At 36.6% G+C, this 144,179-nt stretch overlaps 7 protein-coding genes and 1 long non-coding RNA gene across 25 annotated transcripts in view; 6 read left to right on the forward strand and 2 right to left on the reverse strand.

Moving 5' to 3' along the window:
• The first annotated feature begins 7,461 nt into the window (after nt 1-7,461).
• On the forward strand, nt 7,462-52,520 carry LOC127842896 (uncharacterized). Its single transcript, XM_052372704.1, has 2 exons — nt 7,462-8,943; nt 50,779-52,520. Exons 1-2 carry the CDS (start codon nt 7,636-7,638, stop codon nt 51,496-51,498), a joined length of 2,028 nt encoding a protein of 675 aa, XP_052228664.1. The 5' UTR covers nt 7,462-7,635; the 3' UTR covers nt 51,499-52,520.
• Nucleotides 52,521-54,818: 2,298 nt separating this feature from the next.
• LOC127842916 (uncharacterized) lies at nt 54,819-84,283 on the reverse strand. 2 transcript variants are annotated; one of them, XR_008031972.1, is made up of 3 exons: nt 84,077-84,283; nt 55,352-55,525; nt 54,819-55,178 (listed from the first exon to the last, which is right to left on the reverse strand). It is a non-coding gene; the product is annotated as an uncharacterized LOC127842916 (long non-coding RNA). The 2 variants fall into 2 exon arrangements; XR_008031973.1 differs by lacking the exon at nt 84,077-84,283 and adding an exon at nt 55,700-55,989.
• Nucleotides 65,127-69,527, reverse strand: LOC127842892 (uncharacterized). Of its 12 annotated transcripts, none has more exons than XM_052372675.1 (3): nt 68,364-69,527; nt 66,204-68,243; nt 65,127-66,027 (listed from the first exon to the last, which is right to left on the reverse strand). In XM_052372675.1, the coding sequence occupies exons 1-3, from the start codon at nt 69,006-69,008 to the stop codon at nt 65,632-65,634; spliced, it is 3,081 nt and encodes a 1,026-aa protein (XP_052228635.1). In that variant the 5' UTR covers nt 69,009-69,527; the 3' UTR covers nt 65,127-65,631. The 12 variants fall into 12 exon arrangements, with proteins under 12 accessions (XP_052228635.1, XP_052228638.1, XP_052228634.1 ...); XM_052372678.1 differs by having other exon boundaries at nt 66,204-68,003; nt 68,304-69,527; XM_052372674.1 differs by having other exon boundaries at nt 68,304-69,527.
• An 11,046-nt stretch (nt 84,284-95,329) lies between the features above and the next one.
• LOC127842907 (uncharacterized) lies at nt 95,330-96,827 on the forward strand. Its single transcript, XM_052372720.1, has 2 exons — nt 95,330-95,775; nt 96,105-96,827. The coding sequence occupies exons 1-2, from the start codon at nt 95,618-95,620 to the stop codon at nt 96,547-96,549; spliced, it is 603 nt and encodes a 200-aa protein (XP_052228680.1). The 5' UTR covers nt 95,330-95,617; the 3' UTR covers nt 96,550-96,827.
• Nucleotides 96,828-98,445: 1,618 nt separating this feature from the next.
• On the forward strand, nt 98,446-99,943 carry LOC127842909 (uncharacterized). The gene is made up of 2 exons (XM_052372722.1): nt 98,446-98,891; nt 99,221-99,943. Exons 1-2 carry the CDS (start codon nt 98,734-98,736, stop codon nt 99,663-99,665), a joined length of 603 nt encoding a protein of 200 aa, XP_052228682.1. The 5' UTR covers nt 98,446-98,733; the 3' UTR covers nt 99,666-99,943.
• Nucleotides 99,944-101,561: 1,618 nt separating this feature from the next.
• Nucleotides 101,562-103,059, forward strand: LOC127842908 (uncharacterized). Its single transcript, XM_052372721.1, has 2 exons — nt 101,562-102,007; nt 102,337-103,059. The coding sequence occupies exons 1-2, from the start codon at nt 101,850-101,852 to the stop codon at nt 102,779-102,781; spliced, it is 603 nt and encodes a 200-aa protein (XP_052228681.1). The 5' UTR covers nt 101,562-101,849; the 3' UTR covers nt 102,782-103,059.
• Nucleotides 103,060-104,677: 1,618 nt separating this feature from the next.
• LOC127842910 (uncharacterized) lies at nt 104,678-106,175 on the forward strand. The gene is made up of 2 exons (XM_052372723.1): nt 104,678-105,123; nt 105,453-106,175. The coding sequence occupies exons 1-2, from the start codon at nt 104,966-104,968 to the stop codon at nt 105,895-105,897; spliced, it is 603 nt and encodes a 200-aa protein (XP_052228683.1). The 5' UTR covers nt 104,678-104,965; the 3' UTR covers nt 105,898-106,175.
• An 11,079-nt stretch (nt 106,176-117,254) lies between these two features.
• LOC127842904 (spermidine synthase-like) overlaps nt 117,255-144,179 on the forward strand; it is a 42,532-nt gene continuing 15,607 nt past the window's right edge. For all 6 annotated transcript variants that reach the window (XR_008031962.1, XR_008031965.1, XR_008031963.1 and 3 more), the window contains exons 1-6: nt 117,255-117,414; nt 126,158-126,278; nt 127,563-127,655; nt 128,604-128,757; nt 129,687-129,770; nt 140,498-140,643. Coding sequence is in view for 1 of the 6 variants with exons in the window: in XM_052372716.1 (XP_052228676.1) it covers nt 117,284-117,414; nt 126,158-126,278; nt 127,563-127,655; nt 128,604-128,757; nt 129,687-129,770; nt 140,498-140,643 (729 nt within the window). In the remaining 5 variants the exon portion in view is untranslated. The remainder of the gene's footprint in view (nt 117,415-126,157; nt 126,279-127,562; nt 127,656-128,603; nt 128,758-129,686; nt 129,771-140,497; nt 140,644-144,179) is intronic.

Here is a 144,179-nt window from a genome sequence, read left to right on the forward strand (position 1 = left end):
TGAAATGACCAGTGGTTACTAACTAGTTATGGCCAACCTTCATGTCAAGTTTCAAGACTCTAGGTCCAAGCATACCAAAGTTATAACAACTTTAACATTTTTTATATTGAAGGTCACAGTGACCTTGACCTTCAAATGAATGACCTTGAAATGACCAGTGGTCATCTGTTAATCCTGGCCAACCTTCATGTCAAGTTTGAAGACTCTAGGTCCAAGCATACCAAAGTTATACCATGAAATAAGAACTTTAACATTTTCGAGCACGCCGCCACCCCGCCCGCCCCCCCGCCCGCCCCCCCGCCCGCCCGACAACATCAATCTTTAAGCCGAGATTTTTTCGAAAAAAATCCGGCTAAAAAGATATACGGCGTAAATAGTTTAATGAATGAGATCAAGGATAGCGAATGTCTTTTTCTGTGCAGTTCGATCTTAGCTGCATCACACGCAGTACGGGATGTTACGGGGAGTTTTCGCGGCTTATTTTACATTATAACATATTGCTGGTCATAAACCTATAGATACAAAACAGAAAACCAAAAGAAGAATGGATGTGAAATTTAAACATACGAGTCAACCGGCCACACGAGAACAAACCTGTTTTAGTGGTCTGTCGGGCATTGCTATTTGATTTGATTATTAACAGTATCGAGAATCATCGTGCTCATGCTTAAAGTGATATTATGGGCATTTTGCACTGTTGAATTGAGCTGAAAAGAATTAACAGGTCAAAATAGTTAGTTAAATGTGGTTACTGATCAATTATCTGCAACTCACCTTGCTACCAGTTGTTTATAAAAATATATTTTATATTCGATATTCTTACGTGACCCACCCAGTCCTGTAAGCCGAAATGATCCGTAAAACAATATTGTGTCTTTGTGTCGTATGAACAAATCTGCACTAAAACTAAATTTAGGTTCAACTCGTAAACGCATGATCAGTTGTCAAACGAAAGTACGGTTAATATTCAAATGCATTATTTTTCTCTTTCTGGTATATTGTTTTAGTATGTTGATGCTGCATTAATTACTATAAGTGTATATGAAGTAGAAACATCAAAAATAATCAACGGTTGCGATAGACACCTATAAACTGTTACATGCTCATAATATCACTTTAGTACATTAGGCAATATGGTGGAATAATTATTGTTAAATTTATTAAAAATAATATTTATCATTGTATTGTTGAAAACACATTAAGAATCTATTATTGACATACCATAATTATATTGCTGAATATCTTCTTTTAACATATTTCTGGTCTAAAGAAAATTCCAGGTAACCTAGTTCACGGATAGCGTCTTTATTATATAACGATTATTTTACTGACCGCGAACTCCGGTGATGACCTGTATATAAACTCTGAATGTCCGCGACTTGACCCGAAACCTCGCGGGTTGAAATGCAATTCTTTAAAGTGAGGCCTCGCTTCCACTGCTCTTTATACTTTTACATGTTAACATGTTGACAGGAATATGGAAGTAAGTACTAAATATGAGAACATAGCCTTTTAAGTATAAACGCTTTTGCGCTGGTAATACTCTGAAAATAAAAGGTGTACGCACAAACTGTATTGATGTCGAGAATTGAGTGTAAAACTGTTCTATCTATTAAGCCTTTTCATTAGAGATAAAATTGTTTCATACAGTAAAACAGTGGTACAAAGACGCGGATATGTTTCCAATGTTCTGGTGGTATACTCAAATCAGCCAATGGAATAAATGAAGTGTATTCATTCGTACCTAGCCGCGGGAAATTTTATTTGAATTTTATTGGACACTTACAAAGGTCAAGTCAGGGTGAAAAGCTGGCTTATGCAGCTTACGCCGAAAAACATGATGTGACAGATAGCATGAGCGTAAATGAAAGAATTGAAGTTAGATAGACAGTTGCAGAGATTGAGGGAAAGCAACAGTAAAGTTCTTACAAGCACCAGATATGATTCATATTCAGAGAATATGAGAAAGAAGGATACAGTGAAAGATCACGATGTAAGAAGAGATAACGTTGAAAATGGAACATACAGAAGGTGTAGATATACTAAGGAAGAAGCACAATCCGGTTAACCCTACATATAACAATGAGATGCATATAAAAACTCACGAGAATAGACCAACAAGTGATAGTAAAAGACAATATGACTTTCAAAGACAAAGTGAATTACTTATCAACAGGCATTGATTGTGTACCACAATACATATCGTTATTATTATTTATGAGCGATATGATTTACTAACATCCATTTTTTTTTCAGCTTGACACCGAGTTCATCGAAAGCCAGGCACCTTACTTCCTTCAACAAGAGGGCCAAGATGGCCCTAGTTCGCTCACCTGAGAGGAGTCGGTTCATTCAATCTCTACCAAATGTCAAACTTGACCTAGATATTGTCCAGACAAACATCCTGGTCAAGTTTCATCATTATTTCATCTGCGAGTCAAGATCAATATACCTATGAAGTTTCATGATCCTAGGGCGTAAGCATTCTTGAGTTATCATCCAGAAACCATTTTTCTAAGTTGAGTCACCGTGACCTTGACAGCCATTGTGTAAATACGTTATTTGGCTCTGTGACTTTTGACCTAGTGACCTGATAATCAATACCAGAGCACATCTAACGTTGAAATTTTGGGCATTGCTATATAAGAACACTGATTATTTATGTTAACTTTATTTTACAAAATATATTACAAAATTTTCATTGATTTTGAGAGTTAAAGGCTTGACCTTGAAGGATAACCTTGACCTTTCACTACTCAAAATGTGCAGCTCCATGAGATACACATGCATGTCAAATAAGAAGTTGCTATCTTCAATATTGCAAAGTTATGACCAAGGTTAAAGTTTTGACAGGTATTGGATTTAAGCAGGTGTAACAAATTAAGCAACAAACTTTGGATTAAACAAAAGGTATTTTTCGGATTTAAGCAGGTGTAACAAATTAAGCAACAAACTTTGGATTAAACAAAAGGTATTTTTCAGCATTGTTGTGATTTACCATATAAGCTCTGAGTATAAAAGATAACAACATTATATGGGAAAGGTGATTTAGAGTTTTATATATTCCAGTACTATTATACATTTCAATTTTTTTCAGCTTTTGTAATACTATAATTACATTTTTCATTTATTCACCAGAAAATGGGATAGAATCCCGCAGGGAAGAAATTAACTACACCCCTGGACGATTAAGTAAGTTACAGTCACATGAACATGTCTTCACTTCTTTCATGTTATAACAGACTTGGAGAAGCAAAGGTCACACTCAGCTCTTGTGGTTTAAAATTGACATTTTGTGTTGTGTTCTGAGAAAACTGGGCAAAATGCTTGTGCGTAGTGTTATCCCAGATTAGCCTGTGAAGTCCACACAGGCTAATCAGGGACGACACTTTCCACCTTTACTAGATTTTCGCTTAGAAGAGACATCATTTAAACCAAAAATTCCATAAAAGCAGAAATTGTCCTCCCTGATTAGCCTGTGCGGACTGCACATTTATTGAAAGCATCAAGTCTGTTAAGTCTATATAGTTACTTTCATAGGGTGACAGCATTAAGTTTTAGTAAGACGGCCAGTGACTATCAAATAAAAAACTAAATACTAATTAGAAAATCAAGACTAGGTAATTTAAACACTCCAGAAAGCAGTGTTTAGTCTTGAAAATAATGACATCATCATACCAAGGCACGTTTATTGTTCACAATGTTTAATAGAATCCTCAAATATATCTCAATGTCCACAATTTATTGTTCCCCTTGAATAAAAAAATGGCCTTGTTAACACGTAAATTATTTTCAATATTAGTCTATAAATGCAAACAATTTTAAACTTTGATACAATATTTAAAAGCTAATACTGGTTATTAAATGCTTTGTGATAACATGTTGCAGATATAAAAAAATCATCTATTGAAACAGTTCTCAGGATGAACCAGAGTGGAGCTGGGGCTGACATGTTAGCACCTGGTAAGAAAACAGGATTTTTTTTGCCAATTTTTTACATGAATTACTTTGGTATTTAAATCTGTACAATTATTACACTTCAAAGTTGTTGTTGACAAAAACAGGGATATGATCAAATGAAAAAAAAAAAGAACAAGGGACAAAATTGTCACAAAACCAGGTTTTCATTGTGAAAAAAAATCTGATAAAGGGAGAAAACTCAAACTGAACTTTTGAAATGAACAAACAAAATTAACCCCCTTTGTAAGTTTGTTTTTTTTTTTAATCTATTTTTAGTTGTGGCGACCTTGACATTGGAGATATTGACGTGATTCTTTCGTGCGACACACGGTCCCATGATGGTGAACAAATGTGCCAATTGATTTTAAAATCTTACAATGAATGACATAGTTATGGCCAGGACAAGCTCATTTATGGCCATTTTTGACCTTTGAACTCAAAGTGTGACCTTGACCTTGGAGATATCGACGTAATTATTTTGCGCGACACACCGTCCAATGATGGTGAACAAATGTGCCAAATGATTTTAAAATCTGACAATGAACGACATAGTTATGGCCCGGACAAGCTTGTTCCGCCCGCCCGCCAGCCTGCCAGCCAGCCAGCCAGCCAGCCAGCCCGCCCGCATTCGCCAATCTAATAACCAGTTTTTTCCTTCAGAAAACCTGGTTAACAATCTAATAACCAGTTTTTTCCTTCGGAAAACCTGGTTAAAAATGCATCTGTTCAATTAAGCTGGAGCTGACCTACCAAATTATGTCCCTACCTTTGAACCATTGAATGAGATTGTTTAAAAATCGAGTTTGTTAGATGTAAAAAAAACGACGGTGAACCGTTAATTTAATAAAAGCACTATTTTTTAGTGCAATTTTACCATCTTTAATATAGTAATATTGCAGATTTATTACCCCTTTGAAGGATTCATGAACACAGTCAGCAGATATATAGAGAATAACAGGTTACTGACTGATCTTTTTGAAATATATCAGGCAAGACTTAGAATAATAACGGCCAAGCTTGCTGAACCATTATTTTATTCGTGCTGAGCCTGATATATTACAAAAAGATCAGGCAGTTACTGGTTTGTCTGTTTATCATACCTCTCTCTAATTTTAAAAGAAATAATGAAATAAAATAAAAAGGACGCTGCATTTTTTGCGGGAATGAATGTGATCTTTTACAAATGATTTACAGGGGTTTTCGCTGCCATGTTTCTACCACGTTTTTAAGCCTCGCATGATTAACAAAATATTCTATTTATCCTATTACTTCGCCCCTTTTCCATTAATTATTATCAAATATAACATTTTTTAATGATTTTGTTCTTCTGTAAATTGTTTGAAAAACCCGAGTGTGATCTTAAAATAGCGATAGTATAGAGCTTAAGTTTATATGATTTTTGTTATATTATCAATATTCATCTGGTAAAATATAGTACATCTTGGTATCGTATTGTTTATTTGTTAAATCTGATGTAATTTTACTAAAAATGATGATTGTATAGATCATACCGAGTAAAATGACTAACATCCAAACATTGACCGATTTAAAAACTTCCTTGTCATCAGCATTTACTTATTCATTTTTAATATTCACTGTTTGTGTTGCTTTCTGTGGTTTAAATGTCATACATCTTGTTAGCAAATTGTTTGTTTTAATGAATCAGGGGGCCGTTTCATCAAAGATCGTACGACAATCTTAATTTACGACCTAATTTTGGAGACTGAAAATATAAAAGCTGTTCAGCAATATGCATTCAAAATATAAACCATATGTGAGAAAACAATGAATTGAATAGATATACGGAAAAATAATAGTATTATTATTTGGTGTTTAGTTAAAATGCGTCTTTGAAATATGTGTCGTATTCCAATTTTGTCGTACGATCGTTGATGAAACGGACCCCAGATTCATTGCTACAATAAAATATTGCTTATTTATTAAGTCTTAGTAAAATGACACATCAACTGATATAAGAACTTCCTATCGAACATGATATAAAAAATACCGTAAATTTGCGGCCATAAGTCGACCTAAAAACACTCCCAAAATTGACTTTAAAAGTCAACTCTACTTATGGATGAGATACTAAATAAAAATTTTAAAAAAAAACATAATTCTGTGCGGTTTTTTTAAAAGTAATTAATCTCTGAAGCGGAGGAATGATGACTGTTTACGGTAAGGCCGACTCGTCTTTTACTTAAATGTCCGCCGATAACAAAATACTGCATGTTTACATTGGTTTTTAATTCATTAATCTTCGTTATAAGTCCAAATTAAAACATGTAAAAATAACTTCGAAAATATTAAACATTTGTGACGTACGGTAAAGTGGCGAAAGGACTAGGTTCACGAAAGTGCCTATTTGGCCTTGTATTTTCGAAAAAATCAAATGCAATGAAATGCTTTATTTGACATTGTTTTTATGTTGTCTAACATTCGTTTATACAATATATACAGAAACTTTTTGTGTTCGTCGTCTTTTCACCAATATGAACATGATTGATTTTTGGCAGTATGCCAAAAAAATCTGTTTTTTAGCAAAAATGCTACATGTTAAGGCTAAAAAAAATGTGTTCCGCCAAATGCGACATCAAGATATTTCGTTCATATAACCTATAATGTTACTTCTTTAAGTGGGTTAAGTTTGAAGGTGTCGCAATTGGCGGAAAATATTTAAAACATTTGGACATTGTCACTGCTTATCGTGTTTTTAAATCCGCCGCTTCAGACGTAAACATGAATTATTACCGATTTAAATTTATACTTCCCGTTAGTATCAATGTTGTTCTTTTCCAAACAAAATTGAGTCTAATCGACACATGTTTATTGTTTATTATTTATGTTTATTGTGATTTTTGTTTCTGAGAATAACTATCCGAAATAATCTTTTTCACGGGAAACAACTCTACTAGTCCGTGACTAACAGAGTACTGTACTGACTACAGTTGACAGCGTTGTTAGCAACCGTTTAATTTTGCGTGATTTCTTGAATTTACCGCGATGAGACAATGAGGTAAACACTTTTTTCATACATTTTATTATAGTCGAATTATTAAAGCTCCTAAATATTTCAATCCATTAATCTATTTGTAAATAACACTGTTTTTTTCTTGCGATGCGTATCGATACTATCGTTGCAGACGACAGGTATACTAGACATGATAATTTCTGTGTTACGCTTAAATATATGCTGATTTCTTTGATTTTAAGTGATGAAAACGTATTAAATTAGTTTGAGAAATGTAAAATAACATGCTTAAAAGAAAGAATACCATGTTTAAAGGAAAATTAAACGATACAAGTACGGTTTTCGTTTTCCTTTTTCTTTCAGCCATTACGATGTAGCGTTGTATTTCATCTGATATGTAATAGAGACCATGGCGTAGTGGTATAGTTAGTGGTGCACCACGCTGGATCAAATCTCGCCTCCAGCAGGTATATTTTTCCAATTTTATTTTTATTTGACATTTACTTGCATTTTTAAGTTATATAAAAAAACACACAATCATTAATTGTTAAGTGTAAACTTTCTTAGTTTATTTAAGTACTCATGCAGTTTGAAAAAAAATATCATAAAACAATAATTACAGTTCCTTTTATTATAAATACTGATAGGGTCGAACTAACTAATAGGGGTGTATTGTTTCTATTTGAAATATGTTTTAATGCAGGATGCATCAGTCCAAGTGCATAGTTTGCAAATGCAAACTTAAAGTTCGCCAGAGACGGCCTGTCAACAAGCATCTAAGAAAGTATCTTAGAAAAACTTTCTTGATTGAAAGCAGCGAGTCTGACTTCATTTGTGGCAAATGTTCGCGACCTGCGTACCGACAAGCTCCGTTTCCGGTGTTACATCAGGCCAGTCTCCAAAATGGTGGACAAGAAAGTACGTGCTGTGCGGGAAGTCCGCCGTCTGTACGACTTCGAGTTCAAGCAGCCTCGAAAAGCCACGCGTACTGCTTCATTTGTAAGAAGCCTGGGCCAAAACTTATCGTTGTGCCACAACAACTAAGAACAGAAGTGTTTGTTAAGCACAATATTTTAATAACTGCTCATAGTAGATGCTGCCCGTGCCATTTAGACTTTTCATTGTCTCAATTCCATCCAGATACATTTGTTAACTTTAAATCAATGGACGACGCCTTTGTAAACAAAACAACAATTACAGAGCTTTTAGATACGGTGCGTGAGTTTGCCATTAAATCATCAGTTAAACGAATGTCCTTTGAAAATATTGAATATTACTCTGATATTGATCTTCAAAACATGACTGGCCTTAACAAGGAACAATTTTTGGACTTCCACAGCATGCTGAAAGAGCATATTAGAGAAACTCCAGCTAGATCGAAATCAACAACGACCGGTATTTTTTTGTTCAAAATGAAAACCGGAATCTCTAATAGTTTACTCGCAACTCTCTTTGGCATTTCAAAATCAAGTGTACGAAGGGCAATTGCAGCTGTAAGGACGATGTTAATGCAAAACTTTGTTCAACACTATTTAGGTTTTCAGCACATCAGTCGTGAAAATGTCATTGACACTCATACAAGGACTTTAGCTCAATCTCTTCTGGCCGAAAAAAATGATCAAGTAATATTAGTTATTGACGGTACGTACATTTATATACAGAAAAGTGCCAATTTTCAATTTCAACGGCGTTCATACAGTGTGCACAAAGGCCGTCCTTTAGTAAAACCAATGGTTATAGTAACAACTACAGGATATTTTGTAAGCATTCTAGGGCCATATTTTTCGGACTCAAAAAATAACGACGCATCAATTTTAAATCATATTCTTTGCAACAACATAGAAGAAATTAAAGAATGGATAAAGCCGAACTTTGTGGTTGATCATGGGTTTCGCGACTCAATAACGCTGCTTTCTAACATGGGAATTCATGCGGAAATGCCAGCTTTTATCAATAAGGGAGTTAAGCAAATGCCAACGGAGGATGCCAACACTAGTCGCTTGGTTACAAAGGTAATCTATTTGAGAATGTTTTCCATGTAAACTCCGAATTTTCTAACATGGTCTCACATTTGGTACATGAATAACGAAATCGGGTCGTCTATTTTGAATAGTTACTTCGTGCTTAATGTACAATTTACAGTCGTCGCGTAGTGTTGGAAATGTCTTTCTCAGATACTGACCTAACTCGCTAACGTACGTTTGATCAAAATCTTTCAAACATGCAACTTTGTCCAGCGCTTTTCTTAAGTATGAATGCCTACATCGACCACGCGTTAGAAATTTGCTATTCATTGTACTCAAAGACTTTTGTATGTAAGCACTATGCTTTGTCTATATAGTAAAAACGCACCAGCCCGTCGGGTATTTAAGGCGACCCGGACAGCTATGGTTATCATTCGTGATTTGCAACTCCAAGAGAGAATATTGACGCTAAATCATGCCGAAATACGCACACCGACTGCCGAAGTTCGAGGACACAAATGCTCCTAGTGGCAGTGGCGAAACGACATCGACTGGCAAGGGTAAGCGGCATGCTACTACAAGGCCATACACTCGACCAGAGCAATCGGCGTCGATGGATTTTAAGTCGTTCGGCTATCATTTGAACAGACTTGGAAGTCAGATGACAGCATTTGTAAACGGCAGCGACTATGCGATGTCGAAGGAAGGCCGCGAAGTATGCACAAAAATGATATCGTGTTTGCAAAAGGCTTCCTCTTATCAGAGAGAAGCGAGTGGACATTTGGTCGATGACCAAGAGCGCTATTTCAATGCAGAGTGGTCCAAACGCGAGAAAGCGCTGAAAGAGCAACACGATAGCGAAAGCGAAAGAATAATATCGCAGCTTCAATTCGAGAAGGAACAGGCTTTGATTTCGCAAAGAGGAGAACTTCAACTCGAGAAGGAAGAAGCTATTCGAGCCCTGAAAACGTGCACAATATGCTACGATGGCGAAAAAAACTGTACCTTGACAAAATGTGGGCATACTTTTTGTCAAAACTGCTGCATGCAGATGTTCGGGGAAAGATGTTTCATGTGCCGGATTGATGTTACAGGCTGGATAAAAATCCATTGGACAGATTGACTTTGTGTATATGCTTGTTTGTTAATTATCATCGTAAAATAAAATGTTAAAATGCATTTCATGTGTTGGTCGTTATTTGTGATTGGTAGATATAGTGTGATCGTAGAGTAAAATGACGTTTTGATTACCAACAATTTTTCTAATCATTAAAAAAAAATACCCTATTCAACTGTTTCTACAAACGAAAAAGCAAACAAGTTTTCTTTACAAAGACTGTATTTTCGAACATAACTAAGTTGAATATCATAGTAAAAATTTGATCCCAATATCTGCAGTGGTTGTTGAGATATTGGCATTTAAATTTGCTCGCAAATACTCATCTCTTTGTGGACTTTTCTTCAAAAATGACGCTCGGTTTATTTGCACTCAGTAACTTCACTGAACTGCTGCGTAAGTATTTGATTTCAGTACATTTCGCAAAAATATTCATAAAATATCAGATCGAGTTCTTGTGTCACTATTTTGAAGTTTTACTTCGTGCTTATGGTTCAAATGGAAATGTCGTAAAGGTACGTTTAATAAAATTCTTTCAGACATGAACTAAGTTGGGTGTTTTTTTTAAATATGAATGTCTGCCACGCGTGCAAAATTTGCCCTGCATCATTTTCCTGCACGTTTGCATGTCAGGACCTGACTATATATAGATATTGAGCCACTCCGTAAGTATATAAAGCGACCCGGGCAAATATGGTAATCAATTGTAATTCAAATCACAATGGCCAACTTCGTGGTACCCCAAACGGAAGACTGGAATAAAGAAATTGCTCAGTTTGAAGCGGGTATGTTTGTTTACAATGCTTGTTTACTTATTCGTTTTGTTTGCCAAATATTGAACTTTGTAAATAAAATGATGCCTTTATTTCACATTTTCTTTGTCCATGTTTCAAATGCAAATGCGCGCATGGCAAGCCACTCATTGAACTCAATTAAAAATAGCGGTGTAAAAAATAGGGTTGTAAAAAGCACAAGGGTCGAAAATGAACCCTTGGCAAGCCAGGTTTTCCTTTAACACGCCGACATGGGTAGGCTTGTTTTTAAATGTTTGAAGTTTTTGATACAACGACATGTTTGCGAACAAACGTTCTGAGACTCAGTTACGCATTCATCCGCTATTTATACAAAAAATTGTAATGTAAATTTTATATCAATCCATGTAGCCATCAAATGCCTCATTCTCAGAAAAATAAGACGCCCGAAAAATTAGCGCTTGGGTCTTTTTTTATGTATGGTGATATTGTCTATTTCCAGAGATAGCCCGGGCCGTTGCGGAGGCGATAAGCCGGTTTAAACGTTGTATTGTTTGCTTGGCGGAAGAGAAAAACTGTACTTTGGTCCCATGTGGACACACGTTTTGCTCATCATGTGTATCCAGGTTGAGCAAATGTGCAGTGTGTAGGAGTGGAATGACTGGGTGGAATAAATTTCATTTTACAAATTAAAAGATGAATTTGTATTTTATGCTTGTTCGTTTGTTTGCATGTTTTTGCATGTATGTTGAATTGTATTTCATGTGTTGGTCGTAAGTTGAGCAGGGTAGCGACTTGACTTTAAACCATGTATAACTGGAACGTTAGTTCTGTTAGCAATCAAAAAAACATTTTTAGGAACATAGGAATAACATTTTCTCGAGAACGTCTCATGATTTCAAGACGAAATTTACAACACAATATTCAACTAAATAGTAGCAACAATATTTATTTTGCATGTTTTGTTCTAACACGACCTTTTGTATCAGAAATTTAAGGTAACAAACTTCGCTAACAAAAAAACTTTTTTGCATTAAGAGCATTTATTTTCACTTTGGTATAATCTTGTAGGAAATTCAAATCCACGCATTTTGCTATATTACACTTTAATTTATGTCTAAACACAACAATAATACAGTCCGATAACGGATTTGTGTTAAACACATTTCGGACTTGAACATTAGATTTTATTTTAACGTCGAACAATCGCTCTGTACTGTAAAATGAACACTGATTTCGTACAAAGTTTAGGTCGCGTTTTCTATACAACTAGTTGACCGATCTTCATGACATTTTCGCCAAAATATCAAACCTGATAATAGCATCAAGTTTTGTGGGGATCATTTTTCGCTAACAATAACGCATATAGTAAAAATGCTTAGTTTTTCGCATGAAAATCACTTCGCTGAGAATGAAAAAAATTCCCATTAAAAACAAGTACATAACAATTGCTATCATTCGATAGGGAATTCTGTTCTGCACGGTTTGATATATGATACTCAACAATAGGTCTGATAACAAGGAAAATGCTTCAAGACAACACATTAGCACTCATAGAAATTTTGAACTTTTAAGTATCTAGTCTAACTGAATGACGTTATAAATAGCAAATAGCTCACAAAACTGTGTTTGTTTGGAAGAGGTTTAACTTAACTTTCTCGATAACGCGTGAATACATTTCGATGAAATTTTCAGTACAAAAACCAACAAATAGAGAGGAACAATGTGTGTTTATGCATTTTTGTATTACATCAACGAGTATATGTCAAAACTTCTGTTTAATGACCAAACTTGGGTTGTCATGAATAAAAGATTTTCATTTTGCAATATGGTACTGAGATATTTGTATCATGCGATGGGGAATTCATTTCTGCGCATTTTGGTGTAACATACTTGATGTTTATGTTAAACGCTGCAGTTAAACGGGCAGAAAACCATATCCCAACAAACACACATTATTGAAAATCGTAAATTTGACCCTTCATCCTTAGTGCATATTCACAACGTCATTTAAAAAATCTCATCATACAAAGTTAAAGGGATAGTAACATATCGACGACAGAAAATGGTATTTCTCGCGACTGATTTAAGTCGAATATCTTTAGAACCCGTTGACCGAATTCAATGAAATTTTCAACAGATTAACAGAAATTTCTATGCGAACACACTGATACTACTTGGTTATACAAAATCGAATGCGCGAGTAATTATATTTTGGTCCAAACACAGATTTTCTTGATATTTCAAATTTACAAGAACAATTGTACACATAACCATACTATTTATGTATCATTGTGTAGGCGCTAGTGTGCTGAACATTTTGATATATGTGGTTTGATATTAATTTTCTATATCTTCGTTGTACTAGCACTAAACACAAAACACAGTTAAACAAATCACAGCGCGATAGTTGCTCTTTAATAAAGCCAGCGCAAAATACTATCGAGTTGCATGTCGTCAAAAACTACGTCATATAAACAATTTAATTTTCAAAATTCTTAGAACCCTGAATTGCTCAGGCTATGTAGAAATAAACGGGTATACGGGGATTTGTTAATGCCGGAGTTAAATGTACACTACTTCTAGTGAATATTTTTGATGGATTACTCACATATTTTATATGATCTAGGATTATTTCACAATGCTACTGTAGGTTAGTAACTTTGACTAGATATTTTTCTATTTCACATTTTGTCGTTTTAACATTGAATATCAAAAACACAATATGAAAATCTGCTTTGAGTACGCCTCATAACAAGATTTGAGACTAGAAGACCATGGATTTGCTGTAAATCGAAGGAAATACTGGATGGATTTGATGGACTCGTGCTTATCAATTTTTATGCCCATTCAAGCTGTGACTATTTCGGCTTGTATGGTCATGAAAAAATATCACCACAAAGTCAATATTTGTAGGATTTTTGAAAGGTAAGTTTGCTTTTACGATTTTTCATTAAATACTTATTCAATTGTTAACTCAAATCATGAACTGTAAACATTTTTAATATGATTTTCTGTCATTCTTAGTTTGGCTCTCGAAGAGAGAGGATGTGTTTTTTCGACGTCGCGTCAGTATAAATTGAATTGCGCGCCCAAAAAAAGTTCAGTTGACCGATAGACTTTGACAAAGACAGACGCGTTTTTTAAGTTCTCTGAAAAAAAGTTTTGACTTTTAAATTTTTTTACTATGAAAGAATTTTAGTTGACTGATAGACTTTGACGAAGACAGACCTGTTTTTGTGAGCTCTGAAAAAAAATTGACTTTGAAATATTTTTTACTATGAAAAAGATTTGAGTATTACTGACTTGTACTTTGAGAGTTAAATTGACTTCGCGTTATAGAATATGACTTGGTACTCGGGTTATTGAATGACTGGTGGACTTTAGTGTTAGGTTATTGTTATGAGATGACGACTTGACTTTGACTTGAGTTGTGTGCAATTAAATTTGTGTTGTGGTGTGAATCGATTGACTGTCAGCTGAAGTTCAGATGTCGTGCTGTGTGGATGGGTTTCTACAAAACGTGAGTACAAACTTTTGTGTTTGACTGTTGACGTGTCTCACTGTGTATGATGATTTATGATGATTTTAAGCGGCTGGCGTATTATTGCTGAGTTGTTGTACTGATAGAGAAGTGAAATGAGTTGGGTATAAATTACTCAGTACTGATATAGTGTCGATATGTTGTGATGAGAGATGATGGTGTTACAAAATATTTACTGAGCTACTTTGGGAAACGAACAGATGATGTAAAAACATTGGAAACATATTTCATGAAAATGCATGTGCTTATATGTACTAAATATGATATTGCTTTACTTGTATTTGCATGCTGTTAACATTTCTATTTTATTCCAGTGGGCTGTGGTGAGTATTGCAGATTTAACTTGTATGTGTGGTTTTTAGTTAACGATGCTTAATGAAAACTGTTATTGTACACTTAGTATGGAATGATGTGAATGATGATATGATGGGTAGAATTAATCAGTGCTTGTGTCTAGAAATGCTGAATGTTTATTGAAAAGGCTAAATGCTAGCCAGTACTAAGAGTTGAGCTACCGTGGGAATGTGAAACGAACTGATGGTGTAATATGATGGTGTATTGACATACTTTTCTTATATGTACTAAATATGATATTGCTTTACTTGTATTTGCATGCTGTTAACATTTCTATTTTGTTCCAGTGTGCTGTGGTGAGTACTGTAGATATTACTTGATTTTTAGTGTCTATGAATGCTGATGTATGATAGCTATAGCATGAGCTCAATGCTAACCAGTATTATGAGTTGATGTATTGTGGTGATGCTAATCGAACTGATGATGTAACATGATGGTGAACACTTACTGAATGCATAAAATTTATTGAATTGCGTTTGTTGATATGCACTATAATATGATAAATGTATTGCTTAACATGTATATTTCATGATGTTTAATTTCAGTGGGCTGTGGTGAGTACTGTAGATTGTATTGCCTATGTATAGAATTCAATAAAAGATTATGACTAAAAACTGCTTTTGATTCTTTTTGAACAGTTTTAGGGACTATAAGTCTATAACAAAAATATGTCGGTTGGCGTTCATACAGCAATGTTTTGAGTAGTACAGAAATGTTTCTACGTTTGTGGTCGCCAGTTGTCTGTGATGTGTAAAGTGAAAAATACACGGAGCTTTGAATACAACAAACATTTACTGTTTTAACACAGATTGTGTGCTATGCATTTTTCGATGTAGATCTTTTTCAGATTTGACATGAAATGTAGACCTGACATTTGAACAGAGCTGGGAAACGAAAAGGTAAGTTTGTTAAATTTCACAATGAACACTTGTGTTTTGACAAAAGAAGAGATAAAGTGAGTTTTGTCATCATCATGGTTTCTTTCAGAGTATAACTCGTGAACAGATGAAAACCTATTTTTTGCTAGATTTTCATGTACTCTTTTTTTGGATGATAAGTATGTCAGTAACTCAAAATCATACGGCTAGTACAGTATGGAACATGAATGCTTTGTTCAGATTTTCAGATGTGTGCTGGCAGTTTAAGTCTGGCAGCTGAAGTGAACAGTCATGATTTCTGGAGTTGAGCACAGGGCAGTGATAAAGTGAAAGGTAAGTACTTTGAACTGAATGTTTGTTCTATGCATGCTTTGCCTTAAAACATTTCAGGAGTGCTTATGCAGTGATGGATTGAAAGCTGACATGAACAGAAAAAAGATGCTGTTGACAGTGCTGGGTTTGAAAGCTGGCATGAACAGAAAAGCAAACATATGGTGAGTACAAAATAGTTTGTATATAGTATGTTTGTGCATGCTTGTATGTTTCAGGTGTATATGCAGTCAGCGACGAAGATGATTCAAGAAGAGAAACATTGTTGTGATGTAAATAGAACGTTCAAACAGGGTAAGTGTAACAATTGTGGTAGTTTAATTTGTACCATGCGTGTTTTGCTATGTTTCAGATTGCACATGCATAGATGGTTTCCTACTGGGTGCCAATAGAAGGGACACGAGTAAAAACGATTGCAACTGCTGAACCACAATTCAACAAAAGTTGGGTAAGTTTTAAGTCATTGATTTGAGGTGTACAATGTGTTCTTTACTTTGTTGCAGAATCGAGTCACTGGTTTACACATGGAAGAAGATTTCCACCTCTGTGACACAACTCTACAAAAGCAAGGTAAGTCGACCAAGTTGTTTTTTTATTTGTACTGCTATAATGTGATGTTCAAAAACGTTTTATATGCATGTGTGTTTCAAAATATTTTGTTTCAGTGGATGGCCAGATGTCGAGCAGTACAGATGTGTTTCTTGGAGGGAGCTCCCAAACCGTGAGTACAAGCATTTGATATTTATATTCGGTTGTTAACAAATGGAAGTCTATGTGAACGATGATAGCAAGGGTAGAATTTATCAGAGCTTGTGTCTAGAATCATAATGCTGATGTGTGATGGTTTACTGAAAGGGGTAAATGCTAGCCAGTACTTACACTTGAGCAACCGTGGGATGTCGAACTAACTGATGATGTACTATGATGGTGAACACTTACTTTGTGTATCGAAATGCTTTTGTTGATATTTACTAAATATTGATTGACATTTGTTTGCATGCTGTTTACATTGCAATTTTATTTCAGTGGTGTGCTGTGGTATGTATTATAGAATAAGTTTGTCTCAATAAACAATGATGAGTGAAAACTGATTTCGATTTGTTTTGTACAGTTTCAGGGATTGTAAAGTATTTAACAACTCTGTCGGTTGGTATTCATGAGTGTGAGCTTAATACAGCAATGTTTGAGTAATACAAAAAATGTATGTACTCTTTTGTGGTCGCCAGTTGTCTGTGATATGTATAGTAAAAAAAACACAACACAAAGCTATGAAGCATACAATTGTTTCAAGATTTTATCAATAATTGTGTACTATGCATGTTTTGATTTAGTTCGTTTCAGATATGACATGACCTGAATATTTGACAGTCGAACAGAGCTGAGCATTGCAGAAAGGTAAGTGTTTTGTTTGATATTTACCATGCATACTTTGCTTTGCTCTGTTTCAGATTCACATGCAGAAAAGGTCTCATAGTAGCCTCAACTGTGAATAAGGATATCAACTGCTGTGACTAAACTGTTGAAGAAGGGTAAGTGGAACAATGTGTTTGTTTTATAAGTACCATGTATGCTTTATTTTGCTCTGTTTCAGAGTAGACATACAAACAGTGTCTTGCTTTGCATGCTATTTTTCAGGTCTCTCATGCAGTGAGGGAAAAGAAAAAGATTTCAATAAAGAATCACTGCTGCAACTCAGCTCTTTAAACAAGGTAAGTGTTTACTATACTGTATGCAAAATGTTTCTCTGTTTTACTCTGTTTCAGGTTTCAATTGCAGAGATGTTGCAGAGATGTTTTGACAGCTTGTGACAGAAAAGAAATTCAGCAGCTGTGTCTCGACTCTAGCCATGAGGTTAGTCAAAACAAATATACTGGTTTGAATGTTATGTTGTTATGTCCTTCTATGTTTCAGACTTACATTGCTCTGACTGTTCCACAGTGGGTCAAAACAGAGACGAGTACAGGTTTCAAGAAGAAAATTGGCTGTTAAAACTCTGCACAAAATATGAGGTAAGTAAACTACTTTTTTGGTTTGTGTTGTGCTTTGTTATGCTTAACTATTTTAAGATTGGAATGGTGGGTCGTTACAGAGCAGACTTTTGGACAACTGAGAAGAAGAAAAACAGAAAATGATTCAAGATCAGCTAGGTCTTGATTATCATGCAATTCTTAATGTATTTTTCATTTCAGTAGCCTGTTGGTAAGTGCACTAACTTTCTATAATTTCATATTGAACTGTTTTGATGACTTGTATACTACTATGCAATGCTTAATGTATTTTTCATTTCAGTAGCCTGTGGTAAGTACACTAACTTTCTATAATTTCATATTGAACTGTTTTGATGACTTGTATCCTGCTATGCAATGCTTAATATATATTTTTTTATTTCAGTGTGGCTGTGGTAAGTACAATTGCCTTCTTTAATTTTCATATTGAACTGTTTTGATGACTTGTATACTGCTATGCAATGCTTAATGTTTTTTACATTTCAGTGTGGCTGTGGTAAGTACACTAACTTTCTTTAATTTTTATATTGAACTGTTTTGATGACCTGTATTCTGCATTGTAAAATGTGTTTCTTTTTCATTTCAGTTGCCTGTTGGTAAGTACAATTTGCTTTCTTTAATTGCATATTGAAATATATTTTATAACTTTTGTTCTGCTATGCTCTTTTTCATTTTAGTTGGGCAGATGTTATAAGTACACTTCATGCATGTAAAAACTGAATATGATTGTTGTGCTATACAAAATGTGCTTTTTTCAATTTCAGTTCAGCAATGGTAAGTATATTGTGTTTCTTTATGTATAATTTTGTATACATATTGTTTTTTTCATCATAGCATGTTTTTTATATTTATGCTTTGTGTAAGTAAAATGTTCATAAATCATTCTTATCTTTAAACTAAAAATGTATTTTGATATGCAAAATGTCTGTATGATTTCAGTTGCCAGAGGTGAGTACCATAACAGTTGAAAAGTTAGTTTTGTTTAGTTAAAGTTTTGGTTCACAGTTTTGTTTGTTATTTGGCAAAATTTACATGTATGCATTGAGTCTTGATTTCAGCTCGATTGTGGACTGAAGAAGATTGCCAGCAGAGGGATTGGATACAAAATACAAAGTAAGTACTGAGTTTCTTACTAAAAGTTTTGAGTTGTATTCATTGTGTGTAAATATGCTATGATTGCTATGAACATGGCTTTTGTATTTCAGCGAAGACAACATAGGTAAGTAAAATTGTTATTTGTTTCAAGTTTACTGTTATAGTTCAATATTGTGTTTATAAATTGTAAGTTGTACAAACACATTCAAAAGTTTCTGATTATGCTTTCAATTTCATTTTAGCTTTACTGCTGGACGAGTGTTCTCAACTACTAGACGAGTCAGGTTTACTACCAGGCGAGCAGTGACAACAAGGCGCCTTTGTGGAAACAACACAACAAAAAGTGAGTATTAGTTGAAATTGTTTTACTGTATGTTACACTTAAATGCAAAATTGCGCACATAAACTGTAAGTTGTACAAACACAGTGAAAGTTTCTTATCATGCTTTCTATTTCATTTCAGCTCTACTGCAAGACGAGCAGTGACAGCAAGGCGCCTGAACATGCAACACAATACAAAAAAGTAAGTATCAGTCAAACAGTTGGTAGAGTTGTGTGTTTTTTTTTAGAACTTTGTGTTTACTTTTTCATTTGATACATGGTATATTACACATGCATGCTTTTTATCATTTCAGGCTGTTTACTTTCATCGTTTACTGTTTAACACAATTTGCTTTTCTATTTTCAGTGCCAATTTGCAAACCTTGATGTGGACACCGAGTAGTCAATACATACGTGTGGCGTATAGCTGCGACAAAACCGTGCAGGGGACAAAAATTCCACTCAGCCGCTCGTATTGACGAGTGAAATCTTGAAAGGACGAGTGAATTTCCCTAAAGCTCTCGTCCTACAGGACGAGTGAAAAAAAAAACTGATGTTAAAATATGTATTTTCTGACCAGTAAGACTCTTTTTCATTAAATAAAATCATTTCTTAAAGCATATCTATACCGAAAGTAGAACGCGAATGAACCGGAAATCGTAATTGTAAATTTCATACAGCAGGTGCGCGTTGTTATGTGAGACTGTGTCCCGGAGTAAATATTGGCTTTTTGGTGTAAACTTTGCGCGTCCATGTTGACAGGGAACCATCTGACTTCATTCACTGTAAGTAGGCTATTGATTTTTTTAAAGAATTATTTTACTGCGAAGTACCGTTTTCAACCAGTCTGAATTTCATCTGAAAAATGTCTGACATACGAGCGTTCTTTAAAGGGGGCAGGAGCGATGTTCAACCATCCGAAATGGAAAGCACGCAAGCATTAGAAAAAGGAAAAAACAAATTTGTCTTCATTTATTTATTTTGTGTTCCTCATAAATAAAGTAAGTTAACATTTCTTCTGTGATCAGCTGGCATGAATAACTAAGTAAGCAGCATTTTAGCAGTGATATAGGAAACATTGTTAGTCATATCAGTCCTTTGCAATCTTTCTTTCACACATATTTGAAGGACAAGTGCATGTGTTTGCAGGACGAGTGAAAATTTTAATGCACTTGTCCTGCAGGACGAGTGCAATTTATATATATTTTTGTCCCCTGCCGTGGGTCCATCGCACCGATAACTTGAACATTGGCCCGTGTATGGACATCAGTGCAACTTTGTGAATCCATGTAACTTTGTGAATCCATGTAACATTGCGAATGTGTGTCGATCGAAAAATGTGTACATTCTGCACTGAAACGAACTCGGTGTTGCAAGTGGCAAGTGTTGACAGTGTGTATGTTTATGTTTTTACATGAAAAATAAAGGAGATTGTTCTCCTACCTTTTTTTTCCTTGTTTTATTGTGCTGGCCAGCAATATTGATGTATTGATGTATGTGTTTGTGTTTAAACTATGCAATACCAAAATCAAACAAAAAATAAACATTAACAGTCATTAACTGTGTTTGGGCGGCCGAGGGGTTTAAGACTCCACAAGTGTGAAGCGCACTGATAGCACTTGGGGGTAAACACCTCGGTATTTCGGTGCTAAAATGTTTTCACGGTGCTTATTTTGACGCACTGTTAGAACTACCAACCAGTAAATGATTGCTTGATTTATAAAACAAATATTCAGTCTCTACTTTGGCACAAGAGACTCTAAGTATCAAATACCAACAATTTAGACGCAGACAATCACATGGTGGTACACCAGTCCGAATATACTCATTGCTCTAGCCAGGATTGCAAATTACTTGTGTTGACTAGCAAGGCTCCCTAGTAACGGAGCAGTGTTACTGGCGTTTTTTGGGTCGATAGTGCTTAGGTGAGGTTTTGCTCGAATCGGGAGCGGGTCACTCGCTTTGGCGAGTTAGTTTTCGCTCGTAGTTTCCAATCTGGCTAGATCAATGTAAGGTTGTCGTTGACTGCTATTTGGCAAGCAGAAAGACAACAGCGGTTAATTAACTGAGTATGGGCGACCGAGGTATGTAGGTGTCAATAGACCGACTCCACAAGTTGCGAAGCGAACCGATAGCACTTGAGGGGAAACGCCTCGGTTTTCGGTTCTAACATGTGTTATCCATGCAGTCGTTATACTCTGGCAAGGCTCCTCAATCTATCGCGAGGGACACTCATTATTGCCCGCAAGCTTTAGAACCTGACGTGGGTCGATGCGTATGCGAGTCCGAGGACGCGATTGCATTTGATAAGGCTACCAACCAGTTAATGATTGCATGATCTATAAAACCAATTTTAAGTCTACTTGGGCACAAGAGATTCCAAGTACCAAAATACCAACAATTAACAAGCAGACGCTTTTCAAAACTATGACCGCTGAGATTGATAGTCAGATGGAGTCCTGCCCATTTAGCTGTGTAGCGGTCTAGGGCGGGGTTGCAAGTCAATACGAAATGAGGCGCTATAAAGCAACTCGTCCCCGTTATGACCGTCAATACTTTCGACACTATCTGGGAATCCTTTCAACACCACATTGTTGCGCTGTTGGAAGGGTGGTAGGCACGCATGGTGACATGCCTGTGCTTTGCTATGCGACACCATGGTATTTTCGTACGGTGACACGAAATATCTTAATCTGGCTCTCTCAGAAACGCAGGCACGCGTTGACCGAACCTGACCGATGACCGAGCAATAACATTTCTATTAAGTGCTTCAATGCACAAAGTCTGCTAGGGCTGGGGTGGGAAGGCGACTTCTCTTGTACTCAGACAAGAGGAACGGTCACAAGTCCGTGAAAACGCCGAGTGACACCACTAGCTTTCAATCGTACAAAGCAAAAAAACTTTCAAACTTTAGTTTGAGGTGAAATGATAAAAAAACTATATAAACAACTAACCGTTATAAGATATTTGCCATATGGACACAAACTATGCTACTCAATGTTGCGTTGAACATTAATTGCGCCTTACGAACTACTCGTGTTGAAACTAACATTGAGTGACTCGTAAACTTAAAGCAGTTACTCGCTTTTGACTGCATACACATTTTGTACAACGGCTCGTTATTGGTATAACTTGTCTTTCAATGAGGAACGTCTATTGAGGTTGTAGAATATACGAATAAAAACACACAACATAAATGACGTTAGGATATTATTTTGACTTTCGATATGAGGTGATATGATGAAAAAAAGTATATACATCGGTCTGAGAGACTTTCATGACATTCTCAGAATTGCTAGCACAATTGATAAAAACCCTAAACGCAGTTTTATGACTTTCAATGTATGGTCATTAACTTTGAAATACTGCAAAGCAATCCCAATTAAAAACCTTACGCTACACTACAGTCTACAACCGTATTTGAAACTCAACAACTCGAATGTTCTCATTTTGAAACGACAGTAAGTTACACAACTGCTTGAATATTTTGAAAAGCAGTATCGCTTCAACGCTATGATTTGGTTGTGAGATGTAATATATAGTATAGTAGCATCAATGTTACAGACCTGTAAGCACATTCATACACCTGCTTGAATATTTTGGAAAGCAGTGTCGCTTCAACGCTGCTAAAACGTTTTAGCTTGTCGCTAGCTAGCTTGTATGTTTAATTTGATTGTGAAATGTAGTCGAGATTGGTGTGTAGCAATGTATAGTAAAGGTGTTGATGTTTCAAATCAGTAGGCACAAACACATGCTTTCAACGGGCACATGCGACTAAATTCGTATCACGACAAAACGGGTTAAACATACGCTATAATATATCTCTATGTTAGCACCACAGATGAGGTTGTCGATAGCTTGCGTTGTTGATTTGGGCGTGAGATGTAGTCATGATTGGTATGTATTGTATAGTAGAAGACAATTCTCAGCAGCAGGTGGTCTGCAAACACTACAATGCAATTTTGCAGTTTGATACGAACGTGTTTTGTTCACGTGTAGTTGGTATGAAAATCTGTCGTGTCTGATCAATCTAACATATTTGGTAAAATAACACAGTTGGAAGGCCGTAGCATATCTAAGGTTGTGCTATGTTACAGCTCCACTAATAGTTATTCGTCTTGCAAGATACTGGAACAGATGTCCACGTGTTATTGTATATTATCTGATTTAGGATATTTTTGAGAAATTATGCAACAGAACATTTCTGCAAAATGTGAAAAATATCTATTTGAATGGGATTTCTGAGGTTTAGCCATTGCCGAAAGGCCAATGTTTCTTCATGTATGTGTGACAAAAGCTACTGCTATATTTGCTATTATGCTAGTCCGTATTGCATATCGCAAGGTGGTAAAGCGGCTCTTTTCATTTCGCTGTGAAAAGAACGGTCACAAGCCCGTACAAACGCTGAGTGACACCTCTTGATCATGTAGCTTGTATGAAACGTGTTTACAAAACCAAAGTAGTTCAAAGCAGAACGCTTTTCCTTCTTTGAGGGAGAAGAAATCTGGGTGCAAGTCCCGGCTTTGGTTATAACACAAATACTCGCTGCTCAGTTGCAATATTCATACCCTTACACAGTCAATATAATCTCGGGACCAAATGCCACTAGGCTCGATTTTGAGTTGCTACACTCATGATAAAAATGAACCAACACATTGACATTGAGTACGTGATTAAAATGTACCAGCAATTTTTCGCTAATCGGTATGTAGTAAAACTATTTGACAAATCTACGTTATAACTAGCACAGTTAAAATTTAACGTTTAAGCATTCGCTGATAATAGGCATGCAATAGCAATCCAACGCTGAAATGATTCACACTCCTACGCAATTAATTTTATCGCGGGACCAAATACCCATAGGCTCGATTTCGAGTTGCTGCTCGTGTGTTTGTTAACAAAATACCTTGCTACATTGTTTCTCATATGAAACGATGTTTGAAAGCTCTCGAGTGTTTGTTGACAAAATACATTGCTACATTGCATTTCACATGAAACGATATTTGAAAGCTGCTCGTGTTTTGCTGGTTCTGAGTTTTGCATGATGATGATTATGATTATGATGATGAAATATGATGATGATGTTTATGATTATGAATATGATGATGATATATGATTTTTCTCATAGCGCGGATGAAACTGATTTTCGTAGCATATGATTGCGGTTGTTGACTAGATACCTAGTTTCACTGTATTTTACAAGATACGATATTTGAAAGCGTGATATGTTTTTTGAGCATATATGATTATATATTTGTTGAATTCGGTATTTGATGTTTGATAACGTTACTCCTGAGATAGATTACTTGACATTTTAGATTTGCTAGAAATGGTTTGAAGAAATTGTATACAGTTTTGTGAAAAAAGGGTATATAGAGTACCGTAACATTTCTCTCCCATAACACACAATCATGTCGATCAACACAATACCCACTGACAAGGAAATTGCCAACATATCAGCTTGTATTAGCGAAGGATGGGAATTGTTGCCGGTGTATCTAAACATAAATGAACAGATGGATGTCGATGGGTCAAGAGTTTACAAAATCTTTCACATTCTCCGATCCTGGAAACGACAGAAAAATGAAACCATGAAATTGTTACTGAAATCATTAGTTGAAGCTGAAAACACTATTGTTGTTGATTGGGAGTTGGTGAGAAAAATTCTTGGCTATGGCAAAGAAGTTCTATTGTTGTAAGTAAAAAGTTGAACAATAAATTGAAAACAACTCACATGCTGTCTTTGTTTTTTGTTCAAATGTTGCTTTGTATTCAAACATAATATGTCTAATCTCAATGCATGGATAGACCTCAAATGTGGTCAAACATGTTATTATCGTTTTGAACTTCGAAGCAAAAACATGTCACGTAAAAGCAATGATAACTCGGCTGATATGAAAGAATTCCTAGCGAATATTGTCTGTCCTAGCGATGACTCAACGACAAGGGCGTCACGTGTACCGATCCAGAGCACAATGATTTGCAAAAAAATAAAGATGGATGGCAAAGAGTACACCGTCGAAGAAATTTGTCGGGTGCTGCGCAAAAATATCGGAGTAATATTGGACACAAGGGCACGAAATCGGAACCAAAACATGTTATATAAAAGGATTAGCTCATTGAAAAGCTGGAAGGGACGAACTCACAAAACTATATCTAACACGGATATAGCCATGGCTGGATTCTTCTTTGACAGATCTAGCGACTGTCTTAGGTGTTTTCACTGTTTGGTGAAACTTCCATCGCGCGGTACGCGAACAGATATTTGGGAGGAGCACTCGGAAATATTTCCATTTTGTGTGCATGTGCGACAATGCAAGGGTGACACGTTTATTGAAAGCGTCATAACAGAGTCAAACGAACATGAGTTATGCAATGCTATACAATATTTGGAAGAAGAAAACAATTCATCAAATGAACATTGTGCAACAACTTTGATGAAACATGATAACGGCGCATCTTTTGGCATTGATACTGACATCAAGAGTCCCAGTGATCTCAAAATTATGGTTGAAGAGAATATGCAAATGTCTAACAACATTCTATGCAAAGTGTGCTTGGATGAGCAATGTTCCATCATCATCATTCCGTGCTCGCACTTCGCCGTCTGTGGTCAATGCATAACTTCACTTGAGAAGTGTCCACTTTGTAGATCAAACATCAAAGGGACAATCAGGGCACAGCTAGCCTAATACTATAGACTAAAATGGATTATAGTTGTAACACTATTTTTCAGTAATAAATTGAAAACAACTTACATGCGCGCTCATACTGTTAGAATACAAAACGTCGAATGTTACAACAAAACTAAGGCAAAATTATCTTACTCAAGTGCTAGATACATTTTACAAATTTCAACAGAGTTTACGCGCTAGTGAAAATTCAAACCATATACGTTTACTAAGTATCTTGCTTATTCGCAATTCTTCAACTTGACAAAACAAAATTGTCTGTGTGAAAAACGAGTCAATACCGAACAGCTGTTATATGCTATGATAAACATGAAAATAAATGTGTAATCTGGCATAAGCGAATCGGTGTTTTTCGTTTATTGTTACATAACGGCTATAAATAATCATAAACAAATGCTATCATAACGTATGAATTGCATATTTTCAAAAACGACTCTATAATACCCCGTCGAAATTTTACAGCCAAAATCGCGTGTCATGAAAAAATACAGTACAGCGAGTTCATCAAGTGCAGATTCAATACGTCATTTGAAAAATCTCATCTTTCAACTTAAAGGGATAGTAACATATCGACGATAGAAAATTGTATTTCTCGCGACTGATTTAAGTCGAATATCTTTAGAACCCGTTGTACGAATTCAATAAAATTTTCATCAGATTAACAGAAATTTCTATGCGCACACACTGATACTATGGGTTTATACAAAATCGAATGCGCGAGTTAAGATATTTTGGTCCAAACGCAAATTGTCATGATATTTCAAATTTACAAGAACAATTGTACACATAACCAAAATATTTGTATATCAATTTGTAGGCGCTATTTTGCCGAACATTTTGATATATGTGGTTGGAAATGTATTTTCTATTTCTTCGTGATACCAGTACTATACTCGCAAAACATAGTCGAAATAAGCTAATCGGGTTTGTCCCTTTAACAATGGAAAGCATCGAGCATGTCGTCAAACCTACGTCATATAAACAATTTAGTTTTCGAAATTCTAAGAATCTGGAATTGTTCAGGTCATAATGCCCGGACAGCTATGCATATAGTTATCATTCGTGAGTTGACATTCCAAGAGAAAACATTGACTTAAAATCATGGCGCATTACAAACATCGACTGCCAAAGTTTGAAGAAACGGATGCTCCAAGTGGCAGTGGCGTAACCTCGACTGGCAAGAGTAAGGGTAAGCAACGTGCAACCAAGCCGTACCATCGACTAGAACAATCGGCGTCTTTAGAGTTCAAAACGTTCGGCCAACGGTTGAACGGGCTTGAAAGTGACATAGCGGCGTTTGTGAACAGCAGCGAATTCGTTATGACCAATGAAGGTCGCGAAAGCTGTACAAAATTGATGTCCAGCGTACAACTGGCTACAATGCATCAGCAACAAGCAACTGGACATTTAGTGGGTAATCAAGTGCGCTACTTTGAGGATGAGTGGACGAAACGCGAGGCCGCGTTGCAAATCAAACGAGACTTGGATCTAGAAATTATCGTTTCGCAGCTAGCATTCGAGAAGGGGCGTGATTTGGATAAGCTTAGAGGAGAGCTGATTTTGGAGAAAGAAGAGGCCATTCGAGCATTTAAGATGTGCACCATCTGTTTCGATGCAGACAAAAACTGTACATTAACGAAATGTGCACATACGTTTTGCGAAACGTGCTGCATGGAGATGTGGGGGGAAGGCTGTGCCATGTGCCGTGCCGAAGTTACAGGTTGGGTGCGAATGCTTTTTACCGACTGACCGTGTTTATATGAATTTACGTACTACTTTATTTCATCACTTTTTTTTTTTTTTTTTTTTTTTTCATCACTTTTTTCACGTTGTTTAGCTGAGGCCATGACTTTTTTTTTTATTGGTTTACAAAAATTATTTTGAAAATGGTCCATCGGGCGGTCGAAAAAAAAAAAAAAAAAAAAAACATCATTGGAAAAAAAAGTTAATGCTAATAACATCAGAACAAAGACAACATATCTTTTATAACCTTAACACAGAGACAAAAAATCAAATTATGCAATGAAACACATCTATATCTTCAAATGAAATGAGTCCTAACAGCACCTTATGTAACATCAGGCAATTTTAAACACTCCATTACATGACATGCGTTCTTCTCCCATTAAAACGAAAAACTGCGCTTCATTTCCATAATTGGATGCGCACCATTACGCAATGCGATGCCCGTTGCATAAATCTTATATAAGATAAACTACTCATACACAAATTACCCGGTATGTGTTTGCTCTTACTCGACTTATGAGATCGTACATGAAAAAAAATCGAGGTAGATCGATCCATGCGTCGTTGCGGTAATGTTTGTCAACGTTGTTGTTGTCATGAAAACTCGTTGATTTACAACGCAAAACGTCTTATTTGAACTGACGCGAATTAATTTAATCATATTTGTCAACTTCGCTTTTGCTTTATTTTGATAATTTAATCCAAAGTTTAATGTTAGCAAGAGTTTTTTTTACTGGAATTGTAAACAAGGAGTCAGTTAAAGTCTTCCGAAAATGTGCAGTCTGTGTGAATTGACAGTTTGACGTCATCAAAGGAAAGCCGCTTTCTGTCGGAAGCAATAAAGCGACAAATTTCGCGCCGAAAAAATTGGCTTCCTTTGTCTAGCAATCAACATGCCGAACCAATCGTGTGTTTGTTTCTCAATTGCAATCCTCCAATTTAATAAAAGCACGTGCATAGCTCCGCCTTCGAATCTTTTGCAGAGAACGGAGGCGGAGTTTAACGGTTAATTGAGCTAGTGTTTTACACAAGTTGAGTTCCGATTTGCCGAAATTACTCGGCCCTAAGCATTGAAACGACAAATACATTTATCAATGATTTTCCGAGATATACCGATTTGTTCCGATTTCCAAACTTTCTGTACAGTTCCTATAAACTATGGCGGACGTGTTTACAAAATTCCTAAACACATATATCGTAAATAATGGCAGTGTTTTATTGGATTATTTATACTTATTATCAAATACTATCGGGTTTGTTTAATATAATTAACATGTTAAACAATATAGTTGCGTCACAGACACGGAAATAAATTTTGATGGGGTCGACATTTGACTGACGCTGATTTTCTTATTGTCTGTAATTTTTACCCGAAATAAATTTTGAGAAGTGCCCATAAAAGGACTGGTACATAATGTGTCACATTGAAAAATATCCCGATCTCTGCAATATATGTGAACCAATCGTTGATTGTACTTACTTGATTTTATTCGCAACCGTACTCAAACCGGATCGTTTTTTTCTCATTTCGCTCATTTTGAAGTGCGGTCGGGAATAAAATATTTAAAACAAGAGCACCGCCTTGCGGGTGCAGACCGCTCATCTATTTTCTTTTTAAAGGTGAAGGGACTCTCATTTTCAATCACAAAGGAGGGAGGAGTGGAGTGAAGAGGGGTGTATAGTGTGGGGTTGTGGACATTTATTACATTATCTTCCAAAAAAGCGAAAAAAAAAAAATCGGGGGGGGGGGGGGGGGGGGGGGTTGGGTGCGATGGTTGGACGGTATTTCAAACATAACAGTTTTAAAAAAAAAATGGGAGGGGGGGGGGGGGGTATAGTGTGAGGGTGTGGTGGTAATTTGTGAGATGATCTTAAAAAAAAAAAAAATTGGGGGGGGGTGGGGGGGGTGGGGGGGGTATAGTGTGAGGGTGTGGTGGTCATTTGTGAGATGATCTTAAAAAAAAAAAAAAAAAAAAAAAAAATAGGGGGGGGGAGGGGGGAGGGGGGGGAGGGGGGGGGGAGGGCACGGGGGTGGAGTCTATTGTGGTTTGTCAGGTAAGAGTAGTTTCATCAAAGTATCAATCAAATCTAATCATAAATAAAGAAGTTATGGCAATTTAAGCAAAATTTAATAATTTAACCTTGAGAGTCAAGGTCATTCAAAGGTCAAAGTAAAATTCAAGTTGCCAGGTACAGTAACCTCATGATAGCATGTAAGTATTTGAAGTTTGAAAGCAATAGCCTTGATACTTAAGAAGTAAAGTGGATCGAAACACAAAATTTAACCATATATTAAAAGTTACTAAGTCAAAAAAGGGCCATAATTCCGTAACAATGACAACCAGAGTTATGCAACTTGTCCTTTTACTGTACCCTTATGATAGTTTGTGAGTGTTCCAAGTATGAAAGCAATATCTATGATACTTTAGGGGTAAAGTGGACCAAAACATAAATCTTAACCAAATTTTCAATTTTCTAAGTATAAAGGGCCCATAATTCCGTCCAAATGCCAGTCAGAGTTACATAACTTTGCCTGCACGGTCCCCTTATGATAGTTCATAAATCTTGCAAGTATGAAAGCAATAGCTTTGATACTGTAGGAATAAAGTGGACCTAAACACAAAACTTAATCAAATTTTCAATTTTCTAAGTATAAAAAGGGCACATAATTCTGTCAAAATGCCAGTCAGAGTTACATTACTTTGCCTGCACAGTCCCCTTATGATAGTTAGTAAGTGTTGCAAGTATGAAAGCAATAGCTTTGATGCTTAAGGAATAAAATGGACCTAAACACAAAACTTAACCAAAATTGTCAATTTTCTAAGTATAAAAAGGGCACATAATTCTGTCAAAATGCATGCCAGAGTTATCTAACTTTGCCTGCCCAGTCCCCTCATGATAGTAAGTAAGTGTACCAAGTTTGAATGCAATAGCATTGATACTTACTGAGAAAAGTGGAACTAAACGCAAAACTTAACCAAAATTTTCAATTTTTTAAGTATAAAAAGGGCACATAATTCTGTCAAAATGCACACCAGAGTTATCTAACTTTGCCTGCCCAGTCCCCTCATGATAGTAAGTAAGTGTACCAAGTTTGAATGCAATAGCATTGATACTTTCTGAGAAAAGTGGACCTAAACGCAAAACTTAACCGGACGCCGACGCCAACGCCAACGCCAACGCCGACGCCGACGCCGACGCCGACGCCAAGGTGATGACAATAGCTCATAATTTTTTTTCAAAAAATAGATGAGCTAAAAAAGACGATTTTCCGATTTTATTTTTTTTCCCATTTTCCAAAAATTAGGGTCGGCGGTTTTGTAAACCAAGAAATATAAAAGTCGTGGCCTGATGTTATTTGTGTTTTTACCAATACGAATTAAGCTTTAGTAACTTTAACGTCCTTATTTCTACCATACTTTATAGATGGTTGTTATAGTATGCAACTTGCTTTATGTTTTATATTTGCGATTATATATGTTATACTGTATGATATTGATTGGCTAAAAATATTTTATTTTGTTCTATGCATGTTTGTTTACTTGTTTGCATGTGTTTGCAATAAAATGTTATAATGTATTTCATGTGTTGGTCGTTGTTTGATTGTAGAGTAAAATAACGTTGAGCTCACAAACAACTTCATATCGAATAACGATGGATCAAGTACTTGATCAGACAGTTTTCGACATCATGCTCACTTGTAACAAATGCAATGACAACAGAAGTTTGATTTCAGAAATCATCATTAGCTGACTTTCGAGTCTTATCACATAACTGAACATATCGTGATCTTACAATTTCAATATAGCGAACTGTGTTTTTGATGTTAACTCTCGAACGATAAAATTGCACGCAAAGTCTTAAATCATATGATTTATTTTCATAGAACCTAAATTGTGAAACAACTGAAAAGTATCTTGTAGGACAACATTGAGTCTTAATGGCAAGCAACACCAGCCAATGCCAAATCATGATGTTACAACCACGAAAAATCACAAATGTGATTCTCTTGAAACTAAATATGAATCTAGGACATCTAGTAGTATGAACATTTTTCGCAATATCCTCCGAAGTAAAGAAACAATAAGATAACTCAAACGTCTTCTATAAAAGCCAGTCTTTTTATTAAAACTCAATCATTCACTCTTGAGTTAGCAAAGCGAAATGACGTCAAAACAACTTGCTGATGTTGGTTTTTGTTTGGATGATGAAAGTCATCCGTTATATCTCACTCCAAGTGACCTTGACCAAACTTGTCAAAATGTGCACTCTCTTCTCCAAATGACAGACGAAGAAGCTGGCAATCAGTTTAAATCGCGAGAAGACGAAGAAGCTGCGGATTTTTTGGCGCAGCTTGTACATAACAATTCCAACGACTCGTCAGGTTTGACTAGTAAAAAGGATTCGAATAAACGCAAAGCTATTGCCAATAATAACGGCCAAACTGCCAAAAAACCTAAAGGTTCGCGAAATACAAAACAGGACCCGATTTCAACTGGAAACAAGCAGACTGACTTTGTAGAACAGTATCTGAAGAAACAACAGAGACTAAAATCGCTGCACGCTGATGCTCGTACTAGGATCGCGTTTATTGAAAAATCGTTACAATATGTACAATCCAAAGAAAGCGATGAGCCAACGGTTTGCTCTTTTCTGTCAAAGGCATCTTCAAACATTGCGCTTGCTATAGAAAGCATCTCAAGTGAACTACAAAACAGTGGCGATGTTGACTCGTGCCGAATATGCAAAAATGAAGACAATCCACCAACAGTTATAAGCAAGACGTGCGGACACGGGTTTTGCTGTATGAAGTGCATAGTGAAGTATTTGGAATACGTCTACAACAAAAATTCTGGGCGACTTATTTGTTTGAAATGCAAACATCAGTACGATGAAAACGCCACATATCAAGTTGGCTCACGCTATGGCATTATTGGTTGATACATAGTATGAATAAATCATATTAAACATCTAATCTGTGTTTTGTTTTACATGCTTGAAATGAATGTTTTATGCTTACACGACTTCAGGCTCATATTGGCCTTAAAAAAGGAAAATTAAGGTCACGGGTATAAATAGCTAGTTTTTGACACAACACAATCATTCTTCCTTGAGATTTCAAAGCGACATGGCGCTCTCCAAACAGCTTACCAATGCTGGTGTTCGTGTAGATGATGAAACTCATCCATTGCATTCAACACCCAGTGAGATGATACGAAAGCATCCAATTTTGTACTCACTTCTCACAATGACTGACGAAGAAATTAAAACAGAATATCGTTCGCGAGAAAACGATGCAGCAGCTAATTTCATGGCTCAGCCATCACAGCAATGTTCCAACGACTCAACAGGTTCAACTAGTACAACGACATCGAATAAACGAAAAGCTATTGCTAATTCTGACGGTCAAACTGTCAAAAAACCAAAACGAAACGCAAAACAGGACGCTATTTCAACTGAAAAGAAGCATGAAGACTTTTTCGAAGAGTATTTAAAAAAACAAGAGATACTAAAATCGTCGCACGGCAAAGCTCAGATAAAAATCGACAGTCTCAATAAGGCGCTAAGGTACGTTAAATCTGTACCAATTGATGAGCCGAGGTTAACATCGTGCGTAACAACTGCAGCTACAAACATTTCCAATGCAATTGATTTGATTATTTCAAACCATCTAAAAAGCAGCAGCAAAATCGACTACTGCAGACTATGCAAACTTGAAAGCAATCCACCTAGAGTGTTCAGCAAGAAGTGTGGGCACGGGTTTTGTTGTCTAAATTGCTTTCCAAAGTACATGGAATTTGTAAGTGCTAACACTGGTGAACAAATTGTTTGTTTGAAATGCAAAATACCATATGATTGTCACACTGGTTGTTTTGGACCAGGTTATTTCATGTTTGGCTAGCAATTTATCAATAAAATCTATGTTAAACCTTACATTTGTGTTTTTGTGTTATATGATTATACATAGAGTTGTGAGTGAAAGAATCTGAAAATACTGAAAACTGCCATTTCACACAATCAGACAAGTAGAAGGTTGTGCTTGCTAGCAGTAATAGGCTCTCGGAATGGCAATCTCTTTTTGAACCAGACCAGTTATGTAAGCCGAGTATCAAAATTATTGTATTCTTAATCATATAGACGACTAAAACTAATCTGCACAAAAAATTGACTTGTGGTTGTACTTGCTAGCTCACACACACTGAAATATGCGTTCGGAATGGCAATCTCTTTTTGCATCAGACCAGTTATGAGAGCCATGTATAAAAATTCTCATATACTCTACTATAGACACGAATAAAACAAATCTGAACCGAAAATTGGCTTGTGGTTGTGCTTGCTAGTTTGCACACACTGTAAGGGGCATTCAAATAAAATCTGGTAAACAGACAATGTCATGCCTGCAAAAATAGCAAAAGTTTCCACTTTTTGTGTAAATACATTTTTCCATCATTCTCAACCATAACCAGTAATGTGGGATTTTTATCAAAATTCTCAAATATACCCTTATGGGCACTGATCAGAAAAACCTGAACTGAAACAGAATAACATATGCAGTGATGCGTTTTGTAAAGAGTTTTGTATCTATACTATAGGTACTCTAACCAAGACAGACTTCCAATGGGGTTTGCTTGTTGATACACATATTTGTGTCAACTTGAATGAGCGTTGAACTGAAAAACGGCAGGCTATAAAAGGCGAATCGCTCGTGTTTGAATCATTTCGTATTTTGACACAGAGATAACAACACACACAATGACTGATAGAAAAGCATGCGAGAGGTGGATGTTAAGTGTAAAAGAGAGCGGGAGCTACCGAGCGTGGTTAGAAAGACAGAATACCTCGTCAGCTGGAAACAACAAAGCAGCTTGTAACAGATGGATTAAGAGCATGGGCGAAATGCTGCCAACTGTGTATGACACTACGTTAGTGATTGTGTGTCATAGGTGCAAAAACTTTTTTTCGATGGTGAACTTTTGCCGTAGATGCGAGGCCCTCAGCTGTGTGTCATGTACGCGGATCGACGATCGCTGCGAATGGTGTGGCGAAATTCAGGGTTACGGCCAAAACAGAGGAGTGAGGCTTTTGCATCTGTGATCGAGCGGACTATGTGGGCTGATCTAGTGGACTATGTAAACTGTTGTACGTTGTTGTTGCGAAAGATTGAATGTTTGAAATATTGATTGTTGCAGAATAAAATCGTTTGAAACTACATATACATAGTTGTTTGTATTTGCTTTGATTAGAGTTGGATAATATAGTTTGAGAAAACATACGACACTGGGTTATATCAATAACTAACGCAATAGCGAAATCAAACATTCGTGCACACAATAGTACTTGTTTTTCAACTTTGCGTCTGGTAGTTGCATGAATAAGTATATGTTACTACAAGAATAAGAACAAAACGAATTGAACGGTTCATGATATTTATTTACAACACGATCATACAAAACCTACTCATGTGTCTATCAATAGTCTTGTTCCTGGACCCACCATTCGCAAAAACTGGCAATTCGGTGAATGTTTATGGTGTTCCAAGAACGCATCGTCTGTAGATTTCCAATGATACAACACAATGCCACAACGAAAACATTTGCAACGGTCGTGTTGTCCCAAGTAGTACAACCCGCAAGAAGCAAGCTGGTATTTGTTTGGTTGTATTTGGGGAGACCAATGCTCAAACGTTTTCAGTCTGTCGATATAGTTGTTCATAAACATACTTGTTTCATTCGTGCACAAAGCGTCGGTATCATCCATGCTATGATATGCGTTTTATTTCACATGCAATTGATTATTTCAACATCTTTATATATTTTTTCAATCAAAAATACTCTTGGTCAAACGTTACGAGTTTTGTTCTCTTGGCTTTTGAGCTCAACAAAATCCCATTAATGGTTTGAAGTCGTTTTGTGGGATCTTGGTGTGTCCAGCACAAATCATATTTCGGATTGATCAGAATAACCTCAATATCGGCATAGTACACAATTTCCGTATCTGTCGCTTTCCAACATTGATCTCGCGTCGAAAATGTAAACTTCACATCTGGATAGAGATCCATGATGTACATTTCGACAGCTTTGTTCCACTTTTCAATATTCAAACGCAACATATGTCGAAAAAATCCCAAATCTTTGAGTTCAACGGCTAGCATTGTTTAGGTGTATAGAGTCAATTTTCAAGTTACTACCTATATAACATTTTCTACCAAATAAACAAACACATGTTAACGTTTCAACAAGTTTATTCAATATTTTGCACATCGACAATTGACAGGCACGCAGTGACAGGTCCAGCATCGGTGCATTCGGTTAATACGTCGCTGTGTTATTTTACCCACGCTGAGAAAGAATGGAGGACGTTTCGCCACCGCAATTTCAGCTTCCCAGTCTTCGGTTTTTGGAGTGCTTTTCATCTCGGACTGGCTTATCTCTAGGTCCCAATTCTCAGTTTGTGGAACTCGAAATTTAGTTGATTGTATAGACATGTTGTTGCTTTGGCGTTTTGATCAAAATGACGAATCAATAGTCATGTAACGCTTTTATATCCAACCCAGCGACTGTTTGAGAACCATTAACCCAAAGTTGTTGTCACTTGTGTTCGTGAACAGAATATTGAGAATTTCGTTGGCAGTATTGTATTGACAAGAAACAAAGTTGTACCTTGTTTGCACCAAACGCGCAATTTCATCACGAAGTGTTGTTGAGTCATCTTGTTGTGAGACCTGATCTATTTTATCACGAATGTTTTTTGTGCGAAATGAGTCAAGTTGTTTGTTCCAAAACTCAGTAGTGCATTTGGGTACGAGTGTTTGACCGTAACGTTTGATTAGACACGAAGCCAGTTTGTCATGTGTATGCTTTGAAAATGTAAGTACTCCAATCATACTCAACGCGTTTGTCAAGTAATAGCTTGTAGCTGCCATATCTTTTGTACATGTGTTTGAAAAATATAGGTGACACTGGTGAACCTCATTGCCGTAGATATCTTCGTAATCGGTTTGTTCACACAGCAGAAAATCAAACCCATTGCTTTGAGAATCACTAAACCTGAGCTTCACAAACTGTATGAATTCAGATTTTGATTTATGAATGACAACTTGTTCTAGATCTGTTTGTGTGAAATCAACAGGCAAAACATGTTTTTCGTTGATAACAATGTAACACGATGAATCAAAATCAAAGTTTTGATTTATGTGTGTTGCTAACAACTCGGGTTGGTTTGATTTGATGAGTGCATGCAATTTGCTTTCGCCTTTCCGTTCGATGCAACGAGCCATATCTGTTTTCAAAACCTACTTTTTCAAGCTTATAACACTAACTTTGTAACATGACGGGTTGTATATAAAGCCATGCAACTTATTCAATGCGTCTCATTTACAATCTGACAACCGAAGCGACAACATGTTCGTCCAAACATTGTGCGAAAAATTCATTCGCGAGAAAAGAAATTTCAATGCGAATGGTCACCAGAAGAAGTACATGTTTAGCGTTACATGTCCTTTCACAGATGTCGAGGGACTGCGTTTTACGTCGATAACTAACAGTCCGTATGACTACTTGAACTACAAGCCAACGCTGGACCATGTGTTTCTCGATGAACCGACACTAGCTGCGTTTGAACGATATGTTGACTTGATGTTTTCTGTTGCCGATGAAAAGATTGATATGTGCTACTTCAAAATATTGAAAACATTAGTACCAGAACATTTCGCAACTCTAAACGAGCGCATAAAGAAGGGTAGATACATGCAGTCGAATCCCACGTTAAACTACAGACTGCCGATATGCATAATACCAGTGTTGGAGTTGCACGGAATCGAGGAGTTTAGCAAAGTCTATTCGGTGAAATCCACTTGCCTATCTTTGGAAAGGACACAGATACGATTGAAGCTGAACACCTACTTTCGAGCAGTCATGACATTACTCGATTGTTCGGAAAATGATATCGTGGAAATATTGGTGAAAAAAGGAGTGCTACCGAGTAAAAACTTTCAGCTTGTCAGTACACAGAAAGAGCTCACAATAGGTCTGAAAATTGTGAGAAGCTGTGGTGAAATATACGAAGCGTTGCAAACTGGCATCGAAATGAGAGAGATGAATGCTAACGTATACTCACTGCAACCAAAATATGGATATCCAAATACAAATTTGTGTCAGGCGTTAGAGGTTTTGTTTGTGATGCATCCTTTGTACCGCAAGCACATCAACAGTCTTCACATTGAAACGGAGCTGATCGATGGGGGAAAAGGTAGATTAGTCAATGCTATTCCTAATCGCAAACGCAAATTTGTTGAAGATCCAAAGGATCAGTCGAGACTCCCCAAAAAGATGCTTTGCAAAATTTGCAAAACAAATGAAATGCCTTGTTTTGATGTGAAGGCATGTTCGGAGCAAAATGAGATAATCAGTATGCCGGTTGATTTGTCAATCATGAAAGAAGAAATTGTGGAAACGTTAACCCCAGAACAAGAGGTACAAGAAGCCCCAATGCCCGTTAGCGACATGTTACCTGAAGAAGACCCATGTAAAGTTTATTTCATCAATCAGTGTCAAAACGAAGAACACGAAGATATGCTCTCTCAAGCGGTTAGAACATGCATTCCCAACATTCACATCCCACCGAACTTTGTCGCATTTTGTGTGTCGAAGGAATTGCTGACAAACGGCCTCGTTTTGTACATTCCTGCAGATTTTGTGTTGTAGTCTGTTGTGTGCAAATTTTTTGTTATATAGCTATTACATGTGTTTTGTTAGATGAATGAAATAAAATCCAGCAATGTTGCGCTTCATACTATTTGTCTTGTTTGTGTCTCTATGTAGCTGTAACGATAACTGCTTCAAGAAATCGCCAGAGCGCGATCTGGGTATATACAATGGTGCATTCTCGTTCGTTTCCTATGATGATGCGCTAGAAAAGTTACGCAAAATTGTATATATTCCTGAGAGAATGTACACAACGCAATATGATATTCTCGAGGCCATACGAAAAGTCATAAATCAAAATTTGGGCGTGAAAGACAATTATTTGACCATTGATAATCACAGGGACAGGTTTTGTTTCCAAATCAAAGGCAAACTCTTTTTGATTTTGACCGCGAATATAGGTAGGATGCTAGCTACTGATTCTCTATCGCGATTCTTGGTACCAGACAATACATCTAATCATGTTGCAGACATCGAAAAACGCAGTAGCGATAATGATTTCGTTACATCGACAGTTTCAAACGAAATTGACACACACACAAACAGCGAAATGGAAAACACAACGCTTGCTTATATCCCCAACAATGGTTCGACAACCACAAAGGTTAACAAAAAAAGCACGCACGCAACACTGAGAGTTGCACACGAACATACAACTAAAACATTAAGTAAAAACCTTAACACATCAGTTGTCAATGCCCTTAACAATGGTTCAACAACCACAAAGGTTGAAGAAAATAGCGATCTTGGCACATCGAGAGTTGCAAACGAAACTAGCACACGACAAAACTACAGTGAAATCCATAACATAACGAGTGGTAATATCACAAATAATGGCTCAACAACCACAAAGGCTAACGAAAATAGCGAAACAGGATCTGTCCTTGTTATAATCGAAGTTGTGTTTTGCATTCTAGCCGTGTTTGCAATCGTTCTTGGACTTATAGGATTTGTGTATAACGTTATAAAAAACACAAGGGACTAAAATAAGTATAAAACACACTTATACAAACGGATCTTGTCATTCTTGATGTTCTAAGCCAAGCATGCGGTCGTTTATCGTTTTGTGTTTGTTCATTGTTGTCCGCGCAAACACAACAGTTCAAAGCGTTTCTTCTTACGGTTTACAAAACTGTTATTGCAATGTGTGTGATCCGACTAAAAGTATTGGTAAAATATATGATGGATCTTGCTACTTTATCAGTATTGAGCAACAGTTCAAAGTTGGAAACCAGTTTTCAACGCACGTCAATGTACGTAAAACTGTAAACAGTACCGACTATAATGCATACGATGTGGTCATTTTTGGACAAAAAAACATTCATCTAAAAACGGTTTTCACTCAAGTAAGCAACGAATTTATTTTGAACAACATTCAAGGTTCTATCAAGATAGCGCTGTTCAACAACAAAGATAGGCCTGCTCAATGCGTTCATTTGTTCAAACGAAAATATTTGGGCATTTCATGCGAAACGGCTAACGTAGCGCTGTTAAAAGCGGATCGAGGAGAGTTTGTGACTGTGTCACCTTTCAATCCGCGTGCGTACAAGACATGTTCATTTGACGAAAACGCAGCAGCGTCGATCACATCACCTAAAACTTGTTTCGTGGTGAATGAAGATGGCCAGTGCTTACCAGCAGTGCTGCAAACAGAAGAAGAGTTTCAAAACGCTTTTGACTATCTAATTAACAGAACGCACGACCCGAAGGTGAATGCAATATCTCAAAATTTGATGTTCAAAATTGACAGTCTGAACGAAACGCTCGAATTAAACGATTACGCGATAGTCTATTCGCGAGTGTCATATGATGAGAACAATACGTGCTTGTATATCGACGTGAATGAAAAATCTATTTCGTATGAAGATTGTACAACAAAACGAACTCTGTGTCAGATTAGAATTCCTGGTATGGGACTGGATTCACCGAGTGACGATGATTCTAAAATAAACAGCTTTTGGGTCTTATTTATTGCACTAACATTTGTGGTTGTTTCTTTGGGTATTGTCATAGCTATTGTGTATGTTTTGCAAGGATTTCGATCTCGACGTGTACGAACCACTACAACAGTTCAAATAACGAGTGCCTAATTCTGGTATAAGACCATTCACGCAAAGTCAGTAGTTGTCATAACGAAAAAAAAATGTTGAGCTGTGAGTTTGTGGCTGCGATGGTAGCAAATTATTTGGAATGCAAGCAGTTTGAGGACTCAAATGACTCTCTTTGTGACATTGTCGAATGTGTGATTTTGCTTGTAAATAGCACTGTTACGATGCATGTTCTTACGAAATATGACTTGATAAACTCTTGTGTCGATGAAGACTATTTCGCCGAATTGCTTGAACAAAAGCTGAACAGTGGTTTGAGCTGGGATGTGTTTGTGACTGCATTTGTTTTGTTTGTTGCCGTCGTGCATGAACGATCGAAATACAACCTTGAAGGCTTCTACCACCTGGTCAAGATTCAAGACGTTTTTCGAAAGTATAGACTAAATGACTGGGTTGAAAAACAACCTGGTAAATGGAATGCATTTGTACATTATTGTAAACATGTTTGTTGAATAAAAAGTAGAAAACAGAAAAATACGTTTTTGGTTGTTTTATTCATTATCGCTTTCACATTCAACTTCACTTTCTACAGATAACGATATGTTTGAAGCCAAATTTTCGAATAATTCACACTCATCGATAATGTCTTTGAGACCAATCATATCGATGATTTCTTTGCACATATCAGAACCATTGGTTTTTAGAAAACTGTGTTTCTTCTCAACCACGCCATCGCGGTCAAAAATGTTGAAATATAGTTTTGTATCGTCTGGTCTGTCCATAACAAGCATCAAGTCGTCCTCGTCGTCATCTTCACCCAATCTTACATACACATTCAAATGAACTGTTAGTCCAAAGCATGTGATTTTGATCTGATAATCGAACTCGGGTTGAGGTTCATAGTCAGGAGAAAAAAATGCATATGGTTCAAATGTTTCAGATTTTGACATGCGAAACAATTTCACCCTAGGCTCCTCTGTGGATATTATGCTCATATGCTTTGATATGATGTCCCACAACTTATTCGCAGCAGATTGAGATTTGATTTTCCATTTTCTTTTCTGTATACGTTTCTGCTCTGGTGTTTTCGAACGAGCATTGAAGCATATGCATTGAACGTTCTCCATGTTCTAAAATGTGACCAATGTGGCAACGTTTACAGACAAAGTGAAACGGTTTGTGAAATAGATCGTTACAAAATTTGCATATAAAAGCGCAGCATAAAAAGTAAGCTTCATTTCATTTGTTGATGTTCGCGACTCTATTTCTTGGCATTTTGCTTATTCGATTCATCATTGAAGAACGAAACCCCGATTTTTGGGATCACAAAAAGACTAAAATTGACAATAATAAGAAGCCATGATTGTTGCTACAATCCTAGCGGTGAGCTGTATTCAAGACTTGCGATGGTGGTTTTCTTATAGAAAAATACGAAAAGAACACATACAGGTTATGAAAGAACTTCGTGAAGGCTTTCAAGCAAATAGTTGCTGTCATCGCAAAGTCTGCAAAAAACGTATGGCTCAACTACAGCTGGAGAAAGAGCAAGCGGTGAAAGACTCACGAACTTGTATAGTTTGTCGCAATGACGAGAAAACCTGTGTGGTAACAGCATGCTGGCACTTGTTTTGCGTAAACTGTTGCTGGCGCATGCATATGAACGGGAACAAATGCGCTGTATGTAGAAGTGAAATGTGCGGTTGGACGCCGATTTATTGGACCGATTAGAAGTTATGACTTTGAGTGTTTTTATAGTATCGATAAATAAACCGTTTAAATGCATGTTATGTGTTCGTTGTTAGTTTGGGAAGAAGTAGTATATTTGAGTTATGTAGTTTTCGATGGATTGAAAAACTCGATTCGACAGTATCTGACAAAATGCTTACATATCACAATGCTTTGAACATGAAACGTTTTAATATCTCCTTTATTTTTTTTTATTGTATGAATAAAACAAACACACAAGTTTACTGTTATTGTTTTTTATTTACAACATACAACATACTACACTTATGTCATGACATTTTCTTCTCTGCGCTTTCGACTCAGACTACGACTGAACACCTTTGTAAAGCTTCTCTTCCTAGGCCTTGAACGTTTTTCATCGTTTTCACTAAGTTCGTTGACAGACTTCGGTTGAAGGTTTTCCTTAGACTCGTTTTCTCTTCTGAGCAATTCGTTATCATACGCGGTTTTGTTGTGAAATGTAAGAAGTTGTGGAATGCGTTTAAGAAACATCACCACTTCTGTCATGCCTAGGTGCTCAGCGAGTTCGATCATGTTTACCAGACTAGAGATTGACTGCCAATCCGAGTAATCTAGCGTGAGACCGTTACATTGGTACTCAGACAGGTTCATGAGAATTTCAAACACGTTCATCAATTCTTGAACACTGTACTTCGGCTGAATCTTGACATGATTTGTCTTAACGTTAGTGAACATTTTCACAATTGCTGCTGGGTATGATCTTTGTTCTTTGCCCACATAAAATACAACCCTGTCTTTGCTTTGTTTAAGCGACTGAATGAGCTTTGAAGAGATTTCAATACCAATATCGTACTTCAGTTTAGTGAACAAGCGATTAGTGGCTTCGGTGTCAGTGACCCGTTTAATATCTTTAACGTTTATGGTTGACATGGTTGACATGGTTGTGTGTGGTTTGAGTGTTTCTATAGAAAAACTAACCTTAAATAGATTTTTATCGCAGTTTTCCAAACCGTAATTTGTGATTGTATAGACAGTTGAACATCCACAAAGTCATGTTTTTTCTTGAGCTGGGAATCACATCCTATAGTGTTAATCATAACAAGAAAAACATAAACGCCTAAAAGCGAGTAAGGACAGAGTGAAGTGTTTCTCGAAGTTTTGTATGTATCGTAAATAAACTTTATGTATGTGGAATTGTTAACCGTACTTTCGTCAAACAGAGAGAAAAAATTGTAAGCTTTCAGTCGGTTGTATCCACACATTGGATAACCAAACACTGAGTCAAAATGACTTGTTATTTCGCTAGTTGTCAATTTCGTGAACAGCGACATGCGTTCATCGTCTTTGAACTCATTGAGAACCATCGTGACACACGTTTGAATTCCGCACCCGAGTTTCGAGTTAATATCTACTAGCTTGATTTCGAATGTGCGTATTTGCTCTTCGTATTCTGTTATGTACTGCAAAATGCATAGCGAACATTCGTTGTGATGTCTCGAGTACATGGGTGAAAACAAGTAGGTGTTTTGAGCTAACTGTTCGTCTTCGTCAATAATCAAATCCTCATCGATATCCATTGATAAAGAAACACATGTGTACAGTTCAATGGTACAATTTATTTAACATATATACGAAAATATGACAAATACAAGTCAACATAATCATACAATATTGCAACAACGTAGTCATTGGTCATCATCGCTCAATTCTAGATCACGGAGTATTGTTTTTTCCTTTTTCGGTTTCTTAACAGTTTTTTTTTCACCAGATTTTCGCATTCTCTTAACAGCCAGAGCGTTCATAATTTCCTCTTCATCATCGTTCAGCGTATCTGACATTTCTGCATCGGAGATGTCGATATCGGCATAGTTGCGTTTTTCCTCAACCTTGGAAGATTTGATTCGCTCTATCAAAGAAAACATGGTTTCGTCTTCCCCAGAACCGAGTATTTTGTTGAGCACATCAATTGGAACTCGATCGAAAACCTTGGAGCTCACAGTCTTCAAAACATCGTCTTGCAGGTTTTTTGTTTTCTTGATGCCCTTTATCAGATGCTGCGTTCTTACTTTGAGGCGTCTGTACTGCGCTAGTTTGGTATCAATCTGTTGTAATTTCTTAGAAAGGTCTTCTAACTTCGAACTATAGTTAGGCGACACGAAGACACCTGGCTCGACTTCAGAAACCCAATTCCTTTTCACGCCGTGTTGCAGGACAGCATTTGCAAACTCATTTATTCGTTCACGGTTGTTCAGCATTTGTTGTGCCATCGTTGAAAGTTATTGCGAGTGTGCTTATTTCGTTAAACGCATCAATATATATACGTGTGAAAAAATAATGCACGCCTTACTTGTTCATCATTGGCTTGAATAATCGAATGTAGTACGCCTCTTTGGCTTTACGCACGTGCTTGTCTCGCTCTGTCTCCAAAACGAATACAGTGTACCGTTCCTTAACATCGCACAAGTGTTTCCCACATTCTATCAAATGGTCAGTAGCTCGACACAAATGCTGCTCTGTTCGAATATGAGAGTTGTGTGTATGAATGCGTTTTCTCAGATTAATGGTCTCTCCAATGTACTCACCGCAGCAAGTGTTGCACTTCAGTACGTATATAACATCTGTTGATTTACAAGTTAAGTTCTCTCCATCTTCCACTATATACACAAAACCACAATTAAACTGAAAACTATTTCCACTCTTTATTTGAGAACATAAAGTGCAACGCATACCGTTACATGGTTTAACTTTGTAATCCATACAAATTTCGATATTTCGAGATTGTGAATAAAAATGTGTTTATACGCTTTTTTTTACGCAAACGTGAAGATCAGCTGGTACCGTGAAATTTATTCCCTGTTCTTGCATAGCCAACGTAATGTCAAAACACGAACAGTTTTGCGAATTGAGCTGACTGAGATGTAACGTTTTACTAACGTTTGTGAAACAAAACTCGATTGTCAAGTCGAATATGCACACGTTTTCGTCTCCGATATCGTCTAGTATGGTTTCAAAAATGCTCTCGAGCAGTTCATACGAAGACATTGTAAATTGTGACAAGATGCATTCATCAACATGGATCCAAAATTCTTGAATGTAACCCTGGCTCTCGCTTTCAATCGTATACATGTCCTCATACGAAGAAGTCATTGTGAGTTGTGACAAGAACGGATACAAATGGTTTGATATATGTCATCAGTTTAAAACATTATCGTTACGACTAGCGATGTTGTGCAGTGCAACTATGAAGCAAATAACAGCCATCACAAGCACAATGAATCCACCAACACAAACAGCGACAGTTTCCCAAAACGTTAATTTTCTTAGTCCCGGTTCGTCATTCAATGTACTTTTACCCAACAAAACCTCGCAAATCGTGGGACTGTGTTTGCATTTTTCGATTGAAATGGTCTTTGATCGCATATCGACATACGTGCATTCTTGTCCACTGTTCGTCCTTTTGTTGTACACAATGAAGTGTTCGCTTGTGACAGAACTGTCATCTATATTTTTTATTTGAAACTTTGCCTCACTCATATTGTGTGCAGTGTTCTGAGTAATGCTAACCAAATATGAAACAACCGTATTATCCAAATCGTAAACACTCGCAATACTTGAGTGCGACCAATTTGCATCAATCCGAAAACATTTGCCATTTTCCGCTTTCACAGCACCAATAAGTACGTGAAATTAGCCAATTGTATTTGTGGTACGCGAATGAAATGACCATTTCTCGCTATAAGCACAGCATTCGTGCTCTCGGTACAATTCTCAATTTGATACGTATTTCTGAATAACGACATACAAATCTTATCAACAGTTGTGCCATCTTTGGTGCTGAAGACAGTAAGTCGATATGATGAAGCCTTTTTCGCGAGAATAACTTCGTTACTCACTTGTTTCACTATTTGACTTAGCATCGCACGTAAAGCATGATTACGTTCGTTGATAATCAAGAGTGTGTATTCACGAAACGGAGAAAAATGCGTATTAGAGGAAATCTTGAATGATGAATCCAAGTTGATGAAATAGCAACGATTGTTATGTACTTTGCCGATTGTAGTAGAACGATTACATGTTAGGCAGTAACAATTTTGCAATCCATACGTAGATACTTCTGCAACGGTCTGCTTGTTGTGCTTAATTCCCATTTTATGCTTGTTGATAGCATCTTGCATATTTTGAAATTGTTGGTTAACGATGTTATCGTTTTTAACTGGCAGACTAACGTTGAGTTTTGGCTTGTTAAGAGCATTTTGAATTTTGTGAGAAGTTTGGTTAACAACAGTATTTTTTTTAACTGGCGGACTTATTTTGTTTTTTGGCTTGTTGGTAGAAGTTTGAATATCGTAAAATGTTTGGCTAACGAAAGTATTGGCATTTTGAATATCGTGAATTTTTTGGCTTACGATAGGGTCAACGATAGGTTTGTTTGTTACTGACAGAACTTTAGTGTTTTTGAAAAAAAAGTCAGAAAAATCGATAATTGGAACATTTTCAGCGCTTTGCTTTTCATCCAAATTATCGTCAGAGTAATCCTCATCAAAGTTATCCTCGTCAGAGTAATCCTCGTCAGATTGATCATAGTCAAAGTCAAACTTATCATCGATTTTTAAGCGGATCTCACTCATTTCTTGCTCTATTTGTGTAATTGTGTCTTGCAATTCTTTGGACTTAGAAGGGATAATTTCCAAACCTAGATCATATTCTTTGATATACTTGGCGACTGACAAATCATTCAGTTTTCTCTTCAATAACGCATTTTTGATTCGTGTTAACGCATGATCCTGTTTCTCGGGACTAGCACCTTCTAAATTTACATCGCACCATGTTCCGAACGTTGTACACAGTTCAGTATTAAATCTGATGAAGGCATGACCGTGCATCCCATTTGCACAAATTTCACTTCCATCATAGGTCAATGAAAAATTGTATGGAAACAAAGGTATCCAAGCGTGTGTGTAAATCTCAGTAAACACAGATTCCACAAACTCACTGATAGAGTACGTTTTCGGCTCAATTTGCAATCTAACTAAAAGACTGGGTAAGTCGTAAGTGATAAACATTGATCCCGCTACAAAACCATCAACTACACTGTATACCGGTTTCGAAAACGCTTTTTTCTTGTTCGGACATTTAGATAGACCTATGGATTTGCATTGTTGCTCATGACCTTCTAAACTAAACTCTGGGTTGTTCATCCATTTGTTGAAAAATTGTAAATTTTCTTTGACATCGTCGTATAATGACAAATACTCATAGGTTACGTTTATCAACACATAAAATAAACCATTCGTAACGTCAATCGGTTTGTCCTGTACATGCTTCAAACAAGACGGTTCATAAAAATTTGGTATAGGACGTCCTAACGCATTTGTTTGTAAAACTAAGGGAAAAAACAGGGCGACTATATGCACAAACATATACATGACGAGTTTTTGATGCATTGTCATTTTGGAAAGTTCCTATATAAGTATTTTCTACAAACAAATTGAAGTTATTTGTCTTCCAGTCATTCACATGGTTTACACCACAAATAGCATTCCTATGTGTCTGTGGACAGATTTCCAGCATGTAGAAATAAATACAAGAGAACATTTTGCACATCAATTCGAAAAGTACGCAAGACTCAAAGCTTCTCTACAACCAACGAAGTTGATAATGTGTCTATTTGATGAAATTGTTGAATTCGTTTGCAGCAAAACAAACATAAGCAAAATCAAGATTCAACATGCGCTGATGGACTCTTGTACTTCAAGGAAAACCTTTTCAGTTTGGTCGTTTCTGATCAAAGATGTGACAAAAGAAACTTTAAACGTTCTTGCTACGAAAGCGAACCTGTGTAGATTCGATTTATTGTATGGTTTCATTCATGCCGAAAACTGGATATGTGGTGCAATTGATTTTCGAGGTGCTGAAAAGTCAAAAGATATTGCCAAAGATATTCTTGAAACAGAGCACGTTTTTGAAATGTTTAGCGCGAATGCGATGACAAGATATTCCAATAAAATGTCCATGAAGAATATTCAATAAAATGTATTGTATCATAGCTTGTGTTTTCGTGATTTGTTCAGAACATACTCAAATAACAAACAACACGCACAATTGTTTCAAGGTTTTTTATTAACATATACAATCGAACACAACAAAACAAACATGCATAAAATGTTAATTATTGAGTCACACATCTATGTGTTAATATCATGTATCACTCGAATGCCGCATCGGATGCATCATCGTCAGAAAAATAAATATGGTCGGCCTCTTCGTCCCGCGTTTCGATGTATTGCGCGAATGCCTCGTAATCAGAAAAATAAATATGGTGGGCCTCTTCATCCAGCTTTTTGTCAATCAAATAGTCATATGGCGATTGAACATAAGGTAGATGTTCAATTTTATTTTGTTCTTCATCATCGACGCCACCGATTTCGTCCGCAAAACAATTGTCGAATTCTTCTTTATATTTTTCCTCCAAAAAACGTTCGTAAGATTGCAAAAACTGATCTTCTATCATATCATCGATATCACGGCTTCTGCAAACCCAACACATTTTTCGATCATGTATTTTTACATCTCGATCATTGGAAACTGTTTGAGTTGTGTAATTATCATCGTCGTTTCTGTCCTGGCAATATATTTGTTTTTGATTTCGCTTTGCATTGCGTATTTTTGTTCTTCGTTTAGAAAGTTGCCTTTGCAAACGCCTTTGTTCAGCCTTTTTACGCTGCTTTTCCGTTTGTTTTCGATGAGAATTGGGGCGGGTACGAGTACAAGTCTTTTTAATATTCGCCGTATGCAGTTCATCCAAATCACAATAATCTTCGTATTCGTCATCATTTTGGTCACCTTTAGTTTGAAGGCTATCAACGGATTTTGTTGAACATCTTTGGGTATAATCGCTAGAATAATTATCGCTTTCTGTTTCCACAATTCCATAGTTCAATCTTTGATAAACTCGATATAGCTTTTCAAACTCTTTTTGCAAGTACCTACCGAATAACTCACTGTCAAAAGGACAAGCACGGCGAAACCGTCGCTGACTGAGTCTCACTTCTTCTTCTGTGTTCAAGTTCCAATCGAACACAAAGGGGCAAACTGGGCACAGCTGTCGATGCCTAAGTCTCACATCTTCTTTATCCATCTTCCAAATGGAAATGTGCACATGGCAAAACACGCATCGAACACACTCAATATTTTCGGAGATTACACAAGTGTCGTAGATGAACCCTTGGCTAGCCAGGTCTTCCTTTGACACGCCGAAATGGGAAGGCCTGTTTTTAAACGATTGAAGTCTCTGATACAACGACATGTTTGCGAACGAACGTTCTTAGACTCAGTAAAGCATTCATCTGCTATTTATACAAAAAATTGTAATGTAAATTTTATGTCCATCCATGTAGCGATCAAATGCCTTATTGTCAGAAAAATAAAACGCCCGGCAAAATTAGCGGGGGGGTCTTTTTAAAAACCCCACCCCCCTTATTCAACCCTCTGAACATTTTCCGGGCATATCATATAGCGCCGCATCCCGCACCAAAAATGCACACAAGAAAAAAGTGGCTGTGGTTTTTCATATTATGTTTGTTGTCCTATTTGAACTGTAATATATACAGCTAAGTTTTTTTTTATATATTTTACTGAAAATATAACTATGGAATTGTCGTCGTCTAGCATTTTTATTTAAAACAAGATTCAAACATTTATGTATTCAGTCTTAAAACAATGTCGCCTATATAAGAAATTGAATGACAACACATGCATGCAACTTTAATACTAGGTGTTTTATAGACAAATGGTATCGAAAGCGTTTAAAACTAGTAATGATTTTGTATTAACTTCCACGTGCTAAGCTGTAAATATGCTACTATTAGCAATATTCGCTTGTTGTTTGCTGGTTGCGTATTTTAAGACCGAATTATGTATGACGAATCTGTTTTAGAATGTTTTATCAAATATATGTGTTATAACCTAAATATATTTTAACAACCATTATTTAAGACATATTTATCAAACACAAACTAGTATAAAATGAACAGTTCGCTCATGCTTATTTGCGAGTTTGTGCACGCAATTTGAAAACGTAGTGCCTAATATGTTTCATAAACATGAACCACATGAAGGGACGTATTAAAATATTAATAATAGTTAAATACGGATTCTAACACGGATTGTGACAAATTCTATATAAACAAAAAATAAAATAAATCGTCTATGGGTTATTATGCTAATTATGGGCGGAGCTTATACACGGAAAGCACGCGCTGTTACTAAACAAAACATGCCGATACATTTTCTACCAGCGTAACAATCCGGCATTTTATAAATGAAAGTCGATCTGATCGACAGAATAGCCGAAAGTTATTTTTACATTGTTTAAATCTTTAGAAAAAACTGTGTAAGAATCGAAATATTTCCGTTATAGTTTGTTGTCAAATAACCCGCGGCCGGAAGTTTAGGTACGTGGTTTCAAATCACTCGTGCTTCGCACTCGTGATTTAATCCCTACGCCGTGGGTTATTCGACAACAAACTATAACGTACAAGAATTAGTTCTTTAATAAAAAGCGTGTTTTACATTGAACATTGTCTTGCAGGTCCGATGGGTCGTAGAGGCTGCCAATGCAAGAATTAAACGTTGGAAGTATCTGGATAAGGTCCTTCCAACAACCCAGGTTCCATTTATAGGGGACTATGTGCGCATAGTATGCGCCATTTCGAATAAGTATTTTACTCCCATCAATGCTACAAAGAATAACGAGGAGGACCTGTTTATGGCTGCACGCATGCGAGAGTTGCTGAGCCATTCAAACGCGCTTCAGCAATTTGTAACTGAAAACAATCTGGAACGGCGAAGTGTCGCCAAGTGGGTTGATACCAACCATGAATATCTTGACTTTCCATCTCTAGATGACAACACACTACGGTTATTGACTTTAGGCACTTACCAGTTAAAACTCACAGGCAGTTACATCCAAGAGTACCTAGGCAGTGACTGCAATCTTCAGCTCTACCGAGAGATGGAGGGGTTGATTAGAGTCAGGTTGCAGAGCAGACACGTATCCTCACGCTCGTATCTGATCTGGATACGTTACGATAGTGACCACATCATTGGTTGGTACTGTCGTTGTAAATGTGGGTCACGAACTGTCGGTACTTGTTCTCATGTTGCATCAGTTTTGTGGTACCTTGGACAGCAAATCCCGTTATCTAGAGAACCAGGTGTGAAAGACTGGGGACAATACCTTGATGATGCGGCTGAAGTACCAGAGGCGGTTGATTCTTCTGACTCCGAGGAAAGTAATATCGAGGAGTAATGCTCTTTTCATATTAAATTGAGCAATGAATAGACTTATTATCCAAATGTTACTATTTGTGTGCGTATGAACTTAATTTTGAAATAACAATTACTGGCTGTGTGTTATTTAAGTGTATCCATTAAACGAGTATTTACTGCTTACCATATACATGACTGATGTATTCATGTTAAGTGAATATAACACATATTTGGAGATTTCTGCTATTATAGCACCCATTTAGTAATATTTAGTAATATTTATTTACACATCAACTTTGTAAATAAAATGAATCAAAATGTTCCTATCACATAGTGTTTAGTTGTGTGATTAAGATCAATTTCGTTCATTATTGTAGTTTGTTGTTGAAATGTATGCATTAAACTTGTATATACTGTTTGCCATATATATTTATCTCAGGTTTATATAACATGTATTGCAGTGGATACAGTTACTATAGCAACCATATTATAACGTTTTTTTTCACATCAACTTTGTTAACAATATGTTGTTGTTTTTTTAGTGCAAGAGACGACCTTATCTTTGTTGACTGTTTATACAGTTTTGAGTTTGTAACTTGTCGTGGTACTGCACATTCACAATGTCGTTTATAAGCGCAATACTGGTTATATTATAGTTATTATGTTAAATATAAACAGTTGCTGCAGCAACATCCATATTTATTGATATATTCATGAGAGTATAATGACTGCGCTTGAAAACTGTCAATTGATAAATGCTAAGTATCGACAACTCAATTGATATGTATTTGTCTCATCAAAAAAAATGTTACCATGGAAACGGAGGTTTTAGAATTACTATGCTCACAATTCACATTTGATATTTGTATTGACAATAATATGTATTGTTCTTAATATTGCTAGTTAACATACTTAAATAATGGATACATGTGTCATTATTATCTTATTATGTAAAAATGGGTATGTGTGAATGTGTTGCCATGGTTACCATACCATATATGTTGTTACGGTTTTAATACATGTTTTTCGGAACTACACACATTAAATAAATATTTCAGGTAATTTTTCTTAATAAATTCCATAGGGCCATTTTCGACCCTAAGTGAACCTAGTCCTTTATACATAGCAATTTATCTATTGATACATCGTCCGTTGTCTGCTAAGAACAATAGAAAAGCGACTGCTGACACTTGTACCCATTTAAAGTTAATCCGTGTAAATACAAACTGTCAACAGATGCAGGTGTCTTTATGCCACCAATTATCACTTCTCGACCTTTTGACTAAGATCAAAGTGTAAAGTGTATTTTTTTATTGCGTCACGCCTTAAAGTTATCCGTTAATGATATGCACAACGGTTCTGCTACAAACTACTTCTGACCAATCAAAAATAATTACTCTATCGTTGGATACGCCTTTAACCAATCGCTATTGTTCAACTTCACATGGTATATTTTTTGATTGGATGAAGGTGTGGTTTCGTTGATTTATTCACAACTGTCCCACAATTTATGCATAATCGTTTCGTAAATAAATAGATCTTATCTGAGTGAAGATTTCATTCATTGTTTGATTATAATAATATTACGCACTCACCCTGGATTATTAAAAAGTGTAATTGGACACATTAAATACACAATTACTTTCGATTTGCTGCTTAGTATTATTAGATAAGACGTTTTTCAAGAATGCAGAAAATATTCCTCGGGTATCTCGTGATTTACAAATATGTATATAACAGTCGAATAGCAAGCGATGCGAGTGTTGGTAAATTCACGTGTTTCGTGCATAATGGCGAAAGCGTTTTTGATTATTTGAGAGCAAGTTACAATTATTTTGACCATATAATGAATTTCTGCGTTCAAGATTTTAACGAATTTTCACATCAATAGCACTAACATTTTAATACAAAAATATCCGCTCATCATATAAACGCTGAAAGTTATTAAGTTAAATGGGAAACTAATTTTGATTTGTGAAATATATATTAAGTTCGAAATAATCAATGATATGTTGATTATGATTTTTGAACAATAAAATATATTTTTTGTGATAATAAATAATTGAAACGTTGAATGTTTCGTTTTAAATATATCCTTATTATTAATATCCCAAAAAATGTCAACTGCCAGTGCAAAAGCCCTCAGAACCATGACTAAAACGTCACTTAAACATGTCTGAGATATTGAGGAAATTTACCCCCCGACTCATGGCAGAGTCAAGGCAAAAACCAAGTTTTTCTAGCCACATTATACCCCTCGACTTATGGCCGAGGTAGACTTATGGCCGCAAATGTACGGTATATCATACAGCGTTAAATCTGGCAGATATCAATGTAGCGGTATGATGAATGATTTCATAAACTTAAAGATTGTGTACCAGTTCACAAACAGCCGGATTTAGAAACAGACTAATTAACCTAACTTGAATTCAATACTCTTGTTTTCAGTTTAGGTTTCATTTTTTCATCGAAGGCCATAGTGTTGACTTTTGCAACAAACTAACATTTTGCTGTTGATGAGTGACAAGCAATGTTGTTAAGGTTCCTGCACAGCAATGAAGACATTTGACATCTGTTTTGCAAAAAAAGAAACACCGACATGAGTATTTATGTTTAAATTTACATGGGAAGAGTCTGTTCATTGGGAAATTAAACAAGAGCACCGCCTTGCGGGTGCAGACCACTCATCTATTTTCTTTTTAAAGGTGAAGGGACTCTCATTTTCAATCACAAAGGAGGGAGGGGTGGAGTGAAGAGGGGTGTATAGTGTGGGTGTGTGGACATTTATTACATTATCTTCCAAAAATGCGAAAATGCCCAAAAAAAAATTCGGGGGGGGGGGGGGGGGGTATAGTGTGATGGTGTGGTGGTAATTTGTGAGATGATCTTTAAAAAAAAAAAAAAAAAAAATTGGGGGGGGGTGAGTTGGGGGGTATAGTGTGAGGGTGTGGTGTTAATTTGTGAGATGATCTTAAAAAAAAATAATAGGGGGGGGGGGCATTCGGGGGGGGTATAGTGTGAGGGTGTGGTGGTCATTTGTGAGATGATCTTAAGAAAAAAAAGAAAAAAAAGAAAAAAAAGAAAAAAATAGGGGGGGATTCGGGGGGGGGGGGGGGGGGAGGGGGGGCACGGGGGATGGTTTGGGTGGAGTCTATTGTGGTATGTCCGGTAAGAGTAGTTTTGTCAAAGTATCAATCAAATCTAATCATAAATAAAGAAGTTATGGCAATTTTAGCAAAATTTAATAATTTGACCTTGAGAGTCAAGTTCATTCAAAGGTCAAGGTAAAATTTAACTTGCCAGGTACAGTAACCTCATGATAGCATAAAAGTATTTGAAGTGTGAAATCAATAGCCTTGATACTTAAGAAGTAAAGTGGATCGAAACACAAAATTTAACCATATATTCAAAGTTACTAAGTCAAAAAAGGGCCATAATTCCATAAAAATGACATCCAAAGTTATGCAACTTGTCCTTTTACTGTACCCTTATGATAGTTTGCGAGTGTTCCAAGTATGAAAGCAATATCTATGATAATTTAGGTGGTAAAGTGGACCAAAACACAAAACTTAACCAAATTTTCTAAGTATAAAGGGCCCATAATTCCGTCCAAATGCCAGTCAGAGTTACATAACTTTGCCTGCACAGTCCCCTTATGATAGTTAATAAGTGTTGCAAGTATGAAAGCAATAGCTTTGATACTTAAGGAATAAAATGGACCTTAACACAAAACTTAACCAAATTTTCAATTTTTTAAGTATAAAAAGGGCACATAATTCTGTCAAAATGCCAGTCAGATTTACATTACTTTGCCTGCACAGTCCCCTTATGATAGTTAGTAAGTGTTGCAAGTATGAAAGCAATAGCTTTGATACTTAAGGAATAAAATGGACCTAAACACAAAACTTAACAAAAAATTTCAATTTTCTAAGTATAAAAAGGGCACATAATTCTGTCAAAATGCACGCCAGAGTTATCTAACTTTGCCTGCCCAGTCCCCTCATGATAGTAAGTAAGTGTACCAAGTTTGAATGCAATAGCATTGATACTTTCTGAAAAAAGTGGACCTAAACGCAAAACTTAACCAAAATTTTCTATTTTCTAAGTATAAAAAGGGCACATAATTCAGTCAAAATGCACGCCAGAGTTATCTAACTTTGCCTGCCCGGTCCCCTTATGATAGTAAGTAAGTGTACCAAGTTTGAATGCAATAGCATTGATACTTTCTGAAAAAAGTGGACCTAAACGCAAAACTTAACCAAAATTTTCAATTTTCTAAGTATAAAAAGGGCACATAATTCTGTCAAAATGCACGCCAGAGTTATCTAACTTTGCCTGCCCAGTCCCCTCATGATAGTAAGTAAGTGTACCAAGTTTGAATGCAATAGCATTGATACTTTCTGAAAAAAGTGGACCTAAACGCAAAACTTAACCGGACGCCGACGCAGACGCAGACGCCAAGGTGATGACAATAGCTCATAATTTTTTTTCAAAAAATAGATGATCTAAAAAGGGGTCATGTGTGCAGATTATCCAATCAGAATGCAGAGTTGATATGACAATGAAAGAAGTTGTAAATATTTAACCTTATATATTCTTTCCCAAATAATGACAACAATTGACATGCAGCAATAATTTTACTTGCCTTTTAAAAGCACAACAAAATCACAGGAATAACTGAGCATGCAGTTTATGTGTACTGTGTTAGTTCTTAAAGTCAGAGCAACATTTCTCATCATATCATGCAGACTCATAAATAAAGTTATGACCAGGATTTAATTTTTTGATTTTCACAAACTCAGACGATGATGAGGCGTCAACCCCTTCCACCCCCCAAGGACAGAGAATCGGTGTGGAGCCCCCCCAGCCACTCAGACGTTCGCAGTGGATTAGCCCGCAAGGGTAAGTATTGAGCAAAAAATAAACTTGACAGTCGTAAGAACAAGTAAGATTTAAAAAACAAAATTTTAGTCTGAGCCCCTTTTATTTAATTCACTAATGTTATATGTCACTAACATACTCCTTGCTTCTTATTTTGGATTGTTACTGATTAAGTTCAACCATTCATAAGTATCACAAAGAAATATTAAACTGTACCACATGTAAATAATAAAATTGGCGGATTCAACTTTTGAAACAATTTGATGAATCCTTAGCACTTTTCATATTCATGCTCAACCTGTTTTAAAATTTCATAATGTGAAAACTCAAAGGGTTTTTTTTGGCCCGATTTTATAGCCGAATTTCGGCTATGTTCCCAATCCCAAAAAGTATACTTTTTCCCAAAATGTGGCAAAAAATTCTCAATTTCCAAAAAAAAAAAAATTTTTTTTTTTTTTTTTAGAAAGAAGTGTCTTATGCGTATTTTATCTCAATTTTAATTCAATCACATCTAACAAAGTATTTTATGATATTCTTCTTTTAATTTTAATGATTATAAAGTGTTATATCAAATTTAGTATTTCCCTAATTAGTGGACTTTTCATGTGGAAAAAAGGCTAATTAATTAATTTTCCCAATTTCATGAAAATGCCGATAAAATTCCCAATTCCAAAGCCATGGGCTATCTTCCCAAAATGTGGAAAAAAAACCCTGACTCCCCACCTTAAAGATGCCCTTTCTTAGCTTAAACTATGGAAATTGTCTTATAAAACACCTTTCTACTGAGTTTAAGTTAGGATTGAATGTTTAAACACAACCAAACAGACATTTATGAAAAATATGTTCCTCAAATAAAGGACATGTTCAAGATTGTAAGGAAATAGAAAACTTAAAATTAATTGAACATTATGTTGGTGATTATCAAGTAATTTCTTCAAAAATAACATCTAACTAACAATTGGGAAGAGGCTTTAATAGGACACGTAACAAAATGATATATTGCAAGTCTTTCCTTTAATGTGTCATGTTCTGAGAAAACTGGGCATAATGCATGTGCTAAAAGTGGCGTCCCAGATTAGCCTGTGCTGTCCACACAGGCTAATCAGGGACAACACTTTCCGCCTAAATTGGATTTTTGCTAAGAAGAGACATCATTTAAACAAAAAATTCCATAAAAGTGGAAATTGTCATCCCTGATTAGCCTGTGCGGACTGCACAGGCTAGTCTGGGATGACAATTTTGGCACAAGCATTTTGCCCAGTTTTCTCAGAATGCGACTCTTATGTTTTACTTTTGGCTTGGGTATTTCATTTATTTTAGTTGATCCTTAATATTTTGGCAGAAATGTCAGATGTTTGTAAACTTTACATTCATTTTGAAAAAGTACAACATATGCTAGGAAATAGTACATCTATTTTGTGTGATAGTACTCATTTCTGCATGTCTTCTTATTGTAGGCCACCAGTGTACCGTGGGCTAGGTGAGATATTTAATTTTGATTTATAATATGAACACGAGATAGAATATCTGAATCCCAGTAATATTGTTCAAGAATGTAATGTGCTGTGCTTTTTTTAATAGAATTCACAAGTGTCTGGTTTATGTTGGCAAGTTTTAACAAAATCAATGGCCTTCATCTAGCCAATAATTTGTATTAATATTTAATACTAAAACAATGTATAATACTAAAACAATGTAATTAGGTTTTCCAACCATGCTTTATTTGATTTATTTAAATGTTCCATACTCCCAACCTCTCCATAGCATACACAATTATTGAAAATTCGGTGATATTAATCTTAAAGATTGTATGTTTTTTTTTTATTCAATCTTGTACTGACTTTTTGTCTATGTTTTTTACAGACGGGCCTGCACCCAAAAGGAAACGAAATACCAAAAGGAAAACTAGAGACGAGGAAAGTATGCATACAATAACAATATGTAATATTCACATTGTTTAGATTCACACAAAACCACGAAGTCAGTCAGCTAGATTATGAAAAAGGAATAGTCATGAATTATATTAACACTTTTATTTGCATAATAAGCAGTTTCACCAGTAAATGAAAAAAGGGTTATGGGGGTGCAATATCCAATTAGATGCAGCATTTACATAAAACTTTAAAACTTGCCTAATTTCAAAATGAACACATGATACCTCAGGCTGAAATGTTGGACAGTTATTATATTATAGAGTGCAAGTTTTCAGCGATTTTCCTCCTTCTTTATAAAGTACCGGTAAACGGTACTTTCCCAATCGAGCGAAAATTCCCCAATTCCCAATCGGCACCTGAAAAAATCCCAATCGGCGTCCGAATTTTTTCTCAAAACGATCGAAAGTTTCGTAACAAAACCCAACTTTCGGCGAGCGAACAAAGAAATCGTATAGTTGTGTGTAACCACGCGCTGGATTAATTTAGGGTTTTATTATTCAGCGCGTTCAATCAATAGAGTCGTTACTGTTTCCAGTTCTTTTGTCAGGCAGCCAGCGTACTGTTTTAGGTCGGTTTGTAACCTTATCGTAGTTTGAAATGAGTCATAATAGCAAATATTATGCAAAAAAACTAAAAAAGAGTCATCAGGCAAGTGGATCCCGTTTACTGACGCAGTTTGGTTTCAAGATTTCAAACAATCTTTGCACGACCAATCGGAACCGTCTATCACAGGACACATTGACAGCACTAATGATGCTGTGCAAAGAGGGATGCCAGCAACTAAATGATGATCAAACATCAAAGATTGTTGAAATTTTCGAAAAATGAAAGAGAGAGACATTGCTTTATAAGAGATAAAAATAACTAGTAATTGATTTTGTGTGTTCTTTATAATATTTTTTTATTTATCAGGTTTTTTTTCTCCACTTTTTGGGACGATAGCCCATGGCTTTGGAATTGGGAATTTTATCGGCATTTTCATGAAATTGGGAAAATAAATTCATTAGCCTTTTTATTCCAAACGAAAAGTCCACTGATTAGGGAAATACTAAATTTGATATAACTCTTTATAATCAATCAAATTAAAAGAACAACATCATATAATACTTTGTTAGATGTAATTGAACTATAATTGAGATAAAATACACATAAGACACTTATTTCTAAAAAAAAATAAAAAAAAAATAAAAAAATTTTTTTTTTTTTTTTTTTTTTTTTGGAAATTGAGATTTTTTTGCCACATTTTGGGGAAAAAGTATACTTTTTGGGATTGGGAACATAGCCGAATTTCGGCTATAAAATCGGGCCAAAAAAAACCCTGTTTATAATGACTGGTTTTTCCTTGTTGACCTACCCATCATTGCCTATGTATGCATGCCTTTCTGTCTGTCTGTCTGTCCCATAGCAAAAACAAATCTTAAACTAAAAAAAGTAAGCTAGAAGCTAAACTTCTTGAAAACTATGTCACATGGTAGGTTCATGTGTCTGCTTACTCTTGTGATTGTCAGACACACAAACATACCTTCCTCAAGACAAATGTGATTGTATGGCAAGCTTTGATATTTTGAGTGGTCTAAAAATGAATTTCAGGTATAAAGTATAAATAATAGTTTTGATAATTATTTAATTTTTCACAGGTACTCATGATGATGAAGTGATGAACTCCCCGCCAGGAGCCCCACCCATCAGTTCCCCAGTCAGGGCAACCCCCGCCAGCCCACTAACTACCCAGTCGGTGGACCGACGATTTGGGGACAAAATGGAGGCCTTCAGGTGGAAGGAACGTGCTCATCACATGGAGCAGCTTGTATGTATATCAACAGTTTTAAAGTATTGATAAGGGGAAACTAGTATGTATATCAACAGTTTTAAAGTATTGATAAGGGGAAACTAGTATGTATATCAACAGTTTTAAAGTATTGATAAGGGGAAACTAGTATGTTAATCAACAGTTTTAAAGCATAGATAAGGGGAAACTATATGGCAAGCGGTTTGATGCATAATCCCAAGAAACTAGGTTTCTCATGAGAACCAAGGTTCTCAAAATGAGAACCTAGGTTCTCAGAATGAAAACCTAGGTTCTCATGAGAACTATGGTTCCCAAATAAAATCTTGGGTTCTCATGAAAACCCAGGTTATCAGAGAGAAGACACGGAAAGCTTTCCAGAACCTAGGTTTTTGTGAAAACCTTGGATATCAAACAAGAACTTAAGTTCTCAGAATGAAAACCTAGGTTCTCATGAAAAACCTAGTTCCTCACAAGAACCTATGTTCTCTAGCGTACACCAAGTTTTTCAACCAAGATGTATGCTGTAAAATTGACGGAAAAATGATGTACTTGGAGCAAAATTTCGCTCAAGTGATGTAACTGAGCATTCAGTTGTTGAATTACAGAGATGGTTTCAATGCCAAGGTTAAAAATCAACTGGAAATAAACTAGAACTAATTGACAGGTAAGCATGATTTAGCTGTACTTTGTGTTAGTAACCCATGTTCATACTGCATGTTTCATGAAACTATTTGCCTTTTAAGACAGAAAGTTGTAAGAGATGTGTATCTATATAACAAATAAAAAATAAAGTATTTATCATTAAGCCATACATACTCAATGGAATCAGCTTGTAACATAAACCATATTGCGGCTGTATTGTTTGCTGTGGATGATTACATTTTAGAATTTAGAATTTAGAACTATGCAGTTGGAACAAGGGGAGAAAAAACAAGCGTGACCCTCAACCCTGTCACACAGCTACCCACAGTAAACAAGAGCGCCAATGGCGCTGAAAGCATAGTTGCAAGATACAGGGAAGTTGCTGCTGAAGTAAATGTTTAGGTCAAAATATACTAAATAGTTTCCTTATATGTTTCGATGTAAAAGCGACAACTTTGAGCGAAAATAAATACAACATTTTGCACATAGAGACCCCCATAACCATACCTTTTCTTGACGGGCATTCTTAGCTGAATGGATTTAAGCAATAAAAAAAGTATGTCATGTTCAAACCAAAAAAGAATTCGACTCAAATCAAAATCGACTGTTTTTGCACCTTTTTTTCGGCCGTTTTCTAGTGGATTGTAACCTTTTGCAGTGCCATTTTTTTACTTTAATCTCCAACTTTATCCTATTTCAGGGATTCAGTAGTGAACACCTATGCTTACCCTATCAATATCTCCAAACGATAAAACCAGAACAACAGTCTAAAGTGTATAACATGCCTTCGAGGAAAAAATGATGATTTGTTTAGAGAGTACAGCCCTTCATGACTCGATTATTTAGTATATTGTAACCTTAACAATTTCTGACATCACGAGTCGCCCCCCCTTGTTGTTGCTACCAAAATGTTCTATTTTTAGAAACGGGAATTCCAAATAGTGACGAATCAGGGGTGTGATTGAGGCAAAGTCAGAGGGAAGGAAAATTCTGTTGACTGATTTTGACTACGCGAATGGCGCGCATAACGCAATGACAAACCTAAAAACAGACATTAAAATAAACAACTTCTTGAACTTCATAACAATATTTCTTTATAAAAACCTGTTAAACTTCACATTTAACATACTGAGGATGCAAAGTAAACAGTTAAGTATTTATTGTGATCAATAGCAGCAGTTTTTCAATGTATTGAATTACAGTTAATAGACTAAATATAAACAAACACACTTGAGTGTTCTTCTGGTGTTAATGATGTATTAACTGAGTTAAATTAATATATTTAATTTTTTTACCTTTCAATATCTTGCATTTCACATCTTCACTCAGTTCAAAGCTATTTCAGTTAACTGAACAGCGTGACTTTCATAATAAAGCAGAATATGCATATGAATCTGATTATACACAGACCCACAGACATATAAATCAAATCATGTTTGTCTATTTCCATGTTCAAACAATACTCTTCTAAATTATTTTACTTCGCGAGTAGACTTAACTCCAATTTGCGAACACTGGTTTCCGTAACACAAATTCAGTGGGCACATTTCTTAACAAAATATGTGTTGCTTGTATCTAAAACGTTGTCTTTTTTTTGACAAACACATTTCATTATTCCTATCAGATTAGGTGATGTCAGTCGTTTATTCGATTGCTATTTGTTATTTCAATAATCTTAATTTTCTCTTCACAACGGCGCCATCTGCAAACAAATCAGCTGAGCGCATTTTAAGAACACAATTTTAATTGGAAGATTGGGAAACGACGGCCAATTATATGGCTCGTTTTACAAGTGCTTAGGCAGAATCTTCCAGTGTAAAATGCGGAAAATGCCGAAATCAGTGGTAGCCCCTCTCCCCCACATTTTTTAAAACGAATTTACGCAAATCTCAGAAGTGACATCCGGGACAACACCATCCGCGGAAGTAAGCGGATCCGCGGAAAAATCACACCCCTGCGAATGTGAATGGTTACAAAATGACATAACTATGAAAATAAATACGTAAAATTACATTATTTCACGAATTACATTATTTCACGCATACCATTATGCAACCATCCGTTTTCTTTTCCGACTTGATACATTTACAGCTTTCCATTTAATATTTTACAGACACAACACTCGTCCAGAATTCGAGCGAATCCATTAAATCCGTTGCCACATTTAAACCATTAGCTCTACTCGTAACGTTAATTTCTGGCTCAAAGTAAATCATTTAACTTCAATTAACACATCTCTATTACTTTCAAACTCTGCTTCATCAAATCCATAGAAAGGCAGGTCAGAATCCATGTCATAAATCAGAAAACATTCATCGTACTCCTCCATTTTTTACACATTTTTAAAGAATAAAAGTGCTTTATGCCCCACTTCCTGCTGAGAATATGTTAATTTCTATTTATAATTAACCGATGAAATGTAACATATCCTTAAACCAGGGCCTTATGAATTCAGTTATGTAAACATTTGACCTCTCCCAGAACATAACCTTTGCTCTTTAAAGTGTCGTATTGTAAATGTCTCATTTTCTGCTCATAAGGCGTTCAACTTTAAAGTTGTTTTATGTTATCAGTTTTCGCGACTGAAATCTACCATGGCTTCCCCAAATTAACCATTTGCATGCTGGAAATTTGTCGTCCGCTGGGGTGTTGTCTGCTGGATTTCTGTAATTTGCACTTTCTTTGATTGTTTTTTCAAGAAAAACTATCAGGATGGCAAACAGTTTGGATCCTAATGAGACGCCACGTTCTGTGGCGTCTCATCTGGATCCAGGCTCTTTGCAAAGTCCTTTAAAATTCAGTTCCAGCGCTAAAAGGGTTAACACCATTGGAATTGCCTATTATTCTTTATATATGTATTTGCCAGAATTAATCACTATTTAGATGCGTCATTAAATGTATGTATTTTTTCCTTTAATTTGTAGTTTGACGTACTGAAGACTTTTTTAGAAAGTCGCTTACATCAACGAAGAGATACATATTTCACTTCAATGACAATGCACTTGATATGCAAAACAAAGTATAAAAAAACAATACTTTATTGGTACGATAAAAGTTATTTATATTCAGCACGTTGTTATTATAATTGGGTGCAATAAAAATGCCAACTGGGTAGAGGCTGAGCGATAACCTTTAAGAAAGCTATAGTTGAAAACTATCCGTGTGTAACCTATACCAGCCTCTTTTTGGACGAACAAAGAAGCCAGCAGCGTGTTTTTTCTCCAAGACTTTCAGGAATTTTTCCACAATCCTCCCCCCACCCACCTTGGCATTATTGAAAAGCTTATTATTTAAACAACAACAACACCAATGGTCCCGTCAGTGGTGTTTTTAAACTATTTTATCTAGTCCTGTCATGTTCTAGTCAATTGTTACTTTGTTAACCTTGGTACAGATGCCACTGTTTTCAATATTTTAATTTGTGTACTGTTTATTATGCTAGTTGGACGGCGGTCGTCCAACTTCATACCACATGTTTAATACATTATAAATCTGTATATCTTGGTTACTTATTTTAACCAATAAAACGTCTGGCAAAGGTTTATTGCCAGACAGTATCAACCACTTAACTTACAATAATGGAGCCATCATCAACATCATCAACGGTTGCATTATTAAGACGAGAATTAAGAAGAGAGCGGACTGAGAGCAAAACATTACTATCCAAAAATATCGCATTGAAAGAAGAAAACATTCAACTGAAACAACACATTTCAAAGATTAAAGGAAAGCGAGCTGGAGTCATGGGAGATGACCTTGCTGAGTCAGACGCAAGTTGCAGTAAGTGTTAACGCAGTTATAAATAATATTTAAATACTACGTTAATGTACGCGAAAGTTAATTATAACGTTGCGCCAAATACTTTAACGTTTGACGCTTACGTCATTTATTGTTATTGTCTATTTTGGAAAATAAACGCTAAGATTGAAATTGTTTTTAAATGCGCCTTAGCGAGTATGGAAGGATATATGTTGGTAAATATATTGTTGGTATTTATATTGTATATGAATCTCTGTATGTATTATTATTACGTGAGCGCGATTATTTGAATTATTTATTTGCATTAACATTTTAAATGTTTTGTTTGATTGATTGTTTACATTATATATGTATTATATTTGTTTGTATATATGTATTATATTTGTTTTAGAGAATCATCATGAATAAATGTAAGGACACATATCTCGTTTTCCTGATATGAAAGGCGGAACTCTTATCAGTTAGTCTGAGCCAAGTCATGCAAAAAGAATAAAATCAGATTGCCAGACGATGAAGGACATCGAAGTGAAAACAATGAGAAGAGGAAGTTCGAATTTTGAGGAAAGAAGTCTAGAAATAAGCGGCTATAAAGCAACATCTACCAAAGCGGTTAATAAGCTTTCCAAATCTCCGCTACCTAAAGTGGACAACGCCCCGAGAAAAGCCTTTCCACGAAAACAATTATCTACAAAGGCAGAAAATCAGCCGTCCAAATCTCGGCAACCGGAACTGGAGACTATTTCCCAGTAGCCACTGCTGGACAAGTCGGGACAGTCTAGTCGAACCGGTCTTTACCACACTCCTCCCCGTTCTAACAAGCCCCCCTCCTTAGCCCAATTTAGCTTTACAATCCCCGTCTAAGGCTTAACTCTATAATTGTTTAATACCTAACCAACATTTAAGGCACTTAAGTCCCCACTAGAATGTTAAAATTATGTATTCACACCCACTATGAGCTGCCCGTCCAAGTTACACCAAATCTTACACCACACGGCTCATATCCCTTCCCCCACATGACCCACCAGAAATCTGGTTAAAGACCAAACTTATCCATTCACCACTTCCCGTGTTTCCCCATCCGGTGTACGAGTCCACTGGGCCCGCAATACCGGCTACTTTAACTTGGATCCAGTGGAAGTGACTTTCGAATGCAAAAGGTACTGCATTCCTACTCTCGGACCATATCCTTCCCAAACACCTCCATATCCGCCTCAAACTGGACCCTCCAAGACTCTGGCACTACAGCCATCTCTCTCACATCCACCTCATCCTCCAACCTGACCCTTCCAGACTCTGGCACTACGGCCATCTCTCTCACATCCAACTCATCCTCCAACCTGACCCTCCCAGACTCTGGCACTACAGCCATCTCTCTCACATCCACCTCATCCTCCAACCTGACCCTCCCAGATTCTTGGACTACGGCCATCTCTCTCACATCCACCTCATCCTCCAACCTGACCCTCCCAGACTCTGGCACTACAGCCATCTCTCTCACATCCACCTCATCCTCCAACCTGACCCTCCCAGACTCTGGCACTACGGCCATCTCTCTCACATCCACCTCATCCTCCAACCTGACCCTCCCAGACTCTGGCACTACAGCCATCTCACATCCACCTCATCCTCCAACCTGACCCTCCCAGACTCTGGCACTACGGCCATCTCTCTCACATCCACCTCATCCTCCAACCTGACCCTCCCAGACTCTGGCACTACAGCCATCTCTCTCACATCCACCTCATCCTCCAACCTGACCCTTCCAGACTCTTGGACTACGGCCATCTCTCTCACATCCACCTCATCCTCCAACCTGACCCTCCCAGACTCTGGCACTACAGCCATTTCTCTCACATCCACCTCATCCTCCAACCTGACCCTCCCAGACTCTGGCACTACGGCCATCTCTCTCACATCCACCTCATCCTCCAACCTGACCCTCCCAGACTCTGGCACTACAGCCATCTCTCTCACATCCACCTCATCCTCCAACCTGACCCTTCCAGACTCTTGGACTACGGCCATCTCTCTCACATCCACCTCATCCTCCAACCTGACCCTTCCAGACTCTTGGACTACGGCCATCTCTTTCACATCCACCTCATCCTCCAACCTGACCCTCCCAGACTCTGGCACTACAGCCATCTCTCTCACATCCACCTCATCCTCCAACCTGACCCTCCCAGACTCTGGCACTACAGCCATCTCTCTCACATCCACTTCATCCTCCAACCTGACCCTTCCAGACTCTGGCACTACGGCCATCTCTCTCACATCCACCTCATCCTCCAACCTGACCCTCCCAGACTCTTGGACTACGGCCATCTCTCTCACATCCACCTCATCCTCCAACCTGACCCTCCCAGACTCTGGCACTACAGCCATCTCTCTCACATCCACCTCATCCTCCAACCTGACCCTCCCAGACTCTGGCACTACGGCCATCTCTCTCACATCCACCTCATCCTCCAACCTGACCCTTCCAGACTCTTGGACTACGGCCATCTCTCTCACATCCACCTCATCCTCCAACCTGACCCTTCCAGACTCTGGCACTACGGCCATCTCTCTCACATCCACCTCATCCTCCAACCTGACCCTTCCAGACTCTGGCACTTCAGCCATCTCTCTCACATCCACCTCATCCTCCAACCTGACCCTTCCAGACTCTTGGACTACGGCCATCTCTCTCACATCCACCTCATCCTCCAACCTGACCCTTCCAGACTCTGGGACTACGGCCATCTCTCTCACATCCACCTCATCCTCCAACCTGACCCTTCCAGACTCTGGCACTACGGCCATCTCTCTCACATCCACCTCATCCTCCAACCTGACCCTCCCAGATTCTTGAACTACGGCCATCTCTCTCACATCCACCTCATCCTCCAACCTGACCCTCCCAGACTCTGGCACTACAGCCATCTCTCTCACATCCACCTCATCCTCCAACCTGACCCTCCCAGACTCTGGCACTACGGCCATCTCTCTCACATCCACCTCATCCTCCAACCTGACCCTTCCAGACTCTTGGACTACGGCCATCTCTCTCACATCCACCTCATCCTCCAACCTGACCCTTCCAGACTCTTGGACTACGGCCATCTCTCTCACATCCACCTCATCCTCCAACCTGACCCTTCCAGACTCTGGCACTACAGCCATCTCTCTCACATCCACCTCATCCTCCAACCTGACCCTTCCAGACTCTTGGACTACGGCCATCTCTCTCACATCCACCTCATCCTCCAACCTGACCCTTCCAGACTCTGGGACTACGGCCATCTCTCTCACATCCACCTCATCCTCCAACCTGACCCTTCCAGACTCTTGGACTACGGCCATCTCTCTCACATCCACCTCATCCTCCAACCTGACCCTCCCAGACTCTTGGACTACGGCCATCTCTCTCACATCCACCTCATCCTCCAACCTGACCCTTCCAGACTCTTGGACTACGGCCATATCTGTCACCTCGACCTCATCCTCCAACCTGACCCTTCCAGACTCTTGGACTACGGCCATCTCTCTCACATCCACCTCATCCTCCAACCTGACCCTTCCAGACTCTGGGACTACGGCCATCTCTCTCACATCCACCTCATCCTCCAACCTGACCCTTCCAGACTCTTGGACTACGGCCATCTCTCTCACATCCACCTCATCCTCTAACCTGACCCTCCCAGACTCTTGGACTACGGCCATCTCTCTCACATCCACCTCATCCTCCAACCTGACCCTTCCAGACTCTGGCACTACAGCCATCTCTCTCACATCCACCTCATCCTCCAACCTGACCCTTCCAGACTCTTGGACTACGGCCATATCTGTCACCTCGACCTCATCCTCCAACCTGACCCTTCCAGACTCTTGGACTACGGCCATCTCTCTCACATCCACCTCATCCTCCAACCTGACCCTTCCAGACTCTTGGACTACGGCCATCTCTCTCACATCCACCTCATCCTCCAACCTGACCCTTCCAGACTCTTGGACTACGGCCATCTCTCTCACATCCACCTCATCCTCCAACCTGACCCTCCCAGACTCTTGGACTACGGCCATATCTGTCACCTCGACCTCATCCTCCAACCTGACCCTCCCAGACTCTTGGACTACGGCCATCTCTCTCACATCCACCTCATCCTCCAACCTGACCCTCCCAGACTCTTGGACTACGGCCATCTCTCTCACATCCACCTCATCCTCCAACCTGACCCTCCCAGACTCTGGCACTACAGCCATCTCTCTCACATCCACCTCATCCTCCAACCTAACCCTTCCAGACTCTTGGACTACGGCCATCTCTCTCACATCCACCTCATCCTCCAACCTGACCCTCCCAGACTCTGGCACTACGGCCATCTCTCTCACCTCGACCTCATCCTCCAACCTGACCCTCCCAGACTCTTGGACTACGGCCATCTCTCTCACCTCCACCTCATCCTCCAACCTGACCCTCCCAGACTCTGGGACTACGGCCATCTCTCTCACCTCCATCTCATCCTCCAAGCTGACCCTCCCAGACTCTGGGACTACGGCCATATCTGTCACCTCCACCTCATCCTCCAACCGAAATATCCACCTCCATCTCTGAGAAACTGAGTCTGTCCTCTCCGGTAGGAGCCAACTCCCACGTCACCCTCACCTCCTTGCCATCCACACTGCCCAACATTCAACCGGAGTCCTCAACCTCAGAGGAGAGCCAAACTACAGCACCCTCCGCCTGCCGAGACCCCGGTATAACTTCGACCGGAGCTTCTGCCTCCACCTCTGAATCAGAGATGACGATGGCCTCTTCAGCAAGGCTATGCAATGTACTCCTCACAAAACTCACAACCCCCTATAACTCCAATCTTCTGTTTTGTTTGGGATGGCATCCATACCAAAACCGTCACTAAGGTAACCCCATTTATACCCATAAAGCATTCGCACACACGTATCATTTTCACATCTAAATCCCAGTTCATAACATTATTTCATCCTATATCGACGTTTAGTTCCGACAATAACGTAGATTTCTTGTTACATAATGATAGACAACCTGCACAATTTAACCTACATTCCATACAAATTACCATGCACAACTCTAGGTTGGCGCTAAGGAAAAAAAATTAGTAGCCAAATTTCAGCACTACGACCCACATTATAACCTTATCTGCTCAATGAACGACATAATCATTATCATGAATCTATAGGTATCAACAATGACTGTATTAAATTATCAATGAAGTCACATTTAAATAAATTATTTGTTACCTGAAATCAAACAATTTCATGTTTTTTTTATTTTTCATTTATATTTATTTTCATGCACTTGCATAAACAGTATACAATGTTAGAACTTGTAGATATGCCCCAGTCTTTGATTGGGTGGGTCTTGCTTTGCATGCGTAGAACTTGTCATTGCAGATGACAGCAATAATTTCGCGCTCATTCTTATAACACGGGTTTTACATGGCATACTGGTATTAATGCATAGTAAATAGTTATTATCACGTGGCTGTAGAAAAACGGTGTAAATCAGTTCTACAAATAGACATGATAAAATATACATGCACTGGATTCAATTTGTTACCGCATCAAATTATTAACGGGTTTTGTTTTTCACAACTTACTCGCCGTAAGTAATTTTACACTGCTCACCAATTGCAATTAACTTCTCATAATTAATGATTGTTTACAGTACGGTAAATAGGTGTGATGATGATGCCTGAAACCGCCTTTAATGTACTGCTTTATTTACCGGTTTTATATCACGTATTACTGCTACAACTGTGAATCATTGTTGATAAACGTGCGATAAACGCTTACTATGTGACCGACGTCAATCAAAAATAATAATCGCTATATAACTCCGCCTCTATAAACATTCTCGTAACCGATTGGACGTTAAATATCACAGTTTGGCGACTGGAAAGTTACCCGAAAATTTCCCGTGATGCATCTGTCAGCATACATGACTGTGTTATGTGGCTTGAATATACGAAACGGGCATCCGGTTATCTCTTATCAATGGACTATCTATTACCACCTGGAGCTTTTATGGCGATTACATGCGGAAATTGGTACAGAGTTCTCTTTAAAAGTAGGGAATATTATATACTTATAGAGAAATATCAGGGTTTTTTGCAATCGCCATTTACATTAACATTTTAAACTTTAATCGCCAGCTGAAAGATTCAATCGCCTTTGGCGATCGGAAACGCTAACATAGACAACTTTACAAATATAGATGTTAATAATTTTTAAGGTATGGTTCACAGTTGTTCTGAACGCTCAATGTGTAATCATGCCTTCACCAATTACCACCCAGAAATCATGGTCCACCAGTCGTCGAAATTCGCACTAGTCCGACAGCAAAAAACTAGTATTTTTTCTTTGGGGCTTGTAGGAAATCCAATATTTCAAGCCCGACATGCTTGTACAATTCATTAAACAGAAAACAAGTTCCACTTTCATTTTCAATATGTGTGAACAAAGTTTTGAGCCGTTTAAATCAACAGCCGCTTATGTTTTAACACTCTGCGCACACGTGCTGGGCAATCAGCCGATAATTTGATTACTGCAGCGCATGAAGCGCATGGTTTTGTGGTTCCCGGATTAGTATTATGTAAAATAAAGGTTTTGCGTTGCGTTCGGGACACAGAGTTGTTGTCATTCAAGTACGTCGTTGAGGAATGCGAATCTGAGGTAACTGTGATTGACGCATTTGTCAACTGGCTTGTTGTAGAATAACCTGGCACTTAATTGCTTATATATTTTCTGGTGGTTCAGGTTTGCTCTCTGTTTTACATGGATATATGGGATACATTTATGCTAATATTTTACCTAAACTTTATGTATATACTTATAATTGTGATTTGATTGAAATCCGTGTGTGAAATTAATTTCTTCTTATTTCAGGATCCGATAGAGGCTGGTACAGATGACGAGGAAGATAACTTGGATGAGGATGAAATTAATAAGAGATTTGTACTGTATTCTAAAAGATTGAATAAATGAATGCTTCTTTGGATGTTTTATGTTATGTTTATCTGCATTTTTAACAAAAATGTTTGGGCTAGTAAAATCTGACTCGGGCTTGTTCAAATTCCAATAGTACTAGCCCGACTTGCTTGTAGATTTAAATCTGAATTTCAATGTCTGTACCACTATTAAGGTATGGTTCACAGTTGTTCTGAAAGCTAAATGTGTAATCATGCCTTCACCAATTACCACCCAGCAATCATGGTCCACTATTAAGGTATGGTTCACAGTTGTTCTGAAAGCTAAATGTGTAATCACGCCTTCACCAATTACCACTCAGCAATCATGGTCCACTATTAAGGACATCATAATAATTGACAGCATTTCTAAAACCATACTTTGACTTTATACTTGCGAGAACTTTTCGAAAAGGAAAGGATGCATAAGATACTTACTCTTGTATTTAATCTTGTATAATCCGACATGCAATATACTGCAAAGTAACTGAAAGATTATTGTAATTCAAGAACGATTCTTTTGTTTCAAAAAGTTGTTTCCAATCCATCAACATACAATCTCTTCATACTCAGTGCAAACTCTCAACAATATAGAAACCGTTCACGAACACACAAATAATTCTACCCTTTCATTCCAATAATTTCTACTACTCCCAAACCGGAAACTATCTTGCTCCCTTCAGCTTAACTAGGTTAGAGTGAACCATCAAACTGAGCTCTGCCTTCACCTGTCAATCAGATGAAAAATGGCATTCTCCACACAACTACCTCCGCCTTGCCTATTCCTAAAGGCATAGACGAGAACTCCTTCACGCCTGGTTTTCGGAACTTAACCCGATACAGGCACTTACACCTTCTCTACTAACAACCCGAATTAGCCCCAAATTGAGACTACTGATTCTACGTAGAGCCTACTACATTTACATTGCTCGACGAACTCGTTGCATCTCACGGCTGAACCACCATTGGGTGTGTTATTCAACCGGTCACTGTAATCGACCACTCTTCACACCGTCGCTACCATCTCATTTAGTGCATACGCACTAAACCTAGCAACCACAGAAGACCTGATAAGCCCACTAGAATTTATCGATATCGTATCGATTTCCGAGGGGTTGTTTACTTCTAACCAATATTTCAATAAGTAATTATCATGCAATAATAATGAAAATGCTATGTAATTAAAGCTTAATAAATAAACTTTACAATGATATAAACTTCTTTATTATTTGTTCATTGTTTGTTGATTAAGACTATTGATAATTAGTTTGCCTATTTGATGCTTTGAAGCGTCGGTATTGAGCGAGCTCCCGGCGGCGTTTTAGTAAACATGTGTGTAAACAAAGTTGAATGCGATCGTAGTTTCGTAACATATGCAAATGATTTTAATTTGACCAATCAAATAAAAGATTGTTGTTTACATAATGTAAGCCGCTTAGTTCTACGACAAAAAATAATGAAACAACAAAGCCCTAAAGTTAGACGAAAATGGAACGAAAAGTATAGAAAATACATAACAGCGGCATATATCGTAAAAAAATTCAATTTCTGCTGGTTAAAATGGTGTATAAATTGTTAAAATTGAGTAGAAATTGACGATCGCATCGTGATTCGAATGTGCGGGGTCATCAAGGCCACGCGTCTGAGAAATTTTTCCATACCACGCCATCTTGGAAAATTCCAAAATTGCTTACCCGCTGTAGTTGAATCGATAAATATATAGATTTAATTGTTCGAAACAGGTAACTATCGCTTGCAAACAAATAAAATAATGTTTTTTGTTTGATTTAAATAAGAATGCGATGTATTTAATGTAAATAAAGCACTGCATTGTTTTGTTGATTTTACGATGATGTATGTCATCGTCACAGTTTGTGACCCGTTATTAATTACATTTTGTAAACGTTAGTTTCCTAGAAAAATCGTTTTAAAACAATAAGTTCATGTTTCAAAACGACTATTTATGTTATGTATTCGATGTATAAGTTTGTTTTATGTATCACAGTATTACTATAACCCTGTTAATCTTCTAAGAAATCTTGTTAACCCTAGTCCTTAACTTAAGCTAACTTGTTTCTTAATCCATTTATGCCCAGTGGACTCTCCCATCCTTCTAAGTTGGATCAATTTATTTCCAAAATTAGGGATGTCTAGTATATTTATTTATATATTTAGAATATTTTTTACAGAAATTCCTTTAAGCAAACAGCGCAGATCCAGATGAGACGCCACATCGTGCAGCGTCTCATCTTGGTCTACACAGTTTGCCAATGCCTTTTTTCTAGACGCTAGGCATAAATTGGTTAACCTTGCATAAATCAGAGATTTGATTTATATTATAAACCAGAAATCAATTCATATAAGCATTATATGGCTTTTAAGTAGACAAATCATATTGTAATGGCATTTACTGTTATTATTTTATTAAAATTCATACAGATATGTTTAATGTTATTTTGAAGAGCACTATGTCAGTTAAATAAAATTCATCTTCATTTACAATCTAGAGCTGTATTTTTATTTATACTTATTATGTTGGGTTGTAAATACAATAAAAATACAACATAATTATATATATATATTATATATATATTTATTTTTCATTTCAGAAACCAACTATGCAGTGTGACAGAGACATACACCCTGGTCCGTTCTGTCAAGAATACAACGTTAAGATTTCATGGCTGTGCAAAGTTGAAGAGTGTCCTTCGGAACTGCCAAATGTAGACATTAAAAATGGACTGGTTTTGGAGCTTGTGCATTTTGAATCACACCAAAAGTTGAATGCATGAACCCGGGGCGCCAGAGGTTCTTCAAGGATTACATTGAACTCAATGAACTGTATAACAAATACAAAGAGTGTTTTTTCACATAAATGTGCTGTTGCATTTAAACAATAAATTCAGCTGCTACTATAGATGAATGAATTCACAGATTGACAACCCCTTATTTTTTAAGCAAGTGTTACATATATTACACAATGAAATTCTTTCAAGTTGTATTGCAGGGCTTACATTGTTGCAGCTGATGTTCATATCTTTATTACACTTAAGATTAATGTATCTATTATATAACATGTGTTATTGAATCATTGATATATTGTTTGAATATACCATAGCATGTTTGATTATGCAAAAAAACTGAACAAAACTATAATATATATAAAAAAAGATCTTGAATAAAGTTGGTAAACATTTGTTGTTTTTTTGCAATTTTTTTCTGTAGTAATAAGCAATTATCTTGGTAATGAGTGGAGATACTGCATTGAAAGTTGCTGCAATGGATAGATCATGAAAAAATACATAAGACTACCAAATATTATGACATTTGAATCATAAATAAAAAAGTTACAGCAATTTAACTAAAATATTTCTTCGAAAAGGTTCCGCGAAGACATGAAAGTACTGGACTAAAGTATTGGGAGAGAATTCATAAAAGCGACGCAAAGTTTAAAACTTTAAAAGCTCATAACTTTGGTTCTACTTAAGATATTTCAAATACTCAAAAAGTTATTTAATTGTCTTTTCAATCTCTTTCAGAAAAAATAAAAAAGAACAAGATAACTTTAATTTAAAAAATATGTCTGTGGTTGCTACTAAACCACCAAGACGAGCTTACATCAGGTGGCTCAGTTCCATGCATCAGCCACTTTTGTGTAAAACAGAAATCATAATCATAGGCCGGTTGCTCCAATAATGTGAACACTGTGTCTGGTCATATGACTTGGGACTGTCATATTCCAACTGTAGCGTTTTCTTGCAGTCTTCTTGCATTACCAATCTTGTGTCCACTACACCAAGATCTATAGCAGCAGTTTCACACACCCCTCCGCAAGGCATAATCTCCTCACTTTGTGCCAGTCTCGTTTGCAGTTGGTTAACGTCTTGTTCCATATTCTGGAAGTCATTGCCCTGCTTCTGCAGGTTCTCCTTCTCCAGTTTCATTTTGTTCTCATACTCCTTCAGTCTCGACTCCCCCTTAGCAATCGCCTTCGACTTCTCTGCTTTCAAACGCTTGAAGATTGCACGAGCTTTCGCCAACTGATTTGCACGGGCTTTCTCCAACTGATTTGTTGAAGCTATCTTCAACTTTTCAATGCGTTCCTTCAGTAGAGTGTTCTCCTGACCGAGTGACTGTGCCCGTGACCTTAATCTTAAGATTTCTCCATCTTTTCTCTCCTTCTCTTCATGAACTTGCTGCTTCACCTCTGCAATGGCTATTTGTCTGTCTCCAACTTTTCAATGCGTTTCTTCAGCTGCGTGTTTTCCTGACCGAGTGACTGTGCCTGTGACCTCGACCTTAAGATTTCTCCATCTTTTCTCTCATTCTCTTCATGAACTTGCTGCTTCATCTCTGCAATGGCTATCTGTCTGTCTGTATCTAACTGTTCTATCATCTCCCGTGCCTGGTGTATCTGCTGCTGTAACTTACTCTCGAGGGAACTCTGCAGTTTTGAAACTGGGCTTGCAGCTCCCTCAATTCTTGGTCAACGCGTGCTTTATCTGTGAGCATAGCCGCCAGCTGTTCTTTGCTCTCTTTCGGAAGTTCTATAATCTCTACTTTGTCCTCTTCCGTCCATTCAAAAATAGAGGCAAACTTTCCGAACTTTGTCAGGAAAGCCTGCCAGCTCCCTTTGTCATCGTACGTAAATGATTTTGGCAAAGATTGGAGCCCAGTGCTCCAGCTAGCAATAAATTGAGGGGCGCTGCGCCCCTCTAAAATTTGCCCACTTAAAAAGCGCCCCTCTATTTTTCTGTCAAATGCCCTTTTGATCTCTAAATTCCTGTTTTCAGGCAGTATAAATCGCCAGAAACATCGACATGAATACACAGATAACACCCTTACATGACTGCCTGGGGTGTATTAAGTCAACACATTGTTAACAAATAAGCCCCAAGGGCATGGTTTGTTATCAGATCACTAATTAGCCTTTTGTTGCAGACGATAGTAACATGCTGTGAAAGATTATCTCTGAGGTCACGCTTGGTTAGGCACAATCACACTGAATGAAATAAAACTCCGCACTTTTGATTTTTTTAAACTTCTGAATTTCTTGCTGTATTTTTTTGTTTGGAAAAATAGTGAATTTTAAGTCAAAATACCTATTAACATTTGAAAATTAATCATCTTTTTTAAATGCGAATATGCGGTTATTTTTAAGTCCCAAATTACGGAATGGAAACATATTTGTGTTTGGATTTTATTTCTGAACTTTAAAACACTGTCTGTCCTCAATCATGATGAATTTTAAAATGAATAGGGGCAGACAGTTGTTATTTCAACAAATAAAGAACTTGTTTGGAAGGAGGATTTATCACTCTGCAAGTAAAATGTAATGTTGATATTGTCATATATTTTCGCGACCTAACAAAACTGTCAACGTTGTTGACATTAGTTAAAATAACGTGTTGCGATATAAATATATCCTATTATTAACAATAACAATGTTTCATTTTAATCTCCAGACTGGATGCTACTTCATGGTGACATTGATCATTGTTTAGACTTTAAATTTGTCAATATAGATTTTCGTTTTAATAAATATTATTATTGTGGACAAACATTGGCTCAAAGTTATTTAAAGCAACGAATTTAAGTAGTGACAGTCATAACGTTTTTTTGATCCAGTGAAACCCCTGAATTTATTTCATATTTTCTACATTTCATTTTCTTCTAAAAGGCCACTGATGCTGAAACTGAAACCTGAAAGATTAACATGCAGTTCAATGATGATAGGTGATAAAAAAACATCAAAATTCCCCCCCCCCCCGCACACACTGTAAAGAAATATGATATCTATATATCTCTAATGCGTGTAAGTCGGATGCTAGCCCAAGTCTGTTAGGAAATTGGCTACTAAGTTGTTTTCCTTAGCGCCAATGTAGATAGTAATATGTTTATTGTAATTTCATTACACAAAATGAGGAACAGCATACAATTGGTTAAGTCATCCAATGTACTAGTGTTTGCAATTAATAAGTATATAGTATAACCAAAGTATATACTCAAGTATATGTATAACCAAATGCCCTATTTTCCAAAATTGCGCGTGAAATGTGCCCTTATTGGGGAAGCTTCCCTCTATTTTGAAAAGCTGGCTGCAGCACTGGAGCCTCACCCTCTGTTGCCCCACTCCTGCTCCCCCCATATTGCCACCCATTGCCAGAGCAATATTTCTTCTTACGCCCTGTGCCCCTTCTCTGGCCTCAGGCCTCAAAGGCGTTTCATTCGTTGTAGCCCATTCTGGCACCACCTGTGGCGTAGCCCCATATCCCTGCGGCATTGGCGGTATGGGCGAGTACATATAATTCCCTGGCCCTCCCATCCAACTTCCAAGCATCAGGGTAATAATGACCTGGCTGCCAACTCCCAGGATACACTCCCGGATACATAGGCATGGGGTACCCTGGGTACAACTGCCCCCCACTTCGCACCTCGCTCTCCCATATCGGGTCTATATCGACCGTAGGACTATAGGTATCCATTACAAGGAATAAAAACAAACTCAAAATGTGATCTTTGTTAATTTATTTTATTCCTTCACGTGTGAAAATGCTGAAATTGCAGTCCGAAATAAACAAAAACAAACATGCACAAAACTGCATGAAAACTACATTTAGATTCACATCGTACATCAAATCATTTCTGTCGTCAAATGTCATAACACCTATATACTGTTTGATTCCAATAATGTCGCTTTAATGGAATTACCATTTTTATTCATTTGATTCTTAATATTAAATCACCTAAACTTGTTTTATTAGTAGCACAGCCCCATTCATATTTTTATTTACAGCACTGCCCCTGGATTTTGTTCACTTCATTATGTCATTATGGATTTGTGTGACGTCATACGACCGACTTTCCCAGTTGTAATCTACATGCATAGGTCATTGGGTTTAGAACGTTCCATTTTATTTCTATTTTCTCTCTGATAGGCGTTTCTTGTTTGATTTAATTACATGGTTCAAACAGAAATCTCAAACCTAAATTCAAGCACTTTTCAAGGACTTTTCAAGGCCAAATTTTCATTTTCAAGGCCGAGAACTGTACGTTAGTTTCCTTTAAAAACTGCATTTTCAAACCAGATTAACATAGTAAATATCGTTTTTTATTTGCTCAAACACATTACACTTATTCCACCATTACTCATACATGTTATCCATCCTTAACTCAATGAGTCTCACATATGTACAGTACAGCCAACGCGGCACAAACATAATCCGCGGCTACGCCACGGCCAGATTATTAGTATGCGGCCGCCGAATCGTGTGTTCACGCGGCGTATCGCCGTGGCAATCAGCATCGATCCGCGCAACGACGCAGAGTCTGTATTAACCTCGCGTAATTTAGCGGAGTAAATCCGCCGCATACGTACGCGTCAGAGCGAGTGAAAAGATATCCACCTACATGTACATACATGTATGTGAATCGTAGAATTAATTACGCGCAACTGTTAATGTTTCGTTCGATTATCATTATTAAATTTGTAATCCGAAACACACTTCAGAATTTTAATGCTAACGCGACCTTTGGCAAATTCTAGCGTCAAATAAACAGTGCTAAAATATCCTTTGTTTCATAAAAAGCGCGCGAAAATTATGCAGACATGTAGAACATTGTTTGGAAAGTTTGGGTGAATTTTGTGTTGTATAAATACATGAACATCACGTCAAGCGTAAATCGCGTGTTCAGTTGAAAAAAAAGCCCCGATTAGACGTTAATTCATCATCTCTATGAATAGTAACACATGCCAAAATGTATTTGATACTTAAGGAAATATCGAGAATGTTTGTGTATCGTAAATATTTACCAGCATTTGCTTTTAAACTGGAATATACAGAATTATCGGGTAATTAGTAGCGATATTAACTGTATAATATGAACAAAATCAAACGTGTTTACATACACATATTCAAACAATAGTTATAATAAGCTGATAATTAACAAAACAACAAATACGTCGTCACCGTCTTGATTATTGATGTGGCTTCAAACTGCTAATTTTCTCAGCTTAAATATAATAGCAAAATCAACATGCAATTAATTTATAAATCCACCATATGCTGGAGCCTTGACCACTTGTATGTGCAAAAACATAATTATGTGACATTGTTTATGTGTGAAATACATACACTACGGGCGGGAAACAAACTTAATTGGCCAGACACATTAACTATGTTTACATGTATATGCTAATACAATCCGCGCACAATACATTTATTATAATTTTAATTATTATTCTAATTGTTCTTTCAAAATTTGTTAACTACATGTAACTAAAAAATTTAAAAAGATTTTTTATTTCATGATGCGCATCGACTCGGCATCATGTCGCGGATCGCGGCATGCCTCGGCGGACAGATGCGAAGTTTCGCGGCGAAATGCGACTTGCCGCCGCCTACTGACGCGGCATCCACTTGTTTCCCTTGCCGCCGCGGATCGCGAAATACGTTTGTTCCGCATTGGCTGTACTGTATTTACTTTTAAAAGTTATTACAAACAAACACATTGTCTCTTTCTATGCTCACATCAAACAGACTAGTTCATTACATTTGAACAGCAGTCAGTTACTATAACATTTTGTCTTTAACAGAATTGATTTCCTTTTCCAGTTCTTCCAGCTCTCTCCTCTTATTCAGTTAACCACCCTGGTTTGAAACGACACTTCCCCATCCCTGCGTTTTCACTAGCAAAAATTGATCACAATGGAGAATCTCTGACGTAGTACACATAATCTGTGACATGTACACAACGTTTCGTACTAAATAGTGTACGAAACTTATATTTCGTATTCAACTTTTTTTGCGCAAAGGAATTTATGATAAATTTTCATAATATTTCCCTTAAGAACGATTTAAGTAAAATAATTAAAGCCATGATAAAAGTAATTTGAGCATAAATAAACATTTTCAAGGCTTTTTTACATGAAATAAGCACTTTTCAAGCACTTTTTCAAGGCCAACCTTTGTTCAAGGGCTTTTCAAGCCTTGGACTCGTTTTCAAGCACTTTTCAAGCCCTGTGCGAACCCTGAATTATTATTATTTTATTTTTTAGCAGTCACATAAACAACCAAGCAATGTAATATGGAATTTTTACACCCATTATTGCTGCTTCTTCCTGTATTTGCGCGATAATTATCTTTATTATTGTTTAATTTGAGTTACAATGCTATGACGTTAAATTTTATCTACACTTAAATGTATTATGAATATTGCTGGGCCAAGTGTGAGGTTGAGCGCTCTATAACAGGGTTCGACACTAAGGCACGTCCGACAGACATTGTCTAGTAAGATCGGTGGTCGGGCTAGTAAAACTGTGGGCTAGCTTGTCCGACTGGTCGTACATAAAAAATCTATACTGATTCATATAACTATAGCTAACTGAAAACCTTTTTCTCTTAATGTGTAAAATAACTCTCGTATCCGTTATATACATCAGAACAAAACTAGCGTATATAAATAAACGCGGAGCATTCACATGATTCATCGCTATTTTTAGACGCGAAGGAGAGCTTCCCGAAGAAATTGCTTGTTTCCATTGGTCAAGTTGTCATGAATATTAATGATTTTCTGCAGTTTCTTAGAACTTAACATCATGTTTTTACGACTTTTATCGACAATCGGTATCATCAATGTAAACATTTTGGCGTAGCAGAAGAGAAAATGTTATTTAAAGAATGGCTTTTTTCAAGATTGGATTTTCGTCCAACAAATAAGTTAATAAAGAAGAATCCGATGGTAAAACTGACACAGATTATGATTGAAAAAGGGCCTTGGAGCTGTGGTAGCATGGAGCACAGCGGTCAAGAAGGCCAGAATTTGATGACGTTGAATAAATGTCACCTGCTGTACAGACATCATTTGTTTAACTGGTGATAAACAGTGAAATTATAACAAACAATTTATGTTGTTAAATAGTTTTATTTTATTTTTTACTTTGTGCATCAAAATAACTTTCTTGTGTTCACTAATTATTTACTGATAAAACCTGATTAAACAGTTACACGACACAATTGTATTTATTTGCTATGTAATGTATGGTCTAGTAGACATGAGATTCGGGCTAGTACATTTTAAGAGGAGCTGGTCCGATGGTCTGGCTGCAAAAAATGTTAATGTCGAACCCTGTATAACCAGGTTTAAACCCCCAATGTGTTGCATTGACCGTTCCAAGGCGGTGACCCCAGCTTTATTCTTATTTGTGTTTATGTTGTTTTGTATTGTGCTGTATTGTGCTGTTTTGTTCTGTTTCGGCAATCGGTCACTTGCCATAAATAAAGGACCAACTAATTGTTTGAAATAAGATTTCAATACTGCTCCAGCAGCTGGAGTTTCACTTCTTTATATTGAAATGGATGCTTTATTTATTTTTTGAAAATGCCGAGGTTTCGATGCAGAATAATCACATAAGATAATCTGCAGTACTGAGTGAAGTCTCAAAAAATAGTCAAAACATCATTTAGTGAGTACAATCACTAAATGAAAAAAAAATATGTCAGGGATTCAAAATATCATGCAGTGATGTCAATAGCATTGGTTGAAACAAAAGATAACAAGAGCACCGCCTTGCGACTGCAGACCGCTCATCTATTTTCTTTTTAAAGGTGAAGGGACTCTCATTTTCCATCACAAAGGAGGGAGGGGTGGAGTGAAGAGGGTAGTATAGTGTGGGGGTGCCGACATTTATTACATTTTCTTCTACAAATGCGAAAAAAATGCAAAAATAAAAATTCGGGGGGGGGGGGGGAGGGGGGGATTCTTGGGTGCGATGGTTGGACGGTATTTCAAACATTAATATAAATAAATATTTGTGTTTTTTAACTGTTTCAAAAAAAAAAAGTTGGGGGGGGGGGTATAATGCAGGCTTTTTCCGCCCTATGCCACGGGTCCGAAATTCGGCCCCATTCCCAATGCAAATCTGGTTGTTTTTTTCCCAATTAAAAAAAAAATTCCCAATTCCAAAAAAAAAAAAAAAAAAAAAATTTTTTTTTTTTTTTTTTTTTTACCTTAAAATATTTAGAAATAGAAAATACAAAGTGTTGCATAATTAAGTTATCTGTTGCCTTGAATTTGTTTTAAAAACTGTAAAATATGTTTATGATAATTTAAGACTTTCCCATTTTCCTCAAAATCCGGCGCTTCGCACGATTTTTTCAGGCCTTTTCCCCAAATTCAGATTCAAAAACTGCACTTATCTCACATGTTCATAATACTTTGTAAAATTTTAATAATAAGTTATCAAAAAAAATGTTATTTACCAGTTAACGGCTTCTTTGAAATATAACAAATACTATTTATATGCAATAATTTTTCCCAATTGAGCCAATATTGCGAATAATTTTTTTCCCAAAATGGGGGTTTTCACGACGCGAAATTCCCAAAATTCCAGTGTGGCGTATTCCCAAAATGGAGCAGAAAAAGCCTGTAATGTGAGGGTGTGGTGGTAATTTGTGAGATGATCTTAAAATAAAAAAAAAAAAAAAATAAATTAGGGGGGGGGGGGGGGATTCTTGGGTGTGATGGTTGGACGGTATTTCAAACCTAAAATAATAAACATAAATATTTGTGTTTTTTTAACCGTTTCAAAAAAAAAATGGGGGTGTGGTGGGGGGGGGGTATAGTGTGAGGGTGTGGTGGTCATTTGTGAGATGATCTTAAAAAAAAAAAAATGGGGGGGGGAGGGCACGGGGGATGGTTTGGGTGGAGTCTATTGTGGTATGTCAGCTAAGAGTAGTTTTGTCAAAGTATCAATCAAATCTAATCATAACTAAAGAAGTTATGGCAATTTTAGCAAAATTTAATAATTTGACCTTGAGAGTAAAGGTCATTCAAAGGTCAAGGTAAAATTCAACTTGCCAGATACAGTAACCTCATGATAGCATGAAAGTATTTGAAGTTTGAAAGCAATAGCCTTGATACTTAAGAAGTAAAGTGGATCGAAACACAAAATTTAACCATAAATTCAAAGTTACTATGTCAAAAAAGGGCCATAATTCCGTAAAAATGACAACCAGAGTTATGCATATTGTCCTTTTACTGTACCCTTATGATAGTTTGCGAGTGTTCCAAGTATGAAAGCAATATCTATGATACTTTAGTGGTAAAGTGGACCAAAACACAAAACTTAACCAAATGTTAAATTTTCCGAGTATAAAGGGCCCATAATTCCGTCCAAATGCCAATCAGAGTTACATAACTTTGCCTGCACAGTCCCCTTATGATAGTTAATAAGTGTTGCAAGTATGAAAGCAATATCTTTGATACTGTAGGAATAAAGTGGACCTAAACACAAAACTTAACCAAATTTTCAATTTTCTAAGTATAAAAGGGCACATAATTCTGTCAAAATGCTAGTCAGAGTTACATTACTTTGCCTGCACAGTCCCCTTATGACAGTAAGTGTTGCAAGTATGAAAGCAATAGCTTTGATACTTAAGGAATAAAATGGACCTAAACACAAAACTTAACCAAAATTTTCAATTTTCTAAGTATAAAAAGGGCACATTATTCTGTCAAAATGCATGCCAGAGTTATCTAACTTTGCCTGCCCAGTCCCCTCATGATAGTAAGTAAGTGTACCAAGTTTGAATGCAATAGCATTGATACTTTCTGAGAAAAGTGGACCTAAATGCAAAACTTAACCAAAATTTTCTAAGTATAAAAAGGGCACATAATTCTGTCAAAATGCATGCCAGAGTTATCTAACTTTGCCTGCCCAGTCCCCTCATGATAGTAAGTAAGTGTACCAAGTTTGAATGCAATAGCATTGATACTTTCTGAGAAAAGTGGACCTAAACGCAAAACTTAACCGGACGCCGACGCCGACGTGATGAAAATAGCTCATAATTTTTTTTCAAAAAATAGATGAGCTAAAAATGTCATTTAGTGAAACGAATCACTAAATGTAAAAATAACACAGCGCGAAGATATCACCGAGTGAAAATATCGCCAAATGGACCAAACAATAATCAAGGTATCAATTAGTGAACACAATCACTAAATGGATATAATATCACCGAGTGAGATTATCACTAAGTGAAACAATAAAATCAAAGTGTCATTAAGTGAACACAATCACTAAATGAAAAAGAAATCACCGAGTGAAGATATCACCTAGTGATGCAAATGTCACCAAGTGAACAAAATTCAATCAGTGAAACAAAATTCACCAAGTGAAATAAATCACGCAATGGAACAAAATATCACCAGGTGACAACAACAATCACAAAGTGAAAATATCACCAAGTGGACAATAAATAATCAAAATATCATTTGGTGAATACAATCACTAAATGAAAAAGATACGGGTTATGGAGGTTTCGGTAAATGACAAGTTCGGTAAATTGATTTATATAGTAAATGCCGTGGAGGTTTCGGTAAATTGGTCTTAATAGGGATTATCGCACCTTTTGTCGATAAGCGTGTACATTAATTGAGTTGTTTGGCACTAATTAAATTATCTGTTTAAATGTACGGAGTTGATTTTATCAATTTGATAAGATAGTGATCATCACAGCAGCTTGCTATTACACAGTGTATTCATTCTGCTGGAGTTGTGTTAGATGTCATTTTTATCAGTTTGCCATTATGAGTATCTCTTCGTTTAACTCAACGTTCAATGGCACGCGCATTTAACATAATTATAAAACATAACGCGTATCATTATATTACTTTTTATTAATTACGTACACGTATTAGATTTTATATATTGTTTTTTTCTTGTGTTTTTCTCAACCAGACAGAAATAATATAACATGTAATATAAAATTCACCATTTGGCTCTTACAAGAGGTGGCCTCAACGTGGCAAGAGCTTTGGTTTCATATTCATTATGTTGGCAAACTACCGTACATTCGCGGCCATAAGTCTACCTCGGCCATAAGTCGAGGGGTATAATGTGGCTAGAAAAACTTGGTTTTTTGCCTTGACTCTGCCATAAGTCGGGGGGGTAAATTTCCTCAATATCTCAGACTTGTTTAAGTGACGTTTTAGTCATGGTTCTGAGGGCTTTTGCACTGGCAGTAGACATTTTTGGGGATATTAATAATATGAATATATTTAAAACAAAACATTCAACGTTTGAATTATTTAGTATCACAAAAATATATTTTATTGTTTAAAATCATAATAACATATCTTTGATTATTTCGAACTTAATATATATTTCACAAATCAAAATTAGTTTCCCATTTAACGTAATAACTTTCAGCGATTATATTATGAGCAGATATTTTTGTATTCAAATGTTAGTGCTATTGATGTGAAAATTCGTTAAAATCTTGAACGCAGAAATTCATTATATGGTCAAAATAATTGTAACTTGCTCTCAAATAATCAAAAACGCTTTCGCCATTATGCATGAAACACGTGAATTTACCAACACTCGCATCGCTCGCTATTCGACTGTTGTATACATATTCGTAAAACACGAGATACCCGAGGAATATTTTCTGCATTCTGGAAAACGTCTTATCAAATAATACTAAGCAGCTAATCGAAAGTAATTGTGTTAGCAACCCCAGCAGCTGAGAGGCTTATCAGCTGATAACAGGAGAAAACCAATAAAATATAACACCACTTCAACTAAAATCGGTCTTTCTCATACGTTTTTAAAGATATGATAATCATTCAAAGTTAGTTAAACAGGTAATAAAATTACCTTTCACATGATATAAATATTACTGTGATGTTTATTTATAACGATTTTATATAGCCTGTTAATTAACAGGCATATATGCATTTGTTGAGTACCGCTGTTTATCACGCTTTGTGCGCGCATGCTGTGACGGGCATCTGTTTTCATTCAATTTGCGACTTACTTGCATCTGTTACACATTGTTGTTTACAAGCTAATTTTATAGACCAATGAACGAGCTTTATGCAGGTGTTTGTAAAATTAATGTGTGACCTTCCTATGCAGAGAAAATAAGTCCCAAAGTTAATCGCAAATTGTCGAAAATCTCTTCAGAAAATCGAAAAATTACAAATATATTTTTAAACTAGACATTCTAAACTTTCTTTTGATACCAAAAATAATATTCGCAAACGATTTTTAGCGTGTCGCATTTATCTTTGAAAACGCGTCTTTATACAAAAATCCAGACGCGTCGGAGGTCATTATACGCCGCCATTTTGGGCCCCCATTTTGGTTCACTGTCAACTCGCTAAGTAGCAAACCGAAATAAGTTTTACGTTCGATAAATAGATGTTTGAAGCGTTATGATCGAATAAAAAATCAATTGGTAAGTAAACATACAATTGAATTATTGCATTTTGTATACAAAATCTTAATGTGTTTATTATAAATAGCTTTAAATAAAAAATGAAAGTACATTCGTCACCATTGACACCATTCCATTTTTCGCTCATTGTCTTTTAATCGTTGCAGTCGAACGGAATATAGAAAAAAACAATCAGTCAAATATATTGTGGTATTTTTCGTAAATTCTAGTCATAAAATTAATACGTCTAATTTATTTTTGATAATTTATGTGAACATGACGATGTTCTGATGTAAAAACCAATATAGCAAATTATTCGCGATATCGTTCGTACCAAAAATTGGCAAAATGTTTCTTACTGTTAACTAGCAAAACTATGATTACATTTACGTTGTTAGTTGCCCTAAAAATTCTTAATCAGGTGTGTAATTTGTTTATCATTTAATTTTAGATGTCATGATGGAGACACAGGACTACCCTGGTCCTTACTGTCAAGTGCTGGGCATCACAAATGCAATGCTACATAGCAAACCTGAAAACTTCCAGAAATTAACACTCACTAATGGAGCAGTTTTAGAAATATGGAAGATTGCTAAGGATGAAAATATCCACAGCAGTGAACTTATCTGTTTGTTGGCTTTCTTTGATGAAGCATTACTGAACTGTAAGGAACATGCAGTTATGATGAAAATTCAGCGTCTGTCTGAAAACAAAAAAAAGCTGCAACATAAAAAAAAGATCAAATGTGCAAAAACTGTGCTAGAGTTGTTGAGGCAAGATTTCACAGACTGCAAACATTTTGAACAAATTGTGCCTGCCAAAACATCAAATAATGCATCCAATGAAAGCATAGATTTGACTGTGTGCCAACAAGTGATTGAAATTTCGTGTCCTACCGGTAGTAGTTCATCTGAAAAATGCCTGAATCATGAAAACACACAGTCCGTGTCTTGTCAAACAAACTTCGAGTTTAATGATGATTTGGACAATGCAAAATATTACAAGGGACAAAATTGTCACAAAACCAGGTTTTCATTGTGAAAAAAAAAATCTGATAAAGGGAGAAAACTCAAACTGAACTTTTGAAATGACCAAAAAAAATTAACCCCCTTTGTAAGTTTTTTTTTTTTTAAATCTATTTTTAGTCGTGGCGACCTTGACATTGGAGATATTGACGTGATTCTTTCGTGGGACACACTGTCCCATGATGGTGAACAAATGTGCCAAATGATTTTAAAATCTCACAATGAATGACATAGTTATGGCCAGGACAAGCTCATTTATGGCCATTTTTGACCTTTGAACTCAAAGTGTGACCTTGACCTTGGAGATATCGACGTAATTATTTCGCGCGACACACCGTCCAATAATGAACAAATGTGCCAAATGATTTTAAAATCTGACGATGAACGACATAGTTATGGCTCGGACAAGCTCATTTATGGCCATTTTTGACCTTTGAACTCAAAGTGTGACCTTGACCTTGGAGATATCGACGTAATTATTTCGCGCGACACACCGTCCAATGATGGTGAACAAATGTGCCAAATGATTTTAAAATCTGATAATGAACGACATAGTTATGGCCCGGACAAGCTTATTCCGCCAGCCCGCCAGCCAGCCCGCCCGCATTCGCCAATCTAATAACCAGTTTTTTCCTTCGGAAAACCTGGTTAATAATATGACAAAATATTTGTGTACAAAACAAAACAAGACTTTAAATAAATTAAACAAGAACTTTGACTTGGCAAAGTGCAAAATCGCAGAATTGGAAAAAAGACGTGGACATTATTCCATAAAGAATGTAAATAAAAGAGAAGAAATTGCCCGCACAAATTTGAAAAAACTTCGCGCAATAAAATCAAACCAAACTCTAACGGAGAGGAAATTAAGAACGCTGACCACTGAAGCGCTAAATTTGAAAAAAATTGTCAAAGAAATGGACACGAAAAACAAATTATTATGTAAGCACAAAAAAACAACAGTAAGCTGCGAAACAAAGTAGAAAATCTGAAAACAACGTGTGAGTGTGACTCCGTAAATGATGGATGCATTTCGCATGATTTGTTAGACAAAGTTAACATGTTGAATCATCAGATTTCTGAAAAAGACCAACTCTTGATGGATTTACAGCAAGAACTCTATGATATGAAACAACAATTTGAACAAAAGCCTGAAACAAAGCAAAATGGAGTTTACAGTGAAAATATAAGACTGTGTATCATTCAGTTAGTTGGACTAGAAGTTGCTGTTGAAAAAGTTGCGCCTGTAATACAGACAGTTAGCGAAAGTATTTTTAATACGGTTATTCCACAAAATCAGCTACCCAACAAAACAACCGTCCAAACAATTGTAGATGAAGGGCAATATGTTGTCAAAGCGTATATAGGGGAAAGACTGAACAATTGCAACCAGTGGGGCATTAGTCGTGATGGCACATCAAGAAAAAAACACAAAATTTAGGATACATCAATTGCACTGGATAATGGGGAAGTCTCCAGTCTGGGATTTACTCATGTTGCACGAGAGACTGGAAAAGCCATACAAGAGGTAACAGAGCAGAGGCTAACTGAGATTGCAACAACATTCAACCAAATAAAACCAACAGAAGATTTCATCAGGCAGTCATTATCAAAACTAGCCTTCACCATGAGTGATCGAGCTAGTTTAGCTAGTTTAACTCTGACTTAGTTAACATTAGAACAATATTTCTATATACAAACTATTAAAAAATAAAGTGTTTGAAAAATTGACTGGGGTTGCTAATTGTGTATTTAATATGTCCAATTACACTTTTTAATAATCCAGGGTGAGTGCGTAATATTATTATAATCAAACAATGAATGGAATCTTCACTCAGATAAGATCTATTTATTTACGAAATGATTATGCATAAATTGTGGGACAGTTGTGAATAAATCAACGAAACCACACCTTCATCCAATCAAAAAATATACCATGTGAAGTTGAACAATAGCGATTGGTTAAAGGCGTATCCAACGATAGTGTTATTATTTTTGATTGGTCAGAAGTAGTTTGTAGCAGAACCGTTGTGCATATCATTAACGGATAACTTTTTTAGGCATGACGCAATAAAGACAAATGATCAAAAGGATGCCAACACTACACTTTACACTTTGATCTTAGTCAAAAGGCCGAGAAGCGATAATTGGTGTCATAAAGACAACTGCACCTGTTGACAGTTTGTATTTACACGGATTAACTTTAAATGGGTACAAGTGTCAGCAGGCGATTTTCTATTGTTCTTAGCAGACAACGGACGATGTATCAATAGACAAATTGCTATGTATAAATTTCGCCACTTTACCGTACGTCACAAATGTTTAATATTTTCGAAGTTATTTTTACATGTTTTTATTTGGACTTATTACGAAGATTAATGAATTTAAAAACCAATGTTAACATGCAGTATTTTGTTATCGGCGGACATTTAAGTAAAAGACGAGTCGGCCTTACCGTAAACAGTCATCATTCCTCCGCTTCGCAGATTTATTACTTTAAAAAAAACGGCACAGAAATATGTTTTTTTTAATTTTTATTTAGTACCTCATCCATAAGTCGAGTTGACTTTTAAAGTCAATTTTGAGAGCGTTTTTAGGTCGACTTATGGCCGCAAATTTACGATACCCAATGTTTATATATTGAGAAATTGAGTGTTTATCGGTGGTCTAAAATACTATTGCGGTTTATATTTAAACTGAAATCATTTTTATTAAATCATATTTTACAAGAAACTTTTTTAAATAGCATTAAACTTAATTGAAGATCTTACATTGATTCCGCCATAAATCATTATTTATTATTACTATTATGTTATTTAAATAAAAGCATCAATTATAAAAAAACAACATTGTGTTATTTAAATCTTAAATTTACCTACAATTTCCTAACAGAATTCGTTTTTCAGAGGTAGCTCATTCATTTCCCTTAATTCTTAACCGTAGGCATAGCATTAATTACTCAAATCAAAATTAATCCACAGTTTGCAAATAAATGCCCCTAATGTTATTGTAAGCCAATAATAGGTGTCAATAACACCTCGTTGTAGGTATACCACCTCTGTAAAAACCAATTTACTGAAACCTCCACGGCATTTATTATATAAATCAATTTACCGAAACCTCCAGCACCCAAAAGATACCACCGAGTGAAAATATCACCAAGTGAAAATATCACGCAGTGAAACAAAATTCACAAAGTGAACCAAATTTCACCGAGTGAATAAAATACAGCAAGTGACCAGCGGACAAAGAACAGAAGTACATACAGCAGTTGTATTAAAATTAACTGAGAAGAAAAAATATATAACGCTATTTGTTTATTTAGTGTAGCCTTCGTTCACGAAAACGAAAGTGAAAGTTTCAAACTAGAATATACAGTTAATGTCTAGCAGTAGCCTGACATATAACACGTTAGTGGGAAACCAAATATGAAATACAGATACAAATCAACAACAGGGAGATAACTAAGTACAGAAAGACTAATTTTAGAAAGCAATTGCACGGTTCGATTACACGGTCGTTGACGAAATATGCAGCACAGTTAAAAATAGTATAAAGCCTGAGTTCCGTAAAAGGCTTTATACTAGTGAAATGTTACTGTAAATAAGGACTGTATGACCTTAAATTACTTAATTATTGCTTAAAATACGGACAAATACGGATGCTAAGAATCAAAATTGAAGATGGCTGACAAATTATTTGTAAACAATGGCCAATTAGAAATTTAAAATACGAATGGATTTTTAGCTCGCAGCGCCATTTATTGTAGAATAGACACTACAACAAGATCTATACTTACGTTTTGTCGCTGCCTTCAGTCACTTGCGTACAGGATCACCAGGATTATCTTGGCTTTTCCAAGGAGATCGAAAATACGTCTTGTACAAGGAATAGCAGAACCGGAACTGGAGACTATTTCCCAGTAGCCACTCCAGGACAGGTCGGGACGGTCTAGTCGAACCGGTCTTTCCCACAGTATATTCTTTAATGTGACATGAATGAACCTCAGAGGCAAATGGGCGCAAATATAAATATTTTTTACAGACTTACATGTGTCGGCCAAACTCATCATCTTTATCCAGCGATAAATTGTTGATGCGCGAATAAAACTGCGTTCGATTTGCTGCACAATTTGTAGATTATTGTCCACGTTTCGTCATTGATTGAGCAAACATTAAAACATTTTTATTTAACAACAAAGTCGTTTATAAGTTTATTGCCCATTCTCTAATGTTTGAGAAAAGTTATGCGGTGCTTGTTTCGCGCGAAACCACGATCTTTTAAGTAAGCATTCGAAATGGTAGCAGGCTCTTTCGGCCCCAAATCGACCAGGCTACAAACGGGTGTCGGCACTTTCGGACCCAAGCTCTTTCGGCCCCGGTTTTTTTCAGGCTCATTCGGCCCAAGCACCAGGCTTTTCGGTCCCGTTTTTTATTTGAATAAATAGTTGAAAATATGTTGGTCGAAACAATTTGAAACTATGGAATATTGTTTATTACAGTAGTATATTGTCTTTACTGAGGATTAATGCATTTGAAATAAGATTCTCTTGTCTTTTGCCTCAGGTATATCGTCGTCGAAATGAGGAGAATAGATACAAGAGTATGGAACGGCTTTGAAAATAAAACAAACTATAAAATAATTCCTATTACATATATTTGGATAATTTGAAAATTATAATAATAAGGAATGCATACGTCTTAACAACACAATACATTAATTTACTATAATGTAATTACATAATTTACTGCACACAAGTTGTTAATTTTATTAATAACTCAATTACATCATCAAAATAATCATCATATTAATATTAATCATCATCATTCATCATCAGAGTCACAATCATCAGCATAATAATAATAATCATAATTATCATCATCAATATAATCATCATAAGAAACATCAGCATTTAAATCATCATCATTATAATCAGCATAATTACACCATAATCTGCAGCATCATAATAATCACCAGCATCAAAATAAGCATTATTATAACAGCATATTCATCATTATAACAATAATATTCATCTTTATTATCATCAACGTAAATTTCGTCATAAATTACGTTACAACATAACCTAATTGAGTTATGAATTGACACTAATGAACGAATCCATTATTGTTTTATAGACACTAATCAATTTATTTTCAAAAACAATCAGAGTATCAATTTTTATTCTAATTGACAGCATACACTTCACACATCGTTAAATCGTTAAACAGATGTTATTTTCTTTAATTACTTCGACCCCGTCATTCATTATTGAATGAAGCCATTGTCTAGCACACTCGCACCTATGCCGGTTTTTATGATCTTTATCAGGTTGTTAAATACATGCGTGGTGGTTAAGGTTATACCATACCATACCATATTCTTTATTGCATAAAACATGTACAATGTTTATAGCAAACAGTATATAGAACACATATACAGTGGGTAAGACATACAATCAACAACAATGGTTAACAAGAGCATAGTTAGTACATATGCAAACAATGATGTATAAAATGATATTAACAATTGTAATACTTATTTTTTAATCACTATGCAGTGTTCTGGACTTATTTGCAAAAAATATGAATTTTGCTAAATTATTCAGTACAATTTTTGATTCTGAGTTTATAGGTGCGGTACATTTATTTACAGTAGGCCATCGGCAAAAATAAGGTTTGATTAATTTTTTTCTGAGATCCTTGTATTTTGGGCAAACTTACAAAAAGTGATATTCCGATTCTATCGCGTTCATATTGCAAAAAATGCAAAGCCGTTCATTTTGCGGAGTATTTGAATATCGTCCAGTTTCTATAGCAAGCTGATGTGATGACGTTCGCAATTGAGCCAGTGATCGCTTAAGGTAATTTTCTTTGATTACATCTAAGTATTTTTCACGGGTAAATGTATGTTAAATAGTTTATTTAAGTCTCATCCACAATTCATCATAACAATTATTACAAATATGCATAGCATGTATGAATGTGGCCATTCTTAGTGAATTATAAGAGACTATATATCAAAATCTCATAAAAGCTGACATAAAATACAACATATCATAATATATTACACTTATCAAACTAAAATGTATCTATTTTAAGTTTTAATAATTATTATGTTCACTGTAAAACTATACTAATCTATTTACATATTAAAACTTTATTAATTTCTGCTAATCAAGACATTTAGGTATTTGTCTAAAATGGCATTAAAACATGACATTAAGAGTTGATGTTTTCAGGTAACTTTACAAACTATTTTCCGTTAAAAAAACAGTATATAAAATAATAATAAAAACAAAATAATAATGTAATCTTTTTTATTTTATGCTTTCCGGTGGTTTATAGAGAAATATCAGTGAAATAAAAGTGGTATTTCACTGTTTCAAACAGTGAAACATAACAGTGAAAAATATCGTTATTTTTCACTGTTTCAGTTAGATACTGGAACTACTTCCCCAATAACCCCATGGTGAGCCTCAATTGCAATTTTCATTCAAGGGAGACTAGTCTACTTGAACCTGAAACACACATTTACCTCCCTTAAACATAATTATTTCGTCTGCTGCTTAACTCTTTAACAACAATGGATGAATTGGAAAACAATGAAATAAATCTTCTTTTCTCAAATATCTTTGACTTTGATGACTTTTTTAATGAAATGAATGAACAAGATGATGACAGCGCTTCAAAATCACAAGAAATAACATCAGCAGCACCAACAGCAGGAGCAGCAACATCAGCCCCACATCCACTGGTAACAGCATCAACACAGGAAGAAAAAGAACAAAACCCAACATCAACACCAACAAGGAATTTCAGATCTGTAAGTGTGGATAGCTTTCTGCTTGAAAACGAAAATTTAAATACAAAAAAGAAAACCGACAATGACATCAGACTTTTCAAAACTTTCCTAAAAAGTCACAAAAATGAGGCAAGAAATATTGAAAATATACCACCTCATGAATTGAACCCTCTGGTCTGCGAGTTTTTGTTGGGTGTGACTAAAAAAGATGGATCAGAGTATGAACCCACATCTTTGAGGGCATTTTTAAGCTCAATCGACAGGCATTTAAGGCACATGAACTACAAGCACTCTTTGATAAATGACCCTGAATTTGCCAAAGTGAGAGAAGTATTAAAAAGTAAACAAAAAGCTCTGAAAAAAGAAGGTTATGGAAATAAACCGCATCAAGCCCAGGCATTAACAAATGAACATATTGAAGCTATGTACGCAGCTAAAACTCTGGGAGAATCAAGCCCAAGAGCTCTATTACACTCACTGTGGCTTATATGTACAACCCATTTTGGGATGAGAACCGGCAAGGAAATTCACACCCTATGCTGGGGTGATGTCAGCCTTGGAATCGATTTTGAAACTGGTGAAGAATTCATCACCTTCGACACTGAGCGTCAGACAAAAACCCGTACTGGTGAAAATCCTAGGGATATAAGGTGATTTTCCTACTTTAATATATTTGTACACAAATCTGAATTGATAATTTTTTATTTATATAAAAACTGGTACTGTTTATAAAATATTTAAATGGAATTTTTCTTTAGTAAAAATAATACAAACATGGAGGATATGTGTTGGTTAAGGTAGAATATTGATTTTATTTCACGAGTGATCATAGAAATTATTATTTTTACGAGTGGCGAAGCCACAATTGAAAATATATATTTTCTATTATCACAAGTGAATTTATAGACCTTTTTTTACAATATAATTCTTATTTGTATTATTAATATACAGTAGACTTCACTTTTGTTGGAATAGTATTTAATTTAAACAAAACATTTAATGCAACACACATTTTAACTATTCATAGGAAAGTCAAGCCACGGGCATATGCAGTTCCCGAACAACCTGACAGAGATCCGGTGCATCTCTACAAGCTATATGCCGACAAACGCCCTGTTGACATGATGACAGAAGACAGCCCCTTCTTCTTAACTCCTGGCAACAAGACACAGCAATGCTGGTTCAGGAAGTCTGCCATGGGAATAAACAAGCTATACAGCATAATGACCGAGATGAAAACAGATGCTGGTATTCAAGAGCCAAGAATCACCCCATACAGGTCAAAACCCCATATTATATACACTACTTTCATAACAAGACTAAAATATATAATAAAAATCACTTACCTCCCATTTATTAAGTAGGTGTTGTTTGTCCAATTTACATGCTACAACACTCAAAATTTTAATTCATAAAATCTCCTGTACTCGACTAGTACTATTCCTCTACTTTCCGGTTCCATTACATCCAGTACTTGACAGACCACCATGTATTTATTGAAGTGTTTCAAGAGCACACAAAACAATTACAACTTATATCTTATGTAATATGTCATGTGTACCGTTGAATATCGATTTTATTTTTACCATAGAAATAAACTTTTTTCAGTGCAAGAAAGCACTTGATTCAGAAGCTGAATGACGAGAATGTTCCTGCTCATCAAATAATACAGATTTCAGGGCACAGAAATATTAACAGCTTAAATAATTACAGCAGTTTGAACAAGGAACAGTCAAAAAATATTTCAAAAATACTTTCTCATTCAAACCAGTCAGTTGAAAAGCACAACCGCACAGCCACTGCCACTGCGTCAGCCACACCTGCATCAAGTGATTTTCCGATGGCCCGAGGATTTTTTGTCAACTCACATTTCCAGGGCAATGTAACATTTAATTTTCACAACTCTGAATCTTACATGGGCCTTTCCCAGACACAGAACGTAGTCAATCACCAGAGGCAATCTCCATCCCGTACACCGGCGGTAACCGCAGATTCCCCTGTACAGCGACACTACAAGCGAATCCGTCTTATTGCAGAGAGTGACAGTGATTGATATCGAAACCATTTAGCACAAAAACACTGTTGAAATATGTTTGCGTTCCTAGTTTAATCCAGTTATGTGTTATTAATCCAGCAAGTCGTAAAAGTGTTGTTCAACATGGCGAGCACTTTCGTAACTTTGAGATCAGTTGAATACACAAATTACTACGCCAGTATATGCAACACTATTAATTTCATAATAATTTAAATTAAACTATTGTTTGTAATAATATTGAATGTATAAAGTATGAAAAAGATATATGTTGAATAAAACATTGATTTTAATAGTAATACACTTTTTACAGATGTGAACTATTTTCTTGTGTAGTAAGTTCTTTGTGCGTTCTAAAAATTGAGGCACCCCACGGGGAAACTTAATGAGGCAAATTCGGAAAATTAACAAAACTACAAAAATAAGCATAAAATAAAAAGAAAATTTGTTGGTTTCGGTAGCATATCGAATTTAATTCACTCGTGATCATAGAAAAAAATATTTTCACTCGTGGCTACGCCACTCGTGAAAATATAAATTTCTATGATCACTCGTGAATTAAATTCGATATGCTACCGAAACCAACAAATATCCTCTATTTATTTTATGCTTTCCGGTGGTTTATAGAGAAATATCAGTGAAATAAAAGTGGTATTTCACTGTTTCAAACAGTGAAACATAACAGTGAAAAATATCGTTATTTTTCACTGTTTCAGTTAGATACTGGAACTACTTCCCCAATAACCCCATGGTGAGCCTCAATTGCAATTTTCATTCAAGGGAGACTAGTCTACTTGAACCTGAAACACACATTTACCTCCCTTAAACATAATTATTTCGTCTGCTGCTTAACTCTTTAACAACAATGGATGAATTGGAAAACAATGAAATAAATCTTCTTTTCTCAAATATCTTTGACTTTGATGACTTTTTTAATGAAATGAATGAACAAGATGATGACAGCGCTTCAAAATCACAAGAAATAACATCAGCAGCACCAACAGCAGGAGCAGCAACATCAGCCCCACATCCACTGGTAACAGCATCAACACAGGAAGAAAAAGAACAAAACCCAACATCAACACCAACAAGGAATTTCAGATCTGTAAGTGTGGATAGCTTTCTGCTTGAAAACGAAAATTTAAATACAAAAAAGAAAACCGACAATGACATCAGACTTTTCAAAACTTTCCTAAAAAGTCACAAAAATGAGGCAAGAAATATTGAAAATATACCACCTCATGAATTGAACCCTCTGGTCTGCGAGTTTTTGTTGGGTGTGACTAAAAAAGATGGATCAGAGTATGAACCCACATCTTTGAGGGCATTTTTAAGCTCAATCGACAGGCATTTAAGGCACATGAACTACAAGCACTCTTTGATAAATGACCCTGAATTTGCCAAAGTGAGGGAAGTATTAAAAAGTAAACAAAAAGCTCTGAAAAAAGAAGGTTATGGAAATAAACCGCATCAAGCCCAGGCATTAACAAATGAACATATTGAAGCTATGTACGCAGCTAAAACTCTGGGAGAATCAAGCCCAAGAGCTCTATTACACTCACTGTGGCTTATATGTACAACCCATTTTGGGATGAGAACCGGCAAGGAAATTCACACCCTATGCTGGGGTGATGTCAGCCTTGGAATCGATTTTGAAACTGGTGAAGAATTCATCACCTTCGACACTGAGCGTCAGACAAAAACCCGTACTGGTGAAAATCCTAGGGATATAAGGTGATTTTCCTACTTTAATATATTTGTACACAAATCTGAATTGATAATTTTTTATTTATATAAAAACTGGTACTGTTTATAAAATATTTAAATGGAATTTTTCTTTAGTAAAAATAATACAAACATGGAGGATATGTGTTGGTTAAGGTAGAATATTGATTTTATTTCACGAGTGATCATAGAAATTATTATTTTTACGAGTGGCGAAGCCACAATTGAAAATATATATTTTCTATTATCACAAGTGAATTTATAGACCTTTTTTTACAATATAATTCTTATTTGTATTATTAATATACAGTAGACTTCACTTTTGTTGGAATAGTATTTAATTTAAACAAAACATTTAATGCAACACACATTTTAACTATTCATAGGAAAGTCAAGCCACGGGCATATGCAGTTCCCGAACAACCTGACAGAGATCCGGTGCATCTCTACAAGCTATATGCCGACAAACGCCCTGTTGACATGATGACAGAAGACAGCCCCTTCTTCTTAACTCCTGGCAACAAGACACAGCAATGCTGGTTCAGGAAGTCTGCCATGGGAATAAACAAGCTATACAGCATAATGACCGAGATGAAAACAGATGCTGGTATTCAAGAGCCAAGAATCACCCCATACAGGTCAAAACCCCATATTATATACACTACTTTCATAACAAGACTAAAATATATAATAAAAATCACTTACCTCCCATTTATTAAGTAGGTGTTGTTTGTCCAATTTACATGCTACAACACTCAAAATTTTAATTCATAAAATCTCCTGTACTCGACTAGTACTATTCCTCTACTTTCCGGTTCCATTACATCCAGTACTTGACAGACCACCATGTATTTATTGAAGTGTTTCAAGAGCACACAAAACAATTACAACTTATATCTTATGTAATATGTCATGTGTACCGTTGAATATCGATTTTATTTTTACCATAGAAATAAACTTTTTTCAGTGCAAGAAAGCACTTGATTCAGAAGCTGAATGACGAGAATGTTCCTGCTCATCAAATAATACAGATTTCAGGGCACAGAAATATTAACAGCTTAAATAATTACAGCAGTTTGAACAAGGAACAGTCAAAAAATATTTCAAAAATACTTTCTCATTCAAACCAGTCAGTTGAAAAGCACAACCGCACAGCCACTGCCACTGCGTCAGCCACACCTGCATCAAGTGATTTTCCGATGGCCCGAGGATTTTTTGTCAACTCACATTTCCAGGGCAATGTAACATTTAATTTTCACAACTCTGAATCTTACATGGGCCTTTCCCAGACACAGAACGTAGTCAATCACCAGAGGCAATCTCCATCCCGTACACCGGCGGTAACCGCAGATTCCCCTGTACAGCGACACTACAAGCGAATCCGTCTTATTGCAGAGAGTGACAGTGATTGATATCGAAACCATTTAGCACAAAAACACTGTTGAAATATGTTTGCGTTCCTAGTTTAATCCAGTTATGTGTTATTAATCCAGCAAGTCGTAAAAGTGTTGTTCAACATGGCGAGCACTTTCGTAACTTTGAGATCAGTTGAATACACAAATTACTACGCCAGTATATGCAACACTATTAATTTCATAATAATTTAAATTAAACTATTGTTTGTAATAATATTGAATGTATAAAGTATGAAAAAGATATATGTTGAATAAAACATTGATTTTAATAGTAATACACTTTTTACAGATGTGAACTATTTTCTTGTGTAGTAAGTTCTTTGTGCGTTCTAAAAATTGAGGCACCCCACGGGGAAACTTAATGAGGCAAATTCGGAAAATTAACAAAACTACAAAAATAAGCATAAAATAAAAAGAAAATTTGTTGGTTTCGGTAGCATATCGAATTTAATTCACTCGTGATCATAGAAAAAAATATTTTCACTCGTGGCTACGCCACTCGTGAAAATATAAATTTCTATGATCACTCGTGAATTAAATTCGATATGCTACCGAAACCAACAAATATCCTCTATTTATTTTATGCTTTCCGGTGGTTTATAGAGAAATATCAGTGAAATAAAAGTGGTATTTCACTGTTTCAAACAGTGAAACATAACAGTGAAAAATATCGTTATTTTTCACTGTTTCAGTTAGATACTGGAACTACTTCCCCAATAACCCCATGGTGAGCCTCAATTGCAATTTTCATTCAAGGGAGACTAGTCTACTTGAACCTGAAACACACATTTACCTCCCTTAAACATAATTATTTCGTCTGCTGCTTAACTCTTTAACAACAATGGATGAATTGGAAAACAATGAAATAAATCTTCTTTTCTCAAATATCTTTGACTTTGATGACTTGTTTAATGAAATGAATGAACAAGATGATGACAGCGCTTCAAAATCACAAGAAATAACATCAGCAGCACCAACAGCAGGAGCAGCAACATCAGCCCCACATCCACTGGTAACAGCATCAACACAGGAAGAAAAAGAACAAAACCCAACATCAACACCAACAAGGAATTTCAGATCTGTAAGTGTGGATAGCTTTCTGCTTGAAAACGAAAATTTAAATACAAAAAAGAAAACCGACAATGACATCAGACTTTTCAAAACTTTCCTAAAAAGTCACAAAAATGAGGCAAGAAATATTGAAAATATACCACCTCATGAATTGAACCCTCTGGTCTGCGAGTTTTTGTTGGGTGTGACTAAAAAAGATGGATCAGAGTATGAACCCACATCTTTGAGGGCATTTTTAAGCTCAATCGACAGGCATTTAAGGCACATGAACTACAAGCACTCTTTGATAAATGACCCTGAATTTGCCAAAGTGAGGGAAGTATTAAAAAGTAAACAAAAAGCTCTGAAAAAAGAAGGTTATGGAAATAAACCGCATCAAGCCCAGGCATTAACAAATGAACATATTGAAGCTATGTACGCAGCTAAAACTCTGGGAGAATCAAGCCCAAGAGCTCTATTACACTCACTGTGGCTTATATGTACAACCCATTTTGGGATGAGAACCGGCAAGGAAATTCACACCCTATGCTGGGGTGATGTCAGCCTTGGAATCGATTTTGAAACTGGTGAAGAATTCATCACCTTCGACACTGAGCGTCAGACAAAAACCCGTACTGGTGAAAATCCTAGGGATATAAGGTGATTTTCCTACTTTAATATATTTGTACACAAATCTGAATTGATAATTTTTTATTTATATAAAAACTGGTACTGTTTATAAAATATTTAAATGGAATTTTTCTTTAGTAAAAATAATACAAACATGGAGGATATGTGTTGGTTAAGGTAGAATATTGATTTTATTTCACGAGTGATCATAGAAATTATTATTTTTACGAGTGGCGAAGCCACAATTGAAAATATATATTTTCTATTATCACAAGTGAATTTATAGACCTTTTTTTACAATATAATTCTTATTTGTATTATTAATATACAGTAGACTTCACTTTTGTTGGAATAGTATTTAATTTAAACAAAACATTTAATGCAACACACATTTTAACTATTCATAGGAAAGTCAAGCCACGGGCATATGCAGTTCCCGAACAACCTGACAGAGATCCGGTGCATCTCTACAAGCTATATGCCGACAAACGCCCTGTTGACATGATGACAGAAGACAGCCCCTTCTTCTTAACTCCTGGCAACAAGACACAGCAATGCTGGTTCAGGAAGTCTGCCATGGGAATAAACAAGCTATACAGCATAATGACCGAGATGAAAACAGATGCTGGTATTCAAGAGCCAAGAATCACCCCATACAGGTCAAAACCCCATATTATATACACTACTTTCATAACAAGACTAAAATATATAATAAAAATCACTTACCTCCCATTTATTAAGTAGGTGTTGTTTGTCCAATTTACATGCTACAACACTCAAAATTTTAATTCATAAAATCTCCTGTACTCGACTAGTACTATTCCTCTACTTTCCGGTTCCATTACATCCAGTACTTGACAGACCACCATGTATTTATTGAAGTGTTTCAAGAGCACACAAAACAATTACAACTTATATCTTATGTAATATGTCATGTGTACCGTTGAATATCGATTTTATTTTTACCATAGAAATAAACTTTTTTCAGTGCAAGAAAGCACTTGATTCAGAAGCTGAATGACGAGAATGTTCCTGCTCATCAAATAATACAGATTTCAGGGCACAGAAATATTAACAGCTTAAATAATTACAGCAGTTTGAACAAGGAACAGTCAAAAAATATTTCAAAAATACTTTCTCATTCAAACCAGTCAGTTGAAAAGCACAACCGCACAGCCACTGCCACTGCGTCAGCCACACCTGCATCAAGTGATTTTCCGATGGCCCGAGGATTTTTTGTCAACTCACATTTCCAGGGCAATGTAACATTTAATTTTCACAACTCTGAATCTTACATGGGCCTTTCCCAGACACAGAACGTAGTCAATCACCAGAGGCAATCTCCATCCCGTACACCGGCGGTAACCGCAGATTCCCCTGTACAGCGACACTACAAGCGAATCCGTCTTATTGCAGAGAGTGACAGTGATTGATATCGAAACCATTTAGCACAAAAACACTGTTGAAATATGTTTGCGTTCCTAGTTTAATCCAGTTATGTGTTATTAATCCAGCAAGTCGTAAAAGTGTTGTTCAACATGGCGAGCACTTTCGTAACTTTGAGATCAGTTGAATACACAAATTACTACGCCAGTATATGCAACACTATTAATTTCATAATAATTTAAATTAAACTATTGTTTGTAATAATATTGAATGTATAAAGTATGAAAAAGATATATGTTGAATAAAACATTGATTTTAATAGTAATACACTTTTTACAGATGTGAACTATTTTCTTGTGTAGTAAGTTCTTTGTGCGTTCTAAAAATTGAGGCACCCCACGGGGAAACTTAATGAGGCAAATTCGGAAAATTAACAAAACTACAAAAATAAGCATAAAATAAAAAGAAAATTTGTTGGTTTCGGTAGCATATCGAATTTAATTCACTCGTGATCATAGAAAAAAATATTTTCACTCGTGGCTACGCCACTCGTGAAAATATAAATTTCTATGATCACTCGTGAATTAAATTCGATATGCTACCGAAACCAACAAATATCCTCTATTTATTTTATGCTTTCCGGTGGTTTATAGAGAAATATCAGTGAAATAAAAGTGGTATTTCACTGTTTCAAACAGTGAAACATAACAGTGAAAAATATCGTTATTTTTCACTGTTTCAGTTAGATACTGGAACTACTTCCCCAATAACCCCATGGTGAGCCTCAATTGCAATTTTCATTCAAGGGAGACTAGTCTACTTGAACCTGAAACACACATTTACCTCCCTTAAACATAATTATTTCGTCTGCTGCTTAACTCTTTAACAACAATGGATGAATTGGAAAACAATGAAATAAATCTTCTTTTCTCAAATATCTTTGACTTTGATGACTTGTTTAATGAAATGAATGAACAAGATGATGACAGCGCTTCAAAATCACAAGAAATAACATCAGCAGCACCAACAGCAGGAGCAGCAACATCAGCCCCACATCCACTGGTAACAGCATCAACACAGGAAGAAAAAGAACAAAACCCAACATCAACACCAACAAGGAATTTCAGATCTGTAAGTGTGGATAGCTTTCTGCTTGAAAACGAAAATTTAAATACAAAAAAGAAAACCGACAATGACATCAGACTTTTCAAAACTTTCCTAAAAAGTCACAAAAATGAGGCAAGAAATATTGAAAATATACCACCTCATGAATTGAACCCTCTGGTCTGCGAGTTTTTGTTGGGTGTGACTAAAAAAGATGGATCAGAGTATGAACCCACATCTTTGAGGGCATTTTTAAGCTCAATCGACAGGCATTTAAGGCACATGAACTACAAGCACTCTTTGATAAATGACCCTGAATTTGCCAAAGTGAGGGAAGTATTAAAAAGTAAACAAAAAGCTCTGAAAAAAGAAGGTTATGGAAATAAACCGCATCAAGCCCAGGCATTAACAAATGAACATATTGAAGCTATGTACGCAGCTAAAACTCTGGGAGAATCAAGCCCAAGAGCTCTATTACACTCACTGTGGCTTATATGTACAACCCATTTTGGGATGAGAACCGGCAAGGAAATTCACACCCTATGCTGGGGTGATGTCAGCCTTGGAATCGATTTTGAAACTGGTGAAGAATTCATCACCTTCGACACTGAGCGTCAGACAAAAACCCGTACTGGTGAAAATCCTAGGGATATAAGGTGATTTTCCTACTTTAATATATTTGTACACAAATCTGAATTGATAATTTTTTATTTATATAAAAACTGGTACTGTTTATAAAATATTTAAATGGAATTTTTCTTTAGTAAAAATAATACAAACATGGAGGATATGTGTTGGTTAAGGTAGAATATTGATTTTATTTCACGAGTGATCATAGAAATTATTATTTTTACGAGTGGCGAAGCCACAATTGAAAATATATATTTTCTATTATCACAAGTGAATTTATAGACCTTTTTTTACAATATAATTCTTATTTGTATTATTAATATACAGTAGACTTCACTTTTGTTGGAATAGTATTTAATTTAAACAAAACATTTAATGCAACACACATTTTAACTATTCATAGGAAAGTCAAGCCACGGGCATATGCAGTTCCCGAACAACCTGACAGAGATCCGGTGCATCTCTACAAGCTATATGCCGACAAACGCCCTGTTGACATGATGACAGAAGACAGCCCCTTCTTCTTAACTCCTGGCAACAAGACACAGCAATGCTGGTTCAGGAAGTCTGCCATGGGAATAAACAAGCTATACAGCATAATGACCGAGATGAAAACAGATGCTGGTATTCAAGAGCCAAGAATCACCCCATACAGGTCAAAACCCCATATTATATACACTACTTTCATAACAAGACTAAAATATATAATAAAAATCACTTACCTCCCATTTATTAAGTAGGTGTTGTTTGTCCAATTTACATGCTACAACACTCAAAATTTTAATTCATAAAATCTCCTGTACTCGACTAGTACTATTCCTCTACTTTCCGGTTCCATTACATCCAGTACTTGACAGACCACCATGTATTTATTGAAGTGTTTCAAGAGCACACAAAACAATTACAACTTATATCTTATGTAATATGTCATGTGTACCGTTGAATATCGATTTTATTTTTACCATAGAAATAAACTTTTTTCAGTGCAAGAAAGCACTTGATTCAGAAGCTGAATGACGAGAATGTTCCTGCTCATCAAATAATACAGATTTCAGGGCACAGAAATATTAACAGCTTAAATAATTACAGCAGTTTGAACAAGGAACAGTCAAAAAATATTTCAAAAATACTTTCTCATTCAAACCAGTCAGTTGAAAAGCACAACCGCACAGCCACTGCCACTGCGTCAGCCACACCTGCATCAAGTGATTTTCCGATGGCCCGAGGATTTTTTGTCAACTCACATTTCCAGGGCAATGTAACATTTAATTTTCACAACTCTGAATCTTACATGGGCCTTTCCCAGACACAGAACGTAGTCAATCACCAGAGGCAATCTCCATCCCGTACACCGGCGGTAACCGCAGATTCCCCTGTACAGCGACACTACAAGCGAATCCGTCTTATTGCAGAGAGTGACAGTGATTGATATCGAAACCATTTAGCACAAAAACACTGTTGAAATATGTTTGCGTTCCTAGTTTAATCCAGTTATGTGTTATTAATCCAGCAAGTCGTAAAAGTGTTGTTCAACATGGCGAGCACTTTCGTAACTTTGAGATCAGTTGAATACACAAATTACTACGCCAGTATATGCAACACTATTAATTTCATAATAATTTAAATTAAACTATTGTTTGTAATAATATTGAATGTATAAAGTATGAAAAAGATATATGTTGAATAAAACATTGATTTTAATAGTAATACACTTTTTACAGATGTGAACTATTTTCTTGTGTAGTAAGTTCTTTGTGCGTTCTAAAAATTGAGGCACCCCACGGGGAAACTTAATGAGGCAAATTCGGAAAATTAACAAAACTACAAAAATAAGCATAAAATAAAAAGAAAATTTGTTGGTTTCGGTAGCATATCGAATTTAATTCACTCGTGATCATAGAAAAAATATTTTCACTCGTGGCTACGCCACTCGTGAAAATATAAATTTCTATGATCACTCGTGAATTAAATTCGATATGCTACCGAAACCAACAAATATCCTCTATTTATTTTATGCTTTCCGGTGGTTTATAGAGAAATATCAGTGAAATAAAAGTGGTATTTCACTGTTTCAAACAGTGAAACATAACAGTGAAAAATATCGTTATTTTTCACTGTTTCAGTTAGATACTGGAACTACTTCCCCAATAACCCCATGGTGAGCCTCAATTGCAATTTTCATTCAAGGGAGACTAGTCTACTTGAACCTGAAACACACATTTACCTCCCTTAAACATAATTATTTCGTCTGCTGCTTAACTCTTTAACAACAATGGATGAATTGGAAAACAATGAAATAAATCTTCTTTTCTCAAATATCTTTGACTTTGATGACTTGTTTAATGAAATGAATGAACAAGATGATGACAGCGCTTCAAAATCACAAGAAATAACATCAGCAGCACCAACAGCAGGAGCAGCAACATCAGCCCCACATCCACTGGTAACAGCATCAACACAGGAAGAAAAAGAACAAAACCCAACATCAACACCAACAAGGAATTTCAGATCTGTAAGTGTGGATAGCTTTCTGCTTGAAAACGAAAATTTAAATACAAAAAAGAAAACCGACAATGACATCAGACTTTTCAAAACTTTCCTAAAAAGTCACAAAAATGAGGCAAGAAATATTGAAAATATACCACCTCATGAATTGAACCCTCTGGTCTGCGAGTTTTTGTTGGGTGTGACTAAAAAAGATGGATCAGAGTATGAACCCACATCTTTGAGGGCATTTTTAAGCTCAATCGACAGGCATTTAAGGCACATGAACTACAAGCACTCTTTGATAAATGACCCTGAATTTGCCAAAGTGAGGGAAGTATTAAAAAGTAAACAAAAAGCTCTGAAAAAAGAAGGTTATGGAAATAAACCGCATCAAGCCCAGGCATTAACAAATGAACATATTGAAGCTATGTACGCAGCTAAAACTCTGGGAGAATCAAGCCCAAGAGCTCTATTACACTCACTGTGGCTTATATGTACAACCCATTTTGGGATGAGAACCGGCAAGGAAATTCACACCCTATGCTGGGGTGATGTCAGCCTTGGAATCGATTTTGAAACTGGTGAAGAATTCATCACCTTCGACACTGAGCGTCAGACAAAAACCCGTACTGGTGAAAATCCTAGGGATATAAGGTGATTTTCCTACTTTAATATATTTGTACACAAATCTGAATTGATAATTTTTTATTTATATAAAAACTGGTACTGTTTATAAAATATTTAAATGGAATTTTTCTTTAGTAAAAATAATACAAACATGGAGGATATGTGTTGGTTAAGGTAGAATATTGATTTTATTTCACGAGTGATCATAGAAATTATTATTTTTACGAGTGGCGAAGCCACAATTGAAAATATATATTTTCTATTATCACAAGTGAATTTATAGACCTTTTTTTACAATATAATTCTTATTTGTATTATTAATATACAGTAGACTTCACTTTTGTTGGAATAGTATTTAATTTAAACAAAACATTTAATGCAACACACATTTTAACTATTCATAGGAAAGTCAAGCCACGGGCATATGCAGTTCCCGAACAACCTGACAGAGATCCGGTGCATCTCTACAAGCTATATGCCGACAAACGCCCTGTTGACATGATGACAGAAGACAGCCCCTTCTTCTTAACTCCTGGCAACAAGACACAGCAATGCTGGTTCAGGAAGTCTGCCATGGGAATAAACAAGCTATACAGCATAATGACCGAGATGAAAACAGATGCTGGTATTCAAGAGCCAAGAATCACCCCATACAGGTCAAAACCCCATATTATATACACTACTTTCATAACAAGACTAAAATATATAATAAAAATCACTTACCTCCCATTTATTAAGTAGGTGTTGTTTGTCCAATTTACATGCTACAACACTCAAAATTTTAATTCATAAAATCTCCTGTACTCGACTAGTACTATTCCTCTACTTTCCGGTTCCATTACATCCAGTACTTGACAGACCACCATGTATTTATTGAAGTGTTTCAAGAGCACACAAAACAATTACAACTTATATCTTATGTAATATGTCATGTGTACCGTTGAATATCGATTTTATTTTTACCATAGAAATAAACTTTTTTCAGTGCAAGAAAGCACTTGATTCAGAAGCTGAATGACGAGAATGTTCCTGCTCATCAAATAATACAGATTTCAGGGCACAGAAATATTAACAGCTTAAATAATTACAGCAGTTTGAACAAGGAACAGTCAAAAAATATTTCAAAAATACTTTCTCATTCAAACCAGTCAGTTGAAAAGCACAACCGCACAGCCACTGCCACTGCGTCAGCCACACCTGCATCAAGTGATTTTCCGATGGCCCGAGGATTTTTTGTCAACTCACATTTCCAGGGCAATGTAACATTTAATTTTCACAACTCTGAATCTTACATGGGCCTTTCCCAGACACAGAACGTAGTCAATCACCAGAGGCAATCTCCATCCCGTACACCGGCGGTAACCGCAGATTCCCCTGTACAGCGACACTACAAGCGAATCCGTCTTATTGCAGAGAGTGACAGTGATTGATATCGAAACCATTTAGCACAAAAACACTGTTGAAATATGTTTGCGTTCCTAGTTTAATCCAGTTATGTGTTATTAATCCAGCAAGTCGTAAAAGTGTTGTTCAACATGGCGAGCACTTTCGTAACTTTGAGATCAGTTGAATACACAAATTACTACGCCAGTATATGCAACACTATTAATTTCATAATAATTTAAATTAAACTATTGTTTGTAATAATATTGAATGTATAAAGTATGAAAAAGATATATGTTGAATAAAACATTGATTTTAATAGTAATACACTTTTTACAGATGTGAACTATTTTCTTGTGTAGTAAGTTCTTTGTGCGTTCTAAAAATTGAGGCACCCCACGGGGAAACTTAATGAGGCAAATTCGGAAAATTAACAAAACTACAAAAATAAGCATAAAATAAAAAGAAAATTTGTTGGTTTCGGTAGCATATCGAATTTAATTCACTCGTGATCATAGAAAAAAATATTTTCACTCGTGGCTACGCCACTCGTGAAAATATAAATTTCTATGATCACTCGTGAATTAAATTCGATATGCTACCGAAACCAACAAATATCCTCTATTTATTTTATGCTTTCCGGTGGTTTATAGAGAAATATCAGTGAAATAAAAGTGGTATTTCACTGTTTCAAACAGTGAAACATAACAGTGAAAAATATCGTTATTTTTCACTGTTTCAGTTAGATACTGGAACTACTTCCCCAATAACCCCATGGTGAGCCTCAATTGCAATTTTCATTCAAGGGAGACTAGTCTACTTGAACCTGAAACACACATTTACCTCCCTTAAACATAATTATTTCGTCTGCTGCTTAACTCTTTAACAACAATGGATGAATTGGAAAACAATGAAATAAATCTTCTTTTCTCAAATATCTTTGACTTTGATGACTTGTTTAATGAAATGAATGAACAAGATGATGACAGCGCTTCAAAATCACAAGAAATAACATCAGCAGCACCAACAGCAGGAGCAGCAACATCAGCCCCACATCCACTGGTAACAGCATCAACACAGGAAGAAAAAGAACAAAACCCAACATCAACACCAACAAGGAATTTCAGATCTGTAAGTGTGGATAGCTTTCTGCTTGAAAACGAAAATTTAAATACAAAAAAGAAAACCGACAATGACATCAGACTTTTCAAAACTTTCCTAAAAAGTCACAAAAATGAGGCAAGAAATATTGAAAATATACCACCTCATGAATTGAACCCTCTGGTCTGCGAGTTTTTGTTGGGTGTGACTAAAAAAGATGGATCAGAGTATGAACCCACATCTTTGAGGGCATTTTTAAGCTCAATCGACAGGCATTTAAGGCACATGAACTACAAGCACTCTTTGATAAATGACCCTGAATTTGCCAAAGTGAGGGAAGTATTAAAAAGTAAACAAAAAGCTCTGAAAAAAGAAGGTTATGGAAATAAACCGCATCAAGCCCAGGCATTAACAAATGAACATATTGAAGCTATGTACGCAGCTAAAACTCTGGGAGAATCAAGCCCAAGAGCTCTATTACACTCACTGTGGCTTATATGTACAACCCATTTTGGGATGAGAACCGGCAAGGAAATTCACACCCTATGCTGGGGTGATGTCAGCCTTGGAATCGATTTTGAAACTGGTGAAGAATTCATCACCTTCGACACTGAGCGTCAGACAAAAACCCGTACTGGTGAAAATCCTAGGGATATAAGGTGATTTTCCTACTTTAATATATTTGTACACAAATCTGAATTGATAATTTTTTATTTATATAAAAACTGGTACTGTTTATAAAATATTTAAATGGAATTTTTCTTTAGTAAAAATAATACAAACATGGAGGATATGTGTTGGTTAAGGTAGAATATTGATTTTATTTCACGAGTGATCATAGAAATTATTATTTTTACGAGTGGCGAAGCCACAATTGAAAATATATATTTTCTATTATCACAAGTGAATTTATAGACCTTTTTTTACAATATAATTCTTATTTGTATTATTAATATACAGTAGACTTCACTTTTGTTGGAATAGTATTTAATTTAAACAAAACATTTAATGCAACACACATTTTAACTATTCATAGGAAAGTCAAGCCACGGGCATATGCAGTTCCCGAACAACCTGACAGAGATCCGGTGCATCTCTACAAGCTATATGCCGACAAACGCCCTGTTGACATGATGACAGAAGACAGCCCCTTCTTCTTAACTCCTGGCAACAAGACACAGCAATGCTGGTTCAGGAAGTCTGCCATGGGAATAAACAAGCTATACAGCATAATGACCGAGATGAAAACAGATGCTGGTATTCAAGAGCCAAGAATCACCCCATACAGGTCAAAACCCCATATTATATACACTACTTTCATAACAAGACTAAAATATATAATAAAAATCACTTACCTCCCATTTATTAAGTAGGTGTTGTTTGTCCAATTTACATGCTACAACACTCAAAATTTTAATTCATAAAATCTCCTGTACTCGACTAGTACTATTCCTCTACTTTCCGGTTCCATTACATCCAGTACTTGACAGACCACCATGTATTTATTGAAGTGTTTCAAGAGCACACAAAACAATTACAACTTATATCTTATGTAATATGTCATGTGTACCGTTGAATATCGATTTTATTTTTACCATAGAAATAAACTTTTTTCAGTGCAAGAAAGCACTTGATTCAGAAGCTGAATGACGAGAATGTTCCTGCTCATCAAATAATACAGATTTCAGGGCACAGAAATATTAACAGCTTAAATAATTACAGCAGTTTGAACAAGGAACAGTCAAAAAATATTTCAAAAATACTTTCTCATTCAAACCAGTCAGTTGAAAAGCACAACCGCACAGCCACTGCCACTGCGTCAGCCACACCTGCATCAAGTGATTTTCCGATGGCCCGAGGATTTTTTGTCAACTCACATTTCCAGGGCAATGTAACATTTAATTTTCACAACTCTGAATCTTACATGGGCCTTTCCCAGACACAGAACGTAGTCAATCACCAGAGGCAATCTCCATCCCGTACACCGGCGGTAACCGCAGATTCCCCTGTACAGCGACACTACAAGCGAATCCGTCTTATTGCAGAGAGTGACAGTGATTGATATCGAAACCATTTAGCACAAAAACACTGTTGAAATAATGTTTGCGTTCCTAGTTTAATCCAGTTATGTGTTATTAATCCAGCAAGTCGTAAAAGTGTTGTTCAACATGGCGAGCACTTTCGTAACTTTGAGATCAGTTGAATACACAAATTACTACGCCAGTATATGCAACACTATTAATTTCATAATAATTTAAATTAAACTATTGTTTGTAATAATATTGAATGTATAAAGTATGAAAAAGATATATGTTGAATAAAACATTGATTTTAATAGTAATACACTTTTTACAGATGTGAACTATTTTCTTGTGTAGTAAGTTCTTTGTGCGTTCTAAAAATTGAGGCACCCCACGGGGAAACTTAATGAGGCAAATTCGGAAAATTAACAAAACTACAAAAATAAGCATAAACTAAAAAGAAAATTTGTTGGTTTCGGTAGCATATCGAATTTAATTCACTCGTGATCATAGAAAAAAATATTTTCACTCGTGGCTACGCCACTCGTGAAAATATAAATTTCTATGATCACTCGTGAATTAAATTCGATATGCTACCGAAACCAACAAATATCCTCTATTTATTTTATGCTTTCCGGTGGTTTATAGAGAAATATCAGTGAAATAAAAGTGGTATTTCACTGTTTCAAACAGTGAAACATAACAGTGAAAAATATCGTTATTTTTCACTGTTTCAGTTAGATACTGGAACTACTTCCCCAATAACCCCATGGTGAGCCTCAATTGCAATTTTCATTCAAGGGAGACTAGTCTACTTGAACCTGAAACACACATTTACCTCCCTTAAACATAATTATTTCGTCTGCTGCTTAACTCTTTAACAACAATGGATGAATTGGAAAACAATGAAATAAATCTTCTTTTCTCAAATATCTTTGACTTTGATGACTTTTTTAATGAAATGAATGAACAAGATGATGACAGCGCTTCAAAATCACAAGAAATAACATCAGCAGCACCAACAGCAGGAGCAGCAACATCAGCCCCACATCCACTGGTAACAGCATCAACACAGGAAGAAAAAGAACAAAACCCAACATCAACACCAACAAGGAATTTCAGATCTGTAAGTGTGGATAGCTTTCTGCTTGAAAACGAAAATTTAAATACAAAAAAGAAAACCGACAATGACATCAGACTTTTCAAAACTTTCCTAAAAAGTCACAAAAATGAGGCAAGAAATATTGAAAATATACCACCTCATGAATTGAACCCTCTGGTCTGCGAGTTTTTGTTGGGTGTGACTAAAAAAGATGGATCAGAGTATGAACCCACATCTTTGAGGGCATTTTTAAGCTCAATCGACAGGCATTTAAGGCACATGAACTACAAGCACTCTTTGATAAATGACCCTGAATTTGCCAAAGTGAGGGAAGTATTAAAAAGTAAACAAAAAGCTCTGAAAAAAGAAGGTTATGGAAATAAACCGCATCAAGCCCAGGCATTAACAAATGAACATATTGAAGCTATGTACGCAGCTAAAACTCTGGGAGAATCAAGCCCAAGAGCTCTATTACACTCACTGTGGCTTATATGTACAACCCATTTTGGGATGAGAACCGGCAAGGAAATTCACACCCTATGCTGGGGTGATGTCAGCCTTGGAATCGATTTTGAAACTGGTGAAGAATTCATCACCTTCGACACTGAGCGTCAGACAAAAACCCGTACTGGTGAAAATCCTAGGGATATAAGGTGATTTTCCTACTTTAATATATTTGTACACAAATCTGAATTGATAATTTTTTATTTATATAAAAACTGGTACTGTTTATAAAATATTTAAATGGAATTTTTCTTTAGTAAAAATAATACAAACATGGAGGATATGTGTTGGTTAAGGTAGAATATTGATTTTATTTCACGAGTGATCATAGAAATTATTATTTTTACGAGTGGCGAAGCCACAATTGAAAATATATATTTTCTATTATCACAAGTGAATTTATAGACCTTTTTTTACAATATAATTCTTATTTGTATTATTAATATACAGTAGACTTCACTTTTGTTGGAATAGTATTTAATTTAAACAAAACATTTAATGCAACACACATTTTAACTATTCATAGGAAAGTCAAGCCACGGGCATATGCAGTTCCCGAACAACCTGACAGAGATCCGGTGCATCTCTACAAGCTATATGCCGACAAACGCCCTGTTGACATGATGACAGAAGACAGCCCCTTCTTCTTAACTCCTGGCAACAAGACACAGCAATGCTGGTTCAGGAAGTCTGCCATGGGAATAAACAAGCTATACAGCATAATGACCGAGATGAAAACAGATGCTGGTATTCAAGAGCCAAGAATCACCCCATACAGGTCAAAACCCCATATTATATACACTACTTTCATAACAAGACTAAAATATATAATAAAAATCACTTACCTCCCATTTATTAAGTAGGTGTTGTTTGTCCAATTTACATGCTACAACACTCAAAATTTTAATTCATAAAATCTCCTGTACTCGACTAGTACTATTCCTCTACTTTCCGGTTCCATTACATCCAGTACTTGACAGACCACCATGTATTTATTGAAGTGTTTCAAGAGCACACAAAACAATTACAACTTATATCTTATGTAATATGTCATGTGTACCGTTGAATATCGATTTTATTTTTACCATAGAAATAAACTTTTTTCAGTGCAAGAAAGCACTTGATTCAGAAGCTGAATGACGAGAATGTTCCTGCTCATCAAATAATACAGATTTCAGGGCACAGAAATATTAACAGCTTAAATAATTACAGCAGTTTGAACAAGGAACAGTCAAAAAATATTTCAAAAATACTTTCTCATTCAAACCAGTCAGTTGAAAAGCACAACCGCACAGCCACTGCCACTGCGTCAGCCACACCTGCATCAAGTGATTTTCCGATGGCCCGAGGATTTTTTGTCAACTCACATTTCCAGGGCAATGTAACATTTAATTTTCACAACTCTGAATCTTACATGGGCCTTTCCCAGACACAGAACGTAGTCAATCACCAGAGGCAATCTCCATCCCGTACACCGGCGGTAACCGCAGATTCCCCTGTACAGCGACACTACAAGCGAATCCGTCTTATTGCAGAGAGTGACAGTGATTGATATCGAAACCATTTAGCACAAAAACACTGTTGAAATATGTTTGCGTTCCTAGTTTAATCCAGTTATGTGTTATTAATCCAGCAAGTCGTAAAAGTGTTGTTCAACATGGCGAGCACTTTCGTAACTTTGAGATCAGTTGAATACACAAATTACTACGCCAGTATATGCAACACTATTAATTTCATAATAATTTAAATTAAACTATTGTTTGTAATAATATTGAATGTATAAAGTATGAAAAAGATATATGTTGAATAAAACATTGATTTTAATAGTAATACACTTTTTACAGATGTGAACTATTTTCTTGTGTAGTAAGTTCTTTGTGCGTTCTAAAAATTGAGGCACCCCACGGGGAAACTTAATGAGGCAAATTCGGAAAATTAACAAAACTACAAAAATAAGCATAAAATAAAAAGAAAATTTGTTGGTTTCGGTAGCATATCGAATTTAATTCACGAGTGATCATAGAAAAAAATATTTTCACTCGTGGCTACGCCACTCGTGAAAATATAAATTTCTATGATCACTCGTGAATTAAATTCGATATGCTACCGAAACCAACAAATATCCTCTATATCCTCCCTTATCAAATATGAAAAATATAGATTAGCAGAAATTTTCAGATATATCATAAAAAATAATCATTGGTGTGTATTCGGATCAACAGGCAACAGGTAACAAAAAGGAAGTTTTAAGTTGATAAATCCGTAAACTTTGAACTGACAATAAAATTAATGATACCAATGAACACAACAAGAGCACTTTTATACGTTTTTGCAATAATTCCGTTAATAACTGCTAAATAACCGACACAAAAAGAACAATGGAACCACGGAGTGTATGAGTGTATATTGATAGGAGATGAATCGAGTATTTGACCCTTACTGTAGTAAATTCAATCTTATGCAAAAACTATTCATCCGATTTTATTGGTTTATGCGTTATCTTGTTGCTTATTAATTTCTCTTTCAAAACAAATATAACTTTTAGTATATTCCCGTTGTTATTAATGGATTTATAGCGAGTTAAACACAAGAAATATACATTTTATGTTTTACCACCGCGCGTTTTACCGTGTTGTGGCTATCGATCTTTTACAATTAGCGTACAGCGAAGCGCCGAGGTAATACATTTTGATGTACCCACTCACGTCTTTTGTTAAATTATAGTTTCATTTCTCGGCCGATTTTGACAAATTATATATCATTAGAAAGCTTACGTAACGTAGTAAACAGATATATAAAAATATATTAAGTTTTTCTTCTGATTTCGACAGCCCGGCGAGTTATAACTTTAACTTTTGCAAATATCATACCGTTTTGGAGTTTTAGAATCTAGATTTACGGTCGACATGTTCGTACTTAATACCAATTTGTAGCGTTTATATTTGGAGTTCAGTTTTAGAAATTGCTCCTCAAATGCTATTTTCATCGTCGTGTCATACAAATTTAAATCTTTTTATAAAATAACATGATTTTATGTATAATTTTACACTAATTTTTCGAAAACTATCAAGCTAACAAGTAAAATCGATGAAAATACAATGCTCACTCATTAGTTATTAATGGGTTGGGACCCCATCGGTGGAGCGGCACATTTCTAGATTAAATAGTCATTTGAAAACTATAGTCACTCATTAGTTATGCATGGTTGAGAAAGCGTGATTATTCATGCGCTGAATTATGTATGTACATTCGTATTCGTATCATATATCGGTGTATACAAATCAAGTTATCGAGAAATTGAGAAACCAATCGCCCATCGAGGGAAATTTCACGTACACTAAAAAGACACGGGACTTAAGCCAGCATTTTTTTCCCGACATTTTGTCACTTTAACGCAGCCCAAAACGTTCAGTTTCCCGTTCGCGTGCATATGGAGTACTGGCTTAGCCGCATTCGAACAGATTATTTTGAGAATTCATATGGGAATTTGGAGACGGTCAAGGAGAAATATTTACTTTAGTGTAACCTGCGTTTGCGCATGAGCAGCAGTTCTACCGGAAACAACGTGTGAAGAAGTGTCAACTGTCAACATGAACAAAATAAAGGACGGATGGTTTGGTGAATCAAATCAATTATGGCCTGGTCAGGCCATGTCATTGCAAGTGGAAAATGTACTTTTTCACGAAAAGTCGAAATATCAAGACGTTCTAGTTTTCAAAAGGTTTGTTGTGTACACTTGAATTGTAACAGTCGTCACTTTTCTTCACTTAAGTTAAGGCTTAAGCATATTAAATAAGTTAAGAACTAAGTCATGCATTTTGAGTCCAAGATTAACCAATGGGAAATTTATTCACTTGCTACACTTGCTGACGCTTGTAAAGTCTTATTAAATGTTAAATGTTACATAGTAAGGAATAACATTAACATATTAACATAATTTGAAAACTTAACTAGGATATACAAATAGCGAGTCTAAATACATTTTAACTAAGCAATATAAATATGTTGGCTTTTCTAATGGGCTTTCATGGCTGTTAATCACGGGAACGATCTTTATTTGTGATGCATTAATAAATGAGCCAATTCTACTTCCGAGGTGGCGCTAAGGACCAGATGTTTAGAAATTTCAAGTATATACTTCAGGGTGAGTAGGGTTTTATATGTTTTTTCCAACATAATTTGCATTATTTATTAAAAAAACGGGCAATATAGTGTGATTTAGAAAGAATTAATTAATCCTCTAAGGTACAGAAACATACAATCACAACCCATTTGGAAAGTGAGGACCTTTATAAGTTGTGGCATGGTGCAGTTTTTGAAAGCAAATTGATGTCTTTTGCCTGTTTGACAAGCAAATTTCCACCCGTTTTATTAGTGAAGAACATCAAACCATTGCATTCAACAAACATACTAGTTGCTGCATGTACAAAAACATTGGCTTCCTACAGATTTTATAAATATTTTTGTATTTTCCCAAAAGAGATGGAGCAAACGCCAAGGAGGTGGCTCTAATGACAGGGGATGGTGCCAATGCACGATATATGAACCACCACATGTAATGTTATCTTATTGTAGTGTACAGGGCCGTCTATAGCCTGACCACTTTTTGACAAAAAAAAGAAAAACTGGCTGAGCTAGGAGATGAATTGCTTAATCTTCTCTGGATCAGACATATTTTATCATGCCCTTATTTTAAAAAAAAAACGCCGATTTTCAATAAAAACTGATGCTGTTGCAAAAGTGATAAAATCTCGATAGCTCTATCCGTTTTCTAACTTCGTTGTTTTCCAATGGAACAAATGAGCCACCGTACACTCCAATTTTCCCGGATGTTTATACCCAGGGACCTATATAGGTCCCTGTTATACCGGAAGATGCAGACAAATTTTTTCCAAGAAACAAGGAAAGACATTAAAGTGAGTAAAATGATTATGATAACCATCACTATGTTGCAATAATACAAATACACGCAAAATGCTACATGTGTGTATATGCCCTTTGTTCACATATTGAAGGAAATGAATAGACTAGTCCAAGAAACCCCTACTTGTAGCTGAACCTAAGAAATACAATATTGTACCGTAACTAGGACGGCAATGCTTGTGCAGATGTTGATTTCTGCCTGAAGTTAAATTGAAGCAATTTTAGTAGAAATGTGCAGATTCAGGATTTATATGGTGTCCCTCTGCACAAAATATAAAACTACGGAAGCCCATTCCTGACATTCCTATCTTTTTATAAATCCAATCTGCTCATTTCTATTAAGCATAAATCTTATATTATACTGCAAATAATGAATCCCAAGATTGGCAGATATTACCATAGGAGGTGCCAACCTAAGCTGGCAAACCGATATATTTTCCAACGTTGGCCCAACGTTAGCATGCCAACGCCCACATCATGCCGACGAGCTACAAGCTTTACAGTGAAGAGTTTCTCTTTGTGACTGAATTTTATTTAGATGATGTAAACAAGGACACGCTGAAAGTTCAATAGGAAACCTTGAAAACACACTTTTCTAAACAACACAATGACCAGATCCGACTGTCACACGTACTTGACTATATGCGCAAGCTTCCTCCTACATTGCGGGTGATCTACTCAGATGTTGCGGCACTCAAATGAATCTAACAGACTATTTTCCCTAGTTTGTCGCATTTGCAAATAATATGGAGCCTGGTGCGGTGCCGTGTAATTTAGTAATAGCGTGCACATTGGCTTCAAAATCTCCCAGATGTCAAGATTTAGCATTTATGTTTCAAAATTTTTTTAAGTAGTTTCGACGCTCGCAGGCCTCCGGCCAGCGGCCAGCAATTTTGCATCCCAAATGTTAAATTCCCCCCATATGAGTGGTCACGCGCAAGTAAGTCAGTCATGTACATTGGCAAAATTACACAGACGCAACGGCGAAAAAATCGATACGTACTTCCAGTCTGCGGTTTAGGCTCTGTAGTACTGAAGCGTGATGTGTGATAAACATTTTGACAGCCAGTTTGCAAATTGCAATTAATTAGCGGTGGATTATCGGGTTATCGGGTTAAAAGCAATATGCGACTGTTTGATCTTTTTATTTCCGCACGTGCGAATATCACCTATTATTACTGGAAAGGAGATTCTTAATTTATAATTTATTATTTGTAGCTCATACTATTTCAAGCACACATTTATGACAATTATCGGCTAATAAAAAGTTAAAAAGAACAACAAAACTTTTAACCGAAATCAACTGATCTACATGTTCTCTGTGCTACAAAGTTTTTATCCAAAAATCAATACACGCATGCTTTCGAACCATGGGTATGGCGTGACATTGTTCATTGGTGCATAATTTTCGCGCGCTTTTGTCGGGACAAAGGAAATACACGATGCTAGAATTTGTTAAAACGTCTCGTTAACATTAAACAATCGCAAGTGTGTTTCGGATTACAAATTATTATTCTCATTTGGGAATAAAACAAAACATCTATATTTGTTTTATATTAACAATGATTTCAATATTAATTTTGATAAAACCCTGTATGCGGCGAAAAAAAGTTTTTTTTAAATTATGCATGAAAAGCACGATTACCAGGAGGATTACACCTGGTTGCTAATATCAGTCTCTTAAGTAACTGGCCACGATTTAATCGTGAAGGAGATCACTGTCAGGACCAATTCGTGCGGTAGGTATTCAAAGCCATAAAACTGCAATAAACTGATTAAATTATCGATTTATAGTTACACAGGAGTTATTCACGCATAACTGATTCACAACTGTTCCCATCTTAAGTGCATTGGGGCCATACAACGCGCATTGTGTAAACAATGAATCATGAAAATGCTTCTTTTTTATTGACTTGATTTTGATGATGATGATATTGATGATGATTAGAAAGATGAATAGAATATTTTTTTGAATGAAAATGTTGTCTTATAGCTGATTTTAGAAAGGAAGAAATAAAATTATTTTAAGTCTATACATAGTTTAGTACATGTACACATATTTACCATTTTGTTAATACAAAAATTGAACAGTTGGCCATGCACTCATCAACTCCAGACTCCCTATGACCCAACCCCCTCTTAAGAGGCCACCCCCGCTTAAGCAGCCAATTTGGCTGTTTCCCTTGACTGGCTGCTTAAGAGGGGTTGGGCTGTATTTAATAACATTCTAATAAAGCTTAACTCTACAACTACTAATAATGATGTTATACCAAGCAATACATACAAGAAACTGAATGTGCGGGCTGTCTGCATCTATGTTATGAGTAACCCTTGGGTATGTTAATTAGCTATAGCCTGTATCTATGTATCTGGATCATGGAACGCCACATGACTTACATTAAATACCAAATTATATATTAGATCTACAAGAAGCCATGCTTTTATGCTTCTTACAGCAAAGAGATGTGCGAGGCAATTGTTTGATGGTGTGCACGATTTCATTGGGTGGAAATTTGCTCCTCACAAAGGCAAAATACGTTGGTTTTCTGTTTAAATCTTCTCCATGTCACAACTTATTAAGGTCCTCACATTTTCAAATGGGTTGCTATTATATGTGTCTGTACATGTGTGGATGTCTAAATCTTTGCTGAACTGCACTACATGGCCCGATTTTTTAAATTATGCCAATTATGTTGGAAAAAACCTATAAAATCTACTATTTGAATTATGCGTGGCATTGAAACACATCTGGTCCTTAGGGCCACCTCTGAAGTACTGTAGTACATGTATTGGCTCATTTATTAATGCATCACAAAAAAGAGGTGGCCCCTGTGATTTACGGTAGTGGCGTTGTTCTATTATCTTTCATTAGTTATTTGCCATTCATGTTCAACAATTAGCCTTGGTAACTCTTTTATTGGCCAATTATCATTCAGGGCCCCTTATTTCCATCATGGGGCGCTTCCCACATCCCTCATGAGGGGGAATTTTTGCCCCGTTTTCCTTTGATGGGGGATCTTTTTACTTACTCTCTCATTTGGACATGTTTGAACTATATTCATCGCTTTTTATAATTGAGTATATTTGACACTCAAATAAGACTAATATTGTAATTAATGAATGTCAATATAATGAAGAGTTGAAACACCTGTTGCTCCAGCAGTATTTCTCTCCCCTTTTACACACATACAGTGGAACCCCTCAAAACCAGACATCCCCGGGACCAAGAGGAAATTCCGATTTAGAGAGGATTCCGGTTTAGAGGGGACATTGTCTATTTTACTTTCAGAAGCTCAATTACATAGCTGATATGGAAACAACACTTTCAGCAAAATGTTTATTTACATATAACATTTATTGATACTGCATCCCATAAGAACAACACATGTCACTTAATCTATTGATTCGAAAGCAATATCATTAACAACATAAAACAAACAGAGCAACCTGAAAAACAAACAATTTTACACATGTATGCATTTTTAGGTGAATTTAGTTCCTTTTTACACTGAAAAACATCTTCCAAGACACAGCCACCCATTAGACGCATTAAAGTCACTAATTCCTAGTTCCTTAGCAAAGCTCCGTGCCTTTTCCTGTATGATCGGACCAGAGATCGGCAATGACTTAGTCCTTACAATACAGAACAAGTCCCATACACAATGACTTAGCCCTTACAATACAGAACCAGTCTCATACAAGTTTGTTGATGTTTCTAAATTTCATTTCATTGTTAAACCGACTTTTGTTTGGTGAAGAGTTTTCCCAATGAGATATGTACGCAGACTATTTTCGCATGATATCCCCGATCGTCGACTTTCCTACCCTATATTTCTTTGACAGAATCTTGAGTGTTGGTTTAGGGAACATCTCTGATTCTTTTATCAATTTGATTTTGTCTTCTAGAGACAATTCCACGGGCCTTCGCTTAGAAGGAGGTTCGGACATTTTTAGTCTTAGTTATCTTTATTACCAATTTGAAAATCTAAATGAATATCAAAATGCAACTGCTTCAAGAAATCTGCAAATCACCATTTTATATGACACTAAATTAGAATTTGTAATAAACTACACAAAATATATAAGCATTAAGATTATTAAAATTTAACACAGCTTCCAACAAAACACACTAAAGAACTCTATGTTTGTTATCAGTAATTATAATCAGTATTATCACCTCTATTGATTGATAAATACATCACAGGGCAAGTATCTTTAAATTGGTTTTGCGATTTTAACAGTTTACAAATTTTCGACCACCTTTATTAATTTCACGCGTCTTTAATCCGCTATTCACAACTTTTCGACAGTTCTGAGGTGCGATATACCGGCCCTGAGCGGTTTAGAGGGGTACAATTATGTATAGAATGACCCAATTTTGATCCAAGAATGAACGGTATTCGGAATTGAGGGGATTCCGGTCTCGAGGAGATATTTTATGTATGGTATTATAGGGAAAAAAATGGGTCCGGACAAATTAGAGAGGATTCTGGTATAAAGAGGATCCGGTTTAGAGGGTTTCCACTGTACATGTTCCTTTATTTTGACATGGTGAATCATCTGCACTTTTCAACATGTTCAATTTCATTTGACTTGTCATCACAGTTATCTGATGACGCTGATTACTGTGTTTCTGTTTGTTTTTTATTACGCGAATCATATGTATTGGCTTATGCTGCCTGTTTGAAGTAGTTATCATTTTTAATACGCTTTTTCTGCATGAATTTTCATCAAGAGACATTCTATCATCTGGAAATGGTGTACCTGTAGATGTAAAGAACATGCCGGTGTACGAAATGTCATATTTCCGGTCTAAAGCTGTATTGATGAGGCTAGGAAACACAATATCAGTCTAGTGTGATACAGGTTTTATGTGTTTGTTTTTTACTGGGGTTTTTTCTAGGGAGAATTTTGCCCAAAAATAGAGGGAAAAGGTATGCTTTTTTGCTGGGGGGGGGGGGGGGGGGGGGGGGCACCGATACACGACAGTAAAAAATCCAGGGCCCTGTCATTAAACAGAGCATATGTCTCAACAATAGTTCAAAAGTATACTAGTTCATATATAAGGGCAAAGAGAATTAAAAAATCAAGCAGGTTTACATTAAGCACCGACATTTAGGGAACACTTGATGCATGGCAGTGTTATCTATGGACTCAGCTGTTCAAAATGAAGGTCCAACCTGAAAATACTAATATGTGTAGCTATAGTTGGAATAGCCAATATTGATAGGGGTATCAGATGCCTGTTCATAAATACCTTTTTCACAACAATCTGGAGTCATGCAATAAAGCAATTCAAAGTTGTCAAGCCAACTCCATTGAAACCATCTGTTGCCCTTCAATTGATTGTAAACAGTATGCATTGTCATTTGCTTTACATTGATATCCATGATGTAATTAATATGTATGGCTAATTACATGCTATCTTGTGTAACAGGTGTCATTTCCAGTTACTGTGCATTTTAATAGTTAAATTGTTTATTTAATTTGAATATGTGATTACAACATATTTCCAATGTTTGGTTAAGATACAAAATGACTGCAAAAAGGTGAGAAAAAAGTTCTAATAATGAACTCTAAATACGATTATCTGGCTAAGTTGATGTCTTTGGATCTTGTAAGTGACTGTTAAAAACTGCCCATTTCTTGTGCCAATGTATAGTTTCATCTGTCACTGAAGGATGACCAACTAATTGCAGATTTTAACAATGTCTTTTTTTTAAGATTCAAAGCATTTCTAATTTATGTGCTTATAGCTCCCAAAGCAGTTTTATTGGGATGACTAGAGTTGCTTTGAAACTTATCAAGATACTTCAAGGGACAGAATTTTGAAGTGTTTTGAATAGTTAATTGTAAATTGTGTTGTGAATTGTAAATTGTGTTGTGAGAATAGTTTTCACATTTAGCCAAATCACCTGGGTTTAGAGAGAATGTGACAATACATTGATGCATAACAACAACAGTAAAAATAAACAAGGTAGTTTTCATTTACAGACATTGTTAGATGCCAGCATACTTATAAAGCTAGGTGCATTTCTTACAGGATTTCTTCTGGTTGTTCTTAATACAGACAAAAAACAACAAAAACGGAACCATCTACTTTCAGTTTACAATTCAATAAACAAAACAAAACTTTGTCGTCATGTTCTTGATTTATTCATTTACATAATTGTAAATCCTGAAAAACTGTTAATATTGCAATGTTTTAATGGGTTTGCTTAACAGCATACTCATGAAATGAACATTTAATATTGATGACATAATCTCAGTCTGTTTGAAGTACAAATTCATTGTTGACATTAAATCTTGTAAACAGCCCAACATGAGTATGATATGTAAAAAAACCATGAAAGTATTTAATAATTTTGATGGTGCCTTACAACTTGTATGCAATTACTTTCCTCCAATTTTCAGATATTTGACCATTTATGCTTAGTAACTATATTAGTTTTTCCTTTTTCTTAAATTTCAAGCAACATTTAACTGCAATGGTACTTCATGCTTTAAAACTACCAGCCACTATTGTCTATGTGTTTACTTTAAATTCTTTCGTATCTCAGGCTTGAACATTAATGGGGAAAATTGATCATGACTATGATTACATGTGAAATATGTTGAACTGTTCTATTACGTTTTTGTGATGATACGTCTAAAAAATGTAATTCTAGCCAGATATCTGAAGGATGCATGCATTTGTTTATTTAGCATTTACATTTGAGTTTTCAATTTTTATTAAACATACATCTTCGACTTTGGGACATTAAAAGAAACCATTTAGTGATGTATTTTAGTAATTTCTGTCCCTTCCATAGATTTTCTCTACGATATGCTGCTGCTATGTTAGCTGTAAGACAAAGCCACAAGACTGGGTACAAAAAAAGCTGACACATTTAAAAGTCTGTCGATATTGCATATGATATCAATTGTTACTATTTTAACCCTTTCCCCCATAAGATGCAAAGTGAAAATGGCTTTTGCAACCAGCATAAAAAGAGTAACTCGCAGTCCGTTCAGGTTTTATGCTGTTGCTGCTCATCAGTATCTACGGGTTGGAAATGAAGCCTTTAAAACTTGAATCTAATAAGAAAGGTCTATACTTAATTTTTACTTTCTAAGGGACTAGAAATGTGTCAAAATATGTACATGTATCTAAGTGGTAAAGGGAAAATCAGCGTGTGAACTTGCCCACCATCCAATTTTGTTACATTTTTCCCACATAAGCAGAGTGTTTATTCAAATCAAGGATGTGAGGGCATCTGTGCTGTATGGACACATTTTTTGTTAAAAATCCAGTGTCCAAAATTTTGACTTGAATTTCAGATAATTGAGAATATTGTATAAAAATAGAGAATCATATAACTGTTTTTTTATAACATAAAAACATATGGTTGTCTAATAGACTCAGTTTCCTAAAAGTCTTTGGACCAAAAAACGGGGACAAAAAACCTTGGACAAATGATCTGGGACAAATAATATTAGATAAAAATATTTGACAATTAACCTTGAAAAACAACTATTTGACAAACTCTCATTTTTTTCAGTAAGACCTATGGCAACGTGTTGGTACTTGATGGTGTTATACAGTGTACAGAGCGGGATGAGTTTTCATACCAAGAGATGCTGGCACATATACCTCTCAACTCACATCCTAGACCTAGGAAGGTAAGGTATACCTCTCAACTCACATCCTAGACCTAGGAAGGTAAGGTATACCTCTTAACTCACATCCTAGACCTAGGAAGGTAAGGTATACCTCTCAACTCACATCCTAGAACTAGGAAGGTAAGGTATACCTCTCAACTTACATCCTAGACCTAGGAAGGTAAGGTATACCTCTCAGCTCAGATCCTAGACCTAGGAATAAAAGATATACCTCTCAACTTACATCCTAGACCTAGGAATGTAAGGTATACCTCTCAATTCACATCCTAGACCTAGGAAAGTAAGGTATACCTCTCAATTCACATCCTAGACCTAGGAAGGTAAGGTATACCTCTAAATTCACATCCTAGACCTACAAAGGTAAGATATACTTCTCAATTCACATCCTAGACCTAGAAAGGTAAGATATACTTCCCAATTGACATCCTAGACATAGGAAGGTACCGGTAAGATATATCTCTCAATTCACATCATAGACCTAGGAACGTAATATATACCTCTCAATTCACATCCTAGACCTAGGAAGTTATGGTATACCCCTCAACACACCTCCTAGACCTAGTGCGCCTCTGAGTGGAAAAGGGTTAAATAAATAAATCATCAACCCATCAGTCTATGACTGGTATAACCAAAAGCATTCTGATCCCTGCCAATAGCATATTGTCAATTTAATTATTTAATTTTTATGCCCCTGAAGGTGGGCCTATAGTGATTGCATTTCCGTCTGTATGTCTGTCTGTCTGTCTTACTTTTGCTTAGGTTTCGATAAATGCTAATAACTTCTATGTCGCTTCAGATGTAACCTTCATATTTGGTATGCATGTGTATATGGACAAGGCCTTTCCATACGCACACAAATTTTGACCCCCTTGACCTTGAACTTAGGGTCCGCGTTAAGGTTTTGAAATCTGCGTTAAGGTTTCGAAAAAGCGTTTTTCGGGGCATATGTCTTCCTATGGAGACAGCTCTTGTTTTATTATGTATTCTTTGCTGTTCTATACTGGTGACTACCTATAATAACTACTTCATTGGAGCTGCATTTAGAGGAAGCTGATCTAAATGCATATGCATAAAGTGTGGTCCCAGATAAGGTGTAATGATTGACATTTTCGGCCTAAACTGAATTTTGGTTAACAAGACACTTCCTCTAAACAAAGAGTTTCATAAAAGCGGAAAGTGTCTCTTATTAGCATTTGCAGAATGCATAGGCTCGTCTGGGACAAATCTATATATGCATTAAGCCCTGTTTTCCCAATAGGAGGCTCAAATTATTCTTTGTTGCAGGTGCTTATCATTGGTGGTGGTGACGGAGGTATTCTAAGGGAGGTAATCAAGCACCCTGATGTGGAACGGGTCGACCAGTGTGAGATTGACGATGTGAGTGACACTTTTTATTCTAAACCTATTTGTTTAAGCTTTATTGCCTCATAAGCCTTAGTTTTATTGAAACACTCTGTAGTCAGTTTCCTGCAGAGAATCAGTGTTTGGTGTTTTTTGGAGAGATCAAAAGAATGCTCCCACAGTGGGGCTGAACCAATGACCTCCAGTCGCTAGGCAGACACCCTATCCACTATGCCTGGGCAACCCGGTGATTTTGTCAAAAGCATGTTTTACAAGTTTCTTTCCAGGTCTTTAAATCGAGTATTTGTCACAAAACATTAGAAGTCATCCTCCAATTTGTTAAAGGATTAATTCCAATACATCCAAGAACACTGCCCTATCCTCAGCTGATTTTGAACTCACAACAAAGCTCACAAACCCTTTAACCCTTTCAGTGCCGGAACCCAATTTTGAAGGCCTTTGCAAACAGTTTGGATCCAGATGAGACACCACAGAACGTGGCGTCTCATCAGGATCCAAACTATTTGCTATTCTGATTGTATTCTTTGAAAAAAATCGAAAAAAAATGCTAATTTTAGAAATTCAGCAGACGACATTTTAGCAGACAACAAATTTTCCAGCATGCAAAGGGTTAAAGGATCAATTCCAATACATCCAAGAATACTGACCTATCCATATGCTGATTTTGAACTCACAACAAAACTCACACACCCTTTAATATAATGTTCATTAACTGCTAAGCATATGATATTCATCACTGATGATTGGTTAATATAGCAATGTACAATGGAATGGAATAATGGAATTAAATTTGCAATAGTTTGTATGCACCTTAAACAATTGCTGCTGTCTATAAAACTAACTCCTTACTAACTAGTAATCAAATACTGTTATAAACTACCATTTTGTGCGCAAGTAAAGAGCGTTTTACACTGTACAGATGGTTATATATAAATAAGGACGGTTTGTTCTGACCTGTTTCAGAAAGTGATAGAAGTGTCCAAACAGTACCTGCCCAAGATGGCGGAGAGTTTTTCCAGCCCCAAGCTGCACCTACATGTTGGGGACGGGTTTGAGTACATGAAGGCTCACCAGGGGCAGTACGATGTCATCATCACTGACTCCTCCGACCCTGTGGGTAGGTGAGCAGGAGCAGCCACTTCAGGGCTTCATGCATGTGTCCTCTCAGATTAGCCTGTGCAGTCTTCAGGGCTAAATTCTCAGAACTCTAGTCCACTTTTCTCAGGACTTAATGCTAAGGACTCAATTCCCATGGCGCAATTCTCAGTGCTCAATTCCTCGAATTTCTATGGAGCAATTCTAAAGACTCTATATTCAGACCTCAAATTCTGAGGTCTCAAATCCAGGACTCAAATCTCAGGGCTCAATTCTCAGGGCTCAATTCTCAGGGCTCAAATTATGAGGTCTCAAATCCAGGACTCAGTTCTCAGGGCTCAAATCCAGGATTCAATTCTCAGGGCTCAAATTCTGAGGTCTCAATTCCAGGAGTCAATTCTCAGGGCTCAAATCTATGACTCAATTCTCAGGGCTCAAATCCAGGACTTAATTCTCAGGGCGCAAATCCAGGACTCAATTCTCATGGCTCAATTCACAGGGCTCAAGTCCCAGGACTCGATTCTCAGGGCTCAAGTCCCAGGACTAAATTCTTAGGTCTCAAATCCAAGACTCAATTCTCAGGGCTTAAGTCCAAGGACTCAATTATCAGGGCTCAAGTCCCAGGAATCAATTCTCAGGGCTCAATTCCAAGACTCAATTTTCAGGGCTCAAGTCCCAGTACTAAATTCTCAGGGCTGAAATCTAGGGCTCAATTTCCAGGGCTTAATTTTCAGGACTTAATGCCCTGGTCTCAATTTTTTAGGGCTCAACTCATAGGGCTCAATTCAGGCTAAACTTTCTCAAAGCTGGCACTAACTAAAACAACCTGATTCATTTTGAGAATTTGGATGATTCTGGCGTTATTCTCACAGCAATGTTTTAAAGATAATATATGGGATATGGTCACTCACATAGGGGACAAAATCACATATGAAATCGTTGCACCTTCAGGGCCTGCATCCTCCCTGTTCCAGAAGTCGTACTACGAGCTCATGAAATCAGCCTTGAAACCGGATGGAATACTCGCCTGTCAAGGTATGAATGTGTATAAGAAATATGAATACATGGCTTTTGTATGTGACTTTGAACCAAATGTTTCTTGCAGTTTTGATTTATTAAAAACTTTGGCAATATTGTTTGTCTAATGAAAGTAAATGTTGCAAAAGTTGCATGTTTATGTCTATTCTCATTTGTTTTCACAGGTGATCCAAGTCTGGATCTGTGATAAGAATGTCCTCAAGCAACTGGTAAACACATTGTCTATTGAATTCTGTGCAACTAATTATCTCACGCTTGCTGTTGCCTTGCAGGATTGTTAACATTAAAATCAGATAACATAACTATTGGACATTTTGGGGGATTTGATTTCCTATTGAATTAAGAAGAAAAGGATATCAGGCCCCAAGGGACTTTAACTTGGCAAATGTAGACCTCAAGATCACCCCTGTGAATGTCAGGCCCCAAGGGACCATAATCTGGCCAACGTGGATCTCTAGGATCACCCCTGTGAATGTCAGGCCCCAAGGTACCATACTCTGGCCAATATAGACCTCTAGGATCACCCCTGTGAATGTCAGGCCCCAAGGGTCCATAATCTGGTCAATGTAGACCTCAAGGATCACCCCTGTGAATGTCAGGCCCCAAGAGACCATAATCTGGTCAATGTAGACCTCAAGGATCACCCCTGTGATTGTCAGGCCCCAAGGGACCATAACCTGGCCATTCTAGACCTCAAGGATCACCCCTGTGAATGTCAGGCCCCAAGGGACAATAATCTGGCCAATGTAGACCTCAAGGATCACCCCTGTGAATGTCAGGCCCCAAGGGACAATAATCTGGCCAATGTAGACCTTTAGGAACACCCCTGTGGATGTTAGGCCCCAAGGGACCATAATCTGGTCAATGTAGACCTCAAGGATCACCCCTGTGGATGTCAGGCCCCGAGAGACAATAATCTGGCCAATGTAGACCTCTAGGATCACCCCTGTGGATGTCAGACCCCAAGGGACCATCTGGCCAATGTAGACCTCAAGGATCACCCCTATGGATGTCAGGCCCCAAGGGACCATAATCTGGTCAATGTAGACCTCTAGGATCACCCCTGTGAATGCCAGGCCCCAAGGGACCATAATCTGGTCAATGTAGACCTCAAGGATCACCCCTGTGAATGCCAGGCCCCAAGGGACCACAATCTGGCCAATGTAGACCTCAAGGATCACCCCTGTGATTGTCAGGCCCCAAGGGACCATAACCTGGCCATTCTAGACCTCAAGGATCACCCCTGTGAATGTCAGGCCCCAAGGGACCATAATCTGGCCAATGTAGATGTCTAGGATCACCCCTGTGAATGTCAGGCCCCAAGGGACCATAATCTGGCCAATGTAGACCTTTAGGATCACCCCTGTGAATGTCAGGCACCAATGGACCATAATCTGGCCAATATAGACCTCTTGGATCATCCCTGTGGATGTCAGTCCCAAGGGACCATTATCTGGCCAATATAGACCTCTTGGATCAACCCTGTGGATGTCAGGCCTCAATGGACCATAATCTGGCCACTATAGATCTCTTGGATGGCCCCTGTGAATGTCAGGCCCCAAGGGACCATAATCTGGCCAATGTAGACCTCTAGGATCACCCCTGTGAATGTTAGGCCCCAAGGGACCATACTCTGGCCAATATAGACCTCTTGGATCACCCATGTGGATGTCAGGCCCCAAGAGCCAAAATCTGGCCAATGGAGACATCTAGGAACACCCCTGTGAATGTCAGGCCCCAAGGGACCATAATCTGGTCAATGTAGACCTCTAGGATCACCCCTGTGAATGTCAGGCCCCAAGGGACCATTATCTGGTCAACGTAGACCTCAAGGATTATCCCTATGAATGTCAGGCCCCAAGGGACCATAATCTGGCCAATTTAGACCTAAAGGATCACCCCTGTGAATGTCAGGCCCCAATGGACCATTATCTGGCCAATGTAGACCTCAATAAACACCCCTGTGAATGTCAAGCCCCAAGGGACCAAAATCTGGCCAGTGTAGATGTCAAGAATCACCGCTGTGAATGTCAGGCCCCAAGGGACCATTACCTGGCCAATGTAGACAAGGGATCATAATCTGGTCAATGTAGACCTCAAGGATCACCCCTGTGAATGTCAGGCCCCAAGGGACCATAACCTGGCCAATGTAGACCTCAAGGATCACCTCTGTGAATGTCAGGCCCCAATGGACCATAATCTGGCCAATGTAGACTTCAAGGATCACCCCTGTTAATGTCAAGCCCCAAGGGACCATAATCTGGTCAATGTAGACCTCTAGGATCACCCCTGTGAATGTCAGGCCCCAATGGACCATCATCTGGCCAATGTAGACTTCAAGGATCACCCTTTTTAATGTCAAGCCCCAAGGGACCACAATCTGGCCAATGTAGACCTCAAGGATCACCCCTGTGAATGTTATGCCCCAAGGGACCATAATCTGGCCATTCTAGACCTCAAGGATCCCCCCTGTGAATGTCAGGCCCCAAGGGACCATAATCTGGTTAATGTAGACCCCAAGGATCACCCCTGTAAATGCCAGGCCCCAAGGGACCACAATCTGGCCAATGTAGACCTCAAGGATCACCCCTGTGATTGTCAGGCCCCAAGGGACCATAATCTGGCCATTCTAGACCTCAAGGATCACCCCTGTGAATGTCAGGCCCCAAGGGACCATAATCTGGTCAATTTAGACCTCTAGGATCACCCCTGTGAATGTCAGGCCCCAATGGACCATAATCTGGCTAATATAGACCTCTTGGATCACCCCTGTGGATTTCAGGCCCCAAGGGACCATAATCTGGCCAATGTAGACCTCAAGGATCACCCCTGTGAATGTCAGGCCCCAAGGGACCATAATCTGGCCAATGTAAACCTTTAGGATCACCCCTGTGGATGTCAGGCCCCAAGGGGCCATAATCTGGCCAATGTAGACCTCAAGGATCACCCTTGTGAATGTCAGCCCTAAGAACACATAATCTGGTCAATGTAGACCTCTAGGACCACCCCTGTGAATGTCAGCCCTAAGAACACATAATCTGGTCAATGTAGACCTCTAGGACCACCCCTGTGAATGTCAGCCCTAAGAACACATAATCTTGTCAATGTAGACCTCTAGGACCACCCCTGTGGATGTCAGGCCCCAAGGGACCATAATCTGGTCAAGGTAGACCTCAAGGATCATCCCTGTGAATATCAGGCCCCAAGGACCATAATCTGGCCAATGTAGACCTTTAGGAACACCCCTGTGGATGTCAGGCCCCAAGGGACCATAATCTGGCCAATGTAGACCTTAAGTAACACCCCTGTGGATGTCAGGCCCCAAGGGACCATAATCTGGCCATTCTAGACCTCAAGGATCACCCCTGTGGATGTCAGGCCCCAAGGGACCATAATCTGGTCAATGTAGACCTTTAGGAACACCCCTGTGGATGTCAGGCCCCAAGGGACCATAATCTTGCCAATGTAGACCTTTAGGAACACCCCTGTGGATGTCAGGCCCCAAGGGACCATAATCTGGCCATTCTAGACCTCAAGTATCACCCCTGTGGATGTCAGGCCCCAAGGGACCATAATCTGGCCATTCTAGACCTCTAGGACCACCCATGTGAATGTCAGGCCCCAAGGGACAATAATCTGGCCAATGTAGACCTCTAGGACCACCCCTGTGGATGTCAGGCCCCAAGGGACCATAATCTGGCCAATGTTGACCTAAAGGATCACCCCTGTGAATGTCAGCCCTAAGAACCCATAATCTGGCCAATGTAGACCTCAAGGATCAACCCTGTGGATGTCAGGCCTCAAGGGACCATAATCTGGCCAATGTAGACCTCTAGGCTGACCCCTTTGGATGTTTATGGCTTTGTTTGTTTTCACAGATGCATGACTTAATGTTTCCATTTGCATAAAATAGTTCGTTTTAAGATGAAATTGTGCATTCATAATTTTAATTGTCTATTTGTAAAGGTTACAAAATTCGGTGGCTGTTGCGTACTGGATATGGTGTCCCCCTAGCAACTGGGAGGTCACGAGGTCAATCCCCTCTGTAGGAGTTCCTTAGATCCCCCCCATAGATGCCAATTATTGGTTCTAGTCCCAAGAAACAGACTCAAATAAGCCTTAGGCTTTTGATGCAATCAGGCTAAAATAAATAGGTTTAAACTAAAGATTACAAAAGTTATGCAATTTGTTCAACTATGGAATTCAGATTATAAATATACACTATATGCAACATAACTTCTCTGAAACCACAAGGTTATCATATGTTATGTTTGGCAAATAACATTAAAATTTAATAGTAATCCTCTTAGAAGTTGTCTCAAATTATTCCCCAGGGGTCACAAGGATATTATATATTTATTGGCATTTAAGTACTAAATCTTTTCTTCTAAAATTATAAGGCCTGGAGGTTTCATATTTGGTGTTGAACATAGTATACTCATGCCCAATGGTTCGAAAGTGGCCGCACTCTGGATTTATACACATGATATATATATATATATATATATATATATCATGGTCTCTTTTGTTTTAGCTCACAAGGTGCTCATGGTGAGCTTTTGTGATCGCCTTTTGTCCGTCGTCCTTTATGCGTCGTGCGTTGTCCGTTGTGTGACGTCAACATTTGCCGTGTTCACTCTCTAGAGGCCACATTTATTGTCCAATCTTCATGAAATTTGGTCAGAAGATTGGTTTCAACAATATCTTGGATGAGTTTGAAAATGGTTACGTTTGCTTGAAAAACATGGCTGCCACAGGGCGGGGCATTTTTCCTTATATGGCTATATATGGCTATAGCAAAATCTTGTTAACACTCTAGAGGCCACATTTATTGTCGGATCCTCATGAAACTTGGTCAGATGATTTGTCCCAATGATATCTTGGATGAGTTCAGAAATGGTAACCTTGGCTTGAAAAACATGGCTGCCAAGTGGCGGGGCATTTTCCTTATATGGCTATAGTAAAATCTTGTTAACTTTCTAGTTTGCTCTATCTTCATGAAATTTGGTCAGAACATTTGTTTCCTGTGTAGTAAAGTTTGGTTTTATTATATTAATATTATGTGACATTAACTGTATTATGTAATTTTTCATAACACAGAATTTTCATAGTTTACATAACTGTTTTAGTCATTAACACTTATGATAAGCCTTTCAACTAAGAGATAACTGAAAGAAAGACAACATGTACATGATTTTGCAGTATTTATGCAGTATTTATCTCCCTTGTTTAACCTGGTTCAGTAATCTATTTTTATGTCCCCCACTATAGTAGTGGGGGACATATTGTTTTTGCCCTGTCTGTCTGTTGGTCTGTTGGTCTGTCTGTCTGTTTGCGCCAACTTTAACATTTTGCAATAACTTTTGCTATATTGAAGATAGCAACTTCATATTTGGCATGCATGTGTATCTCATGAAGCTGCACATTTTGAGTGGTGAAAGGTCAAGGTCATCCTTCAAGGTCAGAGGTCAAATATATGTGGCCAAAATTGCTCATTTTATGAATACTTTTGCAATATTGAAGATAGCAACTTGATATTTGGCATGCATGTGTATCTCATGGAGCTGCACATTTTGAGTGGTGAAAGGTCAAGGTCATCCTTCAAGGTCAGAGGTCAATTATATGTGACCAAAATCGCTCATTTTATGAATACTTTTGCAATATTGAAGATAGCAACTTGATATTTGGCATGCATGTGCATCTCATGGAGCTGCTCATTTTGAGTGGTGAAAGGTCAAGGTCAAGGTCATCCTTCAAGGTCAGAGGTCAAATATATGTGGCCCAAATCGCTTATTTTATGAATACTTTTGCAATATTGAAGATAGCAACTTGATATTTGGCATGCATGTGTATCTCATGGAGCTGCACATTTTGAGTGGTGAAAGGTCAAGGTCAAGGTCATCCTTCACAAGGTCAAGGTCATCCTACAATGTCAAACAACATATAGGGGGACATTGTGTTTCACAAACACATCTTGTTAGTTCTGCTCTGAAATTTGGTAAGATATTGATCATTGATAAATGCACTGTTCTGAGGGAAAATTGACTACTCTGCCATTGATCCCTTCTGAACTGTATAAAATAAGCTGTTTTGGCTGATTTAAACACCTCTTGATGCTTTCTTGAAAAGTTAACAGCTCTTGAAAAAGGTTGGAATTTTGAAAAAATTAAACTCTAAATTATTTTTAACACCAGCATCAAGACATTTTGGCATTATTTTCTAAATTATTCTTATTATTTAGATTATTTTTATTTGGCATTTTCTAAATTAGAAAGACTCTATTCTATTTCAATAACTTTAAATTTGTCTTATTTTTACATTTAATTCACTGAAGTTTCCTAATCTCCATAAATATTGTTCTTTAGATTAAATTAGACCTATTTTGTAAACTAGATTTTTGAAGCACTTTCTAGACTAACAGTAACTTATATTTATATCAGTTTTTTTTACAGATTTTGAGCTTCTTTTTACATTCATTAACGTATTTGCTGTATGTTGTTCATTTTTGTAACGATACTTAGATTCTTTAGACTTGGCTTGTACCTGTGTTTAATTTTCTGTCATTGTTCTTCATTTTCCGAGTTCTTGGAAATAAAATTAGTTATTTTTGTTAAAGCTGACTTGGTTTTTACTTATAAATAAATTCTTTGAGTGTTTTTAGGCGTCCCTGACTGAACGCCTTTAGTTAATTGAATTACAACTAGTCAGTATAGTCATCCTGACCGGAAATAAGAGTTCGTCAAATAAATATTTCCACATTACATAAGTGCTCACACTTAATACATAACTTGCAACCGCCCTGTGACCGGTTCATTTGCGTAAGCGAAGGAGACGGCACTACCACACCTGGATAGGACAGTTGAGTTTGATAATGGTTTGGATCGGTAAAAAAACATGGCAGCCAGAGGGGGGGTCTTTTTCCTTATATTTATATAGTAAAAAAGCTTCTGAACACTCTAGAAGTCTTATGTTTTGCCTAATCATCATGAAATTTTGTCAAAACATTAGTTATGTAGATGTCTTGGACGAGTTTGAAAATGGTCATGATCAGTGAAAAAACATGGCCGCCATGGAGTGGGGCAGTTTTCTTTATATCTATCTGTATCTGTATCTATACGTTGAAGATCCCGACTTGCGGTTATTATTCAACGGGGTGAGAGAGCGCGTTATGTTGCGCGGTAGTTCTGTAGAGCGTTTTTGAACGACTCTACGCTGTCCTTCTGCACCACACTGTCTGGGAGGTGGTTCCAGTGAATGGCTGTGTCCACAAAGAAGGAGTTTCTATACTGTATAGCTTTGCTATCTGGGATTTGTAGGCCTTTTGAGTTGTTGCAAACTTGACTGTTTACGAAATTTGTTGCTATATGGTCCGAAAAGGTGTTTGCTTTAATTTTGCGTTTAGATTTAGAGAATTTTACAGGAAGGAATTTGTCAGGTGGAAGTGACGGTACCAACCCCTCAACCACCTTGTACATAAGGATGAGGCGAAGACTGATCCTTCTTTCCTTGAGCTCTTCCAACTTGAGGTCATATTTCATGCTTGTTACTGCACCGGGGCTTCTGTTGTTATAGTCTTTCTTTATGAACCTAGCTGCTCTGTTCTGTAGTCTTTCTAGTTTGTCAATGTCCCCTTGTAAGTATGGGTTCCATATGGTTGCCCCGTATTCCATGGTTGATCTTATTAATGCTATGTAGGCTATATGTATATAGTGACAACATGTGAACAGTCAAGAAGACACATTTTTTTCCCAATCTTCATGAAATTTGGACATATCTTGGAAGAGTTAAAAAATGGTTCAGGTCTTTTAAAAAAACATGGCCGCCAAGGGGCCATTTGTTGTTCATTCTTCATGATTCTTGGTTAGAACATTTGTTAAATTGATATCTTGGGCTGCAAAGAACAGGTCATTTCTTTTTATCTCAGGTGAGCGACTTTGGGCCTTTCAGGCCCTCTTGTTGTGGTTTGTTTCTAGAGGTTACTGTGTTTATGTCTTTCCTTCTCTACTTCCACAACTGAAAGGTAATTGCTATATGTGTTTCTTACCTCCTTGTTACCTCCTATAGCTTTTGTTGATTATTTCCAAATGTGAATCTGTAAAGCAGTTATTTCGTGTTTCCACAGGTGAATTTATCTAGCTGATCGCCCTTGTTTCCACAGGTGAATTTATATAGCTGATCGCCCTTGTTTCCACAGGTGAATTTATATAGCTGATCGCCCTTGTTTCCACAGATGAATCTTTTGAGTTAATCTCTCTTGTTTCCGCAGGTGAATCTGTGTACATTTGTTTCCTTCTTTATAAAGTACCGGAAAGCAGCACCAAATGAGGAAAAAACAACATATTTCCCAATTGCTGTCAAAAAATTCCAATTGAATATTTTTTTATTTGTTTTTAAATAAAGTGCAACATTTGTTTAGTTTCCCTATGCAGCTCTATGGCTTGAACCAAAGTAAATATAATATTGACAACTTGACAACATTTAGTTATCAATTTTAAAGTATTTGGGAGCAAAAAATCAAATACACAAATTTCCCAATATGAAAACTTCATCACATGAATTTTCCCAAATTCAGGTTTTTTCCAAATTGCGCTGGTACAGGTACTTTTTCCAATTGTGAAAGAAAAATGGCTGGTGTAGCTAATCTTTCTTATTTCCACAGGTGAATATGTGTAGATAATCTCTCTTGTTTCCACAGGTAAAACTTTATCGCTTATCTTTTTTGTTTCCTCAGGTAAAGGTTAATGGTATTTATATGTTTCTGTAGTTGATTGATTTCACTAGATAGATTACTGATTATTTGGACACTAGTATGCTAATAAATATAAATTTACAAGTTTTATCAGTTAAGATTAAATTTCTGTCTGCATAGGTACATGTTATTTAGATTATTATAGACATTGTTTGGGTTGTGATAAATTTTTAGCTCCACTGGCCAGAGGCCAGCGGGGCTTATGTCATGGTCCTGTGTCCGTCGTGCGTGCGTGCGTCCGTGCGTTAAATTTTTCTTTAAACATCTTCTTCTCCTAAACTACTGGTCCAATTCTGATGAAATTTCTCAAGAATGTTCCTGGGGTGAACCTCAAATTATGCTCCTGGGGTCAAATTTGACCCTGCCCCAGAGGTTAAAAAAATTGAAATTTTGCTTATATAAGGCCTATTTTGTGAAAACTTTAAAAATCTTCTTGTCCATAACCATTGGGCCTAGGGCTACCAAATTTGATATGTAGTGACATCTTATAATCCTCTACCAAGTTTCTTCAAATTATGCCCCTGGGGTCAAATTTGACCCTGCCCCGGGGGGTAAAAAAATTGAAAATGTGCTTATATAAGGCTTATTTTGTGAAAACTTTAGAAATCTTCTTGTCCAAAACCAAAGGGCCTAGGGCTACCAAATTTGGTATGTAGTGACATCTTATAGTCCTCTACCAAGAATCTTCAAATTATGCCCCTAGGGTCAAATTTGACCCTGCCCTGGGGGGTCAAAAAATTGAAAATTTGCTTATATAAGGCCTGTTTTGTGCAAACTTTAAAAATCTTCTTGTCAATAACCTTATGGCATAGGGCTACCAAATTTGGTATGGTATGCTCAAGATGAGCAATTTCTCCTTTTATCACAATTATTTCAATTATTTCTTCCCTAACTGATCATCTCCTTCAGATTCCATTACAATTTAATTGTGTCTTCAACCTCTTTCACATTGGGAATGTCCAAAATGTGTCGTTTGGTAAAGGGTTAAGGCATTTTGATTCATATGGGTCTTGTGAATCTGTTTCAAATCAAATGCGTAGATATGATCTTCAGCATCTAAAAATATGTGAAATAGAAAGAATGACAATATTTTTTTGAGAGATAAATGTACCTATGTTATATGCAAAGGACCTGTGCAACAATTCCCAGGCTTTTTAGTCTGTTTAGTTAACATGGTAGTAACTTTTTCCATATATAAAAATGCTCACCCTTCCAACTTTAAGCGCCCAGTGGGACGAGGGATAGAAAGAGAAAGTCACATGCTTGAGTACATTTCAACCCATGCGCATTGCACGGTTTTTTCGCATATAAAAAACAGTGGAGCGATACAGGGCCATCATGGCCCTCTTGTTTTTGTTTGAGGTTTAGCAAGCCCTCAAATTCTTTCCAAACGCGCTTTGTATTGACAATTCAAAAGTGGTTATCAGTTTTGATTTATATTTAGTGTTATAATAATTATAATTTCTATTCTGATAGAGTTTATGGAGTTAATTTGTTTTCTATTTTACTTTTAATGTTTGTGTATGCAGGATAGTTTTAATGGTCTTATTTTTTCCAAATTCGAGTGTTAATAAAAATCTGGTCTAAATGCATGCATAGTGTTTTCCCAGACAAGCATCTGCAAAGGCTATTCAAGGGCAACACTTCCTGCCTAGACTGGATTTTCGATTTGATAAGACTTCCTTTAAATGAAAAATTCCATTACAGCGCAAAGTGCTGTCCCTTATTAGCCTGTGGGATCTGCACCGGCTAATATGGGACGACAATGCACATGCATTAAGCCCAGTTTTCCCAGAATGAGGCTTGTTTATTTCTGCAGGTGAGTGTTTATGGCTGCACATATTATTGCAGGTGAGTGTCTATGGCTGCACCTGTTATTGCAGGTGAGTGTTATTGGCTGAACATGTTATTGCAGGTGAGAGTTTATGGTTGTGTTATTGCAGGTGAGTGTTTATGGCTGCACATTTTCTTGCAGGTGAGTGTTTATGGCTGCACCTGGAGCTGATCAAGGGGATGCTGGAGTTCTGCAGGTCTCTGTTCCCGGTGTCAGACTATGCGTACACCACCATACCCACCTACCCCAGCGGACAGATTGGCTTCATTCTCTGCAGCAAAAATCCGGTAAATTTGTAACTGTCCCTTGAGATATAACCTTCATATTTGGTATGCATGTGTATATGGACAAGGTCTTTCCATACGCACAAAAAATTTTACCCCTGTGACCTTTACCTTGAACTTAGGGTCCGCGTTTAGGTTTCAAAAGCTGCGTTTAGGTTTTGAAAAATGCTCATAACTTCTATGTCCCTTGAGATATAACCTTCATATTTGGTATGCATGTGTATATGGACAAGGCCTTTCCATACGCACACAAATTTTGACCCCTGTGACCTTGACCTTGAACTTAGGGTCCCCGTTTAGGTTTCAAAATCTGCGTTTAGGTTTCGAAAAAAGCTCATAACTTCTATCAAGCGTTTATAGGGGGCATAAGTCATCTTATGGTGACAGCTCTTGTTTATTTATTTGAATTATGGGGTTTTCTTTGGTGGGTTTCAATAGTTTTTTATGCCCCTTAAGGAAGGCAGTTAGTGATCACACTTTTCGTCTGTCTGTCCGTCTGTCTTTTCATCCGCTTTGCATTTAGGTTTCGAAAAATGCTCATAACTTCTATGTCGCTTCAGATGTAACCTTCATATTTAGTATGCATGTGTATATGGACAAGGCCTTTCCATATGCACACACATTTTGACCCCTCTGACCTTGACCTTAAACTTAGGGTCTGCGTTTAGAGACAGTTCGTGTTCTGACATGACATAAAATCCGCTAGATTTTCTAGCTCTGGTTTACTATGCTTGGTGTTCTAAGGAAGGGGTCTGAAAGATTAGATTTTTCTCTGTTGGATTGATGAGCTAGGTTAGCTCAACAGATCAAGTTGTACTCATTAACCCTTTGCATGCTGGGAAATTTGTCGTCTGCTAAAATGTCGTCTGCTAAATTTCTAAAATTAGCATTTTCTTCGATTTTTTTTCAAAGAATACTATCAGAATAGCAAACAGTTTGGATCCAGATGAGACGCCACGTTCTGTGGCGTCTCATCTGGATCCAAACTGTTTGCAAAGGCCTTCACAACTCGGTTCCTGCACTGTAAGGGTTAAAATCTTTGAAGATACTGTGATGTCTGTCGTCCATCAGTTTTTGCTTACGCTCAGGGGTTTAGCTGTAAGACAGACCCGATCCCAAAGCAAACGGACCCCGCCTAAACCAAAATTTTACACACAAAAAATCCCAATTTAAAAAATCTACTTTTTTATTTCAGAAACACCAATCAAAGTATTTGCAGTTTTTCCCAAAATGGCAAGGAAAAGGCCTGATGGGTCAATAATGGTTCATTGAAAACACACCAATTTTGTCCATTTTGTCGATGAAATTTTGCAAGTTTGCCATTTTATTGATTTAAATACGCCCAATTTGACTAGACTCCTTTTCCCAAAATGGCCAGGAAAACCTCGTACCCCTTTCCTCCTGAGAATTTAATGCAACTTTATCAGAATGATCCTTGGATGCCCCTTTTTCAAAGTTGTTTGAATTCTTCTGTTCTACCGCATTTGTAGATCACCTGAACTTGAAAGGATTTGTAATGTAGTAGGAACTTAAACAATCTTCTTTGAAACCGAAAAGATTTTGTGTTAAATGTTTGGTGTATAACATCTTCTATTGGTCTTCATAGAAATTTGTAAAAATCATACCCCATTGGATGAAAAATAGCAGCACACAAGGGTCACAATTTACATTAAGTCCAACCTGACTTGGCAGTCACATGAGTGTAGTGGTCATCTGCCTATAGCTGTAAGTCTAGTCTCCCCCCCCCCCCCCCCCCCCTCATATTTGTCAATGCTGCTTTTTTGTCTCTGACCACTGATGTCATAGCTTCTGTTGTGATTCCATTTTCCGGCTTAGGAAACTGATTTCGGTAACTTCATTTGATTATTATTTTTGGTAATGCAGGACTATTGGAGAAAAGCAATACTGGTTAAAGGTTGTTAAAATGGCTTGTTTTCTTTAGGCTACTTATGAGGAAAGTCTTCAAAATAAATTATGCCAGCATATGTAGCATACATGTATATAGTGATTTTAATGGGGTTTTGCACTGTATATATACATGAAGTGAGTTTTTAAAAACATCTTATCTAAAACAAAAAAGTCAATACGTTTTACATTTGGCATGTAATATAATAAAGTTCTCCTTCTGTAAGTTGTTTCTCACCTGAGCAAACAGTGCTTCACCTGGGGACATAGTGCTCATGGGGAGATTTAAGGATACTCTGATGTTTGTTAGTCAGTGTGTGTGTGTTTGCATCAATTTTTCTCCTAGCAACTTCTCCTCCTGAACCACTGGGCAAATTTATAGGAACTTCACAAGAATGATCCTTGGGTGGCTCTCTTTCAAAGTTTATAAAATTGTTCTGGCCCGTTTTATGTGTAGGTCATTAGAGCTACAAAAAAATATATATAATTGAAAACATAAAAAATCTCTGAAACCAAGGGGTAGGGGTTTAATATTTGGTGTTTAACATTCTAGTGGTCCTATCATAATGTTTTTCATATAATGCCCCTGGGGTAAAAAATGGCAAACACCAAGACATAAATAGATTATAACAGTTAAAATCTTCTGTAAAACAGGAATACGTAGAGAATATTCGTTGGATTTGGTGGAATATCGTTTTTAATTCACGAGTGATCACAGATATTTTTTTTATGATCATGAGTGAATTAAAATTGACATTCTACCTATTCCAACAAATTTTCTTTTTATTTTATGCTTACAAATGATAATTTTTGTATTTTTGTTAAAATAATGACGTTTTTACATCATCAAAATAATGTCATTTCACAGTTCAATAATAGTGATAGTGAGTAACTCGCAGTCTGATCAGGTTTCATGTTGTTTGCTGCTCATCAGTATCAAAGGATTGGAAATGAAGCCATGAAAACTTAAATCTAGTAAGAAAGGTCTTTAATTAAATTTGATTTTCTAAGGGACTTCAAATGAGTCAAAATTCATATCTAAGTGGTAAATGGTTAAATTGTCTGTTAACCCTTTGCATGCTGGGAAATTTGTAGTCTGCTAAAATGTAGTCTGCTGAATTTCTAAAATTAGCATTTTCTTCATTTTTTTTCAAAGAATACTATAAAAATAGCAAACAGTTTGGATCCTGATGAGACGCCACGTTTTGTGGCGTCTCATCTGGATCCAAACTGTTTGCAAAGGCCTTCAAAATTCGGTTCCAGCACTGAAAGAGTTAAGATTATTAATAAGACCCAGTTCTGTTCGCACACAAATACTTACACCATGGTAAGAATAAATCTGTAGCCAACAGATTCATTGAATTTTAAGTTTGGATATGGTAGAAGAGGCATTTATTGTTGTTTTGTTTTCTTTATCCAGTTTAAGATGTAGCAATTGGTAATTTGTGCAGTTATTGGTTCAGAAAAAGAATGGTAATAAGATTGAAAAAGAGTAGCTTCCCTTTGTATTAATTATGGTATTTAATTTATGTCATGATATGTACCATTTTTGTTATCATTGATTTTTATGTATTCTAATTCTGTTCAAGCTGTACTGTTTTGCTAGGAAGATTTGTATTATCTTTGCAGGTTCC

This window comes from Dreissena polymorpha, chromosome 8, assembly GCF_020536995.1.
Source record: "Dreissena polymorpha isolate Duluth1 chromosome 8, UMN_Dpol_1.0, whole genome shotgun sequence".
NCBI lineage: Eukaryota > Metazoa > Mollusca > Bivalvia > Myida > Dreissenidae > Dreissena > Dreissena polymorpha.

Coding starts and splice junctions, on each gene's coding strand:
- LOC127842910 (XM_052372723.1), top strand. CDS start 104,966: ATGATGACAGAAGACAGCCCCTTCTTCTTAACTCCTGGCAACAAGACA. Junction 105,124..105,452: donor CCAAGAATCACCCCATACAG/GTCAAAACCCCA, acceptor AACTTTTTTCAG/TGCAAGAAAGCACTTGATTC.
- LOC127842908 (XM_052372721.1), top strand. CDS start 101,850: ATGATGACAGAAGACAGCCCCTTCTTCTTAACTCCTGGCAACAAGACA. Junction 102,008..102,336: donor CCAAGAATCACCCCATACAG/GTCAAAACCCCA, acceptor AACTTTTTTCAG/TGCAAGAAAGCACTTGATTC.
- LOC127842892 (XM_052372670.1), bottom strand. CDS start 69,008: ATGGCCGTAGTCCCAGAGTCTGGGAGGGTCAGCTTGGAGGATGAGATG. Junction 66,028..66,203: donor GGGTCAGGTTGGAGGATGAG/GTGGATGTGAGA, acceptor TTGGAGGATGAG/GTGGATGTGAGAGAGATGGC.
- LOC127842909 (XM_052372722.1), top strand. CDS start 98,734: ATGATGACAGAAGACAGCCCCTTCTTCTTAACTCCTGGCAACAAGACA. Junction 98,892..99,220: donor CCAAGAATCACCCCATACAG/GTCAAAACCCCA, acceptor AACTTTTTTCAG/TGCAAGAAAGCACTTGATTC.
- LOC127842907 (XM_052372720.1), top strand. CDS start 95,618: ATGATGACAGAAGACAGCCCCTTCTTCTTAACTCCTGGCAACAAGACA. Junction 95,776..96,104: donor CCAAGAATCACCCCATACAG/GTCAAAACCCCA, acceptor AACTTTTTTCAG/TGCAAGAAAGCACTTGATTC.
- LOC127842896 (XM_052372704.1), top strand. CDS start 7,636: ATGCATCAGTCCAAGTGCATAGTTTGCAAATGCAAACTTAAAGTTCGC. Junction 8,944..50,778: donor CTAGTCGCTTGGTTACAAAG/GTAATCTATTTG, acceptor ATTGTCTTGCAG/GTCCGATGGGTCGTAGAGGC.